Source organism: Cajanus cajan, chromosome 1 (genome assembly GCF_000230855.2).
Source record: "Cajanus cajan strain Asha chromosome 1, NIPB_CcT2T_4, whole genome shotgun sequence".
In the NCBI taxonomy this organism is placed as follows: domain Eukaryota; kingdom Viridiplantae; phylum Streptophyta; class Magnoliopsida; order Fabales; family Fabaceae; genus Cajanus; species Cajanus cajan.
Window position 1 is genome coordinate 76,350,671 of NC_138517.1, and position 121,896 is coordinate 76,472,566.

At 32.2% G+C, this 121,896-nt stretch overlaps 10 protein-coding genes and 1 pseudogene across 26 annotated transcripts; 7 read left to right on the forward strand and 4 right to left on the reverse strand.

The window, feature by feature from the left end:
• Window positions 1-8,957: 8,957 nt before the first annotated feature.
• Window positions 8,958-10,848, reverse strand: LOC109794372 (small ribosomal subunit protein eS21y). Its single transcript, XM_020347535.3, has 4 exons — window positions 10,718-10,848; window positions 10,529-10,622; window positions 10,274-10,406; window positions 8,958-9,220 (listed from the first exon to the last, which is right to left on the reverse strand). The coding sequence occupies exons 2-4, from the start codon at window positions 10,576-10,578 to the stop codon at window positions 9,155-9,157; spliced, it is 249 nt and encodes an 82-aa protein (XP_020203124.1). The 5' UTR covers window positions 10,579-10,622; window positions 10,718-10,848; the 3' UTR covers window positions 8,958-9,154.
• A 15,774-nt stretch (window positions 10,849-26,622) lies between these two features.
• Window positions 26,623-28,516, forward strand: LOC109804029 (xyloglucan 6-xylosyltransferase 2). The gene has a single exon (XM_020365768.3). It carries the CDS (start codon window positions 26,711-26,713, stop codon window positions 28,076-28,078), a length of 1,368 nt encoding a protein of 455 aa, XP_020221357.1. The 5' UTR covers window positions 26,623-26,710; the 3' UTR covers window positions 28,079-28,516.
• A 6,306-nt stretch (window positions 28,517-34,822) lies between these two features.
• LOC109803458 (putative histone-arginine methyltransferase 1.3) lies at window positions 34,823-45,628 on the forward strand. The gene is made up of 15 exons (XM_083062958.1): window positions 34,823-35,321; window positions 35,746-35,808; window positions 36,117-36,219; window positions 36,887-37,033; window positions 37,140-37,243; window positions 39,513-39,611; window positions 39,699-39,768; window positions 39,988-40,084; window positions 40,426-40,480; window positions 40,797-40,880; window positions 43,825-43,902; window positions 44,266-44,369; window positions 44,473-44,645; window positions 44,737-44,888; window positions 45,263-45,628. The coding sequence occupies exons 1-15, from the start codon at window positions 35,142-35,144 to the stop codon at window positions 45,362-45,364; spliced, it is 1,611 nt and encodes a 536-aa protein (XP_082919084.1). The 5' UTR covers window positions 34,823-35,141; the 3' UTR covers window positions 45,365-45,628.
• Window positions 45,629-49,886: 4,258 nt separating this feature from the next.
• LOC109804025 (ARM repeat superfamily protein) lies at window positions 49,887-51,757 on the reverse strand. Its single transcript, XM_020365763.2, has 5 exons — window positions 51,399-51,757; window positions 51,202-51,308; window positions 50,925-51,072; window positions 50,460-50,654; window positions 49,887-50,357 (listed from the first exon to the last, which is right to left on the reverse strand). Exons 1-5 carry the CDS (start codon window positions 51,606-51,608, stop codon window positions 50,127-50,129), a joined length of 891 nt encoding a protein of 296 aa, XP_020221352.1. The 5' UTR covers window positions 51,609-51,757; the 3' UTR covers window positions 49,887-50,126.
• A 4,405-nt stretch (window positions 51,758-56,162) lies between these two features.
• LOC109803798 (putative protein S-acyltransferase 16 pseudogene) lies at window positions 56,163-56,582 on the forward strand (annotated as a pseudogene).
• A 5,627-nt stretch (window positions 56,583-62,209) lies between these two features.
• LOC109804060 (ABC transporter C family member 14) lies at window positions 62,210-70,606 on the forward strand. The gene is made up of 11 exons (XM_020365813.3): window positions 62,210-64,555; window positions 65,595-65,915; window positions 66,176-66,262; window positions 66,570-67,190; window positions 67,313-67,477; window positions 67,718-68,012; window positions 68,193-68,407; window positions 68,789-69,094; window positions 69,449-69,512; window positions 69,658-69,897; window positions 70,269-70,606. The coding sequence occupies exons 1-11, from the start codon at window positions 62,417-62,419 to the stop codon at window positions 70,361-70,363; spliced, it is 4,548 nt and encodes a 1,515-aa protein (XP_020221402.1). The 5' UTR covers window positions 62,210-62,416; the 3' UTR covers window positions 70,364-70,606.
• Window positions 70,607-74,585: 3,979 nt separating this feature from the next.
• On the forward strand, window positions 74,586-80,723 carry ESD4 (Cysteine proteinases superfamily protein). 8 transcript variants are annotated; one of them, XR_014428864.1, is made up of 10 exons: window positions 74,586-75,436; window positions 75,810-75,892; window positions 75,971-76,064; window positions 76,200-76,298; window positions 77,497-77,589; window positions 77,682-77,801; window positions 78,312-78,401; window positions 78,856-78,911; window positions 79,138-79,241; window positions 80,170-80,243. XR_014428864.1 is itself a non-coding variant. In XM_020366096.3 (9 exons), the coding sequence occupies exons 1-9, from the start codon at window positions 74,744-74,746 to the stop codon at window positions 80,406-80,408; spliced, it is 1,422 nt and encodes a 473-aa protein (XP_020221685.1). In that variant the 5' UTR covers window positions 74,588-74,743; the 3' UTR covers window positions 80,409-80,723. The 8 variants fall into 8 exon arrangements, 3 of the variants coding, with proteins under 3 accessions (XP_020221686.1, XP_082919088.1, XP_020221685.1); XR_014428852.1 differs by having other exon boundaries at window positions 78,345-78,401; XR_003804567.2 differs by lacking the exon at window positions 78,856-78,911.
• Window positions 80,724-81,350: 627 nt separating this feature from the next.
• On the reverse strand, window positions 81,351-90,654 carry LOC109803561 (kinesin-like protein KIN-13A). Of its 3 annotated transcripts, none has more exons than XM_029272427.2 (13): window positions 90,413-90,654; window positions 90,077-90,293; window positions 89,342-89,539; window positions 88,297-88,488; window positions 87,596-87,700; window positions 87,373-87,450; window positions 87,112-87,193; window positions 85,599-85,761; window positions 84,857-85,186; window positions 83,081-83,299; window positions 82,172-82,991; window positions 81,928-81,993; window positions 81,351-81,764 (listed from the first exon to the last, which is right to left on the reverse strand). In XM_029272427.2, exons 2-13 carry the CDS (start codon window positions 90,239-90,241, stop codon window positions 81,579-81,581), a joined length of 2,604 nt encoding a protein of 867 aa, XP_029128260.1. In that variant the 5' UTR covers window positions 90,242-90,293; window positions 90,413-90,654; the 3' UTR covers window positions 81,351-81,578. The 3 variants fall into 3 exon arrangements, with proteins under 3 accessions (XP_029128260.1, XP_020220776.1, XP_082919087.1); XM_020365187.3 differs by having other exon boundaries at window positions 90,077-90,306; XM_083062961.1 differs by lacking the exons at window positions 90,077-90,293; window positions 90,413-90,654 and adding an exon at window positions 89,671-89,690.
• An 8,422-nt stretch (window positions 90,655-99,076) lies between these two features.
• Window positions 99,077-100,858, reverse strand: LOC109803191 (translationally-controlled tumor protein homolog). Its single transcript, XM_020364646.3, has 5 exons — window positions 100,701-100,858; window positions 100,012-100,085; window positions 99,714-99,839; window positions 99,449-99,606; window positions 99,077-99,320 (listed from the first exon to the last, which is right to left on the reverse strand). The coding sequence occupies exons 1-5, from the start codon at window positions 100,726-100,728 to the stop codon at window positions 99,203-99,205; spliced, it is 504 nt and encodes a 167-aa protein (XP_020220235.1). The 5' UTR covers window positions 100,729-100,858; the 3' UTR covers window positions 99,077-99,202.
• Window positions 100,859-100,885: 27 nt separating this feature from the next.
• On the forward strand, window positions 100,886-108,705 carry LOC109803190 (binding protein). The gene is made up of 9 exons (XM_020364645.3): window positions 100,886-102,490; window positions 103,768-104,508; window positions 105,250-105,744; window positions 105,847-105,938; window positions 106,839-106,926; window positions 107,046-107,160; window positions 107,244-107,370; window positions 107,454-107,628; window positions 107,802-108,705. Exons 1-9 carry the CDS (start codon window positions 101,027-101,029, stop codon window positions 108,507-108,509), a joined length of 4,005 nt encoding a protein of 1,334 aa, XP_020220234.1. The 5' UTR covers window positions 100,886-101,026; the 3' UTR covers window positions 108,510-108,705.
• Window positions 108,706-116,392: 7,687 nt separating this feature from the next.
• LOC109803403 (chaperone protein dnaJ 49) lies at window positions 116,393-121,671 on the forward strand. 8 transcript variants are annotated; one of them, XR_014428915.1, is made up of 3 exons: window positions 116,393-117,751; window positions 119,084-119,248; window positions 119,886-120,578. XR_014428915.1 is itself a non-coding variant. In XM_020364961.3 (2 exons), the coding sequence occupies exon 1, from the start codon at window positions 116,688-116,690 to the stop codon at window positions 117,747-117,749; it is 1,062 nt and encodes a 353-aa protein (XP_020220550.2). In that variant the 5' UTR covers window positions 116,393-116,687; the 3' UTR covers window positions 117,750-117,751; window positions 121,170-121,671. The 8 variants fall into 8 exon arrangements, 6 of the variants coding, with proteins under 6 accessions (XP_020220550.2, XP_020220547.2, XP_020220544.2 ...); XR_014428917.1 differs by having other exon boundaries at window positions 119,089-119,248; XM_020364961.3 differs by lacking the exons at window positions 119,084-119,248; window positions 119,886-120,578 and adding an exon at window positions 121,170-121,671.
• The last annotated feature ends 225 nt before the right edge of the window (window positions 121,672-121,896 follow it).

Here is a 121,896-nt window from a genome sequence, read left to right on the forward strand (position 1 = left end):
CATTACTAACATTTTATGTAAAATATCTCTTACCTAAGAAATTGTGAGTGTACATAAGAAAATATTTTTTTTTCTTAATATACTTTATTTCAATCTCAAGGTTAACTACTATTATTGGAGTTATTTTTTTTTCACTCAAAATTCAAGTTTCACTTTCAACAATACATGTAATATATAAACTTTTTCGCAACAAGGAAAACATATGATCTTTTATCCTATAATTTTATCAAGACTCATATATTTATGGATTTAGACCCTTTTTTTTTTTAAGCGAATAAAAACCAAGTGATTTCTTCTAATTACAACACCCATAAAAAAGAATTTTTGGATATATTGGATATAATAGGTAATATCTTTATCAAGAATTTTCTAGTGAAAGATGATATTATTGATATAGAGAAAAATCTGGATAAAAAGTATTTCGATTGGATGGGAATCAATAGCGAAATACTAAATCGTTCCAAATCGAATCCGGAATTTTGGTTCTTTTCAAAAATTTTGATATTTTATAATGCATATAGGAGTAATCCATGAGTTATACCAATCAAATTCATTTTTTTTAATTTTAATGTAAATCAAAATGTTAGTGAAAATAAAAATAACATTACTAGAAACAAAAAAAATAATGGATATTTTTAGACCATCGGAAAAAAAAATCCCATATATTATATATACACAATCAGAATCTCTCTTATAACCCATTTTTTCATTAAACAAAAATTAGAAATTTAGGAGCCTTACAAAAACAAGAGTGGTTTAACCTTCAGCAGGATTCGAATCCCAATCAATAAAAATCTACCTTAAATATCTAAATTATTATATGTTAAACCTAAAAGCTATATAAATATTTATATTAAATAGCTTTTCTTAAGGGCCTATCTAAAACAAGGAGTCGGTTTGTCTTATGCTTGGGTTGATCTTGGCTGTTAGTTTCTTAAGAAATTAGAAAGCTTAACATTTTTGGGTTGCATTTCATTTTTAATTAGTAAAAAATATTTTTTATATAATTTATTTATGCTCTTTTTTCGAAGATGCAAACAATCATAGAAATAAAAAATTATACTTCTTTCTTTCTTATTTCTCTATCCATTCAAATAACACATTTTCTACTCTATTTCTCTTTTACTTTTAGCATTACTATTTTTTCTGTTTTAATTTTAATTCAAGCAAAACATAAGTTTGCCTAATTTTATTGAACTATGAATCGATTAGCAACTACACAGTGTTATAAAAATTGAATAGGACCGGCCAATTGTGACACCCTCTACCCCAACACATTAATAAACATAAACTATATTTATAAAAGATTTTCATAAAATGATATAAAATAATAAGTATCATAAGGTAGAAGATGCACATTCATAATTCATACACATAAATATTAAACTCAAGAAGTTATTATAAAACAAAGATTATAAATTAATCCCAGTAAAGGTGGCAGTGCCTCCTAGTTAGGAATCAATTTATAATTTATTAAATTACACAAGAAAAGAAAATATTTTTAGAACAAGAAAGACATAAGAGAAATCCTAGCTAAACCCGATGTCACATCCTATCAGAGCATGCCCCAAGAAGCCTTTAGGCCTCATCACCAACATCCTCATGATGATGATCACCTGCAACAAAATTTAAACATATACAAAAAAAAAAATAACAAGGGAGTGAGAAACATCTCACTCAGTTGTAGATGAAGAAATAAAAGTTAAATAGCACACACACATATAATCATTATCATATATAATTATTTATCATGCAATGATGTCATAGACTCAACTCATAAATATATGCATGTGGCGTCATACGGAAGTTCACATATCATCATTGGTGACCCTAAGGCACACCTAGTTAGCATATCGTGGGTGACCCAAAGGAACACCTGGTTACATCATTGGTGACCCAAAGGCACACCTTGTTAGCATATCATGGGTGACCCAAAGGTACACCTTGTTAGTCGTGGGTATGCGGCCTCAGCGGCACACCTGGAGTATATATGCATATGATGCATGTCATACAATCATAAACTTAACATTTAACATGTTACAGAATTTCCTATAATACACCATATCATAAGCATAATTCATACTTATATTATATTTTATTAATCCAATAGTCCAAAAGTCCAATAATTCAATAGTCCCATAGTCCAAAGGTTCAATAGTCCAATAGTCCATTGTCCAACAGTCCAACAGTTCAATAGTCCAAGGTCATTAAGTCAAGGGTCCAATAGTTCAAAGGTCTTTAAGGATCATATAATTTATATTTCCTGGTATAATTATATCCTTAAGTAAAATAGGAAGCTTAATGAAAATAAGGAGGCTCGGCCTTCCATTTAGATAATAAAGTCTAAATTTATAAGTTAATAGGAGACTTAGTCTTCCATTCAATGAATATTTTAGAATAGTAAAAGTGAAGTTATCCATTAATTATAATTATTAATTACCGCAACAAGAAAATCAAGTAGTACAAACAAAACACAGTAATAATATATATTCAAATAATCAAACAACAGACAAGGGATCGGGAGCCAATCCAACAAACAGACTATTTAACAATTATTTCTACACCCCCAAGCAAGGTTTCCCACTCCCCCCTTACCTGGATAAATAGGAATTTGGGCAGAATCTCCTCTCTTTCTCCTTAAACCGGAACCGGAACTAGAGCAGAACCTTCTCTATTCTCCTCCTCTTTTCACAACCTAGGCAGAACCTTCTCTCTTATTTTCTCTTTCTATCTCTCTAGAATTCCTTCTCTCTAAACTTTTTTTCTCCCTAGTTATGAATTTTCAAAATCCTTAGGTCCCTATTTATAGAATTTATGAAGTTACTATGCACTATGCACTATTCATTAAAATAATATTATAAGTTACTATGCACTATGCACTATTCATTATTATATTCAAATTAATTATAATTTTGAAACTTCAAACGTCCGCAGCCCCCGAAAACGCAGCCTTTCACTATGCATACATAGTAAAACACTATTCATAAATACGTATACGTAAATAGTAAAATACGTATATATAAATAGTAAAATATGTATACGTAAATAGTAAATAAAATACTTTTTATAGAATATTCAAAATACATAAAAATAACCTTTTTCATTGAATAAAATTTGGGATGTTACATTTACTCCCCTCCTTTTAGAAATTTCGTCCCCGAAATTTGCTTGAAAATATGAATGAATAAACTTCACGTATCTTGCTTTTTAAATCCTATGCAACCTTACTACCTTATTGATGTACAACTCAAAAGATATCTAAGGATACTCTTATGACCTCCTTCTAGGATTGCTTTAAGCTCTGACATACTAGGAATGCACAACTTATCCTTAAATCTCAAAACTTCATCCACTCCAAATTTAAACTCACTCTCCATACCTTGATTCAATTTCTCTACTTCTCTTTCATCTTAGACCATCACGCTTCTGCTGCGCCACTCTGATACATTTTAGCAACTCCTAAATAAATATTAAGAGTACTCTTATGTCCTTTCAAGTTTACTAAGCATCCAAATGTGTCCTTTCTAATATCTTGCTTACTTGGGTCATTAATAAAGGATCTAACTCCTGGTTCCTCTAATCTCACCCATTAATAATTCAATGCTACTAGAGATAATCTTACACATCAAGCATAAGTTTCTAAATTCTGCAATCAAATTCACTCCTTAAATCATCAAAATAATAAATTAGTGATCATCGTAATCAAAATATCTGCCAGAATATTGTTTTTACTTCTACGATTATCTATAAAGATCAAGCTCCTAAGCATATGTTACATATATCATATCACTAATTTTACTACTCCATCTACAACCAATTCAAATTTTTATCCATCACCTTATCTTATAGCCTCGTATCTTGTCACCAAAATGAATCAACTAATTATATTTTCTCAAATTTCTTTCAATGATCCACTTGTTACTCGAGTCATACCTAGTTTTACATTACTAGGAGTAATCTCACAAGGCAGACTTAAATTTCTAATTTGAGTCCAAAGATCCATCTCTCTAATCATAAGGGAAAATATAAAGGTTTCCTACACAAAACATCGGTTACCACAATAACTTTGGCTCAATAACTTTCAAAATTAAAATCTTATTCCTTAAAGATTTTCAACTATCTCTTTCGGTCAAAAGATATTTAAGGCTCTTATGATCGCTAAATACCTCAAGCTTAGTATTATACCAGTAATGTCTCCAAAATCTCAAGTGTAAACATTACAACCCCTAACTCAAGGTCATGGAAATAATCCACCAAACTTGTCTTCAAAACATCACTCTATACCACATAAAACTCACTAAAGTCCGGTAACGTTATCACTAGTCAATGTTTCCATAAGAGTTGAAACTACTCTCAAACCTACTATTCCACATAAAGATAATACTTCCTCCTAGTGAATGTAGTTAAGGGCAATACTATCCTAGAAATTCCTTTAATAATTCTTTAATAATAATAGGCTAACCTAATAAAACTCTTATCCTTCCTAACTGGCTTAGATATTTCCTCATTTTAAACACAACTTCTACCTAAACAGATCCATATTTACCTCAACTGGAATTTACAGGAACTAGAAAACTTACCTCATATAATAAAATAAAATAAATATAATAGTAATACTTAGACAATTTAACATATACCCATCTTAGATATATCTTCATCTTCAACTATAATATGATCATATCACACCCTAAAATCACTTTCACTAACTACACGACATTCACCAATTGATCCCTAAGGTCATCTATCCACAAATCAACATGCATGCATATTAAATCATATTAGAATACCTACTTTAAACCTGTTTATATACCATTCATAAGTATGTACATGAACAACCTTTACCACATAGCATCATACAACCTTAAACAACCTCTTAATCCACATGATAACATCCCAAATATCTTAACAAAGTCAATTCTTATCATTGCATTGCCTACTAACCCAAAAATATTATTATACAGCCTAATTTCTTTTTTTTTAAACAACTATCAAAGAAAACAACACATAGAGAGTTCAATTCTTCCACTTGATCTTATCCTATCATCAAAGAAAACTAATTGATTAAACTACAACTCTTAGAAAGACATAAGATTCCAAAAAGATCATCTCCTTAGCTAAAGATTCAAAAATCACTTCAAGTATATTCAGCGCTTACAACTAAACTTCTGATCATCGAAGCAGTCATAACTAAAGTTTCAAACCTCTGTTTTATCTTTTTCCAATTCCATTGGGAAAATAATATCCAAAGCCATAATCTTCATAAAGACCGCAAAAAAAAATCTAATTCTGTCAATATGATACTCAAACTGTCAAAACTGTAGCGAAAATATTTTCTACACCAAACAACATTAGTGTATCAATATATCTAATGTCACAAAGTACCTCAATTCTTTCCAAATTCACTCCTCAATTTCTCGTTCAAGCTTCTCAATACTATCCTCAACCGCAATAACTCACATGCTACCTAAACCATAAATAATTAACTTGCCAATAATAACACTTAAGGGAATTATCATCATTTCGATCTCTCACCAAGGAGACAACCACCCTTAGATTGAACCTGCTACAACTATAGATGTCAAAAACTCCACCAATCATAAACTCTTAGTACACTCAATGTATCACTCACATCCAAGGTTCTAATAGCTCTAGTTGGCTAACACTATCATGACTATCTTTCCTCTAATTACATAGCAATATCAAAATCACCAATATCAACACAAAACAAACATCATCATCATAATACACAACAAATAAAACATAGTCAGAGTACACAACAGAGTCATGATAAGCACATAACACACACGTTCGATTAAATCGACCTGCTCTGATACCACTAAATGTGACACCCTCTACCCCAACACATTAATAAACATAAACTATATTTATAAAAGATTTTCATAAAATGATATAAAATAATAAGTATCATAAGGTAGAAGATGCACATTCATAATTCATACACATAAATATTAAACTCAAGAAGTTATTATAAAACAAAGATTATAAATTAATCCCAGTAAAGGTGGCAGTGCCTCCTAGTTAGGAATCAATTTATAATTTATTAAATTACACAAGAAAAGAAAATATTTTTAGAACAAGAAAGACATAAGAGAAATCCTAGCTAAACCCGATGTCACATCCTATCAGAGCATGCCCCAAGAAGCCTTTAGGCCTCATCACCAACATCCTCATGATGATGATCACCTGCAACAAAATTTAAACATATACAAAAAAAAAATAACAAGGGAGTGAGAAACATCTCACTCAGTTGTAGATGAAGAAATAAAAGTTAAATAGCACACACACATATAATCATTATCATATATAATTATTTATCATGCAATGATGTCATAGACTCAACTCATAAATATATGCATGTGGCGCCATACGGAAGTTCACATATCATCATTGGTGACCCTAAGGCACACCTAGTTAGCATATCGTGGGTGACCCAAAGGAACACCTGGTTACATCATTGGTGACCCAAAGGCACACCTTGTTAGCATATCATGGGTGACCCAAAGGTACACCTTGTTAGTCGTGGGTATGCGGCCTCAGCGGCACACCTGGAGTATATATGCATATGATGCATGTCATACAATCATAAACTTAACATTTAACATGTTACAGAATTTCCTATAATACACCATATCATAAGCATAATTCATACTTATATTATATTTTATTAATCCAATAGTCCAAAAGTCCAATAATTCAATAGTCCCATAGTCCAAAGGTTCAATAGTCCAATAGTCCATTGTCCAACAGTCCAACAGTTCAATAGTCCAAGGTCATTAAGTTAAGGGTCCAATAGTTCAAAGGTCTTTAAGGATCATATAATTTATATTTCCTGGTATAATTATATCCTTAAGTAAAATAGGAAGCTTAATGAAAATAAGGAGGCTCGGCCTTCCATTTAGATAATAAAGTCTAAATTTATAAGTTAATAGGAGACTTAGTCTTCCATTCAATGAATATTTTAGAATAGTAAAAGTGAAGTTATCCATTAATTATAATTATTAATTACCGCAACAAGAAAATCAAGTAGTACAAACAAAACACAGTAATAATATATATTCAAATAATCAAACAACAGACAAGGGATCGGGAGCCAATCCAACAAACAGACTATTTAACAATTATTTCTACACCCCCAAGCAAGGTTTCCCACTCCCCCCTTACCTGGATAAATAGGAATTTGGGCAGAATCTCCTCTCTTTCTCCTTAAACCGGAACCGGAACTAGAGCAGAACCTTCTCTATTCTCCTCCTCTTTTCACAACCTAGGCAGAACCTTCTCTCTTATTTTCTCTTTCTATCTCTCTAGAATTCCTTCTCTCTAAACTTTTTTTCTCCCTAGTTATGAATTTTCAAAATCCTTAGGTCCCTATTTATAGAATTTATGAAGTTACTATGCACTATGCACTATTCATTAAAATAATATTATAAGTTACTATGCACTATGCACTATTCATTATTATATTCAAATTAATTATAATTTTGAAACTTCAAACGTCCGCAGCCCCCGAAAACGCAGCCTTTCACTATGCATACATAGTAAAACACTATTCATAAATACGTATACGTAAATAGTAAAATACGTATATATAAATAGTAAAATATGTATACGTAAATAGTAAATAAAATACTTTTTATAGAATATTCAAAATACATAAAAATAACCTTTTTCATTGAATAAAATTTGGGATGTTACACCAATCAAACCAATCCAATTGAAAATTGGTATTAAAATTCGAATAGTTTACTCATGAAATTAGTTACAGTTGATCAAATATCGGTCAGTTTTTGTCAAAAGAAACTAGTAACCAGTGAATAAGTTGGATTTTCAATTTTTAAAAAATAAATAAATAAAAGTGTTTAGACTTTATAAAAGTTGCATTTTGAAATGTTAATAACTTGAATATAAATTGAATGTTGATGCTATTTATATTTTGAGTTTTGAACTTATTTATAGAATTATGTCCTTGATTTTAATTTAATTGTTATTTTTAATATCAAGTATCTTGTAATGACAATGTTTTTAAATTTGAAATATGAAATTATGTTACAGACATGTGAAATTTATCATCTAGTATATCAATAATTTTACTTTAAATATTAAAATATCTTAAATTACATTAACTATATAATTTAAAAAAAAAAAACTAATATAAACCGATTTATTAAACGACATTCAAATTTGAACATTAAACCGTCACACGACTGATAACATGACCTGATCGGTTTTTATAACATGCTTACACCAGTGTCATGTCCTTATTAAAACCAACAATTAACTCCAGAGACTTGTGGAATTAAAGGTACATTTCGTGACATGAAACTCGAACTCTAAAGAATTTTTTTATCTCCACGTTTACTATAAAATCATATTTAGAATAAGATAAGGCTAGGATAAGGTTGTATAATTAAGTAGGTAAAGCTTGCTCAAGCTATCGTGCATGCCATTGCCAACGGACTGTTTAGAAACAAAAGAACCATGCTTCAGAAAAGAGTTGTAGCCAACCATGAACATAGGACCCATGCTATTGGTACCATTCTCCATAGTATATTATTCGTTAAGTGCCAAGAAATTATTTATGAAAATAAAACCTAAATACAACTAGATTGTTCTCTAATAAGAATTATAATTTCATAACACGTGTAACATACATCAATATATATATCACCAAAATGAAACTCAAATTCCAGTACTACCTAAATTTTGTCCTTTTATAATTCAGTCTGGTATCCAAGCAAAATACTTACTAGAAAACATTTTTAAGACCCCAACAATTGCATTCTTCATTATCAAAATGCCATTATCAAAATGCCAGGTTGTTCATTGGAATTCAGTTATTAAAGTTGTAGAAGCCTGGAAGCTGAATACACCATTCATCAGAATCTATGGATGGGCAAGGCGTTCTATTTTGTTATATAACAGGACTTGCAAAAGAAAAATACCAAAACATGAAATCTATGATTGAAATAGGAGACAACCGAATACTTAAAAGTCAAACAATCAAAAAGCAACATTAGCTGAGGTACCAACAAAAATTCAGAACTTGTACTTGCTCAAAATGATGATCATAATACTCGAATATCTCTAGCAAGAGTAGAACTTAATACATAGCAAAGTAACAAACTATCATGAGCATCTACTGTTGCTTAGCTTCAACTTTCTTCTTCTGCCACAAACGATCTAGAGCACTGTCGGCATCACCCTGAAAACGAATAACAAGAACCAAAAATCCCATGTTAAGAAATGCAATTCCTAAAGGTAAATCATAAATCATCAAGGCGCATAAATGGAACATATAGCTGTTTCCAGGCAGAAGGAATCTGAATACAATAGTAAACACAATTTCTGACATAAATAAATATATGATAAAATGCAAACAACCAAAATTGTGCAATATATACTGTAGTTAATCATATTAGAGAGCATTGGTTTTCATTTCTCAATAATCTCCACTACAAAATGAAAAGAGAAGATATGTTCACCATCTGTTCGATGGAGATAATCAAGCAAAGAAAAAAAAACACTAATTTTCAGTTTGTTTTTTCTCAAACATCTGTGTAGGAAATAGATTCTTGTCATTATCAGTTTACACTTTTCACAAATAATTATAAACAATGCTAAGATATTTAGAATAAAAATACAAAAACAAAGATAAAAACAGGATACTCTAACAAATCCCTAATTCCCAACCCACTCCCCCCCAAATAGGGGAAGAAGAGCAAGTAAACAGAAAAGAAACACATTGACAACCAGTTCAATTCGATGTTAACTAAAATACTAATTAGAACATCATGCAATGTCTTTCAACAATGCTAATACATCATAGGTACAGTCGTTCCAACCCCAAGTCACCAACTAAATATCAACCAAATAAATCAGTAAACACAAATGCACAATTCGATTCAAAATTACAACAGAAGAACTGTGATGTTTAATTTATACAGTTTGACTCATTTAAGCCGATAGAGCTCATATAAGGCAACTGAAATTATAAAAAAAAATTATCATTGAAAAACAGAACTTCTTCTCAAATAAACATTTTCATTTTTGTTGCTTGAATGATAACGCCAACAAAACACTAATTTAAGATACACCCCACTCACTAACCACCAAATCGACACAATCAAACAAGATTAGGACCATATTTCACATGATTACGAGTAAACATATGCAAAAACTATACCAAACAATAATAATAAAGAAGAAAGTAATTCCAAAACAAACAGAAAAAAGTGAAAAAAAAATAAATGAAGACCTGAGCACGGATGAAGCCACAGAGGGCAAAAGTGGAAAATTGACCATTGTAGACACCATTCTCATCCAAATGCCCAATGTTGATCTGGACCGAAGCATGGTCCTTTGCAGTGATCAATCTGTTTGTTGCAGAGCTGCACCATATTCACAAATGGGTTCAAATTCGATAACCAACAACCAAATAAACAATCATTAAACTAAAATTTTCAAAAACATTAAAAATTAATGACAGAAATAACAGGATTAAAGTGCATACCACTTCCTGGGAATGTAAAGCTCGGTGATTTGTCCTTCCTCGTTCTGCATCTTCGGTTGGGTGTTGTAAAGCTCCTTCAAAAAGATCCGTAAACCTGAATCAGATTAAGTAGTCATAAATTGTAAGCACTATATCGCTTCTTAAACGGAATAATTAAGAAAATTAAAAACTTGAAGAGAGAAAGCGCACCTGAGAAAACGAAGAACGAAGATGAATGCCGTAGAGGAGGAGTTGGGGGCGAGAGGATTGTTTTAAATCCCCCAAAACCCTAGTTTCCTTCTCAACTTGGGCCGGGCTTCAAATATTATTTTTCTTAAGCCCATTTTTGACAAAAACATATTCAAATCCCAAACATTTTTTCTCTAGTTGAGTATTTCCTTAATCTTAATTTTTTTTTAAAAAAAATTATATATATATATGAGTAAATTAAGTAACTAAAAGATAAAATTATTACATTATCATACTCATTTATGTTAAAATAAACATCATTTGATTTAATATTTTAAAATAAATTATATTTTATCTTAATAATTATATTATTTACCTTTTATATATTAAAATATTAAATAAATTACATTTTTTATTATACAGAGATATAAGTATTATATTGTCATCATCCACTTATATTAATCAACTCCTTAATAAATTTGGTGGTCATACAAGAACTACTGATGTACATTTAGCATTTGCTTATAGATAACTTGAGAGTTAGTTACTTTAGGTTTGTTTATTTCCTTTTTTTATTTTTTTTCTTTTATATGTATAAAAAAAACTATATATATACTAATATATAAAGGGGATACCCCTTTTAGTAACTATCTTCCTCTCTAAATTTGATAAACCATTATATTTTTCTATTACTAAAAAAATTTTAAAATATATATTTATATACCTTAAGACTCAAAAGTTGAACCATCAAACATTAGTTACTTATTTCTTTTTTATTTAATTATTATAAAAGTACAAAGTGTCTCGATCTTGCTAGTTAAGATAAAAAAAAGTTTTAGAAAATAATAAAAATTTATTTTTAAATATTTATAATTTATTCTAATTCATTCACTAGATTAAAAAATTGTAAAATTTATAATTAATTTATTAAAATAATAAATAAAATAAATTATATATGTATAATTTATATATATACACACATCAAAATATATATATATATATATATATATATCAAATAATAGGATTCAGGGCACTATATATTGTGAAGGATAAAATAAAATAAAAAAATGAAATCAAATTACAAAAAAATGTCGTGAAATTTTTATTGGATAAACGATGATTTAGATTTTTGAATATAAAAAAATCGTATAAAAAATGAAATTTAAAGTGATTATCAGAATCGATATCTCCTTCATATAATATTATAATTATATGATAAATAATATTTTATCATAAAGTACTAGTTTATTTAGATATTAATATTATTAAAAAATTATTAGTAAGATCAATTAAATAATGTCTTGATATTTATATATTATTTTTAATAAATAAATAAATATATATATATATAATATTGTATAATAAAAATACCATTTATTTAAATATTTTAAAAAAATAATACATTAATTACATTCATTAAATATTATCTTAATACTTATATTTGATTTTATTATACTTATTAATATATTAGATTTTGACTCGCGCAGTACACGATAAAAACTCATTATATGAGTATTTTAAAATTAAATTTATATTGTAATATACATATATAATGTAAAAAAAAAATATTTAAATGTATGTTTATTGTTGTTTTTTTTATTAAATATTGTCAATTATATTTAAATACAAATTTAATCTTCAGTTTAAATTACAAATTTGATTTTATGTATTAAGTAATGTGACTTTTAATTTTTCAAATAAAATATACGGTATTTCTTTAATCTAAAGATGATTTAAATCTAAAAATGATAAACTTTGTTAACATATGTTTTTTTTTTTTTGAACTAATAAAGAAGTGAAGATATACGGAATTTACCAATTTAAATAATGGAATGAATACATTAAAAAAATGAAAATGGATTATATGCAATTTAAATAGATGTTAATCACTGTGTCAAAGAAAAAACTGAATTCAAACATGTAACATAATTGCATGGATCTCTTCAAAATTGAAATTGAGATGCTTTCCATTTAATTATAATACCTCACATTTTATAGTATTTACTTCAATGAATGAAAATTCAATAATAATAATAATAATATTTAATAAAAATATTAACCCTAAAATAACAAAAAGAACTCTTCACCTTTAATATATACATGTGATAAGACAAGGTTTAAATATCAAATACATTATTTAAAATTCTATCAACAATTAAAATAATATAACGGGCTATATAGTGTATACCATATATTTTACATAAAATCATATAAATGTGAAATGTCATCAAAACTATAAGTACTTTTAATTTATTTAAAAAATTTGAGTTTCATTAATAATATATTATAAATTAAATAGACCAAATATAAATTATAAATCTCAAAAAACTAGCTTACTTTTGAATTTGAACTTGATTTTAAATATTGTTTTTCTTAGAGTTGTTAAAGTGGACTAAAACAGTAAATCAACCCGATTCACCGTGGGTTTGAGCCAAGTTAGAACAAAACTTTTTGGTCTATTTCAATTATAAGAAAAATTTGGCCTGACTTACCACAAGTCAACTCGTGGTGAGTCGAGTTGGCTCGTCTAATATACTTTTTTTTATATTTACATTTTATGTTTTCAAATGTTAATTTATGTACATTTATATTATTGACTAAATTTCGTACATACTAGTTGTAAATGATCATAATTAATATCAATTTGATATTATTTATCAATATTTCATGTAACAACTTTGATTTTATAAGTTGATTAAGTTGATTGTGGATGATATTTGATTCTTTTTTGACATTTTATTTGTCATATTTGTTAATATAGTTATAATTTTAAAATATAAAATTATAATATATATTTTTTATAATTTTTTTTATTTAAGTGAACCAATTCATTTAACCCACCAACTCTTGGTGAGTCGGATAAAATTAGCCCACCTATTGTCCAACCTGTGGTAGGACAGACCAAGTTACCCATTTTAACAGCTCTAATTTTTCTTAAGTTTAGTTTTGAAAAAAAAAAAACATTCAAACCTTAAGCTCGTTTTTTTTCTCTCTCTCTAATTGAGTAATTCCTTAACCACTACTTCAATTTTAACTTATGGATAAAAAATATGAGTAATTTGAGTGTCCAAAGATTAAAGTATTATATTATTTTCCTCTCTTATATTAAAATAAATATCTTATTTTAACGTGTTAAGGTAAATTACACATCCCTTCTGAATATTTACGTGTATTACAATATTTATTTTTCATATATTAAAATATTAAATAAATTACAGTTTTTTTTTAATCTCATAGAAATATAAGTATTTTTTTTTTTGAAGCAAATAGAAATATAAGTATTATACTATTACTATCTTATTATATTAATCAATCTCATATAATTATAGTAATCATGCAGGAATTCTCAATAAACAACATCTGTTTTTAATCGATTGGTTAGGAGTTAGTTGCCACAAGTGTAATCTAGTTTAGTTTTTTTTTTCTTTCCTTTACATTTCTCTCATGTAAAAAATAAAAAATAAAAATAAAAAAACTATATATTAAACATAACCATTATCCAGGACAAAAGTGTTTTAAAAAAACTCCTTAAACAAAAAGATATATTAATTTTTTTAAAATACTCATAAGATGAATATGAAAAGTTTAATTTATTATTTTACACTCAAATTAATATACACACTAAGTTCATGTGTTTATATATAATAATTTAAAATTATATATATATATATATATATATATGTTAAATATAATTTTGAAACTAAATTTAATTAAATAGAAAAAATATTTAAAAAGTAATAATGTAATAAATAAAGAACTCAAACAACATTAATTTCTATGATTTCATTTTTTATAACTTTCAACAATTTAAGAATCATGATCATTTAAATATTGAATCCATTAAAAAAAATTTACACAATAATATTAAAAAATAATCATTAAATATATATATATATATATATATTAATTTTCATATATAATGGTGAAGGGTTAATATAGAATGTATAAAAAAGAAAAATATATTAAAATTTTATAAATATTATATATATATATATTTATTTATTTGAAATATAAAATAATATTAACAAAATAATTTAAATATGATAATCAAATTTTTTTTATCAACTATATATCTCATGTTTACAACATTTTAAAAGGGGAAAATAAAATAATTCACTCAAGATATAAGCCTAATTTGATATCATATAATCATAATAATATTCTGAATGATTTTAATTCCATATAATTTAATATGAAGTAAAATAAAAAGTGTATAATAAATATTTTAATTTCATATTTTATTTATGGTCATTTAAATGTAAATAATAATAAATTAAAATATTTGTTCAATATCACTGTTTTAAGATTCCGCATTAATGACGCTACTTGGAGTTGTGTGCTTCACTTCCTCCTTAAAATGGTAAAAAATAGTTATCACCATTACTATATCCCAACCCAAGCTTCAATGGTTAGCCTACCATTAACTTATCGCTTCAACAAATTAATTTTTTATATAAATGTTTTAAAATTCATATATATTTACTTAAATTATTTTATAACACATTTTATATTATTATACAACTAAATTAAATAATTTATATAATAAATTTTTAATTTAAAATTACAATTTATGTTGTTCAACTAATATATAAATTTATTAATATTATATTAATTATATTTCTTTTGAATTTTATTTAATGTATAAATTATATTAAAAGTTATAGGTATGAAATATATATATGATATAAAAATATATTTTAAAAAATTTAATAGAGATCGAGCCATTAATGCACTAATCTAGTATTTTGATTAATTTGATAATTGATTCAATTTATAAAATATTGTTTAATGTATTAATGGTATTTTTTTTTGTCTTTGTTTAAAATTAAATTTAAACCACTTTGATTATGAATCATAAATGGATCTATCTCCTCTAAAGTGAGAGAATTGTGTAACGACCTGTCTGACTGTCAAACTGTAGAACAACACCACACAGAAATAGAATATGCATATAAAGGAATATATATACATATATCCAGTTTAAGGCTCAACAAGTCAGAGTATATCTAATACTAACAAAATGCTACGCCAAGGTAGCCTACACAAAATCAGCTCCAGCCCTCTTCTGTGGCACTACTACTACTCTCCAGCCTATCCCTACTCTACTCTCATACACAGTATGATCATCGCAGTCCAAACCACATGAAAACATGCAAGGGTAAGCTAGTGAAAATAATCAACATATATATATATATATATATATATATATATATATATGAGGAGGGTTCAAACGACACCGGTGTAACTTTTACCAAGTGTTACACCGCTCAATAACTTTATATTAAATGTGAATTTTGAAAATCCAACCGTTAGATTGAAAGTTCATATCTCTTAGATCATATATGTCAAATTTTATATTAATCTAAGATGATTTGATACTTCATTCTCATAAAATAAAATTGACGTAATATATACATTTCAAAATATACTAAAATATGAACAGTTTGATTACCTTCAAGTTGTTGTTCAATTTAAACAAAATTTGACATATATGATCTAAGAGATATGAACTTTCAATCTAAAGGTTGGATTTTCAAAATTTACATTTAATATAAAGTTATTAAACGGTGTAACACTTAGTAAAAGTTACACCGGTGTCGTTTGAACCCTCCTATATATATATATATATATATATATATATATATATATATATAAACAGCCTTCAACTTAACAGCACCATCATCATTCTCAATAGGTTCAACATACAACACATAACAACACACAACTCAATCACAGCTTCACAACACGACAGCACATATACAACTCATATCAACATCAATTAAACACATCAACAGCTTATGCGTCGTCACGCATTTCAATTCGGAGATCTCCTACAACATGTGTGAGCAGTTTAAGTGGCTAGGTCCTACCGAACCGACAACAAAGAACCTTTTTGGACTTGCTAGGTAAACAATAAATTTAGATGTCAATCCACAGCATGATAACAATTTCTCAGACTTTGTCACTTAAACAAGAAAGTATAATACTATGTCAGGATAGAACAGCTGGGTTTAGGCCTACCACGACATTAGCTAGCTCAACTAAGCCATCTATGAGATTAGCCTACCGACTATCCTCCAAATACTACAACTCTCCGATACTCGATTAGGAACTAAGTTCCCGACTTCGTACTTTACTCAAATTGGCCGCTTGTAATCGGTATAGCTCGACCTGGCCTCTATACCATGGTCGCTTTGTACACGTGTGCCTCGACCTTGCCCACACACGGGACCAACTAAGTCCTAGAGGAGAACAACACAAAGTCCACTCCAAGGGACAACTTTCTAAGGAGGGTTTTCAACAAATTGGGCTCTCTGAGCACCACAACTTTCTCAATCCACATAATGGGATGAGCAACTTCGAAAACATCTCCCCTAGTCCTAGTGATCAACAACTCATCATCACAACTCAGCTCAACAACTTAAACAGCATGATCAACTCAACAGCTTAACAGCTCAACTCATAATCTACAACTCAACAGCACAGCTCAGCTCAACAACTTAAATAGCATGATCAACTCAATCATCATAAAATAATATCTTTCAACTCATAGTGCAACATACAACTTTCATCACACAGCTACATCTTCTCATCATATCACAAAATTCAACATTTTCTGAGTCATAGAATCAAACACCTTCATGCCCGATGCAAGTAAACTCACGCCCAGCCTGAACCCAACCCGAGAGCTCTAAAGCTCTTACACGCCCGGCGTATCATCATTACGCCCGCGCGTGTTGGGAGGCAGAGACTTCCAAGAGTCTCCTAAGCCCGGCATGCCAAAACCGCGCTCGGTGCAACTCAGGCAAAGACCTTACCAGGGTCTCACGCCCGACGCGCTCATTTTGCGCTCAACGCCACCCCAGGCTGAGACCCCCAAGGAGTCTCTACGCCCGACGAGATCAAATCACGCCTGACGCCATATCAGTAACTCAAAATTTTGAGCCACTATCTGATATCATGCCCGGCGCGGTTCTTCCCACGTTCGACGTGATTCATCCAGAGACTTCCATTCCCAACCTTGCCCAGCGCAACCAACCTCGCGCCTAGCGTGCTTGGAAAATGAAGTTCCCTGATGAACACACGCCCAGTGCCAAGAACTATGCCCAGCGCGAATTCAAACAATAACTCTCACAACTTCGAAATTTCAAACAACAACTTGCAAATCAGCCAACTCAAACATATGCAATCCATGAAATGAACTACATTTTCATCATATGACTCAAAAACAAGTTCTATTTCAACATGCAACCATCAAATGCATCAAAATCACCATTTTCTCAATTTTCCTGAAACCTCGAGTATGAGAATTTCTTCAAAATCAACCAACGATTCTCAACGTTCTTACTCCCAATGAGTTCTAGAATTCCTATACAGCCAACAAGTTTACAATCTAACTTCCCTTACCTTGGAAAATAAGAATCCGAGCTCCGGTGAAGAGAAAGAAAAGAAGAAGAAGGATAAGGTTCGCGCTTTCGACTAGCTACCCACAATTCTACACATCACCTTCAATACTACAGGGAGACTCAGAAAGTTCAAATGCGAGAATAAGGAATGAGGAGAAAATAAGAGTGTTAAGGGTAAGAAGGAAGAAGAAGCGGGTATTACAAATTGCATTTTAGAGAATAAAGTGCATTAATAACCATCAACTAAAAATCAATAATTGATATTATAATTAATTTAAGATTTTATTTTGCAAGAATTTAATTTTATACAAATATTAATCTCTAATTTTATAATTAAGTGAGTACACTTTATCTCTTAAAGTGCATCTCTCATTTTAGAAGAGTCAAATTTATCGTAAATAAATTCACAAATTTAAAACTCACATAATGATTCATTAGAAATTTTTATTTGATATATAATTTCATATTAAATTAAAAGTTGTATTTTTATTTGTCAAATGTAATATGTGTGAAAGTTAATTTGCATAATTTTGAAAAAAAAAATATAAGTTTATACTAATATATAATTTGTATATGATAATTTTTTTTATTTTAAATATTTGTTATTAGTTATTTATTTTTAGTTCAATTCTCTATATATAATTTGCTTATATAATATACATAAATTCAAGAACAGCACATATATATATATAATATTAACTTAATATTACATTTATAATTTTTAATTAAATTGAATAATTAAACTTTAATAATAACGTTAATTGTAATAAAAGATTCCATAACACATTTATTTCATTAAACTTTAATAATAACACTTACATTCTTTTGCGCCTCACTTGATGCAATCAACAACCTTCAAATTTATTTAATGCACCAATGTATTAACTCGTTTAGGAAAGTTACTAAAAATTTTGCTTTCCTTAAAAAAATGAAAGGAGTACTAAGTAGTAGATAATTAACCTTTTGTTTGAATGATCAACATTGTGAACGATGCCCTATCATCACTCCCCAAGTCAATACAATACTCTTAATTTAACCACTTTCCTAACTTTGCTCCAAAACACTCGTTTACCAATTAAATCTCAACCCTTAGCACCACTACAACTCTTCTCTACCACCCCAAAAGAAAAATCCATGGCTCCCCCACACGAGACAAAGAAATCCCAAGCCAAACGAGCATTGCGTTCCTTAGCCATAGGCATTGCGGTTCCCGTCGCACTCACGCTAACCATAATCATCCTCTTCGGTTCGGGGCGCAGGTACCATCGTGTGTCCAAGCCCTTTTGGTTCACACCACTTTGGTTCATTCACTTAGCCACATTGGGCTCCTCTTTCTTCATGGGCCTCGCCGCTTGGCTCGTGTGGGCCGATGGTGGGTTTCAAGGAGAAACCGATGCAATGTCTCTATACATTTCTCATGTCTCTCTAAGCATCGTGTGGCACCCTCTTGTGCTCGTTATGCGTGCCTATTGGCTTGCCTTTCTTTCTGGCCTTGTGGACTTTGGGACCCTATTTTTTTGTTACTTGAGGTTTAGAAAGGTGAACCCTTTTGCTAAGGATCTAGCCAAACCCTGCTTGGTATGGGCTGCATATCTTTGTTTTGTTAACTTCAAACTAATGTTTCTTTGATTATGGTTTTGTAGTGTTACTTTTTTGGAATTAATGATACCCACTTAGATCATAAATGGGGTGTCTTTTAGGATGAGACAAATGTGTATTTTTTATTTTTTTTTTTATAGTGTTTTGTTGTTGAGTGTGTTGGTGTTAAGCATTAGTTAATGAACATTTTGAGAACTCAAAACATCAATTCATTTAATATGCGACTTTCTACTACTACTTAACATGTAATTTAACTACGTTTGTTAGCAAAATCTGTTTTGATATTCAATTGATATTGGATCATCAAAAAAAAAAAACTTAAACAAAAAGAAATCAATTGTTCTTGTGCTCAATCATTTAAATAGATTACATTATTTCTAACAAAATAATCATTTGATTTTAAAAATCTCTCTAAAGGTATAAAAAATTGATATTTCTTTAAAATAAATTAAATCAAATTCATATTGTGATTGAACTCAATTTTGATATTCAACAGTTTTTTTTTTTTTTTGTGAAAATGAGAATAGTCTTATTTGCATTCATTTTTCTCTAAGAATATATATTAACTAGAGAGATGTAATCTTACGATCCTTTAGCTAAATAATATATATTATGCTTAAATATAATTTTTGTTCCTATAATTTAGTATTTTTCATTTCTGGTCTTATAATTTTTTTTGTTATTTTATTTCTAACTTTTTATAACGTTTCATAAATAGTTCTTATTGTCTACTCTTGTTAAAAAAATCAATGTGACTAACATAGTGTATATTATATTCATTATATTTCACTTACCATTGTTATGTAATTAAATTCATTTAAGAAAATTTTAGATAAAACATCAAAATGCACTTTCACTTCATATAAGTGTATATTGTGTGGGTCGCGATGGCCTTATAGATTTACAATTTCCTTCATCTTCCAATCTTTGTCTATCCCTTCAATGGCTACTAGTCAAATTACATCTCTCCCTTTAATGACTACCAATCAACCTTCGTCTTATGTAACCTAATTGATTCGTTAAGCAATGGTACCAATGAGTGGATGTAGAAACGCAATGTGAATGTACATGTCAAAGACCATAAACAATCATCACAAAAAGGTTTTAAATATGCAAAAAATGGAATGTGGGTATGATAATGACAGTAAGTTATTTTTTTTTTTTGTCAATACATTATAATTTGTGATCTTTTGTATAAAAAGAATGAGGGTGTAAGCATTTTTTGTTTTGGACCATGAGGTTGAAATTGATAATAGTGCAAGTAGGGATACTCAAAATGGTTGTCCATATTTGGCATTGTTGATGGAGCTAACATTGGAAAACATAAACAAGTTGAAGTTGAAGTTGAAGTTACATATTGAGAGAACAAAAATGAGGGGCTTGATTTTTGTATATGCTTGTGTCATGGGTGTTTTTTGTCCCTTGCTTGTATTTTAGTAGACTTTGATTGTGAATGTTGTTAGTTAGAGCTCTATTTAGTGTTTTTTAAAGAAATTTTTTTAGTGTTCTATATATGAAAGTGTTTTGTAAAGAGCTCTGTTTTGATGTGAAGAGTTATAACTTTGGTTAATGTTAAATAAAATTGTGTTATGTTTCTGGAACTTTTGTCCGTGATCTTGCAATAAAATAAATTAAACATAAATGGGTTGTAAGAGTTGTAAGGCTAGTTAATGTTCTAGAACCTCTATTTAGTTGTTTTTTATGTGTTACTATAAATGTGTTCCTCTAGAACCATCATCATTCTCAAATTTATTTTGAAGTTTAGGGTAAAAAAATATTAAATCAATTTAATCACATGACAATAATGAAGTGAAACATAACAAATATAAGATACATTTCGTTAATCACATGATGGATTATTTTTAAATGAAGTAGGTGGATGAGACTATTTTTAAAATATTATAAAAGGTTGAAAATGAAATAATAAAACAATAATAATATGTGAGGACAAAATATGAAAAAATGTTAAATTACAAGGATGAAAATCATATCTAAACCTATATATTATATTAGTACTTGCCATACACATGTGCACACACATATACATGATTTTTTTAAATATAAAATATAATAAAATTTAATTTTTACACATATGTGTTGGTGGGTCTTTTAATGGAAGGTAAGGTTGAGATTGATTATTTACATTCTCACCTAAAGAAGTTATTCTCAAAAGATATGTCTCACATACATACCTTAATTATGCTACATTTTAAGAGTCAGCACATTTAAAACACTAGTATTTTAGCACGTGCAATGCATATGTTAAATATTTATTACATATTACTAAATTTTATAATAAATTATATATACAAATAAATAATATATTTAAATATATAAAATTTAAAATTTGTATAAATAGATATTTTAAAAAATATAAATTATATTTTAGAATTATGATAAATAATTAGTATTTTAGCACGTGCAATGCATATGTTAAATATTTATTACATATTACTAAATTTTATAATAAATTATATATACAAATAAATAATATATTTAAATATATAAAATTTAAAATTTGTATAAATAGATATTTAAAAAAATATAAATTATATTTTAGAATTATAACACTATTTTTTTTATTTGCTGATAATTTATTTTAAAAATATTAAAATTTAATTCATAAATAATCATGATAAATAAAAATTGAATTAGATAAAAAAAAAATTAAAAAGTTCTTTAAATCTCTCATCAAATAAAACTATCTAAAAATACTCATATAAAATAGAAATTCATGTTTTAATATATAATGATTCGATTATTCATTTTGTCATTTATACAAGTCTTGTGATTTTGATTTTAAATTTTTTTTGTGAGTTATAAAGGAGAAAGAAATTTATAAACCATTATAATGTGAAGTTTTTTAATGTATAAGAACATACATTAAGTTATTTTTATAAGTTATTTTTTTAGAATTTATAAAAACAAGTTGATAATAACTTTTAGGCATATTGTAAAAAAAATAATCACTTATATAAGTGCTTATATTATAAAATAATATTGAATAAATTATAATTATTTTTTAAAACATATCCTTGATGTAATTAGCATTTACTATCTTTTAAAAATGTTAAGGGTTGAACATACAAGAGACATCCACATTTGATTTTAATATGAATAATGAAGATGAGGCATATAGGAACATGGCGACTAATATAAAAATCGGTGTTATCATAGTGCTGTGCTTGCACTTGGAAGCTGAAACCATACTTGATCCTTGAAATAAGTTATAATTTTTTGAAGTTTTAATATTCAAAACTTGGTTTTGATTCAATAGCTTGCGAAAAAAAAAATTGTAAATTGTGAAGTAATGAGTTGTATTTTCTATTTAATGGGTATGTCAAAATGTTTAAGAAAATGATAATTGTATGATTTAATTCAAAGGGAGCTACTGGAGTATTAACCTAATCTTAGTTTGGTTAAAGGAAAGTCATTAATGGGTTATTGTGGATGTAAGTCTATATTTTTTTTTCTTTGTACTTATATTTATTTATTCATTTATTTATTTCTGTTTAATTTTTTGTTTTGTATTTTTACTTTGAAATAATGTAGAAATATATTCTATATATGAGACTGAAAAATATGTCACAAGAATATTAATCGTCAATCAGATACTCTTTTTTTTTTTGTTTTTAAGAGCAAATTTTTTTTTTTAGCATGTTATTCACAACTTAATCTCTTCTAATATTCTATTAGAAGTCTTCAAAGAGGTTGGAGTCTGACTGTATATGAAATTGTACTTATTTCTAATCTAATTCTTTTTACAATATCCTAAGAATAATCAACATAAATTTTCAAATCTTACTTTAATGATTTGTGATATTCTTATTTTTTAAAATTAAATTTTGTAAATATAATAAATTAAATGATACCATTAAAGTCTATTGTGATTCCTCTCGCATCTAATAATAAATGTGTATTTAAATTATATTTTTATTAAATACTTTGCTAATTAATATAATTTACTTTAAAAAAATTATCTAAGATGTTTTTGGATAGGAAAAAGTTTACTAATTTTTTATTTATACTTCTGATCCTAATTATAAGTAATAAATTAGTTTAGAGTTAATTTATTTTTATATCTTTTATTTATTATTGTTAACTTTATTCTTTGTGTATTCACTTATAATGAATATTAAATATGAAAAGAAAATAATATTTTTAGAATAAAACTTGAATTTATGTAGACTATAGTTATAATAATTATTTGTTTTTTAGTATTGATGATTTTCTATCTGACTTATAATTAAAATTAAAGGTGTAAAAATATGTGGTTGAGAAATTAAAGATAATCAATCAGATTCTGTGATAAAAATTAATCATCGACAAAACTGATAAATACTTTATACCAATAATATGATTAAAAATTTAATTTAAAAATATATATATATATATATATAGAGAGAGAGAGAGAATTTCGTTTACTTTAAAAATAAGTCTATCTAAACTTAGTTTATTTAATAACTTATGTTCTATATCAAATTTCAACGATCCAATCGTTAATTTAAAATTCTTAATATATATATCAAGTATGCAAATTTTTAAAAAATTTAAAAATCATTTGATACTTCATATACATTGATTTTATGTATATTGAATCAATGTATATGAAGTATCAAATGATTTTCAAATTTTTTAAAAATTTACAGACTTAATTTATGTATTAATAACTTTAAATTCAACTGATGTTAAAATTTAACGTAAAATATGAATTATTTAATGAAATAAGTTTAGATAAATTTATTCTTAAAAATAAATACTTTATATATATATATATTAATTAATTAATAGTTCGTTTTTATTATTCATGCGCCACAACTTGACCTATTAGTTTGGTGACTATGTAAAACGAATTCATATTATAAAAATGTCGGATCATTTATTTCACAATCTAACTTACACGAGCCTATTTAAATTGTGGAATCATTGCAAAGTGAAACTTAAAGAATAGACCGGTGAATATACTCACCTCTTATACTAAATATGCTAAATGTTGATCAATATTTATATTTATATTATTAATAAAATAGATTACTGTGTTTATATTTTTAAGAATAATTTTTTCTTTATTTTTTTTCAAAGTTATTACTGATTTTTTTTTTTATAAAAACCGCTCATATAACTACTATTCAAAATTTCACGTCGTTTATTATTAATCACTTTTTTTTTTTATTTTATTCTTTAAAAAATACGTGGAATCACAATTTTTTTTATTATGTTAGTTAATAATAAAATAGATATTCTCTTTTTAGTGCACACATGTTTTAGATTATTCTATTCTAATCGTAGATCTAGAATCTTAAATTAGTGGGAGCATTACATGTAGTGTGTTCAAATGTATAAAATTAAGGATAAAATATTAAGAATATAAGATATTTAGTTATAATGTGTAAAAATTAAGAATACGGGTTCAAATACAAAAATCAGATATTTAATATTTTCAAATTGGGAGGCAATTTTAAAATTAAAATTCATTGAATAAATATATAAAACATAACTATTAAATATTTTAATAATACAATAGAAATTTTATTGACATAAAAAGATGAACTAAACATAAATGTTAATAGTTAATTTCACATGTCATTGGTAGCCATCATGATTTTATGATAAAAATTAGTATATATATATATTAATCATAAGTTTTACAAAAGTCGTATTAATTATGCTATAAAAAAATATTTAAAAAAATGAATTATGTTATCCATCATCATACTATCTATACAACAATAAAAATTAACTATAAGAATTTGCTTTCAAATTACTATATAAAGCAGTGAACCAAATCGTGGTTCGACTTGTATTATATGTTATATTTCAAAAAAAACATATAATACAACTTGATATTGGATTTGTTTTCCCAAGATTTATACTATAATGTTTTGAACTTGTGTACTTGAAGCTTAAATCATGTTGGTAAACAATAATGACAAGAACAAAACGATAAGAAAATACAAATAGGAAATTTATATGACAATAGTGGTAGAAAAATAAATATTCACCGAAGTATCTTAAAGTTTAAGTTGTGAATCACTTATATAATATTTATAAGTTTGATAATATTAAGAAGAGTAATCATTTATTACTTCTAAAATAGTATAAAAAAATTACTAAAAAAGATTTTTTTTTGAATAAATAAATAAATAAATAAAATTTAAATATTTTATCTAAATAAAAGAAAAAATGTAATTATATCCACGTCAAATACCATAAAAATAGAAATAAAGTATTTATTTAGAAAAAAAATCATTTTCTTCATGATAAATATTATACAAAGAGAATAAAATACTTTATAAAAAATATATTAGAGATAAATAAAACTTAAATATTATTATTTTCGGAACTAAAAATAAATGATAGTTGTTGATTTTAGTGTAAGATATGATAAATAAGAATGAAATGAGGAAGAAGCGATGTTACAATAGATGTGGCAAAGCCCACGCCATTCTTAGCTGGAATACCATCAGAAACAGCTTATCACACGGACGGAGGCGATTACCACGCGCTTCCACAATTAATGTCACATTATTCACCAACCTTACTACATTTTAATTTTTAAACATTAACATTCCCACCCTAATTACACAAACGCATCCAACCCAATGCTGGATCAGATTCGTTAAGTAATATTTATGTAACTCTTCTACTAATATAGATAAACACGTAATTTCAGATTTTTTTTTTACTAATAGTACAATTAAATAATAATTTTTTTATAATACACTAATTCTTATTAATTAAAATTAATTAAAAATAATAAAATAGGACATAAAAAAAAAATTGTGTTACTACTTACTGGCCTTTCTTTTTGACCCGACAGATGTTAGTGATAATTAATTTAAAAAAAAAAAAAAAAAACATAACACTTGTCGTCCACCGACAAGGTCTCTCCGGACACATTTTAAGGATCTAATAAGACCGACGCGTTCTCCACTACTCTCTCTCTCTCACTCACTCTCCTCTTCTTAGAATCGGTATCCGAGTCAACTCAGCGGAAGAACCCGCCACAATGCTGGAGCGGTGCCTGGGTCCCCGGCGCGTGCGCCAGATGCAGCGCGCGTGCCGCCACAGCACCGTGACCTTCCTCTGCCTCTTCCTCACGCTGGTCGTGCTCCGCGGCACCATCGGCGCCGGCAAGTTCGGCACGCCGGAGCAGGACTTCAACGAGATCCGGCACCACCTCTCCGCCGCCCGCGCGCGCCGCGTGCTGGAGGAATCGAAGCCCGAATCAAACCCTAACAGCAACGGCGATGCGAACTCCAACAACTACGCCACCTTCGATCTCTCGAAGATCCTGGTGGACGAGCCTCTCCAAAACGACGAAAAGCGCGACCCAAACGCGCCCTACACGCTGGGCCCCAAAATCTCCGACTGGGACGAGCAGCGCCGCCAGTGGCTCCGCGCGAATCCGGACTATCCGAATTTCATCCGGCCCAACAAACCGCGTGTGCTTTTAGTGACCGGTTCGTCGCCCAAACCGTGCGAAAACCCGGTCGGGGACCACTACCTTGTTAAATCGATTAAGAACAAGATTGACTATTGTAGAGTTCATGGGATTGAGGTTTTCTACAACATGGCTCTTTTGGATGCTGAGATGGCAGGGTTTTGGGCCAAGCTTCCTTTGATTCGGAAGCTTCTTTTGTCGCACCCTGAAGTGGAGTTCCTCTGGTGGATGGACAGTGATGCAATGTTCACCGACATGGCGTTTGAGGTGCCATGGGAGAGGTACAAAGATTCTAACTTTGTTATGCATGGTTGGAATGAGATGGTGTATGATGAGAAGAATTGGATTGGTTTGAACACTGGGAGCTTTTTGCTTAGGAATTGTCAATGGTCTTTGGATATTCTTGATGCTTGGGCTCCAATGGGTCCCAAAGGGAAGATTAGGGATGAGGCAGGGAAAGTTCTCACTAGGGAGCTTAAGAATAGGCCTGTTTTTGAGGCTGATGATCAATCTGCTATGGTTTATTTGTTGGCCACTGGGAAGGAGAAATGGGGGGATAAGGTTTACCTTGAGAATGCTTATTACTTGCACGGCTATTGGGGGATTTTGGTGGATCGTTATGAGGAGATGATTGAGAATTATCACCCTGGGCTTGGGGATCATAGGTGGCCTTTGGTCACTCACTTTGTGGGGTGCAAGCCTTGTGGCAAGTTTGGGGATTATCCTGTGGAGAGGTGCTTGAAACAGATGGATAGGGCTTATAATTTTGGGGATAATCAGATTTTGCAGATGTATGGTTTCACTCATAAGTCCCTTGCTAGTCGTAGGGTGAAGAGGGTGAGGAATGATAGTAGTAATCCTATTGAGGTCAAGGATGAGCTTGGATTGCTTCACCCTGCTTTCAAAGCTATCAAGCTACCTTCTTCTTCATGATGGTGATGTCAGGGTTTTAATACTGTGGAGAATTGCAGATAAGCGTGGCTGATGCGTCTGCAATTACGGTCATGGTGAAATCAAAAACCTTGACGTTGCGACTAAAATCGAGGTGAAACTGTATTTTACAAGTTACAAACTTTGGTGATGTTGATGTTGGTTCCTTTTCCTAGTCCATACTATTGCTACTTGATATTCATTCATCTGCTGCCACTATACTATCATTGTTGCGGATGGTGATGATAGTGTTGAAAATTGTAATCTTTAATTTATTTGTTGGGTTATTGAGTTATAGCCATTTTTTTAAAAGAACAAATAGCTTTCTTTCTCTACTGTGTTTTTTCTTCCTGGACTCTCTGATGGTTCATTTTGTGGATAAATTGATTGATGAGGAATTATCGAATTGAGAATAATTCCTTTCTTTATTTTTTGGATGAATTTGTTGTCCTTGCTGTATCTTTGTTCGTGTTGGTTGAAGGGTCGAGGAAGGAATCTCTCGTTGGTAACGGTTTCTTCTAGGTTATAAAATAGAAAATCTCTTGTCACTACTCACTTGTCAGTGAGATTTTTCTACAAATTTGGTTAGAACGAAAAGTTAATAGATAGAGATTTTAAACGTGTCTGTCAAAGATAATCAATTCGATCCACCCTCTAATAGTCTAAGGATTTTATGATTCATAACATTACAGATATTAGATATTGACAGGTTAACTTCCCGAGTTACGTGTGAAAAGATTTGCTCTGGAGAAAGAAAGCTTTCGAAGGAGGCAATGAATCCAATATGTATTGCTATTTCTCACTTTTCCATCATATCTTGAAATACATTCACTCTTGGCACTTGCATGGTTCTATTCAAGTAGGGTTTTTTTTTTTCTTTTCATTTTGGTCTTTTGGTTAATTGTATTTTTTTGTCACATGTTTTACGATGTTTTGAATTTTGTCGTTCTGTTAATTTATTGTTTGATGTTGTAGATAACAATCAACGTTAAATATACTAATTCAAAAGTTGTGTGGTAAAAATTGTAACTGATTTTTGGGTGCAGGGTTTCACGGCATATTTAGTGGCAAACATCGAGTAATATAACATAGCAATTATCATTTCCAAGTTTGAACTGAATAACAATTGGACAGTAGACATTACTTCATATATTCTATTATTCTAGCTTTACTGGCTCGGGTGATAATCAGAGAAAGACCTCACTTTGCTTCATGCATTATTGTATTTGGTGCTTGTATAAAAGTACTCTAATACTAGCATTTTAATCTTTGTAACAAATATTTATATAGACATTCATTTAATTATATATCTCAAAATTATTTTATTACTCCTCTGTTTCACTGGAATTTAAGTCTTTTATTTACAAATTAAGAACAACAATAGATGTGTAATTTTTTTTATACAATTTTATTAAAATAGTCTTACTTTTTAGTAGATACTTTATTTTTAATTGTAGTGATTAAATAATTTATAAAGTGAGAACATCAGCCATTTTAAAATATTTTATAAATGCTAGAATTCTGTAAATTAATATAAGCTTATAAAATACCATCTAATGTGATTTTAAGGTGGGTAATAGTGTAATATTTTTAAGACAACGAATTTTGTTAGAATTTAAATTAAAATATGATTTAATTTAAATTTAAAAATAATTGTGTATTCATAATATTAATAATTAATGAAATTCAATTTAAAATTAAAAATAATAATTTTTTTTATAAAATGAAGTATGATTTGATTTAAAATCGAATTTAAAGATTTATAAAATCTTAAAAGAAACAATTGTACTGTCATAATAAGTTCTGTATGAAGACGATTATGTAATGAGATAAGAGAAATAATCTATAAGAATATTTATAATATAAAAGTATATTTGAAAAATAATAGTTTTTCTTTTATTTTCTCCGAAATAATTATTAAGTCTTTTTGTCTTAAAATAAACAAATAAGTTGTGTATGGAGATGATTATGTAATGTGATAAGAGAAATAATATATAAGTGAGTTAAACTGAGAGGGTGAAATTTACAATATAAAACTATACTAGAAAAATAATAGTTTTTCTTTATTTTTTCCAAGATAAATATCAAGTCTTTTTGTCCGAAAATGAGCAAATTTAAATAACAATTAATTGCTTTATTTTTTTTAAATAAAATTTCTATTAACCAAAATTTGGGGGATAAATCTGACAGGTCCATGTGATTTGCCTATTGTGAATTTGTCCCTCGTGTTGTGATGAAGATATATAGTGCTAAACTTTCTCCAATCATCATGTGATTAGTTCATCTAGTATATCTTTCATTTGTTTTTTTTCAAAGCAAGGTTTTTAGTTTTCTCTCTCTTTCTTTTATCACATTAAGGTAAGGTGTTTAGTTTGATGAGTTTTTACATTAAGGTAAAGTTTTTAGTTTGATAAGGAGTGTTAAAACACTATCCAACATATTTTTCTTAACACATCAATTTTTGTTAATTAGAAATTATAAAATTAGAAGAGATAATAATTAAATAAAGTGTACATTTACCAAATTTTGGATTTTTAATAATTTTTAACCAATAAGAGAGAATGTATATAAAAAAGTGTGTCACATGGTTTATTTTGTTAGCATTTCTCTTAGTTTGAGGTATTTGTATAGAAAAAATTATCGATAAAAATAATTAATTTCATCATATATATATATAATAAAAATAATTCATAAATAATTGATAGCAAAATGACTATTTTAGCCATTAGAAGTTTATATTGATAAAATTGGTATAATTTTTTGGTAACCATGTTAATTAGTTTGAAGTATTTATCAGATTTGTTAATCACTAACTTCATTGAGAAACTTAATTGATAACCTTTAGTGAGGTCATCCCTCTCAACCATTTTTTTTCTATACACAATACTCTAATCCGATAACTTACTTAAGAGGATTGTGTTCGATATCACTCGAACCAACAACTTGTTAGTTAAAATTGGTATAAATTCAAGAAATACTTAAGATAAATTTGTTTTTATCATTAATAAAATATAATTTTAAAAAATAAGTATGTGAAATTTCTTTTTAAGATTTAATTTAATTAGTACTATTTTGTTTCAATGATAATTTATAAATATATTATTATACTTAATATCAATCGAAAAGTTTATATATTGTGGCATATAATGGCACAAAGTGAACAACTACTATAAAAAAACACAATTTTTCACCTCATCACCAGAAGAATGGAAATGTGACAACAAATAATGTAACGAGGGATGACATTTATCAAAAATAAAATGTGATGATTAATGGATAGCTCTACAACAAACTCAAATTTCACACAATAACAACATGAGAGAATTACACAAATCATGCTTGTTCTTCCAACAAGGTGAGTATTAACAATCATTTTTGTCGTGCACCAATTGATGATTGTATTTTTTATGACACTTCAATTCTATAATGTTAATATAAAATACTTTGACATCTTGGATAGCTTACTTGGAGGCAAGTAGTCATATTTGTTCATCATTACAAACATTTGAGACCTATAATGAAATCAAAACTATTAAAGTTAGATTGTCAAATGGATACTTTAGTATTTCAAAACTATCATTTACTTGTTATATTCTTTTTTAGCCTTTACTTAAAAAAAGGCCTTATATATATTTTATTTTTCTTTTAACCTAATCTCAGTATTTCATCTATGTAAGACATAGATTTACAATATTATTTTTCACAAATTCAAATGTGTTGTTCAAGGCATTATATCCTAGAGGATGTTTGGTTTGGCTAAACAAATTAAAAGGATTATATAAATTGGTGGCCTCTCCCAAAGAATATGTCATGTACTCTAGTCTTAAAATCAAAATTTGTACGAGAAGTTGGTTTATAACATTTCAGACTAGGACATTTGTTTAATGAAAGATTATGTGGAATGCAAACTCACTGCATTTTATCATAATAGATATAAAGTCCATTTGAGATGTTTACTACTATGATAAACCAAAAATGGTACCATTTTCTTTTTAGTTTGAATAAGGCTTTAAGACCATGTTTCATTTTGATATATAAAGTCCTATCTTAATTCTAATCCTTATGCAGACAAACATCTTTTCATTATTCTTAACAACTATAGTATATATTTGTTGATTATACTGGCAAAACCAAAAATAAAAAATTATATTAAAAAAATTATAAATATGGTAGAAAACCAACATAACACACGTGTTAATGTTGTTAGATCTAATAATGGTCTCAAATTCATGCTTGATGTTTTTTTATATGTTAAGAGAAATTTTGCGGAGACTCCATAGAAAAATGGTAAGGTGGAGAAAAAAAAATCAAAACATATTAGATGTATAGAGAACAACCTTTTTTCGATGAAAACTTCAAAAAACGTTTGGTCTTATGTTGTCATTCATGCCAACTATATAATTAATAAAGTTGTCAAACCAATTTTACAAAATAATCTACCTTACAACCTTTTACACCCCACCAAATTTAACTACTTTTAAAGTCATTGGATCGTTGTGTTTTACTTCCACATGACATTCCCATATATCTAAATTTGAACCTAGGGTAAAAAAATGTATTTTTTTTGGGCTAAAAGGTTGGGATGAATGAACTTACATCTCATTATCAAATAAATATTTTTCTTAAGAGATGTCACTTTCTACAAGACTATCCTACTCCACTACAATACTCATCAAACTAGTAGTTGGATGTATCATTTGAATGAATAACATTATTCAAATTCTAACCAACATATTGGATCAAACACTACATATTCAAAGCCACTATACAACACATATATATATTCTAATGCTAGGAAAAAAACTAATATGTTCGTGTAGTTGTCTATAATCATAACCCTTTGATCAACTATGAAATCAAAAACTTGAATGATCACGAACCATGACTCATTTTTGTACTCATGAGCACAAATAGCTACAACCAAAACTAGTGTGAAAGGTGTGTTAACATTATCCTTAAGGACTTATTCATATGGTGTACAAGTCCCTTGAGATATAACAAACTTATCCCAATAATGGTTGGGGGTAACAAAACTAGTAATATTGTTTTTGTTGAAACCTATAAACTCAAAAGAAAGTGAGAAAGAGAAATGAACATGTGGAAGAGAGTATTAAGAGCAAACCTTTTAAAGTATGAAAATAGTAAGAGTTTCAAAAACTACCTCAATCTTTTAAGTAATGATATGAGACCAAGTCATATAGACACTATTAAAGATAACAAAAGATCTAGTTCTTAGATACACACAAAATTAATTTAAAATAAATTTCTGTTAATTATATAAAAATGACATTTTGAAATATCCAAACAAACTATACAATATAATGCATAAAAAATGCCAAGGAAATCAAAGAGACACATCAACTACCATATCTCTCATATCATGTTTGCGAACTTTAAACTGGTCATACCTTTTTAACCTCCTTAAGTATCACCTACCCCGTATCCATTTTTTCTTCTCTTTTTGAAGCCTATCTTATTCATAATGTCATTTCTCTTTATCTACCACTACACTAACTAATCCTAAGACCTATGCTATTGCTAGCAAGTATGTATGTTGGAACCAAGTCATGCAAGTTGAGTTGGGAGTTCTAAAGAGTAATGGGATATGGAGAATTGTTGTCTATCTCTTAATAAGGTATAGATTTTGAGCAAACACATAATTATGTTGTATCCCTTAACACAAAATGGCCAAATCTTCCTTCGATTAATTAAAAATTGACAATTGTCAGTAATTTTACCATATAACATTTATTGATGTGTGGTTCAACTACTTTTTCTATTGATCTTTTGGGAGGATTCAACATTTTCCCAAGACATATAGATCAAATCAAAGGACTTAGACTTTGTTTTAAACATATGTTCACATGTCGTCAAACTTACAATAGTGAAAATGCTACTTGCATTAGTCACTTTATAAGTGACACAATGATTTTGAGGTGTCAAACGGAAGAATTAGGTAATATTTAAGTTGAATTATAATAAACTGAATAAAAATAATCTATTAATCCATTTAAATTTATTTTTAAATCCAATCCATTTGATTTATTTCTATAAAAAAAATCAACCAATCAATTCATTATCAATTTTTTCATGAATATTCTATCCATCCATAAAAATATGTGTCAATTTTTTTATATTAAAATAAATTTTTAAAAATCTTAATTCAATATACTATTCTTATTATAATATAATGAATTTTTAGAAGTGGTGAATAAATTATTATCCATTCATAAAATTAAATAAATAAAATATATTTAATCCATCATTATTACATTTTATAATAAATAAATTGAATTAAATTTTTTTACGAAGGAATTTAATAAATGTTAAACAAATAGATTGTTTTACGACTTCAACACGAATAGAAAGTGAACATCATTTTGTTGCATGAAAATTTGGCACTAGGAAGTGAAGTATATATGACAATTCCTCAATAGTGAAAGACATAACCTTGTTTTATTGAATAATCAAATATAATGAATATTAAAGTAAAAAGTAAAAGAAGTTGAAAGTAAAAAAGTGATTAAAATTTAAAAGGAGGCAGCAGCATAAGAGTTAAGAGCAATGAAAAGTGGTTGAAGAAAAGATCTAGTGAGGAGCAATCTAGAGTCTAGAGTGGAGAGCACAAGTTGAATGGAGTGAGGGCCCCACGAGAGTGGAAAGTGGAAAAGCAGCATGCGTATGTGACAGAAAATCCAATAGCTTAAACAGGAAACACCATATACTACCATTCGTTCATTTGACTAGGACTAGAATATAGTAGAGTAAGACACACACTCACTCACCCTCTCCGTCACACCGCCCACGCAAACACACTATAAAACCCCAAACCCCACACAGAAACCTTCTCCTTCCTTCAACTAACTTCTCTCTCTCTCTCTCTCTCTTTGGCGGCTCTCGATTCTCACTCGCCAAAACCCTAGTTCCATTTATTAATTCTAAATTATGTATACTGCAGACACGTAGGTTAATTTCATCATCCACGCACGCCTTATTATATATAAACCATAATTTTATGAAAAAGAGATAATACAACCAAACAAGCGTTGTTGAGGAAGGACCGATAATGGAGGATTCGGGGGCGCAGAAGAGGAACCACCCAGAGTTCGCGTTAGCGTCGGTTTCCGAGCTGTCTTCGCCTCATTCTTCTGCTTCGCCGGGGGTTGCACTCTTCGCCGGTGACCGTATTCAAATTCGGAATGAATCTCACCGTCTCCTTCTCAATGCTTATATTCCAGCTATTCAGGTTCGTTTCGGTTTTGTTTTTTTTTTTTCGCTTAGCAACTGCCACAAAAATATGAATCTCGCTAGATTCTTTGATTTTTTTTTTTGGCGTGTTCACTTAATGACGGAGTATGCGGCAAATGTGACACTCTTTAACACGCTTTTTTTCGCGTACTCTATTGCTCGTTAATTTTTATTTGAAAATTACGAAATTAGGATATTAAAATAATTTGATTTTTAATAAATTTTGGTCGTTAAGTTTTATTTGAAAACTACGAAATCAGGAGATTAAATGCGAAGTGGAATTTTAAAAATAATGTGATTTTTAAAGAATTTCAGTCGATACTAAAGAATGTATTGAAAAGAGGAAGAGTGTGATGCTAACATTTTTCATCTCTGTGTTGATTGAGGTGTATTGAAATATGGTTGTGCATTGTGGTTTACAGCTATTCAGATTAGGTCCTATTGAATCAGTTTGCATGGTGGAAGAGTCTGAGGATGGCAAACAGGTACAAATGCTTTATAACTATTACTAACTCAGCTGGTGTTGTTTCATTCGACTGGCACATTACAAATTCTGTTGATTTTTTTTTTTTTTTTTCCTTTTTCGGTGTTTAGAAGATTCGAGCTTCAGAGAATTGGTATTACGGTCCTGCTGCATTCTATGTTCTTTTATGTGTTTTTGTTACTTTTCCTTAAATAATGATGTTTATGTTCTTGTGAGGTGTGCGTGCTGCCTGGTGCATTGTTTCTTTGCTTAATTTGTTGATGTTCTACCATATAGTTATGCCTTTTAACTGTGCTATTTTTGAACCAGACATCATATTCCAGTGGAGTCGCTATACAGTTTAGAAATGAGGAAGAGAGTGAGGCCTTCCATTGTGTATTCCAACAATGGAAGAAGGAACTCGATGTTCAAGGTGCTGCTTTGGAAATTTGTGTAAACCTTGTTGTAGAATGGCATTTGGCAAACTGTGTTGATTTTGATTACTTCGGTCATCTTTGGTTTGCAGAATGGCATTTATAAACCAACTGCGTTGTTGATGCATGAAACATAGGATGCAGGGGTTTAGCTGATTTTCTTTGACATATTATTATTTCAAAAATCTTCATCATTCAATTTTTTTTTTTAGATTTCTCAATGGTTAAATGGATATTTAAAGAACTTGCAATGCTAGTTGATACCTGTGAAATGTTGCTTGACAGGTAATGTGTTATAGAGGAACTTAGGATATTATATAATTAATGAAAGAGGTTGTTTCTTATTATAGTACTTCTGATGCTGCATTGGATCTCACTGTAACTAGGTAGAATTGGTTGTTTCATATAACCCTCTTTTATGTTTTTCTTTTTACAGCTAGTACCTAAATTGGTGTTTGGGGTTGGACCATTAAATATTTTCTATTGGTTAAAAGTTTTTCATTTTCAACCTTGTTCATGATCATATATACATACAGTTGTGTATTAATTGTACTTTTCTGTGTTTATTTTGTTTGATCCTAAGTTTCTTTTTACTGCATGCATGCTTACATTGTTTTTTTAATTGGTAATATGTGTTTAATTACATATTTGATTGTTTTGATGCAGGAGGAAGCTTGCCAAATGGAACTATTGCAATAACTTCTAAAAGCAAATTTGATGAAAAGATAGAGTCGTCTTCTGCAAAAATGTATTTTCATTATTATGGACAACTTTTGCATCAGCAAAATATGTTGCAGGACTATGTGAGGACAGGTTACACATAATTGTATTCTAGTGGTCTTTTGTTTAGTTATTTTGTTTTTTTAATTCTACCAGTACCCATATATTTACTGAGGAATTCTTGATGTTTTTGTTTTAGGAACCTATTATGCTGCAGTTATGGAGAATCGTGCAGATTTCATTGGTCGTGTAGTAGTTGATGTTGGTGCTGGTAGTGGTATTTTGTCATTATTTGCTGCCCAGGTAGCTTACCACTTTAATCTTTTAAGTCTATTTGTAGCATAGACCAAGTTTGAGTGCTTCTAACTAAATGAAATTTCTGGATGTCTACCCTGCCCTTCCCTTCCAAAACTTATGTCTCACGATCCAGAATTGGATCCATGACTGGTGCTGAGGACTAAAATATCACAGACTGCTAACCAACATAGAAATGTTTTCAGAAGAAACAAGAAACAAATATCTCAAACAAGTTATACATCAAATTTACTGAACCCCTCTTCTCTCTTAAGTCAAGTCATGTTATATGATTATGATTTCATTTCATCTCACTGGAGGCAGCTCCCTCTTCTCTCCATATATTGATGGGTCCATGTAACAGATAGCCTTTTCCTCCGTGGATATAACTAGGTGCACCTAAACTAATATTTCCACTAATGGCTATAGGATCTAACACAGGTTCCCAAAAAAATGATTCGTAGAAAACCATTCTCAAATTGAATCAAATTCATTTCCAGAGATAAAATTCTCAATTTCATACATTTCATAATTGAATGATGTGATTAAACAAAATCAAAATAATTGCTCATTTCACATTTCACTAATGTAATATTATTACAAGGTTATCAATAAGGTTACACGGCGGATGGCGGCAAGGACCTTTAAGTGCCATATTGCCATGGCGGATGCCATGGCGGTCTATGGCGGACAAAAAAAAAAAAAAAAAAAAATATATATATATATATATATATATATATAATATGTTGCAAAAGTAGAAAAATAACAAACACAGTCACATATTAAAACCAACAATATAACAATCTAAAATTCATGGCATTTATAATCTATTGATAGTCATCATAAAGAAACATAAACCCCTAACCAACAAAAATAGCCATCAAAACAAAGCAACAATGTTAAAAAATAGCAAAACACAATTGTCATTCCTAAAACTATTTTGTTTAATCCTAAAACAAAGCAACAATCCTCTGCCTCCCCTGACATTGTCGGATTGTCGGATGCGGTGGCAGTTGTGATGGCAAAACTCAAAGGAGGAGGAAGAAAATCTTGTCAGAGGTCACGGTGGGTGGCGTGCAGAGGCGACGACGGAGGTGGTGGTGGCTCGCGGGGAGGCTAGGGTGGCGTGCGCGGAGGCAGCTGCGGTGGTGGCGGAGGTTATGGTGGCGCGACAGTGATGCAAGCGGAGGAGAAGAGACTTCTTAGTTCTTACGTGATGGTGGCGGCTGCGTCGGAGGCTGCGACGACGGTGGCAGCTGCGTCGGAGGCGACAGCGGCGGTTGAGTCGTCAGTGGCGGTTGCGTCGTCGGCGATGGTGGCAGATGCGGCGTGGGAGTCGGAGCAGTTGCGGGGGGGGGGGGAAGGTTTGCACGAAAGGGACTGTAAGTGATTTAGGGTTTCTAATGCCCTATTTCATCTGTTGGGTGCCCAACCCGGAAAACAAACCCGGGTCCAAACCAGAAAATAAAAAAAAGGGCCAAAACGAAAAACAAAAAAATGGCCCAAAAACGGCGCCATGTCCGCCATGTCCGCCACGGACTGCCACGCCAAACCCGCCGTAACGGCCGCCATCTCCAAAATGGCGGAACCCCGCCATTTTCACCCTAAACTGCCATAAAGGATTGCGGCCGCCGCCGCCTCGCCTTTATGGCCCCGTTATGGCGCCGCCATAACCGTTTTTTGATAACACTGTATTATTATTGAACAAAAATTCTTAACAATTTATTTTTGGAGTGGTTAGAAGATAATATAAACTATGAAGGAATGTTTCCCCCAAGCGAATAATAATAACAATGATATTATAACAAAATAATTAAATAGTATTCAATAAAATATTAAAAATGTCATTATAATCACTATCCACTCACAACGCTGAAAAACCAATTAAACGCTCCCTGGACAACTCTGGAATTGTGAGAGTTTGTAACAATGAATCTGAATGCCAACAAATATTCAACAAGTCTTTATTTAGGTTGTGGCTATACCTCAAGAACCAATAAATTAAGAAAGAAGTGGTTAACATCTCTTGCTCCATAGAGGACTATTCAAAGTGAGTTGTACTCAAAAGTTTCTCCAAAATTTCCAAAGCATAGTTTCAAATGAGGGAGATGGAGCACAAAAATAGAAGATGGGAGAAGAAGAGATGGGGAGACATGTTGAAAGAGAATAAATATTGGGGGCTGGAGAAGCTTTGGTCTCCTTTTTATTTTTAAACTTGTTTTTTTTTTTTGGTTTTAGAAATGGTTTGTTCCATTATCATTCTGTCATTCCTTTCCAGGCTGGTGCAAAACATGTTTATGCCGTGGAAGCATCTGAAATGGCAGAATATGCACGTAAACTTATAGCTGGGAACCCAATATTGGGTCAACGAATTACAGTAAGATTTTTTTCTTTGTTTACTTCAGTAGTCAATTAGTTATCTGATAGTTCAGGGGACTATCTCATGTAATATTTATATATATAGGTTATTAAAGGCAAAGTTGAGGATGTTGAATTGCCAGAGAAAGCAGATATTCTGATCTCTGAGCCCATGGGTAACCTTCTGTTCTACTTGCTCCAGTCAATCTAGAGAATGATGCTGATATTCCACACATAAGTTTTATTTTTGTCAATAGATTTTCTGCTGCTGCTTAGTGTTGAGATAAGTTTTGTCAGAGAAATTTGGAAATGCAAGTGCTGTATGGGAGTTGGTAGTTTCTTAACCATTTTGTTGGTAATTTATAAGTCGGGGAGATTTCTGTATTGTTGTACAGGCACCTTGTTAGTTAATGAAAGAATGCTGGAGTCTTATGTCATTGCCAGAGATAGGTTTCTCACCCCTAACGGGAAAATGTTTCCTACAGTGGGAAGGTACTTTGAAGCTCACTTTCTCACCTTTCACCCCCCCTCCTCCCTTTTTGTGTGTCTGATACTATTAAGCATGATTATGACGACATGACTCTAAGGAGGCAAGTTATTGGGATAATTATCTTCCATTTAAAACAGTTATTCTAATCTCAATATGTTTTTTCAAGATGCAATTCTTGTTCTTATGCTACACTCGTGTGCCTTTTTGTGTTTAAAAATACTACATATTTTAGTTCCAAATGGTTAGGATTTAATTTTTTGCATCATCCCCACCCCCTCTCAAAACTAATAATTATCTAAGAATTATTCGTCAACTCCTAACCTTGAATTTATTACTTCTGTAGGATTCACATGGCTCCTTTCAGTGATGAATATTTGTTTGTTGAAATTGCTAATAAGGTAAGCAATTATGTGTGGGTTTCACACAGACACCCATACATATTTATTTTCTACACCTTCCACTTTGATATAACTGGATCACAATACTAAAAGATCCTCCCTTCCAAAAGAACAATTCCTTTGGCTTTGTTGAGTCCAGGTTGTTAGCTGTTGATTTCTTATTTTTCTTTTCAGAATTTTATCATTATCTAGTATTCTTTTAGTGATAGTTGATAAAAGAATTTTTTTTTTCTGACTGTTGATTCTTGAGACATACCATTCTTTTTTCTTTTGTTTCTTAAATTCATTGATCAATATTGTTCTATTCTATCCTCAGGCCCTGTTTTGGCAACAACAAAACTACTATGGTGTTGATTTGACGCCCTTACATGGGACCGCCTTTCAAGGATATTTTTCTCAGGTATCTTTGTAGCTTGGTTTCGAAAAATGAACTGAATATTTCTAACTTATCCGTGCCAATAAGAGTAGGATGTATTTGGAACATACAGCATAAAATGTTTGTTTGGGATCCCACAGAGAGTATGTGATATCTGTTTTTCACAATGTTGTGGGTCAAATTAAAACTTGACATCTTTTTTCCTTTTATTAATGCTTTCACGTTTCTGGAGATTATAAGACTAGTAATTTACTTGATGGCATTGGCATTATTAGTGTAGACATATAAATGCTTTATTAATGTTTGAATCACAACTTCAACTGTTTTTGCATAATTCATACCATTCTTTGTCAAATTCATGTTTCTAAGACAAATACACAGGATTTGACATTTACATAGCAAGCTGAAGAGGATTATTTTATATGCAGCCTTATTAGTTTGTAAATTTGTTGTTTTAATAGGAGAAAAAACCTTTTAGGCTTTTGTCAATTTCAAGGTATTGTACATTTTTTGTCCTGGCAAAAAAATTACTGTATGCCAGGTCTTAATAGACCCCAGTGTAATTTTTTTTAAAGATATATAAGTACATGGAGATGCTCATATTTTTGTTCTTTTAAATCACCACTTTCCCCTTGGATCCTGTATGATAGAAACTGGATCAGAAAGAAGAAAAAAATGGGTATTCTTTATTGATTGAATGCATGAAAGAATGAAAATCAGGTATTTGAGAGACCTGAACTCTTCAATTCAATCTGTACACTTCCAATCTTCCAACCCAGTTACTACAGTTAGTTACAACTGTTTCTGTCTATCAAATAATGGTCTAATTCTCTGTTCCTCTCGAATTCCTTTTAACATACATCCTACTAATAGGGGTCATTGTCGATCATTAACTCACCCCCTCTGTGAGATCCACCTTGTCCTCAAGGTGAATTTTCCTCTATTCTGTTTAGCCCCACAATAAATTCTTGATCCTCCTCTTGCAGGGCTCCTCTGATGATCTTCTAGTAGTTAATCCCACTATGCTATGCATGGACAACTGAGCTGTGACTTTCTTCTCCCTCTGATTCTCCTCCAATTTCCTCATCCTCTCCACCCTTATTTTCCCCTAATTCCATCGCATGGAGCTGTTTATTTTTGTAGATGAGATTGGGGCTGAACTTTCCATCACACCTCAAACACTCTCCCTCACTTTCTCCTGCATGTTAACCTCATAAAACTGGACTTCCCCTTCATTTGATTAGCACCATACCTGTTCTGATTACTTGTGGAAGCTTGGGGAATAGAACTTCCTGTCTCAATCAACTTTAGTGGTGGTAGAACTCCACTCTGTTGGGTCTGTTATTGGTATAGTTTCTAACTTTCTATAGGATTTCACTGATCTTCCACCTGAATATTCCCCTATTTTCGCCACTACATGTTTCTTTTCTTCAATTTTCCTAGCTTTGCTCATCATCTTGACAATGTCTTTGGCTCATTAACAGATTGACTTTTCTTTAAGGAAAGTAGCAATTCAGATTGGCTTCTATCTATTGTTGGTAGGAATCTCTGAATAAGTGCTGTCTTGAACCCTTCCTGAGACAGATTTTGGTTGCAGGTTTCCCACCTCTGGTACCAGTGAACAGCATCTCCTTCTAAAGCTACCATCACTGTTTGCATCTTTCTTTTTCAGTTACTTCCCTTAACCGGAAATAACACTCCTATTTGGGCATCTTCTCCCTCAGATTGGGATTTCTAATTATATCATTTGTGGCTGGACACTGTTTTGCTCTGATTTTACTCATTGGTTCATATTCTTGGTTCTTCCCCTTGTTCACAATCTTGCCCATTGCTGCTATCAATTGTGTGATCATATTCTCCAACTTTGTGGGCATGTTGGTGTTCTTGTTGAGGGAAGTTGGCTCCCATGGCTTGGTTTCAATTCTAGCTTGCTATTATTGTCCTCTTCAAATTGTTGATTCTAACCTCCATTGTTGTTGGCACCATAGCTTGCTGCCTGCAGAAAATATGGTATCCAGTGCTCCAACATCAGAGCTCTAATACTAGTTTGATTGTAATTGGCTTAGAAAGAAGAAAAAGGAATTCTTTATTGATTGATTGCATGAAAGGACAGAACTCAGGCAATTGAGGGACCTGAACTCTCCACTCCCAATTGTCTACTTTTTCCCCTCTTTTCATACGCTTCCAATCTCTCAACCCAGTTACCAGAGTTAGTTACTACCGATTCTGCCTATCAACTAACTCAGGTCTAACCCTCTGATCCTCTCCTAACAGGGAGCTGTTGTCTATCACTGTATACTTTAAGTGCTGAATGTTGGTTTCAGTAAAAGTGATAGGAAAAATGGCTTGTGGAAGATACAAATTAATTTATGACAATTGATGGTGCCTATTGTAAAAAAAATGGTATAATCTTGACTTTGGTGGTTTAGACGTGCATGGTGAAGACCGGTAGAAGCCTGATTTAGAAGAACAGATTAAATGGCGAGTAGCCCTATCATTAGGGCAGAGGGAGACTGAGAAATTATAGTTCAAACCATTGGTAAGGAATAACCTTACCTGTTGGGAAAGTGCTTGGTTGTTGTTGACTTGTTGTTGATAGTGCCTTATCACCATGATTTGACATCTCTCTTCCTGGATTTAGTTTTAGAATTCTTTTGATATGATTTGTTTAGTTTTTTGAATCCTTTCAAAATCCTGTGGGCAAACCAGAAGTGGTTAAAATGTTCCTTAACCTTAACTAATAGCTTTCTGTTTTGATATGATCTGTTTAGTTTTTTGAGTCCTTTCGAAATCTCTGGGCAAAACAGAAATATTAAAATGTTACTAATAGCTTTTGCCTGCTGTAGGGATTTCTTCTGAGTCATTTTGTCAAATGAAATAGAATTGGACTGTTATGGTTATTAAATTTATGTTGTGGATAAATTTATGATATATTCTCCCGCTTCACTTTTTTCTCTTCTCCATGTAGCCTGTGGTGGATGCTTTTGATCCAAGGTTGTTAATAGCTGCTCCAATGTTCCACGTGATAGACTTTACCAAAATCAAGGTAAGCATTTACTCCATTTTATTTGGTGAGATGGTTTATTGTTTTATTTTCCTGAGGTCCCATTGGACCATAAATTCCACTTTTCCAGCTAATAAATTTTGTATACCAGCATATTTTCGTCCGGATTCCCTTTAATAGAAGTTTTTTCATCTGGTTGTTTGCATTCTTCAGTTATCCTTTGATAAGAATTTATTGAAACTTTTATTTGCAAAGCCATGTATATTTTTAGCTATGTATCATTGTTTTGCTATGGGTCTATTGCTGGTTAGCATCTTGGTTCAATTCATTTTGGGGTTATATTGTTTCAACGTTTAGAAAGAAATTTCGTAGGAATTTGTGATCAAATCATTTTTAATTCTGTAGGAAGAAGAGCTGTATGAAATTGACATTCCTCTCAGATTCATAGCCACTGTGGGTGCCAGACTACATGGGCTGGCATGTTGGTTTGATGTACTGTTCAATGGAAGGTAATCATTCCTCATCTAGTTCAATATTATCTGTGTTTCTATTCATCAATGCATTGTGATTGTTCCCATCAGTTAATGTCGCCCAATTATTCCAAATCCACAGTACTGCTCGAAGGTGGCTTACCACTGCTCCTGGTTCACCTACAACCCACTGGTATCAGTTACGCTGTGTTCTTACACAGCCAATATATGTCGTGGCAGGACAAGAAATTACTGGCAGGATGCACTTGATCGCCCACACTGCTCAAAGTTATACAATCTATCTAACATTGTCAGGTTGGTAATAGTTTTCTTTTCCCTTTCAATTTTATTACTATATTATATCTTGTAACATGCAGTAGATGAACAAATTTCAATTTGCATTTAGCTAAAATGTGGGGGCCTGGTGCTGAACAAGGAGAGATTCTTCAAACATCATACTGTAAACTTGATCTGAAAGAACCATACTATAGAATGTCTCAACCGCAAGCTTATCCATTGACTCAAGATCAGCAACCTCAATCTCTTTTACAGACACAGGTATTGAATTTACAATCAGATACCTATTTCTTTCCATTCTTATTTTGTGAGTTTAAATTCTATGGAGAAACTCGAAATAGGTGGGTTTCACACTTGATAAGTCTGTTAGTTGGAGTATGTGTTTGGATGAATCGAAAAAAGTGGGAAATTATGGTTATTACATGTTCGAAAAAGTTTGATGTTTGACTACACTGTTATTCTTAAATCATGATTTTAAACTTTTCCTTACTTCCCCCAAAGTGAGCCATCCAGGACAATAGTAACGCAGCAGCTCTGTTGGAATAATTGCATTAAGATCTTAGAGCAATTATTCAATCCTTTTTTTTTTCGTTTATTGCATTAGTGTTTTCTGTGACAGTCAGTTTCTTTGACAGGATATACCCATCCAATCTCAGGATTTGGATGAAGCGGAGATGATGCAACAGCCTTCGCCTAATTCATGTGCTCAAATCGACTCCCTCATGCAGAATGCTTAATTTGATGGATACTAACATGAGATTTCTGTTCGTAACATGAATTATCTAGTTGGGGGAATGTGTCCGTCTTTATTTGGACATACCTCTTGCCTGTAAATTCACCAATGCTGCTTTTGTTATTTATTGCGAGTGGTTTGTGCTGCAGATCCTGTATTCAAATGCATCGTAATTTATCCAGCAATACATTGAATCCTCAAGCCTGGTAATATCGATAGCTTCTGTAAAATTGTTTAATTAGGTATTGAATTTGCCTTTGTAGGGACAGTATTAGGCTCATCCACGTAGAAAGGGGAAAACACGCGATATTGTTGGTACGAAATATTGCTTTTGCACTATTTCAGTTGAAGCGGTGATGCTTTTCAATGAATTAACTGGAATTGGTTTTCAAAAGGAAATTCATTAAAGAGAATATTTGAAAATTAAGATCATGCATGTTGTGTCAAAATATCTTCTCAAAATCCAGGCAGGTACGTTTTTTCAGCATCTGAAGATCTGTTCCAATCAATGATACTACCATATTATTTTATAAAGAAAAACACTTAATGGAACAAGCTACGGTATGCACTACAAAGAACCTTAATTAGACGGACAAGCTGCTGGCATTCAGGTTAAACATGCAAGTTGCTAATTTAGAGAGGCAGTGATGGCAACTCCTAGTGAAGAAGATCGATGATCTTCACTTCTTGGAGATGCACGGCCACTTGATCTTCTCCTTGAAGTTGCTGGATGAAAATTCCAGCTAGGAAGAAGCTTGAAACGGAAAGAATGAAGAAGAATGAAGAAGGGAGCACCAAGGCAAGGTCAGTGATGGATTACTCACAAAGGTGCTAATCCTAGAGAAAGTTCAAGAGAACCTAGAGTAGGTGTGGGGACTTTGAAGGAGAGAAATTGACCGATCAATTTTAAGAATTCTCTATTATGATTCAAAGTGTTGAAATGTGGGGAGAATGGTTCAATTTATAGGCTAGGAAGCAAGCACATTGACTCCAAACACAAGGAGTACAATTGGCGCCGAAAATTTGAATCTCAAATGAGATTTGAAATTTAAATTTCTTGGCAGTTCCATGTGCACATCCAAGTGCTGGTTTCATGTGCATTAAAGTTGCATTTAGAGTTAATTTGATGTTAATTTGGATGGTCCATGTGCAGTACCATGTTGGTTAGCTCATGTACATCAAATGTGACTCAAATTACTCTTAAATGTAACCTTAATTTTAGCTACTTTGCCTAATTGAACTTTCCTTTTATATTCTTATGCTAATGCCCTAAATACAATGACCAATCTATCACAAACATTAAGAAATAATAAAAAAAGCAAAATGAGTCTAATATTGGGTACTAAAAATTTAAAGGCTCGTAAAGCCCAAAACTAGGCTCTTGAAACTAAGGCCCAAAATCCTATTCTAAGTGATCCAACATACAAGATTAAAATATATGAAACTTATTCTAATATAACATAGAGCTAATCACCTATACACTGCTAGTGTAAAGTTTTTCATACTGGCAGTCAATCAAAGTCATTAATAGTACCTTTTTATCTGTTTATTTAATTAAATTAAAAAAAAATGCACTATTAACGGTTCTAATTGACTGTCAGTATAAATTTTTTTACACTGACAGTGTATAGGTGATTAACTCTATAACATATACAAATAAAAGAAGGTGGAGATCTCAAGGTGTGGTCTATGTAAAAAGCAACTTGGGCCCATCAAACTCAATGGGTTCATTGGGCTTTGATCTAGCTCAAATCTTTATGTGTATCCCATTCTTTTTGGATTCTTCAAGATGTCAGCTCTTGAGCTCTTGACCTTCTTGGCACTACAAAGAACCTTAATTAGACGGACAAGCTGCTGGCATTCAGGTTAAACATCGCAAGTTGCTAATTTAGAGAGGCAGTGTTACCAACTGGACTTTATTTTCTGTTTGGCTGATGGATTGTTCCAGCTTCATAATAACATCAGTCAAGTAGGAGTTATTCAGATCCGTGTGTAGTAATTTCTCAAGTTTGTTAATTCCTCGACGGGCTAGAAATGATGTATCAGTTTTCAAGCATAGGCGGAGCTTGAGCAACTTGTGCAGTTATTATTATACTTGAGACACTGCCATCTTTAGCTGTTGCAATGCGTCGTTTCCCATTTTTCATTTTATTTTAATAGGTTTAAAAGGTACTACCAACAACGGCATAGTTGATAGTTCGCATCGCACAGATTGACTAGTATAACCAAAAAAAAGTCATAGATAAAATGGATGACGCAAATAATGGATAATACAAAATGGATACAAATATTATTCTGCTTGCATGCTGACGGACGGGTATCATGCTATTTATACTTGTTCGTATTTTTTGATGTAAAATTGCTAAACAACCCTTCATTATAATACAAGCATTGTTCATTATTTTACTTTGTATACTATTAGGTGGATAATGGACAACTTAAATAAAATAATATTAAATTTGTCACAACATCTTTTTTAATATGAATTATTTTAATGAATTATTATTAATTATGTTAAGATAGTGAGTAATGGTGCCAATAACAATAATGACGACAATAATAATAGTAATAATAATGGTGATGATAGTGTTGTAATAATAGGGGATGAAAATGTGAATTTTTTTACAGAAACAGAATTTTAAAAAAAAATTACTGAAAAAGTATCTGTTACACATTATTTACCAGATTAATACCATTTATTGTTTATGCAGAATTCGATTCCCGGGAAAATCGAATTCTGAGCAACGTTATATATATATATATATATATATATATATATATTATTTTTTTAATTTTTATTTTTTGCGTTTTGAGTTTAAGTCATGTGTTAATTTTGCATCTGGAATGATTCATTCTGAAATCAGAATTGTTCGTTTGGCTTGCACTCGTCGTGTGTGTTAATTTTGCATCTGGAATGATCCGTTCTTAAATCGGAACAACCCGTTCCAGATGTAAAATTAACACACGAGTGCAAGCAGAACGGTAACAGACCGTTTCAAATGCAAAATTAGCACATGACATAAACTTAAAATGTAAATATATATATATATATATATATATATATATATATATATATATATATATATATAATGTTGCTCGGGTATCTGAGCATGAGCAGTAAATGATGCTAACCCGGTAAATAATGTGCAATAGATGCTTTTTCAGTAATTTTTTTTAAAAAAATTCTTTTCTGAAAATGTAGGATGGTATAAGAGACAACAATGGTGGTAAGGGATAGTGTAATAAGAAGAGTGTTATATCCTCCGACGCATATTCCGAATGAGTCTCCAAATAATTAAAATATTAATATTTTTAAATAAATTTATTATAAAATAATTATTTAATTTTATATTTTATTATTTAGATGAATTTTTTAATCATTCGGAACAAGTTTTGACCAATTCATTCGGAACATCAAGCATTTTTCGTGTAATAATGGTGTAGTGATAATGATGATGATGGTAAGTGTTTTTGTCTTTTGAGTATTTTGTATATAAAGAAGTTGTCTTATCATCCTCTTATAAATTAAATATGGAACAATTATTTTTGTCCTTTCTAGTGCTATAATTTTTAGTCAGTAAAATGTATTAGGAGAAATGCTCATTCACCATCACAGATAAGTTAAATGCGTTAGAGTTACATAAAATCATCTCATTATTCCTGATATCATTTTTCTCCAGATGAAAATAGTTTGCAAATAGGGCAGTGCACAAGTCATCACCTAAAGTCACATTTAGTTTGCAAAATATTAAAGTAAAATAACTAACAAGCAATCTAAACAGGTAAGAAACACAATACAAAATAATCAACGAAGGCTTTAAATCAAATAATAATTTGTAGTAGAGATAGCATAAGGGTTACTCAGATCATATAAGTGGTGAGACTCCAGTCGTCGGTTAAATCGAACTGGGGAGCTGGGCTGAAGGAAAAAGATGCCATCTAGCTACCAAGCGGATCATAGTGACCGCTATTAAAGAGCATCATGTGCGAGCCAAAAAGATCTTTTGCCCAAATGCCAAAAGCAAATGAACCAATTCACTTGGGTGAAAAGGAGGGCTTTTCCTTCTTTCATCACCCGATTTAGTCTTATCATCGACAACAGCCAAGCCAATTTTGTTGATAGCTATATATGCGAAGTCGTGAACTTGGAGTCGTAATTTAATGTTGGGAACTTTCATGTTTCATGTTAAGTCAGTCAATCTTGTCTATTTATTATTTATGTGCAAAATCACTCTACACAATTCAATGCCAATCATAGCCAACACAGTGAAAATGGCTAGGGAGAGTCGTATTTCTTTGGTTAAAAATTTAAAAAGTTTACAGAGAACATATGCCTCCTAAATTTTGTTGATCACCCAAAGATATGATTGTAAGGCAAAATGTGCCTCCTCTGGAGATAGGAGGAGAGACTACAGAGGGAAGAAAACATTACTTGGCACAATTAGAGTAGTTACTGTTAGTAAGTTAGTTAGCTAGATTAATAAACATGAGGATGTAAGGTAGAGGGATATTCAGATTAGCTAACATTTGTAAACGGAGTATTTGCATTCTGAAAGACTGCTGCTCCACAGCAAACAAATTGTGGCAGTACTATAGAAGTAGATGATTACACAGTACTAGAACCAAACTGAATGAATGAAATGTTATTCCAATATCGCTACTCATGAAGAACCATGAGCATTTCAACAAATAAAGCTAAATTTCTAAACTCTGCCTTCAGCTATATATATATGACTAGTGACTATCATCACAAATACTCCTCCATTTTAGGGCTTAACTATCTTCAGAACTGAAAGAGCATGAATTGGTGATAACTTGGATTGGCAGAAGCTCTGCCACAACTCCATCTTCTCTTCTGAGTCCTTTGTCATTGCCTCACACATTGAAGTTGCAATACTTCGTGCTGCATCTCTTGCATCTGGAAGCCTATCATTCAGTAAATCCGCTGCCACTTCAATCAGTTCAGCCAATCCAAACTCCTCCATTTGTTCAAGCCCCTGATCACATTACTATAAATTAATAACTCATACCTTGAAACAGTGCACAAACACAAACACCAAAAATGCAAAAGAAAGACACCAATTTGTAATGTTACTCACCATCTTGGAGACACAGTTGGAGAGAGAAACAGCAGCCTTGGCCCTGACCCTAAGGTTTTTATGACTCACATAAACCCTCAGTTTCTGAAGCATTGGAAGAGGGGTCATGCAACCCACCATTGAGCAAAGTGCCCTATCAGCTTCTTCACAGACAAACCTTTTATCTTGGGATGCCTTCAGCAGCAGCTGCAGCAGCTGTTGATATTCATACAAACAACACATTATAGCCCATTCGTCTCTCAAATTTTTCTCAAAATTGATTTTAGTCTGTACAAGTGGTTTTGGTCATTGTCTTTTCTAAAATGTGTTGGATTTGGCCCTTTCTTAAACCAGAATAATGTATAGGATTAAGGTCAAAATTCACAACATTTCAGAAATAAAAACCAATTTTGACCACAAACACATTTTACACTATATAAACACCCATCAAAACAGATCACACAAGAGGAGATTGAGTCCAAGTACCAAGCCATCAAATGCATCAGAAGTAGAGGGGTCAAGCAACTTGTCACCAAAAGCATTGAAAATATCAGCAGCAGCCATAATAGCGGTTTTGCACAGAGCACTGCGAGGGTTCCTCATTGTCTTCGCCACCACCAACACAATTTTTCCCCTGCACACAACATCACATCATGAATTCCTCAAAACCCAATTGCCCCCGCAACTGAAAATCAAAACTTTTCAAATAAAAAAAAAAACCTAAACATCTAAACAACGTGAGAGAATAAAAACTATTCCTTACAAGATGGGGAACAGAAGAGAGGAGTGGTACAACGCGAAGCGCCTAGCATCGTTCAGCGACTCACACACTATGGTCCAATTTTTTGAATCCAAATCCTCAACCAAACTCTGCATTTCCAGGGAATCTAGAAGTCAATTTTCTGAACAGAATTGAGCTTTTATGGTGCAATTGAGCAAAACATGAACAATCGCGCATACCTGAATCTTGAATTGGGGGTCCGACAAGGGTTTAAGGTTGTCGGAGGAGACATAGTCAACAGTGGCATCCCCAGATGAGGGCAACGGAGCTTGGTTTTCGCCATTAGCACGGTCTTGTTGTTTTTGGGTTGCTACAATTGCGATCTTGGGTTGTTTTTTGGGTCTCTCTGGGGTTGTTGGAAGAGCGTTATCGATAGGTCTGAGTGCCATGGTTGAGTGTCGGAGTTGCAGAGAAAAGAGATGATGAAGAAATGAGAGGGAGCGAGTGAGAGTGTGATTTTGATGGGTATAGTGATATAAAAATCCTAACTTTTTTCGCTTGGAAAGAGACGTTGGGGTGTAACGGGAAAGAAAATTTGAAAGTGGAACGTTGCATGCTGCATACATGATTGTATCGTATGTGATTGAATTTTGGGCTTTTTGGTCATTTTAAATTTAAAAAATTCAAAAATTTAAAAGAAAAAACAAAACGCTAATTGTTGAGAAAGGGTTATCATAAAACGCTAGGGATCTAGGCGTTTTACTGACTTGTTCAATTGGGTTATTTACATACTCTTTAAAACCACCCCACTCTCTTCTCCTTCATTTCTTTTATTATGCTATTTGGTTGGTTGTGAAATTATTTATTTATTTTAGTTTTGACTGAATGAATATGTTTATGTTGGTACTGAATATTGTTAGTGGATATTTTATTTGTTGTTGATTAATTTGGTTGGTGGATACTTTACTTGTTAGTTAAATGTTTCTGTTAAAGTTACCATTTTATATTATAGGTTGGTGTAAAATCAAATATCATTCGACATTTTCAATTTTAAATTAAGGTTAGTCACGATTTTATTTTTAAATAGTTTCTTTAATTTTTCATGTAAGTTGTAATATAAATTTTATGAGTTTATTTGTGATACTAATTATTTTATTATTTAGTCATTTATGTGTCAAAACATGTATATTTAGTTAATTATTTTATGTGTAGAATTACGAAAATATTTATAATTTTTTTATTATTTTACAATTTAATACTAGGATTGATTTTTTTAATGTATATTTTTATATTACAATTTAAAATTAGGATTTGTATAGGATAATTTAAATTATTTAATGTATTATGTATTTTATTAAAATTCAAATGATTTTATAAGAAAATTATAGTTTTTAATTTTTTCTTGTACATAGCATTCATATGAAAAAATTTAAAATTATGTGCCTACAAAATAAAGTGCTTTATTTTTATTCCGTAATGTTACCTCAAGATTTAAACAAATGATAAGAAACATTAAAAATATGAAAACAAAACAAAGCAACAATTAGATTTAAAAATGAAACATATTTAAACTTAAGTATTATTATTATTTAAATGAAAATTGTAAATAAATTAAATATTTCTTTTATTTTATAGTTAAATAAATAAATGTTAATGTACTAAAGATTATTAATGTTAGTCATATATTAAATGCTATTTTTTTAAATGTTGATTATTTTTAAAGTGTATGTCCTGTGATTTTTTTATTAATTTAGACTATGATGTATGATTAATTTTTTTTAAAGTGTTATATTAGAATTTTAAAATACATATAGATGCATTTTGATTTTTCTAAAAGTATTATATTAAAATTTTAAAATGCACATAGATGTATTTAATTAATATAGTGGTTCAAGTAAATTTTAAGAAAAATCAATGTTATTGTTTTTTTAATTGAATTATTAATTTTGTTGTGATTTATTTATATTAATTTATTTTGTTTAAATCAATTTTTTATTATGATTGCACCATGTTTTGATAAATAGTTTATCCTAAACCTTTTGATGACTTATTGCTTTAAAAACATTTTTGAAATGGTGAGAATGATACGCTATTAAAGGTTAGAAAAGTTATTAAATGTTAATTTCGTGTTGGGATTGTGACACTCTTTATCTCATATATCATAACACATAATATATTGAATAACTGAATAATCTCAAATATAATAGGTAAGATCAAAATCATATAGGTACGGAGAATCACATTTTAACATAAACTAAACTTAGCAAAAATATTAAATTACAAATAAATTAAAATTAAATCACTCAAATTAAATAACATAAATCAAATCCTTACTAGTCCTAACTAATTTTCTGATGTCACATGTCTTATCAGAACATAAGCTTTCTATGAGGACTAAACTTTGTTACTAATAAAGAGTTTATAAGTGGGAAATACCCTTATTTCACAAGTTAATATTATATGTTTGAACTAGACTTAAACTCTCTATTTTAATATGATATCAAAGTTTAAACAAATGATCATCACCTTATAAGTCCCAATTTTGTAAGATTTAGTAAGATTTAAACTCACATTTTAATATCTATAAAGCATTTATGATGACAAAAGGTTAAAAATCTTTGGTAACATATTTTATGTATCAAAGTCCTTGTTTCTAATTAAAAATTATTAGTCTAAGTAGTTTGACATTTGTGTTTCTTAATTAAAGGTTAGGATTTGATTTTTGACTTGCACATAAAATTAAGATTAAAAATTCTATTTTACTCTCATAAAGACCAACTCGAGAGAAAAAAAATTATACCTCTTTATATAACTAGAAAAAAAAAAATCCTTGCCTTTGGGATGCGAGTTAAAGATAAAGTGCAAAAAATATAAATTCGAGAACTTATAATGTTTGTCATGATAAAAAAAAAGAGAAAAATAAGTTAGCTGAAAATGTAATGTATTAAGAATGAATGTCTATCTCCAAAAAGAATTACATCAAGCTTTTATATAAACAACAAAACTAATAACAGTCCAACGACAAATTCCTATGCAATTAACAATGCTAGTATAGTTTCCTCACCGTCGGTAGGCAGAGATTAACCGATGAAAATAGAATATAAGTTTCTGTATTCAATAAAAAATTAGGAATCAATATCTGTACTGTGGTGGTCTCCTATTGGCCGACCCGAGGCACATTGACAAAATGCCGAGCCCATAATAGGGACTCAAATATGGGAAGATTCACTAGCTCACTCAGACAATCAATAACATCTCACAATCCGTGGGAACGGTAATAAATACCGGGAGTTACGAGTCCACAATGGGACGTGATTTATGAGATCATAAAGAGGAGTGTGCGATTCATGTCTGTAACGCTACACCATTATATATAGCAATGATTAGGTCTAAGAAGGCAGGTTACTCTCATCAAATGTTCTAGGTCAAGACTGTTGTCAAGTTCTTTTAGCTTAATATCGCTAAGGGTTCTTCGGCGGCGGTCTCCAATACCGGAACATTTTGGCGCTGTAGACACCCAATTTCGTCCGGAGACATACAAACAAGGACATGGACCTTTGTTACGAATGGAAGGAGCTCCCGAAGCATGTCAACAAGAAGACAAGACTTTAGAGGGTCCAAAAACACAAATTAAATATTTTTATTGGCCCGGAACGGGCCGTTCCAAGGTCCAGAACGGGCCGTTCCGAGGCTCCCAAAAGGCCAAAAACCCTAATTTGGAACGGACTGTTCTGAAATTGGAACGGGTCGTTCCAATATTGGAATGGGCCGTTCCAAGATTGGAACAGGCCGTTCCAAACTCCTCAAAAAGGGCTTAAATGGTTAACTGGAACGGGGCTGGAACGGGCCTTCCTAAATCTGGAACGGGTCGTTCCAAGACCGTTCCGGTCTATGAAATCACATGTTATTCTCACTACTGGAACGGGCCGTTCCGATTTCAGAACGGGTCGTTCCAGTATACGAATTTTACATGCAACGGCCATATCCAGAACGGCCGTTCCGATTTTGGAACGGGCCGTTCTGGACCCCCTTCCCGAAGTCTATAAATAGACAGCTGGGGCTCATTTCTCCGGACTCCAAAATTTCGTCCAGACTTCCTATAGCTCGAAATTTCTCTCTTTTTCTCTCTTCCCCTCTCTTTTGTATTTCTTGAGATTTTGTGAGGCATTGTAGTGTGAAGGGTTGCCACAAAGCACCTTTTTTGAAGATCCAATAGAGCTCTTTCAAGAGGTATTTCAGTCAATTTTCTTTTCTTTATTTTATTTCTTATCTTTAATAAATATTGTTTATAATAAAAGCAATCATGTAGATATTTTAGGATTAATTGTATAATTTAATTTTTAAGCATATAAATAATTATTAATAAAAGGGGATCTAATATTTAATTTATTATTTCTTATTACGTTAACTTCATCATAGGGTACCGATTTAGGACGCTGTAGGGGTGTTTAATACCTTCCCTACACGTAACCGACCCCCGAACCCAATTCTGGTTATCAAGGCCATTATTGGACTTTTAAAAACCTTTTCTTTTTCCAATGTTTTGAGTAAAACATTGGTGGCGATTCCATGAACTCATTTTTCAAAATCATTAATTAAGGATTAGTCTGGTGTCCGGACATTCCTTAATTGATGAGCCTTTTAAAAGGATGTCTAAACCATTAATCGCGAGATCGTAAATTTTCGGGTTGCGACAGGCGCCCACCGTGGGGCAGGTAAAACTGCATCCCACACCTTGGTTGCCTTGTGTGATCGGGAGGTTACGATGCATAGGTTACTAAGGAGCAATAAAAACTATTGAGAAAAAAGAGGCATAGGTATGATCGAGGTCAACCAAAAGGCGTCAAGGAGATGCCATGAGGATAGCATAAGTATAAAGGCAACAAGAAGGAACGAGGATCTTCCAACGAACGCACGCACTGACCCAACGTCCTCTCTTTTTCCGCTTTCCCGGAGACGTCGTCGTTTCGCTAGGGCCGGCGCCTCCTCCTCCTCACTCCAACATGGCCTCCGCCGACAAAACGAAGCCCTCCTCCGCGCTCTCGCCCCTCGTAAGCGTCGTCGTTTTGGGCATCGCCTTCATTCACGTCTCCACCGTCTTCGTCTTCATCGACCGTTGGTTCGGCCTCCTCTCCTCCCCTGGCATCATGAACGCCGCCGCCTTCACCGCCCTTGCCGCTGCTTGCGCCTTCACCTACCGCGCCGCCATTCTCACGGATCCGGGTCGGGTCCCCTCCACCTACGCCCCTGACGTCGAAGATGTCCACAGTCTCGTCCACGAGATCAAACGCAAGGGTGGAGATTTGCTCCCTGACTTGGCCTGCTTCTCCTCCAAACTCCGGCACCGATCCGCGAGGAGCGGAGCGCGTGAACTTGTCTCTCGCTGCAACTCATCGAAGTCACCGGAGCCGGCTTGGGCCTAAAGGTTGTTCGCCACGTGTCGGTGGCCGGCAACGGTAGCTATCCGCTGCGCTCAGACCTATTCGATTGCCAGAACACACGCCCAATTAGACGATCCAAACCTTGGTGTGAAGAGCACCTTAAGGTTAGAATTTAGAAGACCCGAACCTTAGTGTGAATAGCATTTTAAGGTCAGAATTTTGACGATCTACACCTTGGTGTGAATAGCACCTTAAGGTCGGCATTTTGACGATCAAGACCTTGGTGCAAAAGAGCACTTTAATGTCGGAATTTAGACGGTCAAGACCTTGGTGTGAAGAGCGCCTTAAGGTCAGAATTTTGACGAACCACACCTTGGTGTGATTATCACTTTAAGGTCGGAATTTAGACGATCAAAACCTTGGTGTGAAGAGCACTTTAAGGTAGGAATTTAGACGATCAAGACCTTGGTGTGAAGAGCACTTTAAGATCGGCATTTAGACGATCCAAACCTTGGTGCAAAGAGCACCTTAAGGTTAGAATTTAGAAGACCCGAACCTTAGTGTGAATAACACTTTAAGGTCGGAATTTTGACGATCCACACCTTGGTGTGATTATCACTTTAAGGTCGGAATTTAGACGATCAAAACCTTGGTGTGAAGAGCACTTTAAGGTCGGAATTTAGACGATCAAGACCTTGGTGTGAAGAGCACTTTAAGATCGGCATTTAGACGATCCAAACCTTGGTGTGAATAACACCTTAAGGTTAGAATTTAGAAGACCCAAACCTTGGTGTGAAGAGCACTTTAAGGTCGGAATTTAGACGATCAAGACCTTGGTGTGAAGAGCACTTTAAGGTCGGAATTTTGACGATCAAGACCTTGGTGCAACGAGCACTTTAAGATCGGAATTTAGACGATCCAAACCTTGGTGTGAATAGCACCTTAAGGTTAGAATTTAGAAGACCCAAACCTTAGTGTGAAGAGCACTTTAAGGTCGGAATTTAGACGATCAAGACCTTGGTGTGAAGAACACTTTAAGATCGGCATTTAGACGATCCAAACCTTGGTGTGAATAGCACCTTAAGGTTAGAATTTAGAAGACCCAAACCTTAGTGTGAAGAGCACTTTAAGGTCGAAATTTAGACGATCAAGACCTTAGTGTGAAGAGCACTTTAAGGTCGGAATTTAGACGATCAAGACCTTGGTGCAAAGAGCACTTTAAGATCGGCATTTTGACTACCCAAACCTTGGTGTGAAGAGCACTTTAAGGTCGAAATTTAGACGATCAAGACCTTAGTGTGAAGAGCACTTTAAGGTCGGAATTTAGACGATCAAGACCTTGGTGCAACGAGCACTTTAAGGTCGGCATTTTGACTATCCAAACCTTGGAGCGAAGAGCACTTTAAGATCGATATTTAGACGATCCAAACCTTAGTGTGAAGAGCACCTTAAGGTTAGAATTTAGAAGACCCAAACCTTTGTGTGAAGAGCACTTTAAGGTCAGAATTTAGACGATCAAGACCTTAGTGTGAAGAGCACTTTAAGGTCGGGATTTAGACGATCAAGACCTTGGTGCAACGAGCACTTTAAGGTCGGCATTTTGACGATCCAAACCTCGGTGTGAAGAGCACTTTAAGGTCGGAATTTAGATGATCAACATAAATCAAGTCAAACGGTGCGCCCCAAGTTGCGACCCAAAGTAGGTCAACAAAATGCCTACCTGACATGCTCTTCACACCTTAGTGCTCGAGCATGGAGGGTTATGTACCATGATGGTCTCCCACAGATCGACCAAAGTAAGTCGGCAAAATGTTGATCCAACATGCTCTTTGCACCTTAGTGCTCGAACATGGAGGGCTATGTACCATGAAGGTCTTCCACAGACCGACCAAAGCAGGTCGGCAAAATGTTGACCCAACATGCTCTTCGCACTTTAGTGCTTGAGCATGGAGGGCTATGTACCGTGGTGGTCTCCCATTGGCCGACCCGAGGCACATCGACAAAATGCACCATGGAGGTCCCCCAAAAACCGATCAAACTGAACCTACGCAATACCGACCCAACATGCTCTTCGCACTTTAGTGCTTGAGCATGGAGGGCTATGTACCGTGGTGGTCTCCCATTGACCGACCCGAGGCACATCGACAAAATGCCGAACCCATAATAGGGACCAATATGGGAAGATTCACTGGCTCACTCAGACAATCAATAAGATCCCACAATCCGTGAGAACGGTAATAAATACCGGGAGTTACGAGTCTACAATGGGACGTGATTTATGAGATCATAAAGAGGAGTGTGCGATTCATGTCTGTAACGCTACACCATTATATATAGCAATGATTAGGTATAAGAAGGCAGGTTACTCTCATCAAATATTCTAGGTCAAGACTGTTGTCAAGTTCTTTTAGCTTAATATCGCTAAGGGTTCTTCGGCGGCGGTCTCTAATACCGAACAATATCATATTCTACTTTTGAATGTGAAGTGCTTTATTTGAACAATACAAAGTGTTATATTTGGCAGGTACATATCTTTAAAAGTGTTGCGTAGCATGACATCTTTCTAAATTGTTGTTATAAAGATGCGAGTATTGGGCATATGGCCTTGTTTCGAGTGATCTTAATTATATAAACCTTATTCTACTACATTTAGAGGACCTTCTGGTATATATTTTTAATTTTATTTTCGGCTGCAAATGTCTATGTTCAATCCAAAATGGTGATTACTTGCTTTGGGCTCAATCTTCATCTCTCACATTACATGTGTTGCGACCAAGTAGTTTTTATATTTACACAAGAGACGTCATTTTTTTAAACTTGCTTTATATTGAAAAAATAATTCAAATTTTCAAATTCAAATTTCTGAAATATTATTTAAATTTTAAAAGATATTGATTTTTTTAGGATATTATTTATAATTGAAATATATTATATTTATTTTAGAGATTTGTTTCATCTTTTTAGATTATTATATAGAGATTCTTGAGATGAGAAGAATCACCCGACCTGTAAAGAAGGTTACTGCTTTAAATGAGAGAAGTCATATGAAGAAAAATTTCGAAATTTCGTCAAAAAATTTGTAAATGGAAGTTTTTAAATTTCGTTAAAAAACTTATGAGGAAGGAATTTTCAAGTTTCACTCATAAAAAAAATATGAAAAAAGAGTTTTTGAGTTTAACCCACAATACTTGCAAAGATAATTTTCATTAATTAATAATCGCTTACTTTTTAATTTTAAATAAGAAATGAAGTCTATGTTTTAGTATCATCAGCTCAGTCCGTGGCACGTGACAGTATGCAGTAGTAAGTAGTAAAAATATGATGCACGTGTTGCTCGCTCTTATTTTAATTTGGGTGGATTCGTGTATTGATCATAGATTTTGTAGATTCTAAGCATAAAAAAGATTCCATAGATTCAATTATCATCCGTGTAAAATTAACATTTAACAGGCGAAATTCGCCAATGTCAATTATTATTTTATTAATTTTATAATATTGTTTTAATCATATCTATATAAAAAAAGAAGAGTGAGAAACCAATATTTGGTAGAATCGTTTTATAATTATTAGGAATAGGATGCTTAAAATGGTCCCAATAACCCTATCAAGTACTCATACTTCTACCAATCAAGCTTCCTAATGACTTATTATCAGCATTGCATGTGTAGCACGAGATTTAGGGAAATAATATTTTAATTCTTTTTCTTTATTTATTTTAACTATAATTCGTACAAAATATCTATTGTTAAAAATAGTAATCAATCTCATTTAAAAATGGTAAATTTACATAATATAAATATTCTACTTTAAACATAGTCTATTTTATACTCAATATCAAAATTTGAATATTAAATAAAATTTGAATATTAAATAATTTGATTAAAAGATATAAGTCTATATCGTTAATTATTATTACATTTTAAAATCACATTTAATATTACAGTTAATATTTTAAGTATAAAAAAATTTGTCAATTTTTTTTAACTATATTTTGATTGAAATCGAAATTTGGCAAACTATGGTATTATAGTAATTTTCTAGATTCTAGTGTTAAAAAATATTTAAATTCAAATAATGCTTAATAATACCAAGTTAATGTCAGAATTATCAAACTCCATTTAAATTTTAAATATAAATGTCTAAACAATTGTGAAATAGAGATTAGTAAAAATCAAGATGTTATAAAAATAGAGTACGGAAAAAAGAGAGAAAAGAATAAGAAAAACATTTTTTTTTAAAAAATATGATTAATTTTGCATTTTAATTATTGAATGTTTCATTATAATTTTTTTTTTGTTTTGAAAAGGTAAAATTACAAAGATAGTCACAATAAAAATTGAATCTAGATTCTTATATTTCTAACTACCTCAATCTCTTTTCACTGAACTACTATGCTAACCTAGTGATTATAGTTTTGTTTTGGTTATGAATGATTCATTTTAGTCTTTAAATGATTTATTTTAGTTCCTATAAATATGATATAATACTTAATATCTCATGTTATTTTTCTAATAATATTATTAATATCTTAAATATATTGATCAAGAAATATAAGTCGTTATTATTTATGATAATTAAGGTTAAAAATTTCTTTTTTTTTTATTTCTATTACAATCATTCATATAACAATTTTCAATATGTTAAGCAATTTAATTGTTGTTTAACAATTATTCGTATAATTGATTTAACATTTCCATTGTGACAAATTCTCTTTATAAAACAGAACGAAAAACAAAATGGCTATGCAAGTTGGTAGTGCAACACTAAACTCGAAACAATTTCAAACCTACGGAATAACGTCAATCGCAAAAAGACAATATTATTAAATTAAATTTTTAACTTACTCATATTAAATTCGTGTTTGAGGTAGGAAGATTTGCTTACCCCTCCTGTTTGTTTAATTTTCAACTTTCCCAAATCAATTTTGCAATAATTAAAATTAAATTTGAGAGAAATGCATTTTTCTTTAACTCTTTTTGATAAAAAAAAATTAATTGAGTATATGACTCAAAGATTATATTTAGACTTTAACTCTTTTAAAAAATTTGCATTTAATTAATTAGTATTTCCATTTTCATTTTTTTTAAATTTTAGTCATTTTAAGCGAACGAAATATTAAATGAGACAAAATTATAGTTTGCACTTGACTTATTTCAAATTATAAAACTTTAAATTTGTTTAACTTATGCATAATTTTACTATTTCTCTTACTTTCATTAAATCTCATTTGCAAACTGAAAGCTTAAATGTATGTCATCTAAAAATATCATATACTCCCTTTTCTATTTCGAAATATGTCTTTATTTAATTCTATATATTAAGATTATATTTTTAGTAATTATTTTCATTCTTAATATCAAGTTTTAAGAAAAAGAAATTTAGAAAATTAGGTTATTTGTTTTAAATAGAATTAGTGAAATTAAATGATGTTATTGATATACTTTAAATTTTGTTCTTCTTTTTTTTATCAATTTTGGCCGATTAAATGGCCTAGGTACCTTTAGACGGTGGATCCTCTTTGGCAATTGGCATAGCAAACTGACCTTGGTTGTGTAAAAATATTATAAAAAATTGTAGTATTTCTCAAAGTGCGACGCTAGTTGTTGTTCTAGATGCGTGGTTCGCATGGAACTTATTTTATTCTAATTCGCAATCCACTCCACAAGCAAAGCCTAATAGAAAAACACACATTTCCTTTCACACCTCAGAGACCCCACTCTTCCTTTCTTCATTATCCTCTTCTTTTCTCATTTCTCACTAGCCCTCATTTCTTCAATCATACATCATGTATGAAATCTTGTTACCAACTTACACTTGCACCAATTCATGATAACTACTAGTAATAACCTTCACTTATCACACATATCATATTATATATGATTTATCTAAGTTTAACGTCACACCATTCGAACATGTCTTCTTCTTCTTCTTCTTTTGCTTCACCTTCATGGCTTACTTCCCCCTTATGTTCCTCTTTGGACATAGATTCATCTTCCCCTTCATCACAATTCCTACTTCAGTGGCTAAGGTTCATCTTCCTATCTCCATGTCCCCAACGACTTCTTCTTTCAGCCCTTGATCTCATCTTCTTGCTCTCTCTCTTAGCCTTCGCAGCTCACAAACTCTATTCTCGGTTCACTTTCAATACCAACTCCACCATCACCAAACCCCTTCTGCAAGACAAAGACTCTGACTACAAAGTCACCTTGTGGTTCAAACTACCCTTCTTGGTAACCACCCTTTTGGCCACAGCTTACACGGTTCTAGCCATCTTGGCCTTCACTCAAACCAACTTTGCTTCATGGAAACTAATAGAGGCACTGTTTCGGGTCTTTCAAGCAATAGCCAACATAGTGGTTGTGATCCTAATGGTTCACGAGAAGAAGTTCAAAGCTGCAAAGCACCCTTTATCTCTGAGAATCTATTGGATGGCGAACTTGGTGGTTTCATGCTTGTTTGCTACTTCAGCCATTGTTCGCTTGGTAACTGTTGATGGAGCGAGGTTGGAGATTAGTTTGAGAGTGGATGATGTATTCTCGTTGGTCAATCTTCCATTATCTGCGTTCCTTTTCTTGGTAGCAATGAAAGGGTCAACGGGGATTCAAGTGATTAGAATTTCTGATGTAGTGAGAGCATATCAGTGCCTTTCCAATGACAGAACTTTGAGTCCTTATGCCTATGCTTCGTTTTTGTCCAAAACAGTGTGGTTTTGGATGAACCCTTTGCTGAATAGAGGGTACAAAACACCCCTCAAGCTTGAAGATGTGCCATCTCTCCCTATTGAATTCCGAGCAGAAAAGATGTCAGAACTTTTCCAAAGCAATTGGCCAAAGCCAGAGGACAGCAGCAAGCACCCGGTTGGACTGACCTTGTTTAGATCCTTCTGGAAGCACATAGCCTTCACTGGCTTCCTTGCAGTTATAAGGCTCGCGGTTATGTACATTGGTCCAATGCTTATTCAGAGTTTCGTTGACTTCACCTCAAGGGAAAACAGCACTCCCTATGAAGGCCTTGTTCTGATACTCATCCTGTATTTGGCAAAATCAGTTGAGGTCCTCAGCGTGCACCAGTTCAATTTCCACTCTCAGAAACTAGGCATGCTCATTCGCTCCAGCATCATCACTTCTGTGTACAAAAAGGGTTTGAGACTCTCAAGTTCTTCAAGGCAAACTCATGGCACTGGCCAGATTGTGAATCACATGGCTGTTGATGCACAACAACTCTCAGATTTGATGATGCAGTTTCACCCCATATGGTTGATGCCACTGCAAGTAGCAGCAGCTTTAGGCCTTATTTATAACTATGTTGGCTTGTCCGCGCTTGCAGCACTGCTTGGAACCACTTTGGTGTTTATTTTCACTCTATTTCGCACCAAGAAGAGCAACAGCTTCCAGTTCAGGATAATGACGAGCCGTGACTTGAGGATGAAGGCAACGAATGAGTTGCTCAACAACATGCGTGTCATCAAGTTCCAAGCGTGGGAAGAGTACTTTGGCAATAAGATTCAACAGTTTCGCGAAGCCGAACATGGTTGGATTGGAAAGTTCTTGTACTACTTTGCTGTTAACATGGGGGTTCTGACCACTGCTCCTTTGTTGGTAACTGTTCTCACATTTGGAACTGCTACCTTGTTGGGTGTTCCTTTGAATGCTGGCACTGTGTTCACTATTACTTCTGTGATCAAGATATTGCAAGAGCCGGTGAGAACTTTTCCTCAGGCTCTTATCTTGATTTCCCAAGCGATGATTTCGCTTGGGAGGTTGGATGAGTTCTTGATGAGTAAGGAAATGGATGAGGGTGCAGTGCAAAGAGTGAGTGGCTGTGATGGTCACTATGCTGTGGAGATAAAAGATGGGAAATTCTCGTGGGATGATGCAGATGGGAGTGTGGCACTGAGAGTTGAAGAGTTGGAAATCAAGAAAGGGGACCATGCTGCTGTTGTGGGAACAGTTGGGTCAGGCAAGTCTTCGTTGTTGGCTTCTGTGTTGGGGGAAATGTACAAGATATCAGGAAAGGTATGTGATTACTCTGGATGAATCTATGTTGTTTTGTGCACTGCATTGCTGCAGTTTAATCGCATCTTGTTGCTTAGAAGATTAGTGTAGTTGTTGATGCATTCCTTTCCTGTTCACAAATTCTGTGTCTTTCTCTTCGTAATATTTAGGAATATTCATAATGCGCATGCCTGCAGAGAAAGAGACATGCAAAATGTTAGGAATCTTGATAATGCCCCACATATTTAATACTACCTACAAAGAAAGAGACAGTCACAAATGTTCACGTGACAGTGTTATGTATAAATTCAATATATACAAGGAGATCCACTCCCTCAAATTGAAGAACACGAACATTGATTTTTTCAGGATTCGTATTACAAGTTGTTCTTCATCATAAACATAACTTTGGATACTAACCTTGATCAATGCTTTAATGCCTAATCTTGGCCCCTTTCCTTCTATTACAAATTTACAATGTCTTTCTTGATGGTAGTTGTGAATGAAAATGTTCATGGCAGAAACTCTTAAGAAAGTAGATTTAGACCTAACATATACGGGTTGTCCGATAAGGGATAGCACAATAAATCCAACAATACTAAATTAATTTAGACCTAACTCAATCTTATAAAACTAGTTTAGAGAAACAACCAGCAATCCAATACTAGCAGAAACTGGATTTCCGTCAAAGTTGACATTTTTATAACGCTTTGGCAGTTGGGAAAACCAATAATAACCAATAGAACCCTATGGTTTATTAAAATATTATGAATCTATGATATTTCACTCATTTATGACCATAATTTGGTTTTAGTTATTCATCAGAACTAGCAGACACTTTATTGGTTGTTAATGCATATCTGGATTTCTCTTTTAAATGGTGAAATTGGATGCAGAGGCTCTTCAATAGCACAATTGCAAAAATTTGCCATTGTACTTTTTAAATGTCCTTAAAGGGTGTTAACTTGATCTGTGAATGTTTCTACTATGTGAAAAATTACTTGTATTGTTCACAGTTTTCATCATTACTTTCTCTTTTTACTTATCTTAAATATTATAGGTAAGCGTTTGTGGGTCAATAGCCTATGTAGCACAGACATCATGGATTCAGAATGCAACCATCCAAGAAAACATATTGTTTGGTTTGCCTATGAACAGAGAGAAGTACAAGGAAGCTTTAAGAGTGTGCTGCCTGGAAAAGGATCTTGAAATGATGGAATATGGAGACCAGACTGAGATTGGAGAACGGGGCATTAACCTCAGTGGTGGCCAGAAGCAACGTGTACAACTTGCTAGAGCTGTATACCAAGACTCTGACATCTATCTCCTTGACGATGTATTCAGTGCTGTTGATGCACAAACTGGATCATCTATTTTTAAGGTAAGTGCAGCACCACAAACATTGCTCACTAGCTCCAGTTTCTTAAGCATTTTATAGTTTTTAGTTTTACTGATACAATGTTTGTTAGACCAGAAGAAAATTTAAACATTATCTATGCATACCAAATACACATAGACCATGAAATATTTTGCCATAACCATTGGATCAATCAACAGGATTTTTGGCTTTCATTATAAATGAATTGCTTGTTCTAATACAATTAAAAAACCGGGGTTTCTAATTTCTCCACCTTGTTGCAGGAATGTATTATGGGAGCTCTAAAAAATAAGACCATTTTACTTGTAACCCACCAAGTTGACTTCTTGCATAACGTTGACTCTATAATGGTACGTTTATACTCATGTACTCCGTCTTATGTTCAGTCCTTATTTTCATCGTTAATGAAATCTATCTTACCGATTAAAAATACTCGTATATACTTCATCATGTTTTCACCAAAAAAAAAAAAAAAAAAAATTGCATAATGCATTCTTGACTCCCATCTAATACCCTGTTATTATAAGATTTATTTTCTTAGATTAAGCTTAATTTACATTTCAGAGGTCCTTATTACTTATTCCACAACAAATAACCTCAAATAGTCTAGTTCTTTCAACTGAGCACTTTTGCTTTGTTTTTGATACCAACATGAAGGTGATGAAAGAGGGGGAAATCGTGCAAAGTGGGAAGTATGATGAACTTCTCAAAGCAGGCCTGGATTTCGGTGCACTTGTGGCTGCTCATGAATCCTCTATGGAGATTGCAGAGTCTAGAGACAAAGGTGATGATGATACTGCCCAGTCTCCAAAACTTGCTCGCATCCCTTCAAAAGAAAAGGAAAAGTCAACTGAAAAGCAACCTCAAGATCAATCTAAGTCAGACAAGGATAAAGCAAAGCTCATTGAAGATGAGGAAAAAGAAACAGGCAGTGTGAACCTTAAAGTGTATAAGCATTACTTCACTGAAGCATTTGGGTGGTGGGGTGTTGCACTGATGCTAGCAATGTCTTTAGCATGGATTTTATCCTTCTTGGCTGGTGACTACTGGCTAGCAATTGGAACTGCAGAAGATTCTGTGTTTCCTCATTCTACATTCATTATTGTCTATGCTATCATAGCAGCTGTTGTTTGTGTTGTGGTGATGATCAGATCACTCTTATTTACCTATTGGGGTCTAAAGACATCTCAAAGCTTCTTCACTGGAATGCTTCAAAGCATCCTGCATGCACCTATGTCATTCTTTGACACCACTCCTTCTGGCAGAATATTGAGTCGTGTGAGTTTTACTATTAACGCCCCTTTTCATGTTAATTTCTTCATGCAAACAAAAACTAGCATATTCTTTGAATAAGTGTTTGAATTTAACAGTATTTTCTCCTCTTATTATGAACTGTTTAGGTATCTACTGATATACTTTGGGTTGATATATCAATTCCAATGTTAACAAACTTTGTAATGGTAGCGTACTTCTCATTAGTCAGCATCTTCTTTGTGACGTGCCAAAATGCTTGGGAGACGATCTTCCTCTTAATTCCACTGTTCTGGCTCAACAACTGGTATCGGGTATGATATGTCTACTCTTATTGATTTTTGTTGAATTTTTTCGGGTGTTTTTGTTCCTAGTAATCTTAGATGTTCAAGATAATGAATTTGACATTTAGTCTTCCATTTTATGAAGTTGTAATCCAGCCTTCTTGTATTTTTTTTGTGCATGGTTAGTGAATTGTTAGATAGCCCTAGATCACATAGTCTCTACGTGTAAAACAAAATATCCAGCATTTTGACACTTGTTCTGGTTTGCAGAAATATTACCTTGCATCATCTCGGGAATTGACTCGCCTTGATTCTATCACCAAAGCTCCTGTGATTCATCACTTTTCAGAAACCATTGCTGGTGTTATGACCATCCGTGGCTTCAGAAAGCAGAACTTATTTTCTCAAGAAAATATTGATAGAGTCAATGCTAGTCTGAGAATGGATTTCCACAACAATGGTGCTAATGAATGGCTTGGCTTTCGCTTGGACTACCTGGGAGTGGTTTTCCTTTGCATTTCCACTATTTTCATGATCTTTTTGCCTAGTGCTATTATTAAGCCAGGTATACCCCACTGCAATTCCAACATGTGATATATGGTTAATCCTCTATTTCAGATGAACTAAACAGTAGCATTTGTATTGTAGTACAGAATTATTTATTTATGAGATCACATGCATTGCATACATTATATTTAGATAAATATTAGTGACCACTGACCAAGGATTATTCCACTTGTTGCAGAATATGTTGGTTTATCTTTGTCCTATGGCCTGGCTCTCAGTAGTCTCTTGTCATTAACCATAACCATGACTTGCTCTGTTGAGAACAAAATGGTTTCAGTTGAGAGAATAAAGCAGTTCACCAACCTTCCCTCAGAAGCTCCATGGAAAATTGCTGATAGGTCTCCTCCTCAGAATTGGCCTAGTCAAGGCAATATTGAGTTAAACAATTTGCAGGTACATGGTAGTCATAATGATGTTGACTTTGATCATTTGAATCCAGAAGAAAACATTTGAATTGAAGGGAACTTTGATCATTTTTATGAGGTTGTGTAACTTGAGTAAAAATGACGTTAAACAACCCTATACCAACCATCTTGAAGTACATAATTAATTGCACCAATTATCTTTTGTGGGGTTGTTGATATCCATTTTACTTGGGATAAGTTATACAACTTACAACCCCTTTTCTTATGCAAAAAAGTGTAGGCATATAATGCAATTCTATGGTGGAAAATTGTTTTTTTAAGTCATGGTACTGATGATGAAATTCTCATATAGGTAACATACATTCAATAACTACTACATATTTAATCTTTGTTGTTAAATGGTGATCAGGTTCGGTATCGTCCAAATACTCCTCTAGTTCTCAAGGGAGTCTCTCTCAGCATTCAAGGAGGAGAAAAGATTGGTGTTGTTGGTCGTACAGGTAGTGGGAAATCAACCCTCATTCAGGTGCTATTTAGGTTGATTGAGCCTTCAGCTGGGAAAATAATCGTTGATGGGATCAACATTTGCACTGTGGGCCTTCATGATCTGAGGTCTCGATTTGGAATCATTCCTCAAGAGCCTGTCCTCTTTCAAGGAACAGTACGAAGCAACATTGACCCCCTTGGACTGTATTCAGAAGAAGAAATTTGGAAGGTATCCAGTTCAAAGAAGCAACATGCATGTTTGCTTGTTTGAACCATAATCCTGTGATTTGTTGAAAAGACAAAACTTAGATACAGTATCTAAGTGTTATTAGTGTTGATTTCATATCAGAATTGGAATTTCACCTCAATGATCTGTGTAATAAAAGTTTGCATTAAAATATTATGTAGATTGTTGAGGTGAAAGTCCAATTCTAACTGAAAAAACTAAACAAACAACACTTAAAGAATTATATATAAGTTTTATCCTAATAGAAAAGTCATGTCACATGCATGAAAGCATGAATGCACTTCAATTAGTAATTTGAGCTTCTAAAAAAAACCAATAATTTGCTGTTTAATGCAGAGCCTTGAGCGCTGCCAACTGAAAGATGTGGTGGCTGCAAAGCCTGAGAAACTTGAGGCTTCAGGTATCAACTCCTCACATAAATCTCCCTTTAATAGTTTAGTCCAATGTGGTTAGAAAACATAGCTTAAGATGTTGATATTGCTGTATGATGTTTTACTTGGTGAAAGTATGAGCTGACATAGTTTACATTACTATTTATTTCTTAGTGGTTGATGGTGGAGACAACTGGAGTGTGGGGCAAAGGCAGCTTCTTTGCTTGGGAAGGATCATGCTAAAACGTAGCAAAATACTATTCATGGATGAGGCAACAGCATCCGTTGATTCACAAACTGATGTTGTGATACAAAAGATCATCCGTGAGGACTTTGCAGATCGTACAATTATCAGCATTGCTCACAGAATACCAACGGTCATGGATTGTGACAGGGTTTTAGTCATTGATGCAGGTAATCATGTTATTTATGATTATGATCTCTTGTGCACATTCAACGGGCAATAGTGATGTGATCAAAATAGAATATATAAATAAAAAACAAATTTCATATTATGAATTAATCTTATTTATTGTTGTCCTCTTTAGTGTTTAAGATATAATATTAGTCAAAATAGAATATATGAATAGGTGTAACTTTTTGTATCCATTGAAATTGTGCAAGACTCAAACCAAATATTAAGAATCAAGAACTTGAGCAGTAACATCAAATGTCATAATGTGCAGCTTTTACCATTACAAATATTTTTACTATTTCAATACAATTTTTCTGCGATTAAGAAAGTGCTAAAGAAATGAGTTGTGGGGTGTTTGATATTTTGACAGGCCTTGCAAAGGAATTTGATAGGCCATCACGTTTGCTAGAAAGGCATTCACTTTTTGGGGCATTGGTTAAGGAGTACTCCAATAGATCAGCTTAAATGGATTCTAACAAGGACACAGTTGATGTACTTAATTTCCAACATGCGGCACCAAAGTCAGAAGACACTGGTCTACTATGCATGGAAGATCAATATTTTTTAGCATTTTGATGTTTCACCTATCACCCTTTCAGTAGTTCAATATTAATTAGACTAGGATATTATGTAAGAAAATTTTGAAGTTTTGGGTTTTAAAAAATCCAGTTTGGCTGCAATTATTAGTTGATTTTTTTTTTTTGTTTCTGTCAGATGTCTGTTTTTCCTTGCTCTTTATTGTTATTGTTATTATTATTATTATTATTATTATTATTATTATTTATTTTTAAATCCTTCCTCTATTACTAATTTGTCATTGGTAAACTATTCTTGGATTTTGAAGAAAAAAATATTTTATTTATATACAAGATAATGATATATAACTAATTTAAATAACTAATTTTTTTGGTATATATTTAAATAATTAATTAATTGAATATAGTGCAGAAAATAGTAATTCTTTTTTTAAAAAAATTGAGAATGTATAAAAAGTTGATATAAAAGTTAAGTTTTAAGTAAAAGAATTGTAAAAATAAATCAAGATAAAAGTTATAATAAAATAACATAAATAGCTACTATTTTAATTTTTTTTTATAAATATTAAAAAGGTTTAATATATCATTTGATTCTCAGACTTTAGAGATTTTTAATTAGGTTCTAAACTAAAAAAAATTGTAATTAGATCTTTCATTTTTTTATTTATATTTTTTTGTAATTTAGTCGCTAGAATAAGTGGTCCATTTATAATCCATAAAATTTGACAAAATATTCTTTACATCTTTATATATGGAGTCTCAATTTTAGAGTTTGGAAACAAATTGATGAATTATTTTCACAAGCAAAGTTAAGTGATTATAAATTAAGAGTTTGGGATATTCATGATTAGAAAGATTACAAGAATTTTAATGAATAAAGATTGAAACCTAATAATTTAATTATGTATATTCATGAATTGTAGTGAGCAAACTTTTAAATAAGAGAACTAAATTATAATATATATATATATATATATATATATATATATATATATATATATAATACCTAATTAAAAAAATAGTTTAAAAACTTAATTAAGAAATCTCAAAAAATTAGTCACACTAACTTATGTGTTAAACTTATATTAAGTACTAAATAATAGAGAATGTGCATGTGATTAGAATGAAGAAAATACATAGAATAGTAATAATAACTTTCTCGAATTGGTTACCAATTGGTCAAACAAGTCAAGTTTAACCCCATATTTCATAACATCAATTGTGATAAAATGAAAGTTACTTTCACTATAGTAGCTTGGCAACATAGCTTTTGGATTACAAATTTTTAATAGGACACCCTTCTTTCGTAGCATGGCTCCCCTTGGTAGACAAAATTGTCACGTCCTTTATTCGATAATATTTAGGCTTTTACCCTTTAGTCATAAAAAAAAGTGAGTAATTCACTTAAGATGGCAAAGTAAGTATCTTAGTTATTGATGAAAAAAATTAACGATCAATATTACGTACACATACATGACAGATCATTGATGTGTTGGGACTATTAATAGTGGATTTCTAGTCAACATATTATTTATTTTATCCTAATGTACTTTAAATGGACAAATCCATGTAGCATAATATATGTAACTTTTGTGTTCGCACTCTCAATTTTATCTGCAACTTTTTTTAAACCTTTTTTTCAAGACCGTTTGAAATGATGAAATTAGTTTAATATAATAGAAGAAGTGGAATGTTATTAAATCTTATTATTTGAATTATTTATAGTAAGATGTGTTGAATTGAATGTGTTGGAATATAATTAAAATCTCACATTGATAAAAAAATATATAAATTTATTAAAACACATGTCATTGATAATAGATTTTTAAGGAGCATGAGAATTTAAGTTTAAAATGGACGGTATCGTATTAATACGAAGACATATGTATATGAAATTGTGAATATTTAGTATATCACAGAGTGCTTACCACTACTTGATAGTTTAAGTACAATCATTTCCATTTAATTATTACGGTTCAAGCATCACATATTGATTGTGACTTGACTCACTTAAGCCTCTGACATGATGAAATTTTATTACCAACATAGGTTAGAAGGATTGATAAAGACTCTTGTTCCTTAAGTAAGAGGCCAATAGTTTGATATATATATATATATATATATATATATATGTATTTTTTTTTCGTAGAGGAATGATACACATTTTTATGAATGGAGCAAACCTAGTTTGAATGTCTCTACTCATTGTCTTTCATACACCAAATATGTTTGGTGAAAGGTAATCATTACAAAAGCAAAAAAAGAAAAAAAACACACAATAACTAAAATGAGTTGAAGAATATTTCTTTCTGTATATTTTAATTAAAGTATTAATTATCAAATTCATGGATCAACTAATATGAAATTGTTCCATTTTAACCAACAACTTTTAGTTTGAGTCTAAAGTATGCAATTGTTTTAAATTTTCGGAAGGTAAATTTTGTTGCTCTTAGTGATTCTACTTAACCTAAGTAAAATTGTCTTTGGTAAATTAATGATACAAGTTAACTATGTAAAAAATTATTTATACATGCATTAATATGAAATTAATTTATTAATATGGTATAACATGTTTGGTAGATAATCAACATGATCAAAAATTTGATCTTCGTACACGTACATATAGATGAACATCTATTGAAAAATGTCAATCTCTTAAAAAGATGTTAATATATCAAGAATTAGTCTTTAACTCTTAGTTGAGGAATATTTTGGTTTTGTCCAACACTTCAATAAAAAATATATAAAATTAATTATTTTATAAATATTTATGATATGAATACTATTTTTGCATGCTAGTTTTTGCTTCTACATCTCTTTTTCACTTTTTTTAAAAAAATTTATTCTCATTGCTTTTATTTTATTTTATTTTATTTCAAAGGATTCTTCTTTTCATATTTTAATCTTCTTTATAGACGCTGAATAAAAATCATAACAAACATGCTCATGATTACTTGAGATTTATCTGATGCTCTAACAATTACAAATGTTGTCACAAGGTATTTTACTCCTTTTATCTTCAAACTTGTGTGTGGCATATATCAATTTTTTGTACTTTGGAAAAGAGAAAAAAAAATAAGAAAAAAAAGGCAATCTAATAATTCTTGATAAAGAGGATGATTGTTGACCATAGTTAAAAGATATCATATGAGAATTTAGTTTTTTTTTTTTAATTTTAAAATTTTAACACTTTTGAATTTTATTTTTCAAAATGTATTTAATATGAAATTTAAATAATAGAACATCTATTGATTACTGAAAATAAATTTTGGACTTTAATGTCCAGAAATTGGTATTCGAAAAAATTACAAAAAATGAAAAAGAGTGTAAAAGTAAAGGAAAAAAAAGTTTAATTAGCTAGTGATCCCTATTGTTTTTTGAATTTGGTTACTCTAAAACAAGAAATCTTAATTAATAAGTAAATAAATTGTCAATATTTCAACACACTAAGACTGTTAGTAACATAATTTTCTGACTAGTTAAATTTTATTTAAAACTAGAAAATAATGAAAAACTTTAAATAAGATGCAAGACTACTAAACTTTTTGATTTATAACAAACTTCAACATATTTAAAAGAAGTAGACAAATAATATATTTCTATGGACATACTTATGAATTATTATGCATGTATATTTAAAGTATCTTCATTTGGATTTGGATTGGATTCTTCGTATGTATCTCCTAGTAGAAGTCTATGTTTCATTTGTTTTCAGAAAATATTATATCTATGAAGCACTCAAACCCTTTGAAGTTGGAAGATTCAATATCTATCCAAATTTCCTTGGTTTCAAAAACTAAAAATAAGCACTCCTTCTGTTTTTTTTCATAATCGTTTTGTTATTGTTTTATTATTATTTATTATTTATTTTTCTAAAATTAATAATTTATTAATTTTTTATTTTTATTTTTTTCTTAATAATTAATATATATTTATTTAACAACGTGTTTATTTATTTTTTAATACACCTATTTATTTTTTAATCACCTAAAAAATATAATAGAAAAATAAATAATAAATATATAAAAAAATTAAAATATCAATTATTTTCTTAATTTTTTACATAATCTTAAACGATAATAATAAAAAAAAGAAATATATAAAATGTTTTTTTTTTTTGAAGTTAGTGAAGAGAACACAAGACAAGAAGACACCACCACACTCACACCACCATTTTCCGTGCATTCATCAAACCAAACCCACGCGTTTCTCGTGGGGTTTTAGTTACGTTCTTCCCACTCATCACAGAACAAACCCTAATTCCCCAAATTCACTCCCTGGACATGCTTCACTCCAATTCCACCAATCAATGGGTGCCATGGCCATCAACCGCAAGCGCCCCCAAGACTGCATGAACGTAAGCCGCGTCATTTCCGATTCCCCCGCTAAGCGCTCCAAATTCTCGACCCGACCCGTTCCCTTCTTCGCCGCCGCCGCCAGACTCTCCCGGTACCCGGAGGCGAAGACGCCGCTGGCGAGGGAGGTTCACGCGCCGTGCAGGTCCCGAAGATTGGAGCTTGCGAGGTCCTTCGCTAAGGTTAGTGTTAACGACGGCATGGGGAACGTTCTGGCGGCGAAGTACGAGAAGGCGAAACGTTCGGCATTGTCGAAATGCAGGTTCGTGGTGGAGAAGGAGAATGAGAAGGAGAAGGGGGTGATCGACGTGGATGCGACGGAGAGTGGAGAGCCTCGGTTAAGGAGTCGCGAGGATTGGAGTGTGGAAGAGGCGCGTGGTGATGGTGACGGCAAGGTTGGGGTTCGGGAACAGTCGACGGCGTCGTTTGACTCGGAGTTGACGAATGAGGAGGTGAAGGTGGTGAGTGGAGGGAAGGTGTGGGGTTCCGAGACGCATGATCTTTCGAGTGTTCATGTGTATAGGAAGTTGCTTGAGAGTGTTGGGAGGAGAAGTGATACTATTAACAGGTTGGATTTTGAGATTGAGCTGAATGAGAAGCGCGGGGAGACTCTTAATTTGTTGCGGCAGAAGAAGGAATTCGTTGAGGTGATCTTGATGGCTTGTTTAGCTTTTCGCAATCACCCATTTTTTTGTGTTTGGTTGCTTAGGTGTTATTTTTGTTGCTTGGTAGTGGTTTGTTCTTTTATGGGGCTTGTTTTGTTTATGGAATTGGTTGGTTTTTATTGTGAGGATGTCATCTTTGTTTATAGATGTCCAAGTTTTTTGTTGTTTCCTCCACTTAGTTTGAAATTTTGGAAATAGGAAGTGAAGTGAGATGACGTGGTGTTGTTGTAGTTATTAATGGAAACAGAGAATAGAAACATGAGACGTTAGTTATGTTTATAGCAGTGGGTTGGTTGAGGACTGAGAAACAGGGTAAATGTTAGTGCAATTTACCCAGTGTTGCTATGGTTTTCAGGAACAGGAAGTGCCGCTAGAGCCTTTTGTCCCTCTTACAAGGGAGGAGGAAGATGAGGTTGAGCGTGCCTTTTCTGCCAACCGGTATGATTTGATGATTTGGCTGTGTTAGGAGGGAGAGTTTAATCTGTATTGTAGCTCATTTTGTGCTTGCTTCTGCAGGTGGACGATCTTGGTTAGCCATGAGAATTCTAACATTGAGATCACGGGAGAGAAGTTTCAGTGCCTTAGGCCGACTGGATGGTTAAACGATGACGTAAACTTGTTTGCTTATTGTTTGTTTTTCCCTTTTTGAGTTGCTGAATAGAGGAATTTTGTACCTGACTGTATCATGATTTGATGGTTTTGCACCATGAAATTCAGTGATGGATCATGTACTATTATTGTGCAGGTGGTAAATTTGTACATGGCATTGCTGAAAGAGAGGGAGCAAAGAGAACCACAGAAATTTCTGAAATGTCATTTTTTCAATACCTTTTTCTACAAAAAGGTAGAATACCTCTTCACATAGTTATTTAGTGTTGACTCTGAAAAACCATTCCATCCTCAAATGATTACCATTGTTAAGGAGAGGGGTCTGTATTCCTTCTCTTGAAGCATTGGTTTCATTTGACCAAGAAATTATTATTATAATATCATTTGAATCATGTTTCAAACAGGAAATTATTGTGTTTGTATACTGTTAGTTGATTGATGCTCCAAAACCTATATATTGTGTTTGCATTGTTATACAAGCTATACTCTATGATAGTGTTAGTGGATGTTGGGTTTTAAAGGAACAAGAGAAAAAAGAAGGAATAGCACAAATGAGTATGTTAAGATGGATGTGTGGCCACATAAGAAAAGACATGATAGAAAATGATGGTATATGGTAAGATATTGGTGTAACACTTACTAAGGTGATTTGGACACGAGCAAAGAATGGCACACTAGAGACAGTGGGGAGAGTATATTGCATGAATTTTAGTTCTATGAAAAGGGGTAGAAGGAGACCAAGTACAATGGAGAAAATTAAAATTATCAAAAGGGATCTCATGGCAAATAATATCCCTAAAAATTTAGTTTTAAACCAAACTCAATGACATCATGTTAATTGCTAGAGGTCTGTTTTGATACTCTGAACCTAAATTTGAGCCTTGGGGGAAATTTCCCATTCAATAACACTGCAGTAAGCTTAGCATTAATAAAATTATTGAATTTTCCAACATCATGCGAGAACTTTTGAAACCAAAAAGCAATTATTATCCCAAATAATCACTTCCCAAACGTGCACCGATCCATAATGTGTAAGTCGCGAAAATTTAAACTACCATTTTCAGACCATTTTATACCAACATGGTGATTTAATTTCCGTTTAGAGTTTTACAACCTCCATGTATATCATGCTAATGATATTTCACTTTAATATAATAATGGTTTTTATGCCATATGCATATAGAAATTGAAGCTTATATAAGGGGTGCTTCAGTCTAGTGCTCACAACTTATCCAAAAATTTCCTTTTATCCTAGTGCTTCTGATTGACAAATTCTTTATGTTTGGCACTCATTAATATTATAAATGAGACACCTCATCCAGGTTACAAATGGGAAAAATTGAATGTCTTACATGTGGTATGCACTTTATTATATTTGTAATTTAGTCATATTGGTCAGGAGCTTATGCTTTTTATTTTGAATGTTATTGCAGTTAATAAGTGGTATAGAGGGTTATGATTACAAATCTGTAAGAAGATGGACAAGCCAACGGAAATTGGGATACAGTCTACTTGAATGTGATAAAGTAATTATGTTGGAACTAATTTTTCATTTTTCTTTTAGCTAAATCAATTGGTTTTCGTACTGATTTTCCCCCTGATTTATTGTTATTACCAGATATTTGTACCTATTCATCAAAACATACATTGGTGCTTGGCAGTTATCAATAAGAGAGATAAGACATTCCAGTATCTTGACTCAATGAAAGGAGAGGATATATCTGTGCTAGATAAGCTGGTAAATTTTTTTGTTCATGTAATTTAACTGTAAATTCCATATTCCCAGATCTATAATGCTAATTAGTGGAAGTATTAATTTAATTTGTAGTTTTTTGTGCTTATTTTATTTTTCTCCCTTAACTGTATCTTTTGCAATGTGGGCTATTTTGGGCCACAGTGATTTGATTGAATCCCCCCCTCCCCCCACACGTGTTTTATCCTACATATTGTATATCAGTAGTGTGTGTGATTATGTTTTCAATAAAGGTTCAAGGAGGAAGACATGTTTAAATTACATGAAATTTGATATTCAAGTCCTACTTCAACTTGGACCCTGCCTTCCAGCTTTCTTTTCAATTGCTGGAAATCTTGTGCTGTTGTATTTTATTACATATAGCCAACAAATCACTTAAGATTAAGTTAACGAAAATGGTTTATATTTCATTAATTACTTACTCATAGGTTAAATTTCTACGGAATTTCAAAACAAGCCAAACATAACTATGCATAATGATGGTATGTTTCGCAGGTTTAAACTCACATTTGTCTATTTCATATTCAGCTATTGACAACTTGTGTAGATCGGTGATCAAACATGCATCTGTAATCCCTTTTTCCGGTAATTGACAATAAAATCAAGTGAATTATTAGACAAAAAGTCAATTGTAGTAGAGGGAGGTTTTGCATGAAATCAACATAAAGAGAAATCAAAGTTCATTTAATGGATAAATTGGGAAATAAATGTAAGATAAGAGAAGTACTTAATTAACAATTAAGCTGTGATTATTGCTTAAACTTCTATATTTTGGGTTTGTCTTATGAATTTAAATATTTAGATAATTAATTTATAATTTTTTGCATTGTAGAAATAAATCTGTTTCTTAAGCATGCTGCATATATGTTCCTGCCAATTTTGAATTACAATTATCTCGATGTCAAGCTACTTATATAAGTAACAAATTTAATTATGTCACATGAAAATTGTCCGTAGCTTTACCAGAAATCCAGCATTGTCAATTGATCTTGTTGGTTCAACACATCAAATAAATATAACTTGCTTTGGTCAAGTGCAGGCCTTTGTCTAGCCTTTGGTGCCTAAGCGTGCCTTACACTTCTTAAAACATCAGAGGTAGTCATTGTTGCAAGTGTTGTCACTTCTTAGTTTAAGTTGTAGGGACAAAGTTTTGAAGCCTTGAAATTTAATATATACGTCATTATTTTGCTTCATGAAGGACCTGGGTATTAACACTAACACATTTATTTTAGGAGTTTACTTTTTAAGAAGTGAGGAAAGATATGCATGTATTTACATTTGACTGTTGGTTTATTTAATGTTTGTCATTGATGTATCTCAGGCTCAATATTTTGTGGATGAAGTAAATGACAAGACTGGAAAAGATATTGATGTAACTACCTGGGAAAAAGAATGTGTGAAAGACCTTCCTATGCAAAAAAATGGGTTTGTATTCTGATCTGTAAATTACTTCATGAGATGATTATTTAGTTTAGTGATATTTGCCCCAACTTTTTGAAATAGAAGATATATGAAATGAATAATGAGTTATAGATTTTTAAAATTTTGAAAATAAGAAAACCCACAAGTATGTCTCCTTTTAGATGAAGGCTAGGGCGGGTCATCTTGATAGGTGGTTTATGGTGGGCCATTACTTTTAGCCGCTAAATTAGTCTCATCCTCATAAGTCACCCTACATCCTCTCTACACTAGATTATACCTCCCCCAACTCTTCCCAGCAACCATGTGGCCAACCACCGTCTGTCACTGCTGGAGGTGATGGTGGTGCGCCCTCCACATCAATGAACGAATGGGATGCCTGGCGGCATTTGTCAATTGTGCTGTGGTCATAGGAGAGCTCAATTTGGCTGTAAGTGGCACTCATGTTGAAGAGCACAGATTTCTTCTCAAGGTGGATGTTCTGCTGCAAGGTCTTCTGTTGGGCTTGATGACTTCAAACCAGACGAAGATGAGGGTGTTGATGTGGTTAGGGTCAGGGGAGATGGGGAGAGGGATTTGAAGTAGGTCTTAGTCGCGCAATCTGCTAATCTTATATGATGAACTATTTCCCGTACAATTTCAAATCTGAACAACTTTTATTGTAGAAATAACGAATATATATAAAAATAGAAATGATTGGAGTAATAAAAGAGAGAAAAGTTGCTTTTTTCCAATTTTGAGTTTCGGAGGAATAAAAATGAAATATTTTGACATCAATAATTTTCCAATACTCGCTCTATTTTTTTTCCTTATTTTTTTTCCTCTGCCTTTGCATGCCCCAAGTTTTCAGGATTTGTTGCAACTCTGAATAGTTCAAGCTAGCAGCAGTTTTTGATGAAGTGTTTTCTAAACAAAAATTTGTGTATCTGAACAGTTATGATTGTGGGATGTTTATGATCAAATATGCTGACTTTTACAGCAGGGGCCTGGAGCTATGTTTTAGCCAGGTAGGACATAGAGCGTTTCATTTATATTTATAGCAGGAAAAATGTATTTATTTTGTTAGAAATATTTATTGTTTCATAATTGAATTACTCTTTTGATTTGTAGGAAAATATGTCTTACTTCCGGGTTAGGACAGCTAAGGAGATCTTGAGATTGAAAGCTGAATGAGAAAAGGAATGAGTGTGCTGCATCTCAATTCATTGTCGAAAGCTCAATTATTGTCTAAATGGCAGCGCTTGACGAAGGACCCTTCTTCACATTTGGCAATGTCTTTATAACCATTGTAGAGTTGGAGCATTCTAGGCTTCGAATTGGATATTGAATTGACTATACGTATAGTCGTGGTTTTTGGATCCATCTGGTAGGTTGTATATTGCTATACAAGAGTTAATTAGTAGATGAGGCATAGTTTTATGGTTAATATTTAAATAATATTATTAAATACTTAAAATCATCCATAAAATATAATCATTTCAAAGTGTATTAGCAATGTATTTTTTATCGCCTTTATTGGTTAAAATTTATTAAAAATTGTATAATCATGATATTCATTGAAGAGGATGTGGAATTTATCATGTTTTGTGATTCCTAATTTATTTTAAAAAAATTAGAGGAAGTTAAAATAATTGCTTCTGACATTTTCTCATATACTTGGCATAACACAAGCATTTTCGATTTCAAATCTTTTGAATAAAAACGTGATTAGAGAGACTAAAAAAATTAATCTGCGGGACAAAATCAGTGCATTCTTCCAACTTATAACACGACAAAAAATGTGTTAATTTGAATCGTAGTATGATTTAATATAAATCTGAATTCAAGGATAATAACATTTATGGTGACAATGATTTAAATGTCAAAATTTGTAAAATAAAGTTAATCTTTCCCATGAATAAAAAGTAAGTTAATTGGAAAAGTGAATATAAAAATCGTAAGATAATTGAAAAACTGAGAATAGGAGTCCCGTTATTTAAAAATATTGTAAGATATTGGTATTGCAAGTTAATGTAAAAAGTTATTCATTTATTTTTTAATCTTTGATGAACTATATATATATTGAGAATGAACACAATATATTATTTTTGTATCCGCATAAAATTCTATTTCATATTTTACTTTGCCCTCCAACTAAAAATTTGGGCAGACAACTTTCTTATTTTTATTATTTTTTTTTTATAACAAGGACGCAGATAAGCTACATAGATTACACGAAATTTGCAAAGGCATGCGGTGGCCCAAAAGTCACACAAGGCCATATGCATGCAAGTAAATTCAATTATAATATATTCAACAAAAGATTTGTTTTAAATCAAACAAAACCTTTCAACGTTGAGTCCGTTACTGACGGGGAACTCTTTTTCTACTAAGAATCTCCTGCTCTTTTAGTCGATGTTGGAATCTTGCTAGACGAGCTTGAAGACCCACCAGACTTGCTGCTTTGCGAGAAAGCACAAAACTCAGTTGGGTTACGTAGTTGTCAATAAGGCTTCCCGGTTGGTCCACTTCTGCTAACAGTTTCATTTCCTGAAAAAACACACCAATGCCAATACAATATGAAATTTGATTATTTGCTAATTTCCTTTTTACTAGTTTCTGCTATGGCACCCAATAATATGAATAACAAACCGCAGCCCAAGGGGTGAATTGATAAAAGTAATTAGAAATCGAAAAACAAGTAATAACTCACTTCACGAACAATCTCCATCGTATCCTCGATTTCTTTCCTATGAGCAGCAATTAGTGCTTCTTCCTCCTGCATAAATATAATAAAGAAATTGAACAGATAGCATAAACAAGTTTATACAACGATGACAAAAGCCTTATCCCAGGAAATGAGTCTGGCTAACATGGATTGTACAATGCCAGCATAAACAAGTTTACATTCAACTGAAAACTGGTAGAGAATAAGTAATTCCATATATTTGACAAACCTCAAGTACTGCACTGATATTCCTATCAGGATTGAATTCTGCTTCATAAAGCCTAGATCCAGAGGTAATATTGTTATAATTCCCTGTGCTCTGCTGCTTGGAGCTTGTAGTGAAGAGATCAGAGCCATTGGTGTCCCTTTTCATCCAGTTTGCAGGCCTTTCCGACTTTTCATCTTTCGACACAGAGCTATAATTCCCTGTGCTCTGCTGCTTGGAGCTTGTAGTGACGAGATCAGAACCACTGGCATCCCTCTTCATCCAGTTTGCAGGCCTTTCAGACTTTTCATCCTTAGACGCAGTGCTATAATTCCCCGTGCTTTGCTGCTTGGAGCTTGTAGTGAAGAGATCAGAACCACTAGAATCCCGCTTCATCCAGTTTGCAGGCCTTTCAGACTTTTCATCCTTGGACCCTTTTCTGCGTGGAGGAGACACCTTTTGCACTTTTTCATCTGTATCATTTAGTGAATAAGAGTTCATCTTTTGACTGGTAGAGTCACTGTGTGAGTTCTTCACTTCAAACCTCTCCCTGTCCATTGGAGCAGAAACCAAACCTTTTTCCTCTCGCCCATTTAATAGGTAATTTGAAGAAAAACCAAATAACTGTTTATCAACAGTAGCAGCAGAGCTTTGCAAAGAATTTTCCTTTTCAAGAAATTTCCTGCCCATATCCATTGTTTTCTCTTGACGTTGATCATTAAAATCCTCTGCACCAGCACTAGCTGGAAGGGTTGATGTAGATGAAACCTCCTTATTACTTTGTGGTACAGGATTTGGGACTTGGTCTTTTTTAGGATTCCCACTTTTGGATAGACTTTTAACCCTGTTCACATTATGCTAGAACAGTTAATATAATCAAATCAAACATGAATGTACATTAAAGAAAGAATGACCAAATGAGGTATCACATACCGATCTGCATATCTCAAGGTATTAAGCGTGTGTTCACAAGACCCAGCACCTGGAGATATACAAGAGATCATAACAGTCTTTGAATTACCGACAAAGGAGTCACGAAGCACTTCTGTAAGTTTGCTTCCCCGAAATGGAATATGGATCTGGTCATTGTCTAAAGCACGAATGCACTCCTTCAAAGCCAAAAGGCTTTTATTGATTTCTGCTCCTTCAATCCTATAGCAGAGATACATTAAAATTGCAGTGAATTGTTTTGTTAAATGTTAATATAATAAAATATGCTTGATCTGAAGGGATGGAAGGAAGCCAATTCTTGTTTTCAGCAGTTACATCAAAACAACATACTAAAAGTACGACAACAGAATAGCCATGATGTCAGTACATTTGATTTATATTTTAAAGTAATCCTGCATTATCAATAATTTAACAAATCTATCCAAGAAGGAGAACACCCATCAATTCCCCGTGCCATATTTTCCAGCTCAACAACTGTGGCTTTGATTTGATTTTGTTGCAAACAAATGGTGTTATAAATTGAAGAATTTTGGGCTCAACTGTGCAAGGCACGGGCACTTATCTCAACATTATCAAGTAAGAATAATTTGTGCAACTAGGTAGTCCTCAGTTTATTATATTAAATCAACTTCAAAATTTTAAAACATCAAAGCAATAACTCCAAATTCTTAGACAGACAAATAAGAAAATACATGTGTAATTTTGTTATGAGTCACATATTAAGTAGAATCCAAGCTTTATGTGATACTTATGTCACGAGACTTTTCCTCTTAATGGACTAGTCTCTTGGGTTAATCTCTACTCATGTGTTAAGTTGTAATAAATAGCACTTCTATGATCTCACACCAAGTAAAATAGGAAGCTCAATGTTGTTTTATTTAAGCTATGAGGCTAAACCAACTAAGAGACTACTCTTTTAGGTTGGACTCTCCTTATATGCATAAGTCATAACGTCTTTTCATTGAAAGTTGGACTATGAAAAGGGTTACCTATAGAGTATAGACTGAATTAAGGTACAACATACCAAATACTAATGGGTGAGTGATGCACCAGGCTACCAACTAAGTCAATGTTAGTGAAGTTTCCGTGGACATTAGCTCTTAAAGGGAGTGGCAATGATACAAGTCTCACACTGAATAAAATAATGTGATACTTTTGCAATGAGACCCTCCCACCAAAGTTATATATAATATAACTTAAGCATGTGATGAGAGCTCAACCTAAAATACTAAGCCATTAAGTAGGAGAGTCCGAGAGTCCATTGACTTAAGCACCAAATTGAGCTTCTAATTCTACTCAACATGATACTCGTAACAAATGTACCATCAAGTTTGAAATGTTCATTTTTACTATAAGAACACTATAATAATTTCACATAAACTCAGTAGCTACTAAAAGTTTACTCTCAGCCAGAAATAATAAGTAGCAAATAGAATCAGAAAAATTAGATGGTTTCAGTTACCTTCTTCCATTAAAACAGTTTCTGTTTCTTACTGCTGTTATCGTTAAAATAGTTGACAAAGTTAAGTAAAAAAGCTAAGAAAAAAGGAAAAGAGCTTGTTTGTATCAGTTATACAGAGATTTTCAATATTGATCCACCTTAATACCACACCCAAAAATTCAGATTGGGTATCAATCAACTTGTCTAAACGAGTTGTTCAAAAGTCTTCATGCATAGACTATTCTAAAAAGCACTATCAAGCAGTTGATTTTTCACGAGTTTGAAAAATTATGAAAATAATTTTAATGTAGACTTACCGTGTCTGACGATCATTATCAGTAGTGTCAGCACCTCGTTCACTTCCAGCAAGATCAATAAAGGAAATTTTTCCCACAACCTTCCCACTTCTTGCCTCGTTTCCATCATTGTTCCGCTTGCTCTCTTTTACTTCACTGTGCTTCTTTACAACCAGTTGTAAGATAGCATGTGATCTGGAGGACTCCTCATTAGCACCAGTGGATCCTGTACTTCTTGCAGCATTTCCCTTTTCAATGAATTCTTTGACAATTTGTACATCAGAAACTTCAAATTCTTGCAGTCCTACAATGCAAACTTGCTGCCGTCCATCTTCCCTCATACAAAGTTTCCTATTCATATAGTAATAAATACAAGCCATTCAGCAATAGATTAACAGCGCCACCAAAGAGAAAATAAAACATGCAGGTTGATGCACTAAGCAAGATGACACATGTAAATGCATATAATTGAGACATAGATATTTACACACATACAGCCAAAACAAAGAAAAATAAATGTTTGATATAAAGGTAAAGTTACTGAGTAATACTTGATATTGGAACAAATATTTAGTAAAGCAGTTGAATCCCCAATACACATTAAAAATGTTGCCTTCTAATCAAGACCCAAATCAATATATAAAGAACTTATACCACAGGTGTAATACCATAATGGCTTCAAGAAAAACCGTTTGGCAACACTACCATCACATGCATTTAAATAACACACCCAGTGTATTCATATAAAAGATTGAATACCCACTTTCTGTCACTGAGAAGATCATAAAGTTTTCCACCATATATCTCAAAGTAGCTAAGCCACAATTTAAATCTTTGATTCCGGTAAACTGGCTGATGCAACTGTCGTACAAGGTCTTCTGCAGCTCTGAGTGGTAAAGGTTGCATTGTGTATGTTTTCCCACTTCCTGAAAACAAATCATTATTAGCATTGTAATAATGAATGGAAGTGGAGTGGCTTTCTAAGGATCAAGTACATAATGGAACATGAATGAACAACTTATATAGTGCAAACAATCACAAATTCAACTGCAAGAAGTATTTTCAGGAAAATTTTCACCTTCAACTTCAAGCATTATTGCATCTATCATCAAAAGCAGATTATCATCTGTATCTAGACCAGGGCTGTCAATATCTCCCCACTCCCTCAAATGTTAGAATGTATGAAAAAATTGATTATATCTTGGAAGTTGGGAGTGTCTTGGATTATCTTTTAGGAATAGTTTTCCTATTTCTATATATTTAATGATTTGTCTCCGTTTTTAATTATGATGAATAGTATAGATATGGGTTAGTGCTTTAGATTTTATCAACACTCTAGATCACATTGCAACACATCACAATACACGAGAATATTATTCAAATTCAAAGTCTACTTTCTCTCAAATTCATCTTATACCTAAAACCCTGTGATAATTGAGTATTTTACATATTATATTATCATAAATTTTTTAATGTTGAATTTATAGGCCTATTAAATTATCTTAAATTTTTTAAATGTTGAATTTATAGGCCTACAACCAAGAACATTACACCCACCTCCCTCCGAAAAATAAATATAATGGCATTCCTTCCTTGTTCACTAGGTTCTCACATGACACCCAACAATGAATGTGTTAGAACCCCAACTAAGAATGTGTACAGTAGAAGAATTAAGCCCAAATTAGATGGGCCCATCCTTGTTAGTATATCCAAAGCTGACATGTAATGTCAGAGTAGTTAGAAAACGGTAAAAGCATTATAAAATAAGGGAGATTAGAAGGGAATTAATCAGAAAGAATAATGAAATTGGAAGATGAAAAGAATAATGAAAAACAAAAAGAATTGCTGAAAGAAATCAGCAAGAATGTATGGCATTCTTCAAAACCAAGGGTGTCGAAAAAAAAGGCATGTACAACTGCCCAGGACCTTCGAGAGCCTGGTATTTTCCCTAAATCTGTTGAAAGTTAAAAACTGATCATTCCCTTGAATCCCCTCTCTTTTAACTCTTTTACTGTTTCTAATCACTCTGACTTTACACATCAGCTTTGAATACACCAACAGGACTGGGCCCACTAATTTGGGTTATTCCTTATCCTTATACTATACAAATCTTAATGCTGTAAAGTATAAACAAACTAGTAAAGTAAAAAAAGAAAGAAAAAAAAAACATAAACAGATAATATGAAAAGCTAAAAGCTTTGAAATGCGGAACTGGGTGCTGATAGTTTGGTACTAGTACAGCAGTATGGCATCAATCTCATAAAAAAAATTCTTACCTGTCTGACCATAAGCAAAACAGGTAGCTTTGGTTCGCTCAAAAATTGTAGGAATAATTGGTTCAACGGTACTTCGGTATACCTGTTATTATAAAACAACGACACCATAAATCAAGCAAATTAAGACCAAGACAGAGACAAACATTAACTTATGTACAGCTCAATAACCAACTATATAACAAATATATATCAAACAACAGAAAAAAAGTCAATAATATTAGTAAACAAAAATAAAAAATCTTGGATAAGAGGTAGCCTTACTTCGTTATTGGTAACGTGCTCATCAAGCACAGCATCAAAACAAAACTCATGCTTGTCCACATAAGCCGTCAAATCAACCTTTTCATGATAGAACAATCAATCAGATCTTTGAGCAGTAAATAAAAAGACAACACCAACATAAAGATAATTCAATGAGACAGCACTAACTCAAACTTTTAGCTGAATATAGGAATATAGTTTTAAATCCTATATCAAAACAAACCTTTAGTTTGGGTTCATGGACAGTCAGATACGCACTGTCAGATACAGTTACAATATCATCTTCCTTTTTAGCAAGCTCCTTCTTGTTTAAAGGTCTTTTCCGTACCTAAGACATGCATTGAAAAGGAAAATTTTCAAAAATTTTGTGAATAAAAACAATTACAAACTCCCTCAAATCTTAACGAATCAAAATTGCATTTTAACTATCAATTATCTCAGGCATAGCATGGGTACTTTAAATCAAGCAAATTTTAAAACTTATAAATTAAATGAAACTTATTTAAGAGAAAAAATTTCTTCAATTATAAATGAAGTATGAATAACTAATTTATATAGAATCTTAAAAATTTAAAATCAAAAACTATTTAAGATTATGCATAAATTACATACGATTAATTCAAAAGAATTTAAATTTAAAAAGAAAAAAATAATAATGTGTCATCTTTTGGCTGAGAGCACACTATGAGTATACTCTAGTTTATATTTAATATATAAATGTGGATTGAAAGTAATTAATTAAAGAAAATCAGTAGCTAAAATATTAAAGGAACAGAAAACAGAAATCAAATTTCCAATATGTGCTTACTTCTACTTTCAATACATATGAAAGTCCCCAATTGAGCACATGAAAAACAAGATCTTCTACACATTTTAATGCATAAAAGATGAAGTTATGCACGTGTGTATAAAATTTTGACATACCACAACTCTAATCTTGGCAACATTATTTTCCCTCGTGCTATACTCTTTTTCATTCATAGGTAAAGAAATTGATGCATCAACATCTGCTTCCCCACTTTCCAGCTTGCTGTTAATAGGATTGAAATCCTCTTCAAATACTCTAGTATCTCCAGGCATGAAGGGCGATGGCTCAAAAGGTTCTGAAACTACATGCTGATACAAGGGGGGGAAATTAAAGCAATTAAACACATGCAAGCACAAATGCTTAGGTAGTATCTTACTAGACTTTTATGGCGCTTAAAAGCTATATCAAGGCTGAAACTAGAAATGAGGCTTAAATTTAAAGTTAAAGGTTTTTGGTGGTTCTATAAATTTTTTAAGCATAGAGATTACTTAGTAAGTTAAAATTTCTTGAAATCTTGGGATTTGGAATAAAGAGAAAGAAAAGTAGAAGCCAAAAGCTCCAAAATTAAGGGTTCATTTGGTTTGAGAAAGTATTTTCTATACAAAATTTTAATGTGACATTCTTGTAATTAAAAGTGAAGACAAAAGACTTTCTCAAACCAAACGGCCCCTAACTTTATTAAAAACTTTTTTTTTTTAATTTTCATTTGGCTTGACTTTTAAGGAGAAGAGAAGTAAGAATACGCTAATTCAAACACTACCTTACACTGCTACTAGAAGAAAACTAAGCTAAATGCAGGACTACAAGGTACAATGGATCACAGAGACTAAACATGCACAATGAAAAGAAAGAAAAAAAACCTGAAAAAAAGTTCTAAATCTGTTCAGAAAATCAGAATCAAGATTATTGCCTGTATTGCTAGTTGTATAACCTAGGATTTTCACCATCACAACAAAAATTGTTGCATAAGATGGTATAAACAGTTGCATAAGTTTTCACGATAAACTGATAAATTACATGATCATTTTTATCTGATACATAGATGACAAAATGACAAAATTACATGTTGAACATATTTTCCCTATAAACTATACTAAATAAAGTCAGCTTACTTGAATGGACAGACCAATATGATATAAATATAATGAATCGTATTCATACCTCAGACAAAAGCTCCGTATCATCCATAGCATGAAGATCCAAAAGCCCGGCCCCAAAATCCCCCCTAAACTCCGGAGAATAAAACCCATCTGACGCAGTGGGTGTATATGGCTCTGAACCAGATTCCCCATTAAAATTGAGGTTTCTCATTAACTTTAAAAGCCTCTGCTTCTCTTCAGCAGACTGCGCTCCATAACCCTACAACAACGTCACAGTCATCCAAGTCACCTCATAAACTACCATCACAAAGAAAAACAGAACAAGCAACGTTTAGCAAATTTGACACACACTACACTCAATGCAAGCTTCCAACTAAAAGAAAACCTTACCATAATCCTCCCTCAAAATGCAGGACAGCTCAAAATTCAAGAGTAGTATAACGTACAAGCAATACAAAATTCCAACTTACTCCAACTTCATCCGAAACAAGAAAAAACCTTACGGTACGCACGGTCAACCAAACTCTCCTTTGTCAAGCAAAGATCAAATAAAAAATTCACACAATAACAATAAATAAAAATAATAATAATAATAATAAATAAATAAATACATGAATAAATAAATAAATCAAGCAGCAACAGCGTGATATGCTAGTTAAGACCTTCCACACAACAGAAGGAAATGAAATACAGAATATTATTATACACGGAATCATCTCACCTAACAGAGAAACTAAAGGAAATTTTGAAAAAAGGTGCAAAATCAAAGAGGTTAAATATTACAATAATGCGCTACCTGCATGAGAAGGTTGGGGAGGAGTCGATGATCGATGGCGGTGGAAGCGAGGGGAGAGGCGAGATGCTGCAAGCCGGCGGACTGAAGCCACCGCGCCATCACGGCGTCGCCGGCATCGCCACCGTGGTCCAACAGAGCGGCGGCGGCGGCATTGCCCTGCGGCATCTGGCCACTCGCGTGGCGCTGCGAACGTCGTTGAGGCGCCAATTTTCAAGATCTGTTCGCACGCGCTTCGCGCAAAATAAATCGCCAAAATTAACAACCACAATAATAATAGTAATAATAATAATGAGAAAACGAAATGAAAATTGGAATAGAGAAAACAGCGAGGCTCACGAGAAGAACATGAAAGGTGAGAGAATTGAACGGAGAATGCAGGCGCCGTGGATCTCGCAGAGGAATGCGATTCAGATCTGAAACGGAGTTCTTCGAAGGAGTGACCACAACGCAACGCAACGCACCGAAATGCCTTTCGCTTGCTTCGGCGATTATGGCAGATGAAGGAGAATCAATAGACGAAGAAGAGAGAGAAATGGTGTGAATGGAAATTTTGTAGATTAATTAATTAAAGTCTAAAATATAATAATCGTAATCATCTTATTTTCAAATCTATAAAACGGCTACGTTCAACTAACCTGCTCTCGCTCCTGCTACTTTTACCCAAGGGTTGGGAAATGTCCAATGTGCCCTTCCCCTCTTCCTCTCTTTAATTTCACCACCTACATGCATAATTCGACATTATGAATCAAACAAACCGCACCGCAACCATCCCCTTTTTTTTTATTTATTTATTTATTACTAAAATAGTTACCTGAGTTTGGGTTCACGAGCTCACCAAGATTATGATAAATTTCCAACTCAAAACAATGCTTATTTAACTTCAAGTCATTAGTGATGCTTATATTTTTTAAGAATTAAAGTTTGATTTTGTTTTAGTATAAAATCGTGATTAAAAGTATATTTTTGTCTTAAATAAATTGATTAATTATAATAAATTATATGTTCTAATTATAAAAAAAAATACTTATAGAAGTTTATCGATTAATGAAGTCCTTGATCAATTAGAAGAAATTATATTTTCTAATTATAAAAAAAATACTTATAAAAGTTTACCAATTAATGGAGTCTTTAATATCAAAATATTAGTCCTTTTTATTATTTGTCCCAACTTTTTTATGGTGATTGATATTTTTTTTTTCTTAATAGAAGTGGGAGAAGACATTCTCATAAGTGGGAAAAAATACAACATATAATATAATATAATGATACTTCCATTTATTTATTTTTTTTAAAATCTACTTTATAATATTTTTTATCACATACTTTGTAATATGATATTGATTGTTATTGTTGAGAATTCATTCTTTTCAACAAACACGTTATATTAAGAACCGGTGACAATTGTTGTTAATATAGATAATGTTAATAACATTTTTTCTAACTTCCTCTTGTTAATATTTTATTTTTTATTATTTAAAAATTATAAATTTTGGTAAATTTTAAATTAAAAATACTCATTAAATGAGATGTGAGATCCACAAAAGCAAAAAAAAAAATATAGTTAATAATAAAAGGAGCATTACAAAAAGATAATTAAAAAAATGACGATTATATTCTTCTTATTAACATTTATCAATATAATACGTCATCAATTAGGTCATTAAAATATCTCTCATAAGTCATAATTAAAGTTTGAAGTAACAAAATTATATAAATAATTCCTAAAATATTAGAAGTGATGTTACATAATCTTAAAGTACTGAAAAAAAAAACCTATTAATTAATCCTCGGTACTAATAAAAAAATATCATAATAGAAATTATATTAATAGTTTTTGATAATATTTTAGCAACTATTTATATAAGTTTATTATTTTAAGAATTATTTAAAAATAGAGGGTAAAACATGATAAATAAATTGATGGTTTCCTATTTAACAAAGTGTTTTCATTAATAAAGATTTTCCCCAACATTGAAATAAAGCTTTGGCTCATTTTTATTTGTCTAATGGATATTTAAGTAGTGATCTAATTAGTTATCTTGATTGAGGCTAACATTAGGCAAGTGGTTTTTTCTGAGGATTAATTGCATATACATTGGACAAAAGTCGTTTGTCTTGCCGATGAAATTGTACTATTTTGTGTCTTATTATAAATTGAATAGTTTGGTAATCTTCGGATACAACAAAGATATTAAGTCCTGTAAAAGTACATACGGATGTCACATGATTTTTATGAGAGGAATAAACTCAAAACCTAATTTAAAGCAAAAACTACAATCCTGCTGCCAGGTGTTCTTTATATCTATTACGGATCCCAGTTATCTTTTTTTTTTTCATTTAAAATCTAATTAAAAATAATTCATCCCTTGAAAACAAATATATAAATTTATGGAATTTTAAGGGTGGTGATATGGTTGTCAAAATTGAATTTGAACTAAAAATTATCGAATTGATGAGTTTAAAGATATTGATCAGTTTAACTCGAATGTAAAATAATTTTTGAAAAAAGTTATGCCACTCTTAACATAATCGTTAGTATTTATATGATTCAATATACCTATGTGAATGACTAAATGAGTCAAAATGACAACAAAAAGACATTTTACATTAGATTTTTTTTTATCTAATTCGATTCATGGAAAGAGAAATAACAATCGTTTCTGACAAATGCATCATCTTCCATATGATTGAAAGTATGTAATGCGCAACAATAAATGGAAGAACATTGAATAAAGAAAAAATGATTAGACGTTACAATTCGAGTAGATTGATAAGTCAATGAAGATTCGCTTTAAAAGATTTATCCCTTTGATAAGACCCATGTTATTTAATAAGAACTAAGACAATAATTCTATCAAGAGATAATAATCTCATTCAATGACTTCCAAAAGTATTTACAAATGAGTGGCCAATAAAGTTTATTTATAATTAACCCACTTAAGAAGTGTATTAGACACACTACAACTCACTAAAATGTCCAAAAAGAAGTTTGGCAAACAAAACAAATTCAAACTAAAGTTGCAATCATGCCATTTTGCTCAATTATCGAATTCTCACTCAACTAAAATAGTCATATAGAGAATTTTTCACTCAATTGCGATCTAGTCGCTCAATGATATTGCACTATGAAGAAACTAAGAGCTAAACTCATTCAACTAAAAAATTCATAGAGAAAAATTATCACTTAGTTGTGATTTGGTCGCTCAACTAAAATTTAGCAACCAAATTATCTATATTTAATTGCGTCTCTATTTTCCTAATAGAATTTAATATTATTGAATTGATTCAAACATAAACTTAACTTAAGATTATTACAAGCACCATAGTGCTTAAAAGTTATTCTAAAAGTTGGCTCAATTTCTTCATTCAAAATAAATGGTTGAACCTCATTTTTTAGCCTTCCAAGGTCTTCAAAAGCAATGCAAAAATTATCCTAAGTTTCTTCCTTGGTTAGCAATTAAAGGATCATATCACATGATATGTGTTTCACATGATCTGGAGTATTAAATGACTAAACCTAAAATGTAGAGGTTGTTGAACCTCATTTTTTAGCCCTCTAAGATCCTCAAAAGCAATTCAAAAATTATCTTGAGTTTATTCCTTGGTTAGCCATTAAAGGATCATATCACATGATATGTGTTTCACATGATCTAAAGTGTTAAATGACTAAACCCAAAATGTAGAGGTTGTAAGCTTTTGTGGAGTGAGATTTGCATGTTTGTGTTGTGCTCATCAACATCAGATCTCATCGGGGTTCTGGTTGACATTCTTTGTTTTGGTCAGTGTCGAGGTCTATATTCTCACCCGGCTACTAAATGAAATTCTCTATTTTGGTTGGCATCGAGGTTGCTATTGTTTTTTGTTCTAATTTTAAGGTCTTTGTGGTGGTATCGTGATTCCGAAGTCCCCATGGTTTCAAGGTACTCATTAAAAGACATTAGTCTTTTTTTAAGAATAAACACTCAATTTAGTCCGTGAAAGATGGTGAAGGCGACCTATAGAAAGAACCTTAAATTATTACTATTAAAATATATTACACTAATATATTTTAATAATAATAATAATTTAATATTTATTATCATTTTCTTATTTTTCTTATCATTTTCATTAGCAAATTTATCTTATTTTTGTCATTTTATTAACAATTTAATAATATTATTTTGTAGTTTTTCAATTTTTTTTTCATTGAGCAAGAAGTATAATAGTCCAATAAAATATAAAAACAAAAAATAATTACCAAAAGAAACATCTCCTTTATATAATGGTGTAAATAATGATGTAGATATACTAGTACATTTACTTTTTGATAGAAGTATTAATTTTTTAATATTTTATAAAATAAATAATTTGAAAAAATATTTTAAAAATAACAATTAAAATGAGACTAATAGAGCAATAATGTTTTCTTTAATGTTTAGTAAGTTCTAAACCTTTGGATGAATCTATGATCATGTTGAAAGTTAAAAATTAATTCATCAAAATATTAAAAATTATTTAAAAAATTAAAATACATCTTAAACTCTAAACACTAAACCTTAAATAAAAAAAAACTAATCCACAGAGATAATTCTAAAGATGGAACTCTTCCACAAGAATCCATTAATAAGGAATACAACCCATTTACATATAAAGTTTAATACAACACTTGAAGGGTCCTCAACACAACAATGTGGTTATGCAACAAAAGCCAAGGCTGCATAATTGAAATGCAGAACCAAGATTTTTACCCGAAATGAGTTGCAAGCATTTATGAATAATTGTACAGGTTGGTGTTACCCAATGGGACATTTTAACCACTTGGATGGGAAAATACCCTTAAAAGCATTTCAAAATACGATAATTACCCATGCATTCATAGTGTACCACAAATGACGATGACAACAGTACGTTGCTAATAAATGTAATTAATGCTCTATTTTTTTGGTGGGTGGTCATGCTGTATTATCATTAAGACAGATAATTTTCTTACTCATTCATCCTCAAAAGGTGTAGGTAAGAAATCCATATAAAATACCCATGAAAGTTTTATTCGATGACGCACGTGTTATATCTCTTTTTTGCATAAAATGACAATCTGAGTTTTATTTATTTGTTTGTTTTTATAAATCTGTAACTATGGATAATATCCAAACCCGTCCCGATTTTGACAGGAATACCCAGTTTGACCGGGTACGGATAAAACTTGATATATTAAACCGGGTACGAGTATGTATATATACTTACCCATCCTGTACCCGTCCTCATACTTATTCTTATCTCCGGTTTAATTTCCACCTCCAATTTAATTGTGTTAAAAAATCTTAATACTATATTATGTGTAATTATTTATTATAATGTGAAATATTTATAATTATTTAATTATTAAGAAATAGATAAATAACCTAATTATAATTGTAATATATTAAAAAAAATAATTTAAAAATATTTATTTTTTTTGCAAAATAATAATAAAAATAATTTTTGACGAGTACGGGTACGTATATATCTGATACTTGACGGGGATAGAGATGGAGATGAAAATTATATACTCGACGGGTACAGGTACATGGATGAGTTTGAGTCGTAAGGACGGGACGAGTATCATAAAACCCATACCCGACCCACCTCGTTACCATCCCTATGTAAGACTTACTAAAAATTTATGATTTCAACAAAATAATAAATAAAAAATGTTAAAAAACATCGTTAATATTTCTCAAAATCAAATCAATTTTATAGTCATGTATTATCTGTATAAAACTTTTTATATTATCAACTAGTATAAAATTATTAATGTTTCGACTTTTAAAATAATTATTATAAAAATCAACAAAATTATTGTATGTAGTCATTTATGATTAAATTGCAACATAAAATTATTTTATTGAGATATACCTTTGACTAAAATCAAATATCTCACGACATGATTTTGGTTACATGATGATTATGGTCTCATGAGTTTCAAAGGGTGACAACCATTTCATTTTCTTGTTTTTATATTTAAAGAAAAAGGGCATCCTCTTGAATTATGGAAAACTTGTTGGCATAGCTTGTAGCTCACTTATTGTGTTATGAAAAGGTGTTTGCTTTTGCTTAAAGCATGAGAGGTTAAAGATGGAAGGATGAAGTAGGAACACAAATTTGAATTAAAGATGGAGCCATCACTATTTTCATTTAGCTGTCCTATCCTTTCTAAATGTACATCCAACACCCAACACCGCAATTTTCGACTATAGAAGAAGTTGGTGACATGCCACACGCTCCTTTCTCTTGCTTTTGTTTCAAACCACATTTTGTACCACGTTAATGAATCCACCAAAAAAGCTACTTAATAAAATTAGTTAATTTGAGTACAAGACAGCAAAATATCTCCTATTCTTTTACTTTATATGTGTGTGTGTATTTTTACTACTTTTAGATGCTATCAACAAAAGAATATGAATTTGAATTACCTATGATTTGATTGAGTTTGAATGTGGGTATAGTAACCACAAATAATAACAAAAAAAATATACGGGCCAATCAATTAGAAATTATTATCGATATAATGTTTGGTACTAAATTTATTTTTTGACAATTAGTAATTGAATAATTGTGTCAAAATTATTTATAGTCTCAGCCTATAAATTATTTGCTTTAGTAAAATCTTATATTATATATTTTACATGCATATCACTGTGGGAGTGCAGTGTGGTTTCGGAATATATAGATAACATTATTGATCCATAAGTAAAAATCTTCATATACTAATGGCGTGTTGAAAGGATGTATATGATTTTATAAAATCTTGCATCGTTGTTGTTCATTTACATATCAATTATCTTGGGTCATTGTAAAATACACACTATGTATCTCTATATATTGTAAAATTGAATCAACAATAAGCCTATTGAATTTGATTTATAAAAGTTAAACTCGATAAATAACTTGATTCCACTTGAGAAGTTTTGGAAGAAAAAAAATGATTATAACTTTTATGATGCGTTAAAAAATTCATTATAAATATTATTTATCCTTCTTCTACTAGTTAAAGAGAAAAATATAAATAATAAATTTTTTTATTTTGTTAAAAAAAGAAAATATTAATCTTGAGTGATAAAATTTCAAAAGTTTTCCTTTAATTCAAATTACAATCTCAACTTTCATTTTAACTTCATTTAAACAAAGGATATAACAATATGATAACAATAATTTTACTCCCATCCCTTGTTAACTAAATAAAGAAGCCCTAAAAAATGACACCGACTACGATGGAAGAGTAATCATATCTCCTATGGTGGAACAGTGAATCTGCACCTTTAGATATATTTATTTTTAATTTGATGGCTGGATTTTGTTTTAATTAATTTTTTCCCCTTATTTTATCTCGTTTTCTCGCAATTCCTCTCCATTTCTTTATCTATCATCTTTTTTTCACCCAACAAGTTGACCCTAAATCCATCTATTGCTTCACTCAAGTTTTTGGGTGAGCCTTGAGGTCGGAGCCCACTTATGTTCTTATGGGACATTCTAGGTCTACTAGGCTTTTAGATGGTCAAAACTCAAGAGCAAAAACTTACACTTAAAAAGGTGACTAATTCTAGCTCTAGGCTTTTTTTTCTTATTGTTTTAATTGTTAAATCCCCAATTTTGTTCATGTTTCTGGCATGAATCGAATGACGAATCATCCTTCTTTTTATTTTTTTATATAAAATAATATGGTTCAACTTAAAAATGTTGCTTTACTGATGTGAACGATTGCAAACATCTCACTAAAGGTGACCAATTAAGATAATATCTTTACCAATTAAGACAATATCTAAGTAAAGATGAATCATCAAATAGACAAAGATTATAGATCAACAAATATTCGATTCTTGCCCAAAAATTAAAAAACAAAGAGATCCTTTCCTTCCTTTCCCAGCTCCCCTTTCCATTACGATCAAATCGAACAAGAAAACTCCTTTCGTATCCCTTCACTCCTCTCATTTAATCATAAGGTAAAAAGCCTACAAATAAAATAAAACATTGGCTAGTGCTAAATTAATAATAAATCTTTTTAGAATAGTTCACCAGAAAACATTAATTGGAAAGAGTATGGTAACTTCCATTAAAAATATTATCTACTCGAGAAATGCCATCATTAAGCATCGTACTAATAAAAATAATTACACATCATAAAGTGGAAAAAAAACAACTTTAGCCAATTTAGGAAAGAAAAGGGAGTCTACATCATTTATTAAATCACCAAGTTCCGCCCCCACCAAAATAAAAAAAAAATTATTAATACCATATGATAATAACGCGGTACTAATTGGATTAATGGCGTGTTGAAAGATTTATAAGCTTATTATAATAGTAACCTTGTTAAAAACCATACAATGAATTGATAGTGTTCATAGACTAGTTTGATTCAAATTAAAAATAATCTAAAATTTGAACTAATAAATTTTAGTTAATTTAATTTACATATAATTTAGCAAAAAGAAATCAATCCAAATTAAACTAATCTCATAACAATTTTTGATTTAGTTCGAGTTAATCAACTTTTTTTTAAAAAAATATCAGTATATATTTTTAAAGTATAAGAAATAAATTGTTTTATCTCAAATTTAAATAAAAACCTAATATTAAAAAAGATGTGTATTAACATTCAAACATAAATTAAAAGCAATTTAAAAGTACGAAATTAAAACAATAAACAATAATCTAACATGTATAGATTGTCCGAGGCAATGAACACGTGTCGGCACGAAGGTGATTTTGCTTTTTTTTATAAAAAAAACCTATAATTACGTTATATTGTCGAACCCATCAGCAAATTGGAAAAGGTCTGAAATTCAATTAAAAATTCTGATCTCATTAAATTCCCAAATCCCAAGTCGTATAACTCTTATCGATAAGGGCACCAAGACAAATAAAAATATCTTTAGTACACAAACCCAAAAAGTCAACAAATGAAACAACTGGGAAGCCCTTCTAGCACGAGAAAATCATAAATTAATGAAATTCTAACCCATCGATGATTAAATTAGATGGGAATTATGAAGCACAAAACATCTCGCCATTAAATCAAAATACCAAGTCAAAGTTTCAAGTAACTTCTTGAGCACAGAACATAAAATTAAAACTAGAAAAACTGATAGATAGCTCAGTACACCACGTCACTCAGCACTTAACCTCCTTTAAGGCATGTGCAAAGTACAGAAATGTTGGATCAGCAGCACCGTCCTTGTAGTAGGCAAAGACCAAGCAACCATCATCATGCATGCTCTCACCAACAAAACTGCACATAAAGAACTCAATTCAATGGGTATTTATATTCTTAAGCACCAACAACAAATTTTACCAGCGTATGACACAAGAAGCCCCGAAAACAATGCAACAATCATGTGTAATAAAAGTGGCACTTACAATTGAAGATCCTTAATCTTAGAGAGCAAGAATTTGGTTGCTGCCTCAATGTTCTTCTTAAACAACTCCTGTTGCTCTCCTTCAAGCTTGGGGGTCAAATTCTTGATAAACCTCTTCATGAAGGTAATAAACTGCTTCTTATCGAAAGCAGGTTGCTCCTACAGAAATTAAGTAGCTATGTAATTATCATCTGAACTAGATTTAAGACAAAATAATTAAATAATGAGCACACCAAGGATATAAAGAGGCGTAAAGTTGTCCAAACCTGAAGTCTGAATGTATCAACAATGTCAACAACCTTCACAGACTGGTCATCAACACCCTCATCTTCCCCACCTTCAGCCGATGGGTTGGCTCCAATGTCTACATCAACTGCTCCTTTAACAACCCACTGCACACACAAAAGAAATAGTTCTAGCTTGTCAGCCATGCGTAACCAAACAACTTAAAAAAAAATGATTTAAAAAAAAAAAGCCTTATAGATAACTAAGTAGTGGTGCTAGGGATATTCCATTAATCACAAACAAACAAAAATTTAAATAAATTCACCATTTTCAACTAACCTTTCCCTCAACTTCCCACAATATTCCATTCTCAATCTCATTGTAACGGAAGGAGTCAGAGAGAAGCTCGTCACCTATACAAGGCAGCAATTATGGTCAGTGCCACTCCATGCACTCAACACTCAACACACTTCACAAAAAAAAATCCCAATATATTAAAATAAAAAGATAAAACAGTGAAGGGACAAAAAACATATATAAAAAAAAACCAAAGAATAGCACAAAACAAAACTCCATCATAGAGAGCATTTTATAAATCGCACACAAGAACGTAAAGCAGCAATTAACCTAGTTCCAAATAAGCCCTCAAAAGTCACACAATTCAAAACAACCAGAAACCATACAAACTCGATACTCACTATCGTCGAGGGAATTAAAAGGATCCCACCAATTCCACCAAATCAGAACGTTTCGTGTTAATCAAATCAACCAATCAATCAAAACAAGTAAAATCAATAACCTAACTATAATCAACCAGAAAAAAAAAAAAACAAATCAGATACACCTGCAACACACACAAGTCGGCCATAAATCAATTAAAATCGAATAAAAAAGAGCCAGATCCAAACATCGACAATAGCTCAATATTCCACAATGCAAACAGATCTAATAAAAACATCGAAATCAAAAGCGATAGCAACAGATCGAAAAAGCAATTAAAAACACGATGAAAGAACAGCTGAGCTTACCTGTAAGGAGATCCTGGTAAACCAACATGTTTGCAGCGTTCCTCTCCGATCGCTCCGAATATGAGGGTTTTTGCAGTGAAAAAGGTACGGAGCGACGCGAGAGTGAAGAGGGTCAGCAGAACAGCGTGCATCTCCTATTTATAGCCCAGGGTTTCTAGTTTCCTCCACTAAAAAACCCATTTCACTTAACTCCATTGGGCTTCATTTCGGCCCATAAAAAAGGCCCAATAATGAAAATTCCTCCTGAGCGGGAATTTGAAATTTCAATAGAGTAACGCGAGTGTGTGTGTAGTGTGTGTAGTGTGTGTGGTGTGAGAGGAAGGAGAATGGAAATGGAGGAAACAGTATCGCGCGTAGTCTCTGAGTTAGAGGAGCACCGTGGAAACCCTCAACCACCACCTCTCTCCGAACAAATCCTAACGGATCTTCAACTTCTCCTCCGGCACTCTCTCTCGGAGTCCCTATACGATGAACTCTCATCGAAAAACCTCTCTCCCTCCTCTCTCAACCCTCCCATCGCTTCCGCCATGGACTCTTCCCCACCGCACCACTCTCTCCTCGCTTCCGACGTCTTCCTCTCCCTCCTCCTCTCCCCAAACGCCCCCGTTTTCACCCTCTTCACCCCAATCTCCTTCCTCTCCTTCCTCCGCTCCCTGCGTCGCTCCTGCAAGGCCCACTCCCACTCCGGCCCGGCCCAACACGCCCCCCAGCCCCGCAAACGAAAGCGCGCGGGCCGGCCCCGCGCCAGGAATCCCCAAAACGACGACGATTCGCCCGACGCGGGCCCCCAACAGCACGACCCTGGGCTCCTCCTTCGCGTGCTGGAGAAGCTGGTTCGCGTCATGGACCTAATCCACCTCGATCGCTTCCCCGAGACTCTCAAGTCGTTGATCCAAACCGTGGCGGAAATCCCCGTGACGGCGCAAGACACGTGCGGGAGCGCGGCGCAGTATAGCAACCTGCTTGGACTCTGCTCGCGCGTTCTGAACGCGGTTCTCGAACCGGAGCACGGTGAGCCTTCCGACACTGCCGCGGAGGTGCTGAAGTCTCTGTGTTCGCTCGTTCTCATGGCGAAGTCGCAGGCGAGGACCTTCGCTCTTGGGTTCGTTACCAGCCTTGGTGGCAAGCGCGACGGGGTGAAGAAGGCGCTGGTTAATTTTCCGCGGTATTTGGCGGTGAAGGCGCCGGAGAAGGCCGAGCCGAGAGCTTTGGCGGTGGACTCCATCATGGAGGTTGTTAGAGTGGTGGAGGATGAGGAGCAAATCGCGTTCGTGAAGTACGTGGTGCAGATGGCTCAGGGGAAGTCGAGTCTTCGGCTTTTGGCGGTTGATTTGATTTTGAATTTGGTGATGTCGTTGAAGAATCCGTTGGGCGTGGAATCGTTGGATTCGGAGAGTGGTTTGAGTGAGGTGTGGGGAGTGTGGTGCTTGGAGGCGTTGGTGAAGCGGTGTTCGGATGTGAGTGGTGCGATTAGGGCGCGGGCTTTGTCGACTTTGGCGCAGCTTGTGGGGTTCCTTGGTCGTGGTGAGAGGACTAGTGTGGTTTTGAGGGAGTTTATGGGGTTTGGAAAGGGTGGTGATGGGAATGTTGAAGGTGGGATGAATGATATGCTGAGGAAGAGGTGTATGGATGATAAGGCTGCTGTAAGGAAAGCCGCATTGCTTCTGGTTACTAACTTGACTTCTCTTCTTGGAGGGGCGATTGATGAAGTGGTGCTCAAGACTATGGGCCTCGCTTGTTCTGATCCACTCATCAGCATGCGGAAAGCGGCAATTGCAGCTCTATCAGAGGTAGTTTATTTACTTCTTATCTATAATATATAACATTAGATAAAGAGAAATATCTGATTTTGGTTTCCACAACTTTTAACTTATAACTATTTTGCTGTATGAGACAGAAATGTGAAACTTAGTGACTTAACATTCATATTTAAGAAGTGATGACGAGGTGAAGGTTTTGTTTTGCATGAGTAGTTACAGGAGAATCTTTTGTCAAGTGAACTGTAGGGTTTATTTAGGTTTATTGTGTTGTTGACATCTAGCTTTCCTGGAAATAGATTTGAATAGAAAGATTACAATGCAGGAATTTTTCTTCAGCACATTGCCCTTCTGTTGGGCAGCTTTTATATGTAGTGTTCTCTACTTAGGATTCTTTTGTTTAGAGGAGGGGATGTAAGGGGTTAGAAATTCTGTTTAGTTAAGATGCAGAAAGGGAAGAGAATTTAATGAAGGGAAGGAGGGATAACCCTTTTCTTGTTTGGTTCATAAGATGAGAGTAGAGATTTTTAAAACTAATTTAACTACTTACCTTTATAATTTTGAATTCAAAATATAAGTAAGGATATTGTAGACATTATACACAAAATGTTTTAAATTCCTTTTCCTCCTCTTCAAATCTCCCAATATTGGAGGGATGACAAAATTAGACGAGGAGGAGTTTGCTCCCCTCCATTTCCCTTCGTCTTTCCTCCACTCCAACCTAATAATACCAAATGTTATTAGCTGTTTCTGCCTTCGGGTTGCAAGATACTATTGAGTTACACTTTTGCTTATGCAAAAATATAGTTATATTTTAGGTGAAACAATAACATAGATGGAATCCATATAGAGAGCACAACGTAATATCAATTTGTTGTGAAAATTTTGTTCCATATGATTAAATAAATACTCAGACTATATTTTTCTGTATGAAGTACTTTATGTTAAATAGTGCAATGTTGCTTTAAAACGATACTTTGTTTGGCATTCTTTTGATATTTGATTAGCTTGCCCAGTGTTTATCAGGTTCTGCCTGAGATGATGGTAGAATTTGATTATTGGCATGTTTTTTATACAATCTAGAAGATCTTCTTAGAACTTCTATATCGTAGATAAAGAGTATTTTCAAATAAAGAAATTCTTAAAAGCCTTTGTAAACTTTTATCCAAATATACTCTATTTCTATGATCTTTCCAAACATAAGTTACGAATCTCATTGGTTCCCTAAAATGTCTTCTCTTTTTCTTGGTTCCTTTTTACGAATAAGTAATAACAGATAAGTAATTTATGAAATCTATAACTAAATGCAGGCTTTCAGAACATTTTCTTCTGAAACAGTAATAACTGAGTGGCTACATTCGGTTCCACGTCTAATAATTGACAATGAATCAAGCATCCAAGAAGAATGTGAGAACATGTTTCAAGAACTTGTTTTGGACCGGATATCTATAGCTGCATCTGCTACCTCTTCATATAGTGAATTTTCCTCTAATAGAAAGATGAAAGGAAAAGGTATAGACAATGAGATGGAGATGCTTTTTCCTAACGGAATTTTGTATCTTCTGAGAGAAATTTGCAATGGAGAGGTGAGCCCTTGGGTGAAGAAAATTTGCACAAATTTGGGCAAAAAGAAGCGGATGAATCACAAAATTGTTAGTGCACTTCAAAATATAATCGGGGCATCGGAGTCTATCTGGCTGAGACACTCCATGCCTATAGAAAAGTGGACTGCTCCACCAGGTGCTTGGTTTCTTTTGTCAGAGGTGTCAACATTCCTTTCAAAAGCTATAGACTGGGAGTTTCTTCATCATCATTGGCAGCTTCTTGACAAACATGAAGTGGAGGGTGAGTTCAAAAGCCCATTTGTACAAAAGAATGCCTTTGCAGAGGAAGAAAGCATTGAATGCAATTCTGTTGCCTGGGCAAGTGACCGAGTTTTCCTCTTGCAAACGATTTCTAATGTTTCTGTTGAGCTGCCCCCTGAACCTGCAGCTGATTTGGCTCATAACTTGCTCAAACGGGTAGAACAATTCAACATGCATTCGACCGAGGTAATCACTGCACGGTATTGTTGATCAAATTCCTTACTGGCTCCTACGACTATTACTTCTGTTAGCATTCTTCAGTCTATCTGGATGGTATGAATGTGTGATATTCCATCATTGTTAAACATGACTTTATTTGTTCACCAGGTTTAGAATTTCATATTTCATAATGCATTTTCTGGGATGCTTCTTTTTCTTGACTATCATCTTTTCCATTACGTATTGTAATTTCTTAACTCATCTAGATCAAATATTTTGGTATCAAAATGATGCCAATTTCTTGTGGACTGGAATCGACTGAAGGTTGCCTTAAATTAAACTTCTGTGTGGTCTTTTAAGTTATATAAGAGTCTCTCTTAGTTCTTTTCCATCTGAATCTTGAGCATTTATCTTGTTTACGCTACTGCCCCCACAATGAAGAAAACTGGACACTCTTTATACAGCATTATTCAATAAACAAATATTAGTTCGATGATCATCTTAGTTTCTTAAGCAATTAGCCAAGCTGTCTATACTTATATATCAGTGTTATCATACTAGATACGTTATAATAGTTAACGTAACAATTTGTCTTCATAGAAAAATGGTAGCCAGTTATAAAGTTAATAAATCTGGACAGAAATCATAATGGACAAGTTAAACTGGGAAGTATAGAGGTAGAAGTGTAGAACTGATTGACAATGGCTGAGAACATTATACATAGACTTGAAAAATATACCATATTGAATTGTTACTATTGTTTGATAGGTTGACGCTCATTTAAAAGCACTAAAAACATTGTGCAAGCGGAAAGCTTCAAATCTCGAACAGGCAGAAGCATTAGTCTTGAAATGGGTCCAACAAGTTCTCTCCAGGGCTTCTGATATAATAGAAAAGTTCATTTCAGAGAATTCAGAGCAAAATGCACAAGGTAGCTTCTTCACTCCTCCTAGAAGTGGGACTAGGAAAGGCAAGAAATCGGCAGCAATGTCCAAGTCATTGTCTAAAGCAGTTACAGCGATTTATACTGTCGGGACTTTAGTTATTGTTTGCCCATCTGCTGATATGAGCAATATAGTTCCTCTATTGCATACTATCATCACTTCTGGGAGTTCTGGTCCCAAATTAAATAAACTACCTGGCCCTGCAACTTCTTTGCAACAGGAAGCTCCTTCTTTTTATATTCAAGGGTGGCTTGCCATGGGCAAGCTTTGCCTAGCTGATGGGAAGCTAGCTAAGAATTATATTCCTCTGTTTGTACAGGTTGGACCTGAGACTTTGACTGTTTATGATATTCCTCATGGGCTGTTACATGTTTCCTCAGTTCCTAATCAAAATATATTCTGTTTCAAAATACATATACAGGAGCTTGAAAAGAGCGAATCCGCAGCTCTTCGCAATAACATTGTGGTCATGATGGCAGATTTTTGTGTCCGCTACACTGCTCTTGTTGACTGGTAAGCCTTGTTATTACTTCATTTAAGTTTATTTGAATTTGAAGAGATATATTATTGTAAGGAAGACATGTACCATGGTAGCAGATTGTATTTATACAATATAACTATAAGATTTAATTATCCTTTGAGTCCCTATATTTTTGTAAACTTTATTTTTTAGTCTCTATAGTTTCATAAACTTACCTTTTAGACCTTATAGTTTAAAATTTTATATTTTAATCCCTATACATATTATTTTTGTTCCTTTTTAGTCTTTGTCATATGTTTCTATTGGGACTAAAGGGAAACAAAAACAAATATTCCATTTTAGTCCTTATACATACTCCCTTCGTCTAACAATGACTATAGTTTTAACATTTGATAAATGTCCCAAAATGAATAATGTCCTCACTTTTCAATGTAATATTAAATTATTATTTTTTTAATTTTCCCTTTCATAAGTTATTAAACTACCACAATAAAAAATAATACATTTATTAAGAGGGTGGACTATTTTAGTTAATCATACGAAAAGTGATACATTTGTTATTATCCTTAATCTTTGTGTAGAAACTTTAAAACGTAGTCATCGTGAAACAGAATGAGAATCCTGTTTGTTCCTTTTTATTTCTATTGGAACTAAAAGATAAAGTTTATGAAAATATAAAGAAAAAGAAATATAAACTGTATGTATTAGGACTAGATTGAAATATTTTTAATTATAGAAACAAAAAGGTAAGGTTCATGAAGCTATAAGGACTAAAAGGGTAATTTAATCTAAATATAAATAGAAATGGAGGTCTAGTTTTTGTTCTGTGCTGTGGAAGGGAGTCCTATCTTTACAATATGCAAAACATATAATTGAACAACGTCAAGTAAATATCTGTGCTATCCTAACTTAATTTTCCTGGAAGTTATCAGTTACATTGCGAAGATCACAAGGTGTCTGTTAGATCCTTGTGAACTTGTGAGAAGGCAAACTTTCATATTGCTATCCAGATTGTTGCAGGTACTTTTTTTTCATTGCTTCTAAATCAACTGATTCTGTTTTACAGCTTATTTTCATCTATCTCTTTTAAAAGGGGAAGGGGGATATCATTTGCTAAAATAAAATGTTATTTATTGTAGAGGGACTACGTGAAATGGAGAGGAGTGCTATTTCTACGGTTCCTTTTGTCACTTGTTGACGAATCAGAAAAGATTAGGCAGCTTGCAGATTTTCTCTTTGGAAATATTTTGAAAGGTCAGAAGCTAAACCTTGCAGTTATATCAATTTAATGTTTTTGTCATTGGACTTTTAACTAACTATTGTGCTTTTGACACCAGTCAAGTCCCCCCTTTTAGCATATAATAGTTTTGTTGAGGCTGTTTTTGTTCTGAATAACTGTCATGTCCATAATGGACATCGTGAGTCCCAGGGGTCACAAACGGAAAGGCAACTTTTTTCTGTCAGGTAACGGGATCCCAAATTAGCAATTGCTAAGGTTATTCATTTGAGATATCGTGCAGATACCAATTCTGTGTTGTTCTTTGCAGGGGTACTGATGAAAAGTCAAGGTCTAAAAGAATGCACATTTATATTTCTTTACTAAAACAAATGGCTCCAGAGCATCTTCTAGCAACCTTTGCCAAGTTATGTGCGGAAATTCTAGCTGCAGCTTCTGATGGTTTGCTAAATATAGAAGATGCAACTGGACAGTCTGTTCTTCAGGTATTAATCTGAACCATCCATGGTCACCATGTTGTCATTACTTCACAGCATATATATGTTTGCAATTGGTAATGCAAACATATTGCAATATGAAATGAGACAGCAATGCTTTTACTTTTGTCTTATTTCGTGTGGAATTTATGTTCAAAATATAACATTAGTTGTGGGATCAGGATGCTTTTCAAATTCTGGGCTGTAAAGAGATACGCATCCCATCCACTCGTGCATCATCTGATTCAGCAGATGTTGAGGAAGAAGGGGGAGAAAATGGATCTGCAGCTAGAGGAAAGGCTATAACTCAGGCTGTCAAGAAGGGCCTTATCCAAAATACAGTCCCCATCTTCATCGAGTTGAAACGTCTATTGGAAACCAAGAATAGTCCCCTCATAGGTTCTCTCATGGAGTGCCTCCGCGTCATTCTAAAGGACTACAAGAATGAGATTGATGACATATTGGTTGCTGATAAGCAACTGCAGAAAGAGCTTATTTATGATATTCAAAAGTATGAGGCAGCTAAAGCCAAAGCTACAGTTGCTGAGGCTGAGGGCACCAAGCCAAAATCAGGTTCAAATCAATCACCTGATGTTTCTAAGAACCTGACCAAGACACAAGGACAAACAGTTGGACAAAGTAAGAACAATAACAAGCTTCCAAGTGATTCAAGAGTTGCTTCAGCAATGGCAGATGCAGCAGCTGCAGCGACAGCTCGTTCTGTGCTTAGGGAAATAAACAAGGGGACGGGTACACCAACACTTGGCTCTCTGAATGTTCCTAAAGTCAAGTCTTGTACTGGTACGGGCAATTCCAAGCATGTTAAGCGTGTGGATGTCATACAATCTGTAATGAAAAGACAGTCTTTCGATTCTGATGAAGAGAACTAACATCAAAATGTATTTTGAATTTTAGATTTCCTTCTATTGTATATTTTTGGTTTAATGAGATTTGTAAAGGTAAAGTGATTTCTTTAGTCATATTTTATACCCAAGTTAGGAATCAAACTCCAATCTTTTTAGTATATATATCTTGTGATATTTTATGAGGTTAATTTATTTATGAGATTAACATTTGAAATCAAAACCTATCTTAAAACTGTTTTTTATTTATTACCATTTTAAGGATGGATTAATTTAGGTTTAATAAGATTTAATTATCTTGTGGTTTTAATTACATTTTAAATTATCAATGTTTTTAAATTAATTGATTTTAATATTGTGATTAATTACATTCAGATGTATTGTGCATTGCACTCTCCTTTACTTTCTCTTTCTCTCGTCTTCCTTTCTCTATTTTCTTTTCACTGGGCAGCTTAGTGACTTTCCAATTTTGCATCCTAAATCAAAGTATTAGGATGTTTCTTTTGTATCTTAGAACTTGTGTGTTTGATAAGTGCGGATAAATTCTATAGCACAGTATTATTTTATATTTTAACATACATGGACAACACTTTCCTCTATGTAGCATTGGAGCCTGAAGGACCGGTCTTTTCAGGCAATATGTTAATGTAAATATAATAGCATATGCCTAGTGGTTATGTTCAAATGGAGTTCAAAAATCTAGTTGGCCTAGGAATTTGCCTGCACTTCACTTTGAAAAGCTACAAAACTCTGGAGCAGTAAGCCTGGAGATAACTTAACTCTTGTCTATCCTCCATATTTTAGTGAAGGATACGCCTCATCCAAGCAATTTTCTGTTGTCATAATTGATTTAGTCTCTTTTATGAATTGAAATTTGTTTCATATTATTTTTACTGTTTTCTGTTGTCTCCTGACTCTGTTGAACTTAAAAAGCAGTTTAATACAACCTCTTTCATGTGATATTACTGCTTGATAAAATTATAAGCAGCATGAGAGAAATTTTTTAGGTATGAGATGAGATTGAAGAGTTGGCATCAGTGCTTCCTACAATCCTATCCCAGACTCAGACTATACTTGTTGACATTACTATTCTGTCCACCAATTATTTAAAACTCTAATAAGGTTACACCCAGTGAAAGTGGTCATTTAATTTAGCGCTAAAGAAAGGACTTCATTTGACAATCTATTAGTTAAAGTGCACTAGTCAATTTTATTTTTATATTTACATGTTTGAGTTACATGTTTGAGATATAATATTCAGAGTATTCTTTTTTAATATAGAAAGAATAAAATGAGATATTATTATGTAACCTTCAAATCATTAGTTACTCATTTTTACAACATTATAATATAGTTCTTGCATTTGGGAATGAAAATTAGTCCTCCCCTCTCATACCTTTCTATCCTAATAACTCCCCTGGTTTTATACAATTTAGCTCTAATAAGCTCCCTGTCATACCTTGTTATCAAACATTATATTGTTTTTATAATTATACTTATTGTATAAAAAATATACTAAATAATTAATTTACTAAAAACTTATTTTTATTAAGTAAATTTATTATTTATTAATTTTAAACTATATTAACATTAAATAACGAATTTTAAAAAGCAATTAACTTAAACTGTAATATTATATATAATATAATGCTCAAGTTATAATTAGAAAAATTAAGTGATTTACTGATTTAAATGTTAAGCTCATAAGAGTCACTTTTTATCTTTTTCTAGATAATTCTTATATTTATTTATCATGTCAGTTTTAGATTACTGATCCGTGATCCTTATTATCACTGGAGTGTCATCCTGAATTAATCAAAAACATCCTTTGTCAATTGAATAGGTGCAATTTTTTTACGAAACCTTGTATATTTTTCTTAGCACTAATCAAAATCATCCTGAACCAGTTGATTAGGTACAATTTTTTTCATTTAGGTACTGTCATTCTTGAGTAAAAACCAAGAAAATAGGACATTTACAATTGATTTCCAAAAGATTATAAGTATTCTAAAAATATAATAAATACACTTAACTTTTTTTTTTAACACAGTTTCAAAATAATATATATATATATATATATATATATATATTACAAGTATCAGCTGAAAGAAAGAAAAAAATACTAAAACCACAATCACTGTTGTTTTTGCAATTTTGCAAGTGTTCTTCAAAATTTTGCAATTACACATAAACAACATTCCAGCAGTGAATTAAATATTTTGTCCAAGTACACTTCAATTATCTCTCCAATCAACCGACATAAAGATTGTGTGAGTCTATGGTCCAGTGTACCAACAACATTTGTACATAATGATGATGTCTTCCTGAAATTAACATTCAATAGGGGTAATCAATAGAATGCTAACAAAAATTATCAATAATCCACGACACATGCACACAAGCTGAACAGCACTTAGGACCACAGATAACAAAACAGGATCATCAAACAACACCATGCAAGGGTAAACCAACCAATCAAACCAATCACAAACACCCAAGTACACAAAAATACAAAGTAATCCATACTCATTTGTAGCTCTCAACTCGAACCCACAAAAGCATCTATAAATTTTGGATTTGGATTCTCTCCAATGATATTTCTGTAAGTAAAAAAATAATTAAATTAAAAAAAAAGTTTTGATTTGAGAGAATCCATTCCCCCATTTTCATTAAGGTGATAATGGTACCACAAAGATAAAAAAAAATTAAAAAAAAATGCAACCTATCATAGTCATACTCTCAATAGGTGAAAAATAATATAAAAGAAAATATGTGGACTAAGATTTGTCTTCTTTTTTCTTTTTGTGGTTGAAATCTTGTTTGATTAAAAAAATGAAAAATTGTTTAACAAAAGAAGAGATACGAAAAAGAGAAATTTTAATAGAAGGTAGAGAACAATTATTTTTGTTTTGCTAGATAAGGTTTTAAAAAAAAAATTTATTTTATAGATTTGATTTACATAATTTTCTAAATTTAATAACTAAGATTAATTTATACTTGTAGGAGGTGATTTTTATTCATCAAGAAAAATGTTTGTAATATTTTTGAAAAACTAATTTATGTCTCCATTTTTGTAATTTGAATTTAAAAAGTAAGTCTAATTTCCTCAACATTATTGAAATAAAGTTAAAATTAGATGAGAGAAAGAATTTCTCCTTGAACCGAATTAAAAAAAATTATTTAAAAATTTTCTCTTTTGTATTATATTTATTTCTAACCAGACCCTGTATTAATAAATAACACACAAAAATTGATTACATTTTTAATACGATCGAATTTTCCTTTTCCTTTATCAAATCAGAGATGTGGGGTCTATAGATTTTTTTTATAGGAGGAAAGAAATATAAGAAAAAAAGAGGAAAAAAATGGTATAAATTGAAATTATTTAATAAAAATAAGGTAGAAAATAAATGAAAAGAAGACAAAAATTTTAATTGATTTATATTAAATTAAATAAAAGGATAAAATTAATATTATAAATTAAATTATCTAAGAACAAAACTTGATTACAGTTTTTTAGGTGTAGTTAGTATCATTTTTCAATCAGAGATTAAATTTTATCTTGATAATATGTGTATTAATGAGACATGTATTAAATATACTTATATAATACTAAAATAAAACTCTAACTTTAATTGAAAAATAACACCGATTATATTTAAAGAATTATATTTAAGATTTTTTCATTGCTCAATTACTCTTCAATAAAGTTATAAAAAAAACATGTTTAGAAGAACAAAAATGTAAAAGAGGTTAAGTTCATCCAATTAAGAAATATATGAAACTAATCAAATCTCTCACACACACTTCTATTTAATTTCACTACATCAAACACACTCAAAATATTAACTCATTATCACTTACACACACTTCTATTTAATTTCACTACATCAAATACACTCAAAATATTAACTCATTATCACTTGTATCATCTTCTCTCTCCCTCCTTCCATCTTCCACTACATAAAATAAGGGCTAAGAATTTTCTTTTTTGTAATGTAAAATCATGACAAAATACAATGATTTATTTTGGTTTCACCTTGAATTAGATGATAACTCATGAATGTGTGAAGAAATTTAATAAGGAATGTCAAATATGCCTAGGTGTTTCGTTATATGTCTATTTTAGTAGGTATTGTAACATTTTTAATGTTAGAAAAAAAATGTCAAATAGCCCTTTTAGTTCATATAGTTTTATTTTAATTCTTGTAGAGTTTTTAGTTTAAAATATTTCTATTTAGTTCTTAATTATACATATTTTTCTTTTAGTTTTTGTTGTTTATTTCTCATTAATTTCATTTCTGTTGCATTGATGTGATGAAAATCACTTCAAAGTAACTTTTTTATGTGATAATAATTTATTATACGAATTTTTAAAGATTACCAAAATGTATCTCAGTCCACATAATCAATTGTGCTCATCACGTAATTGATTATATTGACAAGACAAATACTTGAAGTAATGGAAATCATGTTATAATTGATTATAGACTTGCTATAATCAATTATGATTTCTTACAATATCATGTAAAAGTCTTTAAAAATCAAAAATTGACTTCCATAATCAATTATGTAGTTGTCATCATCGATTATGATTTTCATAATATCACATGAAAACTTGATTGTACATCCATGTGAATATATCATATGGACACAATGATAATTAGTCACAATTTATCCTCAAATCCTCTTACTTCAATAGATGATGAGAAAGTCACAAGACTGACATATATATACATATATATATATATATATATATTTTTTTTTTTTTTCCCTCTCTTCTTTTGTTTTTCATTGCACTAAACATAACAAATGCTCTCTATTCCTTATACTTTTACATAGATCCCCCTCTCCTTCATGCAATTATGTTACACCAAACAAAATATAATCACATTTAAAAGCTCTTCACCCCTCTCAATGATGTATGTTTTGTAAGAATCTAACTTAAATCATTTCCTTAAACTAAACATGTGTTGTTAATTAAGTTATACTCATGGATTATGAATGTATGATCTCTTTACTATTATTTTCATCAAAATATATCTATTATGAATCATATTAATTTTATAAAATATAATATTTATATTATTTTGATGTTATTTTCTTTTTTTTAATTAAAATTAAATATAAGTTATTTTTTCTTATGTCTTTTCAAACAAATAATAAAACTTCTCAAATAATGTACTATATATATATATTATAAAATCATATTAATGAACTAATTACAAAAAATATAATAAAAATGTACTTTTTTATTTATTTTTTTTATATAAGAAACAAATGGTTAATTCATCAAGACTATTAAATATAATTAAATTTTAATAAATAATGTCAAAAAAATAAATTTTATTGTAGTAATACCCATGAAATAAATTTTTTTAATAGTAATTATACTTAATGATACCATTAAAATTTGTGGTGAACCTAAATTATAATGAAGGTGTACAAATATATCACTTTTAGAAAATTATAAATAAATACGCTTACATCATTTGTATTTAGGGGGGTGTATTAGTTTAGGATTTCGTAGGATTTTAAAAGACTTTTTTTTGAGTAAAAAAGTCCATTGGTATTCAATCAGGATTTTATGTCACTTAAAAACAATCCAGTGGTATTCAATATGGATTTTCAAGATTTTTTAAAGAGTCATTAAAATCCATTGGTATTCATTTGAGATTTTTTACAACTTAAAAACAATCCATTGGTATTTAAAAATATAAGGATTTTAAAGGATTGTTGTGTGAGAAGGATTTTGAAGGACTTTCTAGTGTTATCTATAAATACAAGATTCATAAAACAATCTCATCCAAACCCAACGGATTTTGAAAGATTGTTTGAAGTGATTTTTCAAGTGTTTCAATAATTTTGAAGTGAGTTTTTCATCTTTTTTTTCTATGCTCCTGTCTTCTCCATTTTTTCTTTACTAATAATACTACATTATTGTTCATTGCTCATATATAATATTGTAGTACTGTTTTCATCCCATTCTCCTATTTTGTGAAACTCTGATATGTAAATGATAGTGTCATTGACTTGCTCTATTTTTTTGTTCGTTCTCTTTAATTGACTTGCTTTATTTTATTCTATGTAGTTGAATTTGTTCCTTTATATAACAAAAAAAAATGCTTGAAATTTTAACTTTTAAGTGGTAATTTTTTTATAACACACGTCAAGAAAAGAAAAAGGTGAAAGATGAAATTGATATCATAATCTCTAAATATATATATATATATATATATATATATATATATATATATATATATAAGATGAATTTGTTAGGGTTTCTGTGAGTAGAATGAGATGAAAATGGATCTTAGTTGGGGGAAGAACCCTCTCGGCATAAAAACTGCGAATTCTCTCATTCCCTTGAATTTGTTACTCTTATCCCTCCTTTTATGACTCAATAATTATTTTATTTTTTTTACTATGAATTTTTCTTTTTCTTTTTATATCGTGAAATTAAGATTTTTTTATATTTTTAAAAAAGAAAATTAACATAAGACATTGCGGTATATAATTTTTTAGGGTTTATGATTTATGCCTTCATTAGCTTATTTTTTTAAAAATGAAATATTGTTAAAATATTTGTTAGAATAATTTACATTTATAAATATCGTTAAAAATTATCATATAATATATAACTAAAATAATATATATATATATATATATATATATATATTCTCTATATCTAAATACTTCCGTTTATATAAAAAGATTATATATCTAAATATTTTCTCAGTATCGAATATACTGATTTTTTTTATATAAAAAATTATCTTTTGTTTCTATATTTTCGTTTTTACATTTTTTTTATAATGATTGAGATATTTGATCCATTTGGATAGCCAAGATATATTCGATCTTGTATAATTGATGTGCTTCTAAAAATAATAATATAATTTTATTGATTTTGTCTCTTATCCATAATTATTTATATAACTAGTTTTCAACATTTATTATTTTAGTAATTCAAATGGGAGATTCACATGGAAATAATAAAGAAAAAGGAAAAGAGAAAGAAAACTATGAAACCTGAACCAAGGAGGATTCTGATGAATTGTTACAATTGATAGTGGATGCTATAAAAAGATGATAGAATATTATGGAGAATTATTATTATTATTTATCTAGACATTATTGTTCTTTTTATTATTTTTATCTTTGACTCTTTTTAAATTTGAATGTATGAATTTTTTTAAAATCTTATCAAATGTCAAAACTCCACAAAATCTCACAGAATCTATTAAAATCCTGATTTAAAAGTCTTGTAGAATCCATTAAAATCCTGATTTTAAATCTTGTAAAATCCTGCAAAATCTTAAAAGTCATGAAAATCCTGCAAAGTCTTTTAAAATCCGCATGATTTTTTTTCACTAAAAAAGTCCTTTAAAATCCTAATCCAATACACCCCCTTAGTATCATGAGTATTTTTTTACATAATAATTATATGTAAATTTACTTTTATTTTATTAATTTGTTAATAACTTTCAATCAATTTGAATCTCAATCATCCATTATTATTAGCATTGGTCACTTTCAATAATTTTTGTCATTAAAACATAATATTTTACATTAATATACATTAATAGTTAGTAGTTAATAATCACGTTATTTATTATCAACAATAATTAATATAAATGATAACGGTTTATATCTTTTAATTAAATTATTTATAATTTAATTCATGATATTAAATATGAAATAAATTACGTTAAAAAAAATACTCATTTTATCTATCTGCATTGACTTTTAATAAATAAAAAAACAAAAAAAACACATTACTTGCTTGATAAATGATGATGAACAGCTGAAAAATTCATAAATTTACTAAAAATATAACACAACAAATGATGAAAAACCACCAAAAAAAAAAATATATATATATATATATGAAGAAGCTAGTAGTAATTGTGAAAGCACTACCATTCAGGATTCACCACCATCCCAAATTGAGTCCAATAGGTAGTAGGTAGACAAAAGTGAAGCAGCAAGGAAGGATATGTTACAATTATACAATAATGATTAATGAGTGAAATTGAAAGTGCTAGTGCCAGAGAAGAACACTCTTCGCTCGCTCTAACTCTGTAACAACACACGTCTCCCTCCACTCCCCAATCCTATTTATTGCTCACACCACTCTCTCAAATCCCTAATCCCAATTAGGTTCCCAATTCCGCCATGCGCCACTGCTCCACCTAGCCAACCATGGAAGGCAACAAGGACGAAGCATTGCGCTGCGTCCGCATCGCCCAGGAAGCCATCGCTTCGGGGAACAAAGAACGCGCCCTCAAATTCCTCACAATCGCGCGCCGCCTCAACCGCGATTTGCCCCTCCAATCGCTCCTCGACACGTGTCACCGCCTCGACTCCCGCTCCTCCTCCGCCGCCGCCGCCGCCGCGCCGGCCGACGCGCCCTCCCCGCCGCGCGAGGTCAGGAATAATTACACCGAAGAGAACGTTAACCTGATTAGGGAAATCAAATCGAAGAGCGATTACTACGCTATTCTTGGATTAGAGAAAAACTCCTCCGTCGAAGAGATTCGAAAGGCTTATAGGAAACTCTCGCTCAAGGTTCATCCCGATAAGAACAAAGCTCCTGGCTCCGAAGACGCCTTCAAGAAGGTTTCCAAGGCTTTCAAGTGCTTGAGCGACGATGGTTCTAGAAGGATCTACGACCAGACCGGCACGCTCCACGAATTCGACAACTCCGAGGTCAACTCTTTCCGACGCCGGAGAAGAAGAGCCACGGCGACGACAACGACGCGGGATTTCTTCGACGAAGAGTTCGACCCCGACGAGATTTTCCGAGCGTTCTTCGGCCACTCCGACGTGTTTGGGCGAAACCACGTTTACAGAGGCCGCGGAATGGGGAACCAGCACAACCAGCGGCACGAGGTCAACGCTGGATCGGGTGGGAGGCACCACAACGTGATGCTTTTGATTCAGCTTTTGCCGTTTTTGATCATTGTGCTGCTTGCGTACTTGCCGTTCTCCGACCCGGAGTATTCCCTGCACAAGCATTATGCTTACCAGGTTCCCAAGACCACGGCGCAGCACGGGGTTCAGTTCTTCGTGAAATCGGCGGCGTTTGAGGCCAGGTACCCGCCGGGGAGCGATGCTCGGAGGGCGGTTGAGGAGAGTGTGGTGAAGGATTATAGGAACATGCTTCGGAGGTATTGCCAGGTGGAGATGCAGAGACGGAGCTGGAATAGGAACCTGCCTGCTCCTCACTGTGATAAGCTCAAGAGCATTGCTGGGGTGGCGTGAAGGTAACTTTTTTCTCTGTTATGTTCTCTTTGTTTCTGTATGGGGTTTTTAGCATTGGTGGATTGGAATGTGTTTGCGGTTCAATTTCAGTGTCTTTTGTTGGGTCGTGATTGTTTTGAAGTTGAAAGTAGTTATAATGCCTTGTTGTTGTGTTGCTGCTTGAACGATTAATCGATCGTGTGAGGGGGGAGTTTGAGGATGAGATAAGGGGAATAGATTTGATGCTTTTGCACCATTTCTGGGGTTTGGTGAACTTTGTTTCCTGTTGATGTGGCTATTTAATTGCTATCAATGTTTAAAACTCTGATTAGGTTATATGTTAGTGAAGTGTGGTCTTCAAATTTTTCTTTGAAGAGTGGAGTTCATTTGACAATCTAGATTTGTTAAGTTGCATTGTACTTAAGAGTTTTCGTATTTTCATGTGTCTGTGGCTATGACATTCTTCGATCAAGTCTAGTTTTATTATTTAAAGATTGGATAACAAAATTAATGACCTGCTTCTCTAGTTTTCTTATTTTATTTGTTATATCGGTGTCGTTTGAACCCTCCTATATATATATATATATATATATATATATATGATGTTAAAAAGTAAAAGCTCTTGCATTTCGTTTGGATAGGAAATGAAATTGAGAGGAAATAAATATAAAAAAAAAAGAATACAAAGGATAGAAATTGAAGGGGACTTTAAGTGGAAAATGTGTTGTTTGGATTGATGGATTGAAGGAAGGAATGAAATAAGCTAATTTATTTTCAGTTGTTTGGACTGATGAAGTATTTTTTATCCTTCTCATTTCACTCTGTCATTTTCCACCCTCTCATCTCAACCGAAACTGAAGGGAGTGAAGGGTAACTTTTTTCCAATTTGAGTAAACATTCTCCTTATGTGAGGTTTTCTAAATAAAATGAGAGATTATTATGTAATTAGGAATGGAATTTGTACCTCCTGACCCTTTCCCTTCCATCACTTCTATCCAAACATACCATAAGTGTTTAGGGGTCACATGACCATGATAGAGGCACAAAAGGGTGTTAGTACTTAGTGGCTTGTATATGCATTTTACACATGATTTCTCTCTAGTCTTAACCACATTTTGTTTCAATAAGGTGTTAAAGCATTACCACCCTTCATAGCTTAATATCATTACTATTCTGGTATTGAGTTTCCAAAATTCCTGAACTCTTGTCCCATGTATCTATGACTCTGCTTCCAGTTGGCACTGCACAAGATTAGTGGCTTTGTTCACTTTTCATCTGCTATTGGTTTGTCTTTGGTTCTCCACCTTCTTGGTTGGTCTCCAATTGACACACTAACCCCATCAATGGAATTGTAGGACAGTGATCTGTCAGCACATATGTCTCAGCAGAATATCTCAGCCATGAGCCTCTCTTGTCCAGTTGCCTTCTGGTCATGCTCTAGCACCTGGAGGAGCATAAACCTCTCCTCTCCTTTCTGAGTGATCGACAGAGTCACAGACACCTGACCACTGATGTCTCAGGCAAGTCCCTAGCCTTCATTTCCAGTTTGAGACACTACTCTGTCATCCTTGAAACTGCTTGACTATGTCTCCACCACAATTCTCCTGTTTTGTTCCCTCTCTGTCTGGCCTTGTTGGTATGTGATAAACTCAGAATGGTAAAGTCAGAATAACTGCTCCCTTTATCAGCGGCATGATGCTTTGAAATCTTTGGGTCCCACTGAAGTGGGATTGTTCCACTTCCACTTCTGATTCATTGGTTGCATTCCTTCCCTTCTCTGATATATCAAGCATTCTGTAAACCACAACTGTAATCCCTTTTTGGGAAGTTGTATGGTCCCTGTTTTGTCCTTACCAATTGAACACTGTGTAGTTATTATTTTCTCCCCTAGTAACTCATCGTTTCCATTCTACTTTTTTGCTGTCCTATGCTTTCTTTTTTATAATTATACTATGTTATAGTTCCTTGACAAGCCTTGCCAATTGCAAATTCTCATCCCTGCCACCTCTCAACAAAAGTAATAAAAATGAAAAAAATCCTCAAATTGCATTACATATTTAAAAGAAGAGTCTTTGATGCATGGTTCAGGATCACTATATTTCTGTTAGCACTTTATACTGTACATTTTCTCAGTTCTTTTCTGTTCTGTCCTTGCAGCAAAAGTGGCTACATGGATAATTTTTTTCATGGCTTAAGGAAGTATGGTATCAGTTGCTGAGTTTTTTTGCCCATTTTATTCTTCAGGATATCTAATATATCCGTGGGGAGTGGCTCTTATTACAGGCTGTATGCTAACTTAGTAACTGCCAGTTTAGTGATGTACTGCTGTGACAAGTCTTTGATAAATATGCTTAAAAATGTGTTTGTTATTGTCTGAGGGATATATGGATGGGATTATATATTGTGTCATACACGATTGTTAATGATGCAGAATATGGAGGCAAATAATTACATAAATCAAAGTCATACTGTAAGTATCAGCGGTTGGGCATTTCAATACAAGCCCCTGATCCAAGTTTTCTGAACTACTTGAGGGTAACAGGTTATATAAAATTGATGTAGCCATTTTATGTGAAAGGAAAGCAAGTTATATTACGTCAGTTAAGGAAGCCATGTAGTTATATGATTGAATTTGATTTTTGAATAGGTTTGTGAATTTCCCTTTCCTGTCTGGTAGGAGTATTATTTCGTGAGTGATTGATGAATGGTGATTAAATGTTGGACTCTGGTAACACCGTTCTACTGTCAAAAATTGCCAAATAATAATTTACTGCTTACTCGTACAGGTTCAAACACATGTTACGCCTCTGGATCTCATTTCAATAAAAGTGAACAATTGAATGTTTGTTATTCTATTCTCCCAGGCTTTCCCTCTTTTACCCTACCCGTCTTTAGGGATTTGAGAAGAATTATTCTACGTAAGCACAATACTCTTCCGAGTTCCGACTGTTGTGACCAGCTCATTAATTAGTGCATTATTCTCAAATATTGTTGACACATAGGAGTTTATTTTTTACTGTTTCTAGTTTTTGTTGTTGGTTCAACGACTGTTTTACGTAAGGACAAAATGTTGTTTTTACCTGGTGCTCCTTTGATAATTGGTTGGTGATGGGTGGGTTGACAGTTGACACGTGTTTCTGGTATTTACAATGGTATTTGTTCGGAAGAAAATCTATGACCTGATATTGGATGGGGGAGGGTTGGCTTAAGTAAATGGTAAAGCAGGTTTAATAGAATTTGTTCTCAGTTCTCACATTTAAGTTAGAAGACATTGGGAACCACATGGGTATTGTTTGGGAGTGGGAAGCTCAAACTAGTAGACTAGTAGCATTCCTTTTTTCTTTTTTGATGTGGAGGGGTGATTGTCAGTTGGTACAGCGTCTTTTGTGGATCTTATGTGTGAATAAGATTTTCTGTCTCCTCTTGTTTATGTTTTTGTAGGAAATGGATCTTCCGACTTTATGGAGAAAAAATTATGGTAATTTAATGTATTTAAACCGTTGAATTTATAATAATAGATCAAATTGTGACACGTATACATTTAAGTCAAAATATATATTCTACACATATCACAATCTGATTTATTTTTATAAATCTAATGGTTTAATTGTAAATGCATTAAGTTACCGTAATTTTGATGTTTCAAAGCTAAAGAATCAGAATCCGTTTTTGTATGACCTGATTTCAGAGATGAATTGAGCAACAAAACTGCGTGACACTATACTACTAGTGAGCAATCAATCTCAAAGTGATAGATCCAATTTCCAAAGGCAGGGTTGAATATTTGTTGCACTTTGTGTATTTGCTTTAAAGGAAATGAGAGAAATAGAGCAAAATAATACTCCTATAATGGAGTTGTTTGGTTTTGTTGAAATGAGGAAAAACAATTATATAAAGTAAATTAATAATGTAATCTTGTAAAATGAATTAACACGTTGAAAAATGTTCCTGAGAAATAATTTAGTCAACTAAGAAAATGCATAATCAATTGAGATGTATAAAAACAAATGATATGTCTTGGCAACCAATTTTAATCGATTGTGAAGGACTTTAATCAAATAAAGTTATGAAGAACTTCAATCGATTAAAGTTGATTATGAGTGCTTTTTGAGCTCGCTCAAAATGAATTTAATTCATTAAGAATATTACTTAATCGATTACAACACTT

What these genes read in the sequence shown, in the direction of transcription:
- LOC109794372 (XM_020347535.3), bottom strand. Translation starts at nt 10,578, where the DNA reads ATGCAGAACGAGGAAGGACAAATCACCGAGCTTTACATTCCCAGGAAG. An exon ending in CTTTACATTCCCAGGAAGTG is followed by an intron (nt 10,407 to 10,528) that starts GTATGCACTTTA and finishes AATATGGTGCAG; the next exon opens with CTCTGCAACAAACAGATTGA. An exon ending in GTGGCTTCATCCGTGCTCAG is followed by an intron (nt 9,221 to 10,273) that starts GTCTTCATTTAT and finishes ATTCGTTTTCAG; the next exon opens with GGTGATGCCGACAGTGCTCT.
- LOC109804029 (XM_020365768.3), top strand. Translation starts at nt 26,711, where the DNA reads ATGCTGGAGCGGTGCCTGGGTCCCCGGCGCGTGCGCCAGATGCAGCGC.
- LOC109803458 (XM_083062958.1), top strand. Translation starts at nt 35,142, where the DNA reads ATGGAGGATTCGGGGGCGCAGAAGAGGAACCACCCAGAGTTCGCGTTA. An exon ending in GCAGGACTATGTGAGGACAG is followed by an intron (nt 37,034 to 37,139) that starts GTTACACATAAT and finishes TTTTTGTTTTAG; the next exon opens with GAACCTATTATGCTGCAGTT. An exon ending in TGTCATTATTTGCTGCCCAG is followed by an intron (nt 37,244 to 39,512) that starts GTAGCTTACCAC and finishes ATTCCTTTCCAG; the next exon opens with GCTGGTGCAAAACATGTTTA.
- LOC109804025 (XM_020365763.2), bottom strand. Translation starts at nt 51,608, where the DNA reads ATGGCACTCAGACCTATCGATAACGCTCTTCCAACAACCCCAGAGAGA. An exon ending in ACCCCCAATTCAAGATTCAG is followed by an intron (nt 51,309 to 51,398) that starts GTATGCGCGATT and finishes CTGGAAATGCAG; the next exon opens with AGTTTGGTTGAGGATTTGGA. An exon ending in CCAACTGTGTCTCCAAGATG is followed by an intron (nt 50,358 to 50,459) that starts GTGAGTAACATT and finishes TAATGTGATCAG; the next exon opens with GGGCTTGAACAAATGGAGGA.
- LOC109804060 (XM_020365813.3), top strand. Translation starts at nt 62,417, where the DNA reads ATGATTTATCTAAGTTTAACGTCACACCATTCGAACATGTCTTCTTCT. An exon ending in CTGGCAGAATATTGAGTCGT is followed by an intron (nt 67,191 to 67,312) that starts GTGAGTTTTACT and finishes TGAACTGTTTAG; the next exon opens with GTATCTACTGATATACTTTG. An exon ending in CAGAAGAAGAAATTTGGAAG is followed by an intron (nt 69,095 to 69,448) that starts GTATCCAGTTCA and finishes TGTTTAATGCAG; the next exon opens with AGCCTTGAGCGCTGCCAACT.
- ESD4 (XM_020366096.3), top strand. Translation starts at nt 74,744, where the DNA reads ATGGGTGCCATGGCCATCAACCGCAAGCGCCCCCAAGACTGCATGAAC. An exon ending in CGTGCCTTTTCTGCCAACCG is followed by an intron (nt 75,893 to 75,970) that starts GTATGATTTGAT and finishes TTGCTTCTGCAG; the next exon opens with GTGGACGATCTTGGTTAGCC. An exon ending in TGGAGCTATGTTTTAGCCAG is followed by an intron (nt 80,243 to 80,345) that starts GTAGGACATAGA and finishes TTTGATTTGTAG; the next exon opens with GAAAATATGTCTTACTTCCG.
- LOC109803561 (XM_029272427.2), bottom strand. Translation starts at nt 90,241, where the DNA reads ATGCCGCAGGGCAATGCCGCCGCCGCCGCTCTGTTGGACCACGGTGGC. An exon ending in TTGCCAAGATTAGAGTTGTG is followed by an intron (nt 87,701 to 88,296) that starts GTATGTCAAAAT and finishes TGCATGTCTTAG; the next exon opens with GTACGGAAAAGACCTTTAAA. An exon ending in GATCTTCTCAGTGACAGAAA is followed by an intron (nt 85,187 to 85,598) that starts GTGGGTATTCAA and finishes CTATATGAATAG; the next exon opens with GAAACTTTGTATGAGGGAAG.
- LOC109803191 (XM_020364646.3), bottom strand. Translation starts at nt 100,728, where the DNA reads ATGTTGGTTTACCAGGATCTCCTTACAG. An exon ending in TTACCAGGATCTCCTTACAG is followed by an intron (nt 100,086 to 100,700) that starts GTAAGCTCAGCT and finishes TGCCTTGTATAG; the next exon opens with GTGACGAGCTTCTCTCTGAC. An exon ending in AAGATTAAGGATCTTCAATT is followed by an intron (nt 99,321 to 99,448) that starts GTAAGTGCCACT and finishes CTTTATGTGCAG; the next exon opens with TTTTGTTGGTGAGAGCATGC.
- LOC109803190 (XM_020364645.3), top strand. Translation starts at nt 101,027, where the DNA reads ATGGAAATGGAGGAAACAGTATCGCGCGTAGTCTCTGAGTTAGAGGAG. An exon ending in TACACTGCTCTTGTTGACTG is followed by an intron (nt 105,939 to 106,838) that starts GTAAGCCTTGTT and finishes GGAAGTTATCAG; the next exon opens with TTACATTGCGAAGATCACAA. An exon ending in AGGCAACTTTTTTCTGTCAG is followed by an intron (nt 107,371 to 107,453) that starts GTAACGGGATCC and finishes TGTTCTTTGCAG; the next exon opens with GGGTACTGATGAAAAGTCAA.
- LOC109803403 (XM_020364961.3), top strand. Translation starts at nt 116,688, where the DNA reads ATGGAAGGCAACAAGGACGAAGCATTGCGCTGCGTCCGCATCGCCCAG.